Source organism: Ceratotherium simum, chromosome 26 (genome assembly GCF_057802395.1).
Source record: "Ceratotherium simum simum isolate JZ-2026a chromosome 26, ASM5780239v1, whole genome shotgun sequence".
NCBI classification, from domain to species: Eukaryota; Metazoa; Chordata; class Mammalia; order Perissodactyla; family Rhinocerotidae; genus Ceratotherium; species Ceratotherium simum.
The window spans coordinates 36735023-36865844 of record NC_141925.1 but is presented as its reverse complement, the minus strand read 5'-3'; the positions used below and the strand labels follow the sequence as shown (position 1 = coordinate 36865844).

The window sequence follows — 130822 nt, the reverse complement described above, 5'->3', positions numbered from 1 at the left end:
GGGTGCCTCCCGCGGTCAGGAGTGCTGCATTAGGACCCTTCTCGAGTTCAGGGTCTGAAACCACCCGGCATGTTGGGGCTGGGAACGTGGGGAATAGCCTGATCTGCCCTCCGCCTCCCGAGCAGGCGGTCACCGAGTGCCGTAGGTTCTGACCGCTTCTCAGCACCTCCACTCTCCTCCACCCTGGTCCGAGCCCCCTTCTTCTCGTGCCTGGCCCTGTCTCTGCCCTACAAGACACTCCCCCTACAGCAGCCGGGGTGACCTTGTTGAACCGTCAGACGTAGGCCCGTCCGCTTAGGATCTTGCAAGGCTGCAATTTTTGCATAAAATAGACTCCAACCGCCCCGCAGAGGACTTTTCCATGGTAGTCACGCAAGTCTATAAATGCGTGTTGATCTGTCTCCCGCGGTTCGAGTTAATTACTTTCTCCTCCCGTCTCCCTACTGCTTGCTGCCTTTTTTTTCCTCCTGAAATACATCAAGCTCATTCTCGCCTCAGGGTTTTTTTTTTGTTTTTTTTTTCTTAACAAGACGAGTGTATTTCTCTCTCATAACCATAAGCAATACAGGCTGGTCTGGGAGCTTTATGGTGACAGGACCTAGCCTCCTTACATTTTGTTGTTATGCCATCACTAGGTTGTTGTCCTTGGCTTGGACCAGGATGACTTGCCATCACTCCTAGATTACAGCTACCATCGCCTCAGGGCTTTTAAATTCTCTGTTTCTTCTGCCAGGAATGCCCCGCCTGCAGGTGTTTTCATATCACTCTCCCACTTCATTCAGGCCTCAGCTCAAGTGTCACTGCCTCAGAAAGGCCTTCCCTGGACACCTTATCTAAAATAGCCCACCCATCTATTCCCATTCCCTTACCCTGCGTTAGTTTTCTTCATAGCACGAATCCCTCCCTAACATTGTATCCTGATTATTACCTCTCTTCTCCCACCTTAGAGTGTCAGTTGCATGAGCGTGGGTACCTTGTCAGGCTTGTTCACTGCTATGCACATAATAGGCACATTATAGGCACTTATTAAATACTTGATGAATGAATAAACCCATTATATGTCAAGATTTTCCAAGTCTGAAGTTCCTTCAGGGGTCTTCTAAAGGGCAGAATTTCAAGGTTAAAAATAATATTGAAATTGTATTGATGGTGGTGAAAATGATACAAGGAATTGTAAATATGGAAGTTATGAGGTTTTAATGGAAAAGAGAACCATTCATCATAATATTTATTGGGCACTTGGTGTGACTCGAAGTGACTTAATTGGAGAGGTCAGGGAAGACTTTCCTGAAGGAGATATTAAAATGAGATCTGGAGGAAGAGTAGGAATTAAGGTGAAAGATGGTGATTCAGAAGTTAGAAGGTCGTGCCTGTGATCACACATATTCTTAAATATAATGGTGCCCTTTGAAAACAGGATTTGTAAGGCTTAGCAATAAGATAATGCTTCTACATAAACTTTTTTTTTTGTGAGGAAGATCAGCCCTGAGCTACCATCCATGCCAATCCTCCTCTTTTTGCTGAGGAAGACCGGCTCTGAGCTAACGAACATCTATTGCCAATCCTCCTCCTTTTTCTCCCCAAAGCTCCAGTGGATAGTTGTATGTCATAGTTGCACGTCCTTCTAGTTGCTGTATGTGGGATGCCGCCTCAGCATGGCTGGAGAAGCAGTGCGTCGGTGCGCGCCCGGGATCCAAACCCAGGCCGCCAGTAGCGGAGCACACGCACTTAACCGCTAAGCCACGGGGCCGGCCCCTCTACAGCAACTTTTGGTAGTAAAAGTAAAGAAGATATTTTGAACTTGTTACAGACAATAACAACAACCCACAAAACTGTATTTCAAAGACGTAGGATACACATTTTTTTAAACAAGTATTTTGTACAGTTCTCATCACTATAAGTATATTCTGCCACTTCCATGTAACATTATTCCACTGGTTGAATTAGACCTGTTTTATTTTTTTGGTGAGGAAGATTGGCCCTGGGCTAACATCTGTTGCCAATCTTCCTCTTTTTGCTTGAGGAAGATTGGCCCTGAGCTAACATCCGTGCCAATCTTCCTCTATTTTGTACGCTTGACGAGCGGTGTGTAGGTCCACACTAGGGATCTGAACCCAAGAACCCCAGGCCACTGAAGCGGAGTGCGGGAACTTAACCACTAAGCACCGGGGCCGGCCCCTAGACCTGTTTTAAAACATTATTCAATCATATGGGTAGCTCATATGATGGGGTTCAGGGCAGGCCACCCCAAGATGCACTACTCTGGTATGAGGATTATTTCGAGCTGAAGACAATAAAGGCTCAGAAGACTCAGGGAGAATATTTCACTTTCTCCCAAACAGCCTAAAATAATTTAATATAGAAGGCCTGTTCCAGGAAGGAGCTAATACCATATGATAGCTGTAGTATAATGTAAAATAGGTGTGATAGAAAGACACCAGCAAACCCATTTTTGGCCCAGCAAAACTTAACAAACATTTGCATTTACATCTCCATGTAAATTGTCTCCCTCCCCTCTGAAATCCCAACATCCTCCTTGTCTTTAGCTGAAGATATTTAATCTGGCAGGTTTGGGCAGATGGCTGAGTTAGTGTTTTTCCTGAGTTTTTCCCATGTATATGTGTTATTAAACTTGGATTTTTCTCCTGCTAACCTGCCTTTTTAATTATTTGGCCAGCCATAAGAACCTTAGGGAAAAGTGGGGGAGGAATTCTCCCTTTTCCCCAACACATACAAATCATATCCATTCCCTTATTTTAGACACATTTTTCAATGTTCTGCTATTAAAAATAGCTATTTTAGGGCCAGCCCCAGTGGCCTTAGTGGTTAAGTTCTGTGCGCTCTGCTTTGGCAGCCCGGGATGTTAGCTCAGGGCGAATCTTCCTCAGCAAAAAAAAAAAAAAAAAGCTATTTAAAAATAGATCTTTAGGGGCTGGCCTGGTGGCATAGTGGTTAAGTTCCTCAAAAAAAGGATCTTTTTATGTATTTATTTTTGGTGAGGAAGAGTGGCCCTGAGCTAACACCTGTTGCCAATCTTCCTCTTTTTGCTTGAGGAAGATTTGCCTGAGCTAACATTTGTGCCAGTCTTTATCTTGTACATGGGTTGCCACCACAGCATGGCCACTGATGAGTGGTGTAGGTCCGCACTTAGAAACTGGGTCCAGGCCGCTGAAGCAGAGTGTGCCGAACTTAAGCACTAGGCTACAGGGCCGGCCCCAGGATCTATTTTTAAAAATAACTATTTCTTGTTGTTTCCAAAATGAAATATCTAGTCCAAGCATAGCTCTTGAAAAGATGACCAATCATGATTTTTTTTTAAGTGATGATAATTTTCAAATACAGATAAGATTCTGACACCTAAGGACCCACCATCCAGATTTAGCAAGGGCTAACATCCTGCCATAATTGCTCCATCTGGAATTTTGGGGAAAAAAAACATCTTTGATATCCTCCTTTGCTTATTCTTTCAGGTTAATTTCATTATTTATTTGCAAACTGCAGTTAAGCATTATTCAGAGACTTTCTTGGCATTTCATTTTATCTTCATATTAACTTGGAAAAATTGTGACCTTTAGTCTTTCATTTTTCCAAATCAGTTGATTTATATCCTCTATTTCTCCCTTCAGGGCTTAATTTTCTTTAAGTCCCTATGTCCAAGTAAAATTCATATATCCTTGCATTTAATGTTTGTTGCTATTGTCTCTGTTGGATGGGGGGGGGGCAGTTTTAGCCAGGTGATCTTTCAGGAAGTCTGATAGTTGTTTTTCTAAGCATTCTTTAGTCCTGAGATCTTCCGTTCTCAGAATTTGAAGTAAATGACTTTTAGTTTCAGGGCACACCAGTTTTCCTATTACAGAACCATTTACTGTCTTAGAAACCTTATCAGATGAGTAAATAGGTTCTGTATTCCCATTCTGTTTTGGTAGAGGAGTCAAGTGTAGTGTAGTGTTTGTCTGAAGACTCACACTTTTTAAGTGCCCAAGGCACTAGGAGGCGAGATCTGGAGTATTATATTCTAGTCTTTGTCATTGTTTAAAAAGATTAGTGCTATATTATGCTGAAACTTGCTTTTAAATTGCAGGGATAAAAGAGGGAATTGTTTCAGAACTGGAGAAACACCCACAACACCTACACAAGACCATACTACACTAAACCTTTGGTGGTGGGGGGCCCGTGTGGCACAGACGGGGCGGAGCACAGGTTCCTTGGAAATTCCACATTCAGCCACTAGAGGGCGAAGCACACATTAAAAAAAAAACAAACCCACGGAGCCCCAATCCAATCAGCCCTCATTAGCTCACTCAGATGGGTGGTTTGGGAAGGTACCTGGCAGTCATTCTGTAAATGCACTGCTCTCCCAACAAAGGCAAAACTGACCAATGTCATCAAATGGGCCAGAGGGACTCCTGCCAGAATGGTTCTCAGCCAGCTTTTAAGGCAGCTGCCCCAAGCTAAGCATAAAGAAAGGGAGGTGCAAAGGGGGTCGGCACTGCTAAGCCCTTGATGTGCACCAAGCTGTTTCGAGGGTCACGACATGGGCTCAATTACACCTCACAGAAATCCTGTGGCAGGAGTCTCTGCATGTGACTGCGGGGGAACGAGACTTATGTTAAACCCCGGGGTCACAGAGCTAGAGTGTGGGGACAAGACTCTTAACAAAAGGCTGACCCCAAAGCTTGTACTTTCTTTACTCAGTGTCCCACAAATCACGTATGCTTTCTGTTGAAATGAAACCTTTGCTTGACCTTTCCAGGAAGCTGTCCAGCCTGGTGGCATCTTTGGAAAAGCTGGGCTGGATCTTCTTGCAAGGTCTTCTACCTGCAACTTTTTTTTCACCACCTATTTCTCTACCTACTCCTCCCTGAACCAGACTGTAAGGAAGCAGGAAGTGTAATTCACTGCTGTGGTTGAACTGGACAGGGAACAGATTGGTGTCTGTAAGCAGCCAGCAGCTTTTCAGAGTTATCACTTAGTGGGCAAATTTGTTAACTTTGCTTTATTTCTCCTCATGCTTACATTAAAGAAAAAATTCACACAAATAAAACAGCTCGATAAAAAATGTTAATTACCTGATAACCTTTATTCAGGAAGTGAAAGTAACTCTGAAACAGTGCTTCAGAAGACGCGTCATACAGGCCTTTGTTTCCAACGTGTGCAAGGATGCTGCCCCAGCCCTGCACTCCCACTCAGGCGCCCTGTTTATTAAGATGTCATCATGGTTGGCCACAAAGTGGTGGTATCATCTTAACCAATTTTAATTTTACTTGGGCAGAAGGAGTAAAGAAGGCATTGATACTTCATAAATCAGGCGGTGTGCTGAGGTCCCAGCTGCTTCTTCTATGCATTGTGCTCTCCAACGAATGATCCCAGCTTGTGTTTGATTTACATGCACAAAAACAGGTGTTAGCCCCCCACCCCAACCCTAGTTTGGGCAGCAAGCAGTCTGCTCCACTAAGAATGGGATTTCCCACCCTTCTTCCATGCTCTCAGAATCTTCCAGTGAGGATGAGAATAGAAACTAAAACAAGACTAGGATGCTGGAAGGAAAGATACTCGTGATACACAAAAGCAAAAACGTGAGGCAAGGGTGGGAAGCAAAATGAGAGATAAAGACAGGAGGTTAAGTTATGCAGTTACACTGCCAATTTAGAAAGATGTTAAGAGACACACTAGATAAAACCCATCCAGCTCCCTTCCTCCACAAGATATTTTAATGCTGCAAGCAAAAATACTACATCCTCCTTGTAGTAAGCACTGTTAGTATTTAACACTTTTAACATTTATGGTGCATCACATAAAAACCAAGTCATATGCCTTTGCATAAATCAAAAAAAAATGTAGCAAATCAATATAATGGCAAGATCAGGAGGAAAAATTCCAATTTTCCCATAAAATACAGAAAGTTTGAGATTATTAAGTGGACAACAAATGTTTGCATCCCTCTATAGAGCTTTTGTTGCCAATTGAAAAACCAAAAAGTCATCCTGATAGGATGTTCCAAAAGCCTAATTCATTAAAAAAAGACAATTTATTCTATGTTTAATAAAATGTTTATTTAGGATGGTAACACAAGATAAATCATGCAAGAGCTCAGTGAAAAGAAAACTAAAAACAAAAAAATTTAAGAGTATAAGGAATGGCAATTGGTGCTGCCAATTAAAAAAAAAGTAAATCATTTTACTACCCAAAAGTGGTATGAAAAACTGTTTGAATCTGAGCATGGACATGGTTGTAGTAATCTTTTGAAATTGTAAAATTCAAGTGACAGGTAACTACTTGTGTTCCACTCCTCAGAGAAGCAGAGTCGTAGATCCAAAATAATCATTATTGTCCCTCGCATCCCACACTCAGATGGCAAGCAGCCCAGAACCCCTGCCCACCGAGTTCTTCGACACCCTTGAGATAGTCTCAAACTGACACTTCTTAGCAGGGGAGGAGGGCAGGCACCTTTGGTGACTCTTAAATGAGACTCCATCTACATTCAGAATCTTAAAATTTTGGTAATGAAAACCGTAAGACTTGCAAGTCATTCTTAGAGCCTTAAATGTAGTGTTGTGATGTCCAAGGAAGGATTTCCACATCAGGTGGGAAGAATTTAAACAGACAGACCAGATTGAACATAGTGTCTCAGATTTCAAACAAATATAACTCATCTTTTGGCAAAATAAATATAGTGGAATGCAAGTTTGATAGATGGAAGAATATATAATCTACCAACTGTCGAGTACAATTTCATTGTAGACACAAAGAATCGATAATTTCAAAGAATTTAAAAACAAAAAGTTTGCACTTACTCCTCACAAAATCTTCACTTTTGGAACTACCCCAATTGAAGCTACACACTGAATTTATTAATACAGCATTAAGTTTCTTTGTGTAAAAAAATCTTTGTACATAGTAATAAAAAAGATAAGGCAAGATGCATTAAACAGAAACCTTCTGGTTCTTTTCCTCTGGGTTCTTACAGAGCCACTGATGACTATCTGCAACAAAAGAGTTAAGTTTCTGATTTTCCGTGTCAAGCATCTTGTGCCTTTGCTGTGGTAAGAATTCTGTCCGAGCACCCTGAAGGACAGATGCTGGTGATGGTCTTTGGCACTTACGCTGGCAGACTGAGCTTCTTTCCCTTGAGTACTAGAATGTTAAAGAGAGGAAGAGAAAACAAAAGGTTATTGATATTGACAAGCTTACAGCTTCCTTCTTCCCATTCCTAGAAGTCTGTCATACAAGATACTACATAGTAAGGCATAAGGAAATAAGCTTTTGGCAACCAACAGTCACTTGATTTTGGTGTCAATGAACAAAGCCCTCTCAAGTATGAAAATGTCATGCACACACAGACTGGAGAATTTTCTTCATTTACCTGGATGCCATAGCAATTTTGTTTAAGAAATACAAATTCAACTGAAATTGTCACTATGGGCCGGCCCCGTGGCTTAGCGGTTAAGTGCGCGCACTCCACTACTGGCGGCCCAGGTTCGGATCCCGGGCGCGCACCAATGCACCGCTTCTCCGGCCATGCTGAGGCCGCGTCCCACATACAGCAACTAGAAGGATGTGCAACTACGACATACAACTATCTACTGGGGCTTTGGGGAAAAAAAAGGAGGAGGATTGGCAATAGATGTTAGCTCAGAGCTGGTCTTCCTCAGCAAAAAAAAGAAAAGGATTGGCATGGATGTTAGCTCAGGACTGATCTTCCTCACAAAAAAAGAAAAGAAAAAAAAAGAAATTGTCACTAAATTCATAGCAGCTTTTTGTTATCATGACTTTCTCCCCTAATCAACATGTCTTAAAATATAACTGTTATGATGTGCAGAGATCTATGAAATTTTGGATGTTAAAAAAGAGATAAGGTACATATGCCCTTGTACCTAGCAATTCTACCATTAGGAATTTTACTCTATAAGCAAGGATTCTTAGCCTGGAGTCTGTGGTTGGATTTCAGGGGCTCCTGAATCCACTAAAACTATATGCATAAATTTCTTTGCATATACATAACTACGCATTTTTTTTCTGAGCAAGGACCATAGCTTTCATCAGATTTTTGTGACGTTCACATGTCCTATATTCATATAAATGCAAAAATATACATATAGAAGGATGGTGATTTAAGCACTGGATATTTTTTTTTTTTTTTTAAAGATTTTATTTACTTATTTTTTCCCCCCAAAGCCCCAGCAGATTGTTTTATGTCATAGTTGCACATCCCTCCAGTCGCTGCATGTGGGACGCGGCCTCAGCATAGCCGGAGAAGCGGTGCGTCGGTGCGCGCCTGGGATCCGAACCCGGGCTGCCAGCAGCAGAGCACACGCACTTAACTGCTAAGCCACGGGGCCGGCCCTAGCACTGGATTTTAATAGCAGCAAATCAGTAATACCTATGAACAGGGGGCTGAGTAAGTAAATTATGGTAATAACATAATGAAATACTCTGTGGCTATTGAAAATTATGTAGATTTTTTTTTAATTGAGGTAACAGTTACCTCAGTAACATCATATAAATTTCAGGTGTACGTCATTATATTTCGATTTCTGTATAGACTACATCATGTTCACCAACCTAATTACGATCTAAGATTTCTCTTTACTGACATGAAAAAATGTGAGCGTGGGGGAAAAAAGCAGATTATAAAATAGCATGTATACGCATCTCTGGAATTACATTTACTGAAACATTAACAATATCTCTGAGTGGTAGGATTTCAGGTGATTGTTTTCAGAATTATCAGTTCTGATTGAATTTTTTATAATGAAAACATGCCATTGTAGAAAAACAATAAAGCTACAGCAAAAGAAAAAAAGACTGCAAACTCTGACCCAGAATTTTATTTGACAGTCACTGAAATGTTTTCTGAAGCCAGTTCTGCTTTATAAGTAGTGCCAGATTAACAGCGTGCTGGGCAGGGAGCTTCTAAAAGAACACATGGCTCTAGGAACAAAGCAGGCAGGGCGCAGCCCAACGTACCTTTTGTAATGTACAAGTAGAAGAAGTCGCAGTATAGAATGGTCTGGACAACACCGGCCACCACAGCAATGAGGTCAAAGAAGCCCTCAAAGTAGAAGCGCCAGATCCAGTTGATGAGATACAAAGCACGGTAGAGGCCCTGGAAGAACAGGTAGTGGGTGGTGATGGTCTCCGCCTCTCCGGTCTTGCTGATCATGAAGAGCTGTGGAAGGATAGCCACTGATTCAAGGTAGATGGAGAAGGTCCACAAAATCTGTAAGAGAAACAGCAAGCTTCAGTCAGCATCTGGTGCCCGCCCTGAGTTCACAGGAAATACCCTTGCTCTACTGGGGAGCAGCACAAAAAGAGTGGGGAATCTGGGCCTCTGAGCCCAGAACAGAGCAGCTTAGCAGTTTAATAATATGTCACAGAAACTAAAGCTACGTTTAAGAGGCATGGACACTCACAATGACAAGCTGGGTAAGCTGGACACCTCTACCTCTTTGAATTTTCATTCCCTTGCATCTCCAACATCTCATTCTGCCCTGTACAAAATCTGTGAATCTACATATATAATTTTTCTCCTGGATAAGCCTCTCCCATTCCGAATCTAGGGTCCTGAATCAACCCGGCTTTCTGCCAGGGTTGACAACACTGATAACTGGGTCTTTCCACTCCCTCACTGCTGTTTTTCCTCACCAACTGGTCTCCTTTCCAGACTGTCTAAATATTCTCACTATTTTTCTTATTCTTTAGGCTTTTCTGGTGTGGTTAAATCAAAAGGGTAAGAAATTAGAGTTGTAATTATGCAAACTCTCTGCCTCATGTGGTACTTTATTCACGCTGACGACAGAAGGGCTTGCAAGTAGTCCTGGAGTGTTTGAAAACCCAGGCACTCCCGGCACCATCAGATGACCAAGAGCAGAACTGTAACTTAGCCCCAGGATGCTAAGGGAAGGATGAGGCACTCAGAGGCAGGCCACAGCACCGCACAGCGCCAGGTGGACCACGCAAACCACTTTTCCTCAAGTTGAGGAGTATAGCAGCGCTGCTTAGGGGATTCACAGCCACAGTATCAATGTGTGACACCCAACATGAAGAGGAAACAAAAGTTGGGTCAGGGTGGGGCAAAGACCACATTCTTCAAACAGGCAGGGCACTGTGTTTGGTACCACAGAAGCCAAGTTTATATTCTAAACGAGAGTCAGGCAATAACCTGTCAGCAGACACTCAAATACCTGGAGGCTTAATTCCCGTCCATGATTTATTTACACCAAATAGTGTATGTTGCACCAGAAGCTTGCCAAACAAAAAAAAACACAAACAAAAGAGAACAACTCCACTTATCTGCAAACAGGTCTATTTCCCTAGGGAACCAGAAGTGACCACTAAATAACCTCTTAACTAACCTCAAGAGGAGAGAAATCATGATTGACTAGAAATGAGAGGCCTCCCACAGGGACCACCAGAAACTCCACTCGGAAGGTATCGTGATTTCCATCGTAGGTTGCCTTAAATTTCATGTAGATCAGGTACACTGTGGCATAGGAGCAGGCAATGTAGATAAGCTAAAAACAAAGGAAAAGATACCAGGTCATCAATACCTTTCAGTTGTTCCAATTCCCTTGGCTTTCTACATCATATAGTTCTATGAGTCATATAACCACCACCGCCACAATCAAGACACAGAACAGTCCTATCACACCCCAAAAAATTCCCTAATGCTGGGGCTGGCCTGGTGGTGCAAGCGGTTAAATGCACGCGCTCCACTGCGGTGGCCCGGGGTTTGCGGGGTCGGATCCTGTGCGTGCACCGACGCACGGCTTGTCAAGCCATGCTGTGGCAGCATCCCATATAAAGTGGAGGAAGATGGGCACGGATGTTACCCCAGGGCCAGTCTTCCTCAGCAAAAAGAGGAAGACTGGCATCAGATGTTAGCTCAGGGCTGATCTTCCTCAAAAAAAAAAAAAAAAAAAATTCCCTCATGCTGCCCCTCTGTAGTCGAGCCTTCCCTCCAGGCCTCACCTCTGGTGATCACTGATCTGTTCTTGGTCCCTGCAGTTTTGCCTTTTTTAAAATGCTATATAAATAAAATCATGCAGTATGTCATCTTTTAAGACCAACTTCTTTCCGTTAGCATAATGATTTGAGATCCAACCATGTTGTTGCGTGTATTAATAACTGGTTCCTCTGTATTGCTGAGTAGCATCCATTGTATGGGTGTACCGTAGTTTGTTCATCCACTCACCAGTTAAAGGACAGGTGGGTTGTTTCCAGTTTGGGGGATAGTGGACACAGCTGCTATGAACATTTGTGTACACGCTTTTATGTGAACATAAGTTTTCATTTCTCTTGGGTAAATACCTAGGAGTGGGATTGCTGGATCATATGTTAAGCATAAGTTTAACTTTATAAGAAACTGCCAAAGAATGTATTTTTAATCTCATTTTAAACTATTAGATAGCAGCTTAAGAAAAAAATGAATGCAAAGTTCAATGCAGTTCAAAACCAACCACTTCTTTCCAGCATGATGATGTTTCTTAGTGCTTTTCTAAAGATAAACAATGTAACTCATGCTAAACTTTGCAATGATGGTTTTTACTTAAATGGTGTTACTTTAACACTGAACATTCAGATTGTTGCTATAAAATTTTGTTTGGTAACATAACAAAAGCAAAACTAAAAGTAAGCGATAATTTGTAAAACATTGCTGCCTACAAGGGAGCGATTTTGTTCGCATAGCAGTATAGCTGCTCAAAGGCTTACAACTAAGATATACATTCTTTCACATTCAAAATACGTTCTTTCACATTCAAAACGTCAAGCACCATATATTCATCCAACCCAAAGGAAAAGTCTACTAGTCTGAAATTACACCAATTTTCAGACTGCAGAATTTTAGGCCCGAGAATCAAACAGCAGGCTTAGCCTATGAATACAGACAACTGGGTATCAGCTGCTCTGCCTGGTACTACTTCTCCTTAGAAAAGCCAACTTGTGAAATTTAATTAGGAAAACATTTGGGCAAATGACTTAATAGGAAAATGAGAGCAATCATCAAGCTCTCACATGCTTAAAAACAAAACAAAGACACTAAACTGTCCTTGGCACTTCATCACGAAGTTGTATTTGCAAATAAATAATCAAGAAGGTATTAAAATTGTTGGTCATACCCACACACCAAAGAAGTACTCCCCCCGCCAAAAATCAAGGAAGATTAATATCTTATACTGTTAGAGGAGTTCTCTCCACACACAAATATATGTATACATGTATATGAATAAAATAACATAAAATCTACATGCATAAACAAAATATACATCTATACACAGAGTCTCCTCCAGCAGTACATCCAGCCGAGGTACACAGTAGCCAGGGGTCCCTGCCCAGCACCCAGTCAATAGGCAGCCAAGATGACATCCATAAAGGCTTCAGCAGCTGCTAGGGACAACAACTGCTTTTCCCCTCTCACCAGTGCGGAAAAAGCTATGAGCTCATGAACCTCAGCTACCACTCCTCTGATTTTCAGAACATCAGAAACCACGAGCAAGCAAGCAAGAAGGATTCCTCTGAAAGCTAGGAATCCTGAGGGGGAGAGAGAGGAATTCTCCCTCCCCGCCCCCCACACCCCAGCACAAAGCCATTTTATTAAAAGGAAAGTATCAAAATTACAGACTAAACCACACAAATTGCACTTACAAAGATACCATCAATTGACTAACAGACAAATGTTTTGTACATGCAGTTTAAATAATAGAAATACATATTACCAATGAATTAAAGATAATCTATGCAATCTTATAATCAGTAAAGACAGTTTCAGGTGTTGTTTTTTCACTGTTAAATTGGAAAAGATTGTAAAAACATCTTTTATAGCTTTGAGTGTGTAATGCTGTCCACATTCATACACAGCAGATGGGCATGTGGGTATTTATGAAATTATTCTTTAAAGGAATTTGCAGTATGTATCAAAAATATTAAACTGCACATGCTTATGACTTATTTCAAGGACTCCATCATTAGGTAATAATCAAGTATACGATGACAATTATATAGGGCTTTCATTGCACTTCCTTATTCTAGTGATAAATAATAAATAGGTGTTCAAAAATAGTGAATTAAAGAATTAATTATGGTAAAGCCATATGAGCAACTACAAGGGCCCTAAGAGCAAGAATCTCAACTGCCTTGTTAAGGGATGGGGATTCTTGCTCACACACTTCTAATATCTGCAGTTTTCCCTCGCCTGGACAATAAGCAGGGACCTAGCCAATTTCAACTAAGCTAATTATTTCCTGATTACTAGGCTCCTATCACTTAGCAATGAAGAATGGAATGATTATAGGTAACAAATTTGCTTTTTAGGAAAGACCATAGGCTCAAATATTGCTTTGTCTACTTTGACTTGTGCTTACAAAAATGTTTTTGAACACAACGTGTTGGGGGGGGGTTGTTTTGAACACCACACCAATGGCTTTAGCTTAAACATTACTTCTTGTGTGTACCAATAACCAAGTGCTTACAGCAGTGGCTGGCACACAGATGCTCGCTAAGCATTTGGAGAATGAATGAAGAAATCAGACACCCTTTACCCATCCTGAGAGCCCTCATACTTTTCCTTCACAGCACCTAGCACAAACTGCAGTCATTCATTTAGTACCAGGATGAATGGTCTACTATGCCCCACCAGGCCATGACATGACTTCTGCTTGTTTTCTGCCCTGCCCTCAGCACTAGGGAAGTGCCTGACCCTGGCGTGTTCAGTAAGGACGAATTCAATGACTGTGTGAAAGAACTGAGGCATCCCCAAGTGTGGAGTGTGTACCACCAGTGCTGTGCAAGATGTTAGGTGGTACACAAACATTTTCTATTTTAATATTTAAACATTTGTCTCAATGTGAATTAGGAAAAATATAAGGACACCAAAGGTGCCATAGATACAAATGCTTACATCGAGTTAAAAGGTTTAAAAAACATGTTAAGTAAATTATGGTACAGATGTTATTTAAGCATGGCAAAAATAATAAAGATGGCACACACAGCAGAACTTTAAGAAACACGAACTTAGCGAGAAGAAAGAAAAGAAGTAGATGCCTGTACATAGTCCCTCACACAGCAGCAAAATAAGGCATTGCAGTGAGAAGCCCTGGCTTTCATTCCTTGTTCTGAACCGACTTGCTGGGTTTCCCAGGAAGTCTATAATTTCCCACTGCTTGAAAACATAATAGTTACCCCTCCTTCTTATAAGGTTATCAAGAGCTTTAGAAACTGGAGGAACTTAAGATAAAAAAACTCTTAAATGCAAACTCCTTTAATTAAATGGATACAGCTTTGAAACAGAAAAAATATGCTTAATGATAACTCTATTCCCAGTTATGTGTACAAGGTGGTCTAAAAGTGCTTAAGTCACGAACAACATATTTAGACATTATTCTTAAAGATGTTTAATTAAGTACACAGCTGACATAAATTTAACAGTTTCCAAAGGTCTGTGAATTATGGACAAAATACATTCCATTGGATGCTATACCATACCTTCATAGATGTATTATATAATGAAATAAATGAAGTAAAAAGATCCAGGTAACGAGTTGTGAAGACCAGTGCAAACAGAAGCTGGCTTTTTCCAGAAATACCTAAAGAAACAAAAGGAAAGTATGAGAAAAGCCTCAAAGAGCTTTATGATTCCTGTAGATAACACTGTACAGGAAGTGCAGATATGGAAAGGGGGACACCAGGGGTCAATGGCTGATGTCTGGGATAACTCTAAATAAATGAGAGCAGTTTTAGTCTTTCTTTTCCTTAACATTCTTGAACGTGCTCCTTTGGCACATGTACTTTTCTGCCTTACTATGATGGGTGACTATAGGAAAGGGACTTAATTACGCCAGGGCCAATACATCAGGATTGTATATTGTTCAAATGAACATTGTATTTCTCAAATATGTTACTGTAGGTAGGAATAAATTTACTTAAAAAGTCTGCTGTTATTTAGTGTTGTAACTTTACTTTTAGCATCTTTCTTTCCACTTAAAAACAATCTTTCTTGGGCCGGCGCCGTGGCTTGGCGGTTAAGTGTGCGCGCTCCGCTGCTGGCGGCCCGGGGTTCGGATCCCGGGCACGCACCGATGCACCGCTTCTCTGGCCATGCTGGGGCCGCGTCCCACGTGCAGCAGCTAGAGGGATGTGCAGCTATGACGTACAACTATCTGCTGGGGCTTTGGGGGAAAAAATAAATAAATAAATAAATAATTAAAAAGTCTGCTGTTATTTAGTGTTGTAACTTTACTTTTAGCATCTTTCTTTCCATTTAAAAACAATCTCTCTTGGGCTGGCCCCATGGCGTAGTGGTTAAGTGTGCGCGCTCCGCTGCTGGCGGCCCGGGGTTCGGATCCCGGGCGCGCACCAACGCACTGCTTGTCAGGCCATGCTGAGGCGGGGTCCCACATAAAGTGGAAGAGGATGGGCACGCATGTTAGCTCAGGGCCAGTCTTCCTCAACAAAAAGAGGAGGATTGGCATGAATGTTAGCTCAGCGCTGATCTTCCTCACAAAAAAAAACAAAACAAAACAAAAAACACTCTCTCGTGGTGACAAATATTTCAAGGATGGAGTTGGAATCTAATTGGATTAGGAGATGAGGAACCAACCGAGGAACACTGCTTCAGGTAAGAGTACGAGCAGTAATCCCCCTGGAATAGTGGGATGGCCTCCCAAAGTGACTTCTTTTGTGAGGGCAGCATTTACTTGGACATACTAAGATTTTTAAAAATTCCATCACTTAGATTCATCACACAACCAACCTCACACTCACATAAAAATGTTCCTGGATGCTAAGGCAACAAGAGGGTGGGAACCTGCTAGTACAGTCAGTTTTCCAAAGCAACAGTCTTTTTATTAAACAGCTTTAAACTGTTTCTACCTCCAACCACCAAACCACCTCCAGAGCACTACTGTGGCACATCGAGACTCAGCTGGGGAAGTCCAGAAGGTCACACAGTGTACACTCAGCTTTTCTGACACCTATATTTGACCAAATATTTATGTGACACAGGACATGAACTATGGGTTTCAGATGTTGGAGACTGAGCAAATTCATTAAGGAAACTGAATCTTACTAGCTGTCAAAACCCACCCACCCTCATCTACACTGCAAACTTCACATTATTAGACATTTAAGTAAGCACGTATTTAGCAAAACTATCACTGCACCCAAATCATTAGTAATACTCTTCCAGGATGTGAAAATCACATTGTTGGGGTCGGCCCAGTGGTGCAAGCGGTTATGTGCAAGCGCTCTGCTTTGGCGGCCCAGGGTTCGCAGGTTCGGATCCTGGGCACGCACCGATGCACCGCTTGTCATGCCATGCTGTGGCGGTGTCCCATATGGGCAAAGATGTTAGCTCAGAGCCAATCTTCCTCAGCAAAAAAGAGGAGGATCAGCATCGGATGTTAGCTCAGGGCTGATCTCCCTCTCCCTCTCACACACACATACACACACACACACAAGAAAATCACATTGTTTTTAAATGATATCTTACAAACAATATTTTATTTTATTTATTTTATTTTATTTCATTTTTTGTGAGGAAGATCAGCCCTGAGCTAACATCCATGCTAATCCTCCTCTTTTTGCTGAGGAAGACCGGCTCTGAGCTAACATCTATTGCCAATCCTCCTCCTTTTTTCCCCCCAAAGTCCCAGTAGATAGATGTATGTCATAGCTGCACATCCTTCTAGTTGCTGTATGTGGGACACGGCCTCAGCATGGCCGGAGAAGCAGTGCGTCGGTGCATGCTCGGGATCCGAACCCGGGCCGCCAGTAGCGGAGCGCATGCACTTAACTGCTAAGCCACGGGGCCGGCCCCAAACAATATTTTAGAAAACAATTTTGCAGCTTGTTCAGAAGCCTGAATATAAGAATGTTATTTCTATGCATGAATAATTGCAGTTCCAGCCTATTCACAAAAACACCTAAATAGAAATTGAAGAAAAAGTTGACTCTATCCATCAACAGTAACCAATTTCAAGGGCCAAAGGTGGAGCTATAGACAGTAAGTCTGCTCCTTTTAGTCTTTTCCCCAGTAAGGGGGAACCTTTCTTTTCCATCAAAGATCAGTGTTCTAAAGGAGAGACAGTGAGGCTGCCATTGACATAAATAAGAGAACATGGGAGAGCAAAGACAAGATCGGGGAAAAAAGGATAGGGAGCAGGCAGTTCACATTTGATGTTTGTTAGAGCCTTGAGACATAAATTTCCAGTTCATTTCCTATATGGTTCCTTCCAATATTTTAAACAAAAAATTAAAGGATATATATGGGCAAATTTTGTGGTAAAAGGTTTATTCTAATGGGACTTTGGAAGCCAGACAGATTTGAAATTTCGTCCTCATTTTCAGCATTCCTACACTAAAAATCAGGGACTATCATATCGTTTTTACCACTCCCCTTTGAGACTCAACTCACATATCACTTCCTCTGGGAAGTCATCCTTGAAGACACGCTCCCTCGGTGCTGTTTATTCATTCAGCAAGTACATAATGGGAACTACTTCATGACAGCTGCTACCCTAGCTCCTATTACCGTCCTTATAAAATACACTGGGATTATCTGGTTGCCTCTCTCCGCTCTCCCCAACCCCCCACCAGCACCAAGATCTCCAAAGGCTGGGGTCGTGCCTTATTCCATTTTGTATTCTCTGTGCTGAGTACTGGGCCTGACACTCAGCAGGGCTAAGAAAATATCTGCTGAATGAATGAACAAATGGACAAAAGAAAATGGAATTAATTTTACTTTCATGTCACCAGGTAAATTCTCATTTTGTGGTATTTTGGGATAATACTTAGTCCAAAGAGTTTCTAAGTCATACTATGTCTCTATGACTGTAAATAGGCAATGTGCTCTGGGCTCTGCCCTAATTTACTGCCAGCCAGAGGGTAGGAGAGGCCCCTGAACAGAGCATGGGGCAGAGGAGAGAGGGACAAGCAGTGTGTGGCCTGGAGCTTGTCCTGTGGGGCAGAAACCATGCAGGAACCGCTGTGCTGGAAATCTGAGGATGCTTACACAGTTCTACCCTTTTCTTCCTGGCCTGGGATCCTAATTAGCAAGTAACAGCTTTTTCTTTTAAAACAGAAAAACTGTCTTCTCTTCACAGGAAGGCAGGATCCCAGCTGAAGACAGAGGGGGCAGGGGCAGGAATCTCCTTCCAGGGGAAATACGTGCTATGAAGCCACAGGGGCTCCCACTGTCGGTTTCTCCCTGTGTTGAGACCAAAGCACGCCAAGGCTACCCGGTAACAAGCTCTCAAGAACACTCACTCTAAATGTTTCTGAAATGGCCATCCCAATTCCAAACGCACCAAACATCCGTATTATGGAGTATAACTTGCTAAATGGAGATCAATCATTAAATTGAACACCATTCCTGTCTTTTTCCACTGGGCCATGTTAAGTTTAATAAAAGCCCACAACTATACACTCCAGTGCACGTTACTTTAAACTATGTCCTGTTTGCCATTTTTTCTTGTTTTGAAAGAAATCCATGCTATTTTACTAAAAATTTCAACTGGGCTAAAATATATGGAATAAAAAGCAAAGAACCTTTTTTTTTTTGTGAGGAAGATCGGCCCTGAGCTAACATCTGCCAATCCTCCTTTTTTTTTTTTTTTTTTTGCTGAGGAAGACTGGCCCTGGCTAACATCCATGCCCATCTTCCTCCACTTTATATGGGATGCCGCCACAGCATGACTTGCCAAGCAGTGCGTCGGTGCGCACCCGGGATCCGAACCGGCGAACCCCAGGCTGCCGCAGCGGTGCACAACCACTTAACCACTTGTGCCACAGGGCCGGCCCCAGCAAAAGAAACTTTTTAACACCCCTCCCAACTCCATTTCAAGTGCAACTTTCCAGGCTTTTTTAAAGCCCCTTTCTGTGCGTGTGTGTGTGTTTTAACATCCATGCCAATCTTCCTCTTTTTGCTGAGGAAGACTGGCCCTGGGCTAACATCCGTGACTATCTTCCTCCACTTTACACGGGACGCCACCACAGCATGGCCTGACAAGCGGTGCCTCAGTGTGCGCCCAGGATCTGAACCCGGGCTGCCAGCAACTGAGCGCGAGAACTTAACCCCTATGCAACGGGGCCTCCCCCTCTACGTATGTTTGTATATGTATGCATATACCTGTTTGCCCCTTAAAATGGGGTCATACAATCTTTTGCTTTACAATTTGCTTTTTTAACTTAATATCTCAGATTTATCTTTCCCTGTTAGTACTTCTAGCTCATTCTTGTTAAGGGCTGTTTAACAGTGTTCCATAGTGTGAATGTACCAACATCTGTGCGATCACTCCCTTAATGGACATTTGGGTTGTTTACAATTTTTGTTCTTATGAATACTGCACGAACATCTTTGTATCTATAAACAGTGTTTTGTACTCATTTAGGTACAATGAACATCTTTATACCTATATATAATTTGTTCACATATATAACAATTTCTGTAGTTCAGATTCTCTAGAACTGCTAGGATAAAATATATGAACACTTTAAGTTTTGATATATTGTCCAATTTCCCCTGGAAAGGCTGTGCCAATTTTCATATTCACTAATACCAGATGAGAGTGCCCTTTACTTCATACCCCTGCCGACACTAGATGTTGTAAACCTCTTACTTTTTCCCACCCAGGGCAAACGATGGTATGCATTGCTGTTTTAATATCCAAGTTCCTAACTACTAGTGAGGCTGGGCATTTTTTCACGCTTAACTGGCCTTCTGTTACTCTTCTGTGAACTGCCACTTTGCCCACTTTTCTATCAGGTTTTTTTTTAAATTTGTAGGAGTATTTTATTATGGATATTAACCTTCTGTCACTTTGATATACTACAGATTATTTTTCTCAGATTATTATCCTTTCACTTTGATGATATTCTGAATTAATAAGTGAATTTGGGGAGACATATCTTCTTGCTTCCTACCAGCCTGCCTGGTCCTATTCAGGACCCTGGTATGAACATACATGCAGGTCATCTTGTATGTCCAGCAGCAAAGTTTTATACTTTTCTTCATAGATGTCTTACACACTCCTTGTTGGGAAGTCAGGGAGCCTTCTCTGGAATCCTTCTTGCCACTTCGCATCCATAGGATTTATTGCCTATATGGTTTAATACCCTGTATTTTTATCTTTTTATATATGTCTTATTATTTCAACTAAACCGCAGCTTTCTTGAGAACAGAAAAATTTTTGTTTTTTGGTGAGGAAGATCGGCCCTGAGCTAACATCTGTTATCAACCTTCCTCTTTTTGCTGAGGAAGATTAGCCCTGAGCTAATATCTGTGCCCACCTTCCTCTACTTTGTACGTGGGACATGGCCACAGCATGGCTTGAGGAGCAGCCTGCAGGTCCGTGCCAGGGACCCAAACCTGCAAACCCCGGGCTGCTGAAGCGGAGTGCATGAACCCAACCACTATGCCACCAGGCCAGCCCCAAGAGCAGGAATTTTAATAGCTACAAATTGCTGCTCTGAATTGTGTCCCCAATGCCTTGCACATAGTGGGTGGTCAATAAATGTTTGAGAGCAATGATTACTCAAGAGACTGGCACTCAAAAGAACAGAGGTGACGGCTGCTACAAAGCTTGCTGAGAATGTGATGCTAAAGCTTCTTGAAGTCCTCAATGACAACAGAAGATGAGGTGTTTTCCATTTGCTTCAAAAATATAAACTGTCCATTTCTTTTTTTTTAATTTTATTTATTTATTTTTTTCCCACCAAAGCCCCAGTAGATAGTTGTATGTCATAGCTGCACATCCTTCTAGTTGCTGTATGTGGGACACAGCCTGAGCATGGCCAGAGAAGCGGTGCGTCAGTGCGCGCCCGGGATCTGAACCCGGGCTGCCAGCAGTGGAGCACACGCACTTAACCACTAAGCCATGGGGCCGGCCCTAAACTGTCCATTTCTGAGAAGTGTAGGGACACTGTATATTTCTGTCATGTTTGGTAGGATGAAAAGTCTACAACCTACATAACAATAGCTAACAACAATCTGAGCGAGAAGTGGAGAAGGGAAGGGGAGAGACTAGGGGAGAAGGGCTGGGAGTCATGGATCTCAGAAAGACTCCACTAGTAATTTAAGCACAATAGATACAGCACTATTATTAACTAACAGCCTACAGGAAAATGTAGATAGGAAGTTTTTCATCTACAAACCAAGGCTTATTTTCCCAAGGCTATCCAGGTCAGTGTTTAGGACAAGAATAAGGTGATAACTTGAGTGTACTGTGGATCCAGCTGCAACGATAGTTCAAGAATATGAGAAACTCACACTTCATTTTGTCACCCCTCTGTAATGATAATCACAGACACAGGAGAATGCCAATTCAAAAAGAGCTATCCAAGATCAACTCCCCTGCCCCCACTTTAAAACAAGTCCTCTAAGGCAGCCGTTCTTGAATAAGATGGTCAGGAAAACAGCTTCCTCACTAACCTGTCTCATCCCTTACCCTAAGGGAAAAAAGCCCCATGGTTCTGTGCAGCAGGCATGTTCAAAACAGGTGCCAAAATCCTAAAACAAACTCCCAAACCAGTATTTTCAAAGTGAGAAACACAACCTGAATGTACATGTCTCCTATTCCAGTTATTTGAGAAACTCATATCAAATTCTTACTCTTTCAAAAATCTCTAAACAACTTTTATAATTTAGGATGGACAAACAAAGCAGCTAGTCAAATTTAGCATTTAATTTTGCATAAATGATCTTGGCGATTTTGATTTTTAAAAGGCCAGGAAATCTCACAGATAAGAACCAAAATGATCCTAACTCTGACACCAAGAATAGTTTAATACTGCCCTATAACTACAAGCTAATGGTAGGAATACTTGGCAAACACACACGAACTTAAGTCACCTATTTATCTTCTTTGTTATTTTGGCTGAAGTACTTTACATTTTCCTAAATCCTCTTAAAGCTCCCAAATGAAAATAGTGAATATTAAAAAACAAACAAACAAAATAGCAAACCTTCTCACTTTCTCTTTATTACTCTAAGTTCCCTTAAGAATTCTATATCTGGAGTTGCATTAACTTCTCCCCAACATCTTAGTTTAGATACACGTTTAGGCAACAGCATGCCAACACTTAATGACTTGACAGAGAAGGGGATTCTGAGAAACATGAAAAGATGATGAAGAGACTCAACCAAAGATTTTAGAGCAAAAATAAAGATTAAAAGTAACGTTTTCTAGGTGGGGGAAATGAGTGAAGGTGGGCAAAAGGTACAAACTTCCAGTTATAAGATAAATAAGTCCTGGGGATGTAATGTACAGCATGGGGACTATACTTAACAACACTGTATTGTATATTTGAAAGTTGCTAAGAGAGTAGGTCTTAAAAGTTTTCATCACACACACGCAAAAAATTGTAATTATGTGTGGTTATGGATGTTAACTAAATTTACTGTGGGAATCATTTTGTAATATATACATATATCAAATCATTATGTTGTACACCTGAAACTAATATAATGTTATACGTCAATTATATCTCAATAAAGCAGGAAAAAAAATAACATTTTCTGAGTGCAACAAAAAATGATCTAAACTACATGTCTGGCATCAAATATTTAAACCAAATTACTTAAGCCAAAATAGATATTTATTCAAAATCCTTAATTGTGAGTTACTGGTTGCCTGTGTTTCAATCCTGGCTCTACCACTAATTTCCTCGCCTCTCTTAGACTCAGTTCTCTCCTCCACACAATGGGGACAACAGCACCCACCTTGTAAGGTTATTTTAAGGACAACATGGGACAAGCCATATGAGGCATTTAGCTCACTCTCAGAACTATGAATAAAACGAGAGATCACCTCCAAGCCAGACCCACTGGTTTCAGCACATGGACTTTGTAACACCCATTCTGATTGCTCAAAGGTCTTCTTTGTGTTAGCTTACTTCCTGGATCTCAGCTATCTTCTAGGGAGGCCTGAAGACAGCAGTCAAAGATGTGGTGTACTTTAGATGTGGAAGCTTTTAGAAATCCATTAGGCAAATGGAATCTCTGCCACCCAGGTTCTTTAGGACTCCATCTTTTACTCCATCCTCTGCAACAATTAAGTTCTTGAATTCATCAAAAGTCATTTCACTGAGGCCATGGCATCAAAAACAAGTTTAAAGAGGGCACTGCATTTTAAGTAATCATGTAAACATTTGCCATTCTTAAGCTTTTAGGGTTAATGAAATGTAAAACTTCACAGCTATTATCTGGGAAAGATTTGTCTCACTGCCTCCCAGCAATGCGTGCATGAAATGTGTACTCCCGAGGAGAGAGTCACCAACTCACTGGTGACGTGGAGTGAGGAATTACAGGAGACCACAGGAGACCTCGGCGGTACCCAGCGCCGCAGGTTTAAGAGAACCCGTTATTAGGCACTCGGAGTTTGACAAACTAGGTTGTTTCTCAAAGCAACACCGATTACCCCCAAGAAATTCACTTAGGGACCTGCCCCACCCCCTCCCTCGGCGGGGGTGATCCTGGACCCGAGAGCTCGGGTGGAGCCCGCAGGACTCTAGGGACAGGCCTGAGCCGACCCCCTAACCTAAAAACCAGTCCTCGAAGGAGCAGGGTGGGGAGCGGGGTGACCTCGCCCCGCGCCCGCCCCACCTCCCGAGCTGGCCTGGCTGCCACGTCAGGCCGAGCCGGCCGCGGTCCTGCCCATCCTCCTCGTGCCCGTCCCATTGATTCGCAGGCTCCTCGCGCCTGCCAGACGCACCCCCCGACCCCGAAACTTTTCAGACAGAACAGGGCCCCGCGCAGTCCGGCTGGCGCCTCCTCCGCCCCGACGGCTCAAGTTTGGAACGGACCCAGCGCCGAGCGGGGCTCAGCGCCGCGACACCCCGCCCCGGCCTGATCGCCCACCCCCAGAGCCCGCAGGCTCCCCCCGGGGCCGCCCGCCCGCCAGGCCGGCCGAGAGGGTGTGTCGGGCCAGCGCAGGCCGGCGGGTGAGCGTAGCGCAGCCCGTGGCTCCTCCGGGCCACCCAGCCCCGCGCCCGAGCCTCCCTGGGGCCTCGCCTGCCGCTCACCGGCGCAGGAGCGCGTCTTCCAGATCTTCAGCAGCAGGATGACGATGGCCGCCAGGTGGGATAGGTCCCCGGTCAGCCGGAAGATGTTCATGGCGGCGGCGTTCAGCGCGGCGGCCCCGGGGCTCGGCGGCTCAGGCGGCGGCGGCGGCGGCCCCTGAGAGGAAACGACGAAGATGGCGAGAGCGGGCGCGACGTGGCCAGGGACGTGGCCCAACTGCCGCCGCGCGCGCGCGGGGCAGTCTGGGAGAGCGGGCCGCCGCCACGCCACGCCCCGGGGCCCGCCCCTTAAAGGGGACGCGCCCGAGCGCAGGCTGGGCCCAGAGCGCAGGGTCTGGGCCACGCTCCGGAGGACCCCGACTCCTCGCAAACTTCCCCCTGCCGGGTTTCCGGCTTCCCCTCGGGTGCCAGCGATTTCCTTTAGTTTTTGAAATGACAGTACCTCGTGAGGGTTTTTTTCCCCCCACTAATCTTAAGAGCTCTGCAGGCTTACTGTATGAAAACGTGTGAGAGGAAAATAAAAAATTAATACGTGATGGCATCACTTAAGATAAGGTCGACTTTGGGGGTGTCAGGGAGAATGCGGCTTATGTGGTGGTCTGAAAATTTTACTATTCTGGGGAAAAGGTCAACTTGTCCCTGCCAAGTTGACCATCAAATGATGGGACAGGCACTGCCGTGCCCTGCCCAGAGAGACCATTGGGCACACAGGTTCAACCGGATCCACTCTGACTCTGACAGAGCACTCCACACCTATACCCAGGCCCCCACCTAAGTGGAGGGTGGCAGAGGTCACTGGGCAGGAGCAGAGAGGGCACAGGGGCACAGGCAGCCGAGAACCCATCCTGAAGAGGCAAGGAGACAGCAAGAGTGGAACCATGCAGGACCAGGTCTCTGTTTCACACTCCATTGTGTCATCGGACCTCACACTCAAAACACATATTCGAAGATAAAATTATTAAGAATTTGAAGACAGTGACCACAGAACATTAAGCCTTGATTGTGGGGCTCTTCTATCCCTGTAAAACTGCACTGGTTGCTCACTCATGAAGCCAACCTTGCTGACAGATACCACAAATAGCACAAAAATCCTGAAAATAACACAATATTTTTATTAATTACCTTCACACTTCTGTAATACTCTTTTTCCTACATTTTTTTCACTGTATACTCTTTGGTCACCTCTTCATATGACAATGATTTTTTTGTGTGTCTGTGTTGGGATTAACAACTTTAATAGTGCAGAACATTGTACTTTTTTTCTATTTTTTTATTGAGATATAATTGACATATAACGTTGTATTAGTTTCAGGTGTACAACATAATGATTCAATATCTGTATATACTGGGAAATGATCACCACAATAAGTCTAGTTAACATCCATAACCACACATAGTTACAATTTTTTTTCTTGTAATGAGATCTTTTAAGATCTACTCCCTTAGCAACTTTAAAATATACTATACAGTATTTTTAACTATAGTCACCATGCTGTACATTACATTCCCAGGACTTATTTATTTTATAAGTGGAAGTTTGTATCTTTTGATTGCCTTCATCCATTTCACCCACCCCGCACCCCAACAATGATTTTGAAATATTTTCTATAGAAAAAATAGAAAAATGATCTTTTCTCCAGCATAGTTGATTGAAAATTTTTTTTGATAGTTTGGAAACATTTCTTTCATCTTCTCAACTTGTTATTGGTAATATCGTGGAAATTTTTCAGACTGTTGTCCCATCTGGGAAAACCTCAATCAAGTTATTTGATATAAAAGCTGCAAGATTTCAAGGCATTTCTAGTTTTCTGTGGAGGGACTAACATGTGATACTTTTTGAATTGGTGACACGAATTAACCAGCTTGTTGGTACTTCTTGTTGTAGTTCATGGTTTTGGTGGTTTTGAAATATGTCCAAAAATTTCTTGACACTTCCTTTAAGAGGGGAGCTTAATTCATCACCCTTTGAATGTTGGCTGGACTTACTGACTCACTTCTAACAAATAGAATATGGTGGATACAATGTCATGTCACTTCTGAGACTAGGTCATAAAAGGTATTCTTACTTCTTTCTTGCTCTCTCTCTGTCAGATCATTCACTCTGGGGGAAGCCAGCTGTCAGGCCATAAGGACACTCAAGGAGCTGTATAGGATAGGTTTATATGGTAAGAAACTGAGTTTTCTTGTGAACAGCTAGCAAGGAACTGGTGCCTTCTGCCAACAGCCATGTGAGCAAATCATCTTGGAAGCAGTACTCCAAGCCTGGTCAAGCTTTCGGATGAATGCAACCTTGCCTGATGTCTTATTTGTAACGGTTAATTACAGTTAAGAGGAGAAATATAATTAAAGGGAATAATTAAGGGAAATATAATTAAAAATAAAATCTCTTGGGGCCTGCCTGGTGGCGTAGTGGTTAAAGTTGGCGCGGTCCACTTCAGCACCCCAGGGTTTGCAGGTTCAGATCCCAGGTGCTGACCTACCCACAACTTATCAAGCCATGCTGTGGTGGCATCCCATATAAACTAGAGGAAGATGGGCACCAATGTTAGCCCAGGGCCAATCTTCCTCAGCAAACAAGAGGAGGATTGGCAACAGATGTTAGCTCAGGGCTAATATTCCTTAAAAAATAAATAAAATAAAATAAAATCTCCTGACAACCCAGTAAAACCTCTGCTCAAAGTGTAGAAAAGAATGAAACAGTTTTCTTTCTTTTTTTTTTTTTAAGATTTTATTTATTTATTTTTCCCCCCAAAGCCCCAGTAGATAGTTGTGTGTCACAGCTGCACATCCTTCTAGTTGCTGTATGTGGGACGCGGCCTCAGCATGGCCGGAGAAGCAGCGTGTCGGTGAGAGCCCGGGATCCGAACCCGGGTCGCCAGCAGTGGAGCGCGCTCACTTAACCACCAAGCCACGGGACCAGCCCAACAGTTTTCTTATTGAGTAAGCATCAAATGAAGCTGTGATGTGCATCACAGGCAATCCACTAAAGAGATGTCAAAGACAGAAAGGAATTTTACCCTTTTATATAGCCAGCCAGATACAACCCATCACATACGTGTGAATTGTCTTTGTCCAAAAGGAGAAAGAAAACTTCTCATATCTTTTCAACAAGCAGGAAGTTATAACTTGAAGCTGGGCACATAGGCTAATCTCCCACAGAGACAGGGAGACAAGGCGCCATCCTTTTCAGTGTTCATATTTCAAAGAGATGGCTCCAAGGCCCCCAAGAAAGACCATCCTAGGATGCAAAACTGGCAAGGAGCTTAGTTAGCTTTTAAAACAATTTATAAACATCTGAAAGAGACAGACACAGGATTTAAGATGACAAGTTTTCTAAAGGAAATGCTGAAAGAAAAGGTGTGTTTGTGTGTGGGGAGAAGGTGTCTTTCCCTTTTGGCACCACAGAAATTTTAATTTTTTTAGATTCTTATTTACCCAACCTCATGATATTTCCTGAACCAGAGGCACCTAACTAAGCTGCTCCCAAATTCCTGGCCTTCCAAAACTGTGAGATAATAAATATTTGCTGTTCTTAGGTGCTAAGTTTTGGGGTAATTTGTTACCCATCCACAGATAACCAATACAGGAGTGATGCATAAAACATGCAACTTCATCCAAAGACACATGAGATGTTTGAGTTCTACCAGAATTTGTGCCTCACACAGGGGTACAGAGGAATTGTGATCATTCTATTTCACCGGGTTTCCATAAAAACAAAAGTGAATTGTGCATCCATAATTGTATATACTGGATTATTGAGTCAATTCACACAGGAGAGAATTTCCATTCTGACAGAGCATCATTGAGAACCCAGTTCTCCACTTACCATTTTATACTTTTACTGATTGGAAGGATTTTTGCAGACTAACTTTTGGCCCTGTACACTGCCCATCTTGTTTCTCCCCATTAGACACAGAGATATGCCCTCCAGATCTTGTTTTGAGAAAGGGCTTGCTGCCCAGCTATGGGAAGTGCAATCAGGATCCAATCGTCAGCATATTCAGGGTTGGCCTCAGCTACAGAGAGCCACCTCACCCAAGGTCACACCTTCATAGGGCAGCCCATATCTGCTTCTGGTGACTGAGTGAAGTGGGATGTAAAGAGGGACTCTAATGGATCACACTGAGTCTAGAACTCCCCATCATGTGGCCAAGACTTTGTTGGGTCTGCATCACCATTTGGGTCTCCATCTCTCTAATCCTGCTTCCTCTTCATCCTTCCACATGTGTAGATTCCTAATAAACATCTCACACCCCAAAGTGTCTCAGAAGTGTCTGCTTCTGGAGAACCCATCCCATGACAGTTAGAACAGAGAGGGGTTCAAGAACAAGGCTGATTAGATGGGGTTTTGGAGCTGGATCCCTCACTGCCCAGCTGGCTATAGAGACCCCATTGGTGTGTGGAACACAAACAGCCCGGCAGAAATTAGAGATCCAATTATGAAAACTTTCACTCATGGTGGACTGGGAGGGTGTACCAGTGGAAGAGAATGCACTAGCGGGTAAGGTTCAGTCAGTTGAACCTTATGGAGGAAATAGTAGATACAAGGACAACAGGATTGGTTGTCTGCTGCTAAGTGTCATTGATACTCAACATCTATAGAAAGACAACGAAGAGCTCAGGGCAAATAACAGACCCTTGAAAGGTAGGCTAGAAAACCAATGGGCCTCTCTGGCTGTATGCAAGGAAGTCCCCCAGCCCCTGTAGTGGGAGGGCAGAGTCAGGGCTCAAGCCCAAACCTTCATAGTCCTGGGGCTGAATTTGAAAGAAATTTAGATGCCCAATTAAGACAAATCTGTTTTGTCAAGGTCAGGGCCTTGGCTGGGAAAACCTGGGACCCTGATACATGGGATGGAGATATTTGGGTGGAGGTCTCAAGAATTTTTGGCTCTCTAGACTACCCTGAAACTTTTGAGCCTGCAAAAGTGCCCCACTCTCCACCCTGCCCCAGGAACTAGCACTCCTGGACCTGGAAGCCCATGCAAAGGCCTCTCCCAACCACGCAATGTGTGTTCCCCTCAGGACCTGTCCTTACCTCCCCTCCAGGCCACCAGGCCTGTAACTAGAGTTAAATCCAACATAACCCCGCTAGGGATGTGCTGAGCCTGATAAGAGAGAAAAGGGACTCTGCTCCAATGTAGCTGCAAGACCATGCACAGAGCAGGGATCCAGGAAAGGAGGAGGGACTGGATTCTGAGGGCACTTGATCAAGGGTGGGAATACTAGAATAGAGAAGACTTTTTAGACTTGGGACTCCAGGAGATGGTGTGAACTCACTGTTAGGATGTCTCCCAGAAGCCTGGAAAAATGATGGCTTTTGGCAAATGAAGTCAAAATGCTAGAATGGCAGACAGTAGAGACAATATTATGTTCTAGGAGAGAGTCCAGAGGACAGACCCTTCACCAAGGCACTGTGGGAGATCAAAATCGGCCACCTCAAAATATGTCCCTTTACCTTGATTATTTTCTCTGAAGGACATTTGACCTTCCCCTCCCAAACTGGCTAAAGAATTTAACATAGAAGGCCTATTCCAGGAAGGAGCCACAACCATATGATGGCTGTAGTATAATGTAAAACAGGTGCAACAAGAAAGGCACCAATAAGCCAATCTTATCAAAAATTCTGTCTCTCCAGCCACATTCTCTATAGGTGGCACTGTAAAGAGTTGTCTGACAAACATTTGCTTTTACATTTCCATGTGAATTGTCTTCTTCCCCTCTGAAATCCCAAACCACTATCCCAACACCCTCCTCATCTTGAGATGAAAAATATTTAAGCGAGCAACTTAGTCAGAATGATGCATTGCTCAGTTTCTATTTTCTGAGTTTCTCCCATGTATACGTTATAAAGCTTTGTTTGATTTTCTCCTGCTATTCGGTCTCATGTCAATTTAATTTGTAGCCCAGCCATAAAGGACCCAGAGTGAGTAGAGGGTAGTCTTCCTCCCCTTCAGCATTAACTCAGTTGTTCTCAAACTTGAATGTGCATTAGAAGCACTTCAAGGGCTTGTTAAAACACAGATGGCTGGGCCCCATCCACAGTGTCTGATTCAGAGGTCTGGGTGGAGCCCAACAATTTACTGCTGGCCTGGGGACTGCACTTTGAGAGTTCTGCCACAGGGACAAGTGGTGAGAGGGGCACACTAACAAGCTCGGTGGTGACTCTCCTCCATTGGCCAGGCTAGTGATAGGAGGAGCTGTTACAGAGCTTGGCTCTTGGAAAGGAATGGCAATGAAAGGACCCTGCAAGAGAGGCCAAACGCCAAGGGGTTGCAATGATCAGAAAGACTGGCAAGGTTGGTGTGGCAGCCAAGGGGCCTCATCCACAGGGAGCTATGGAGATGATTCAAGAACACAGTGTTCCCAGGGGCCAAAGGGATGGGTCTCTGACAAAGGTGCCAGTCAGCTAGCACCAGCCTTTCCTGCCTGCAGAGACTTATTGACACCACGAGCTGAGAGCTTACTGAGTGCTTGATCAACCAGCATGGGATCCCACATAATATTGCTACCCACTGGAGGACCCACTTTTCAGAAATGAGGTGGGGAGCAGGCCCATGACCCCTTGAATCATGGTGACATCACATGCCATACCACCAGAAGCTGCCACCTAGGTCGAATGTGATGGCACAGCCTGTGGAAGGCACGGCTGAAATGCCAGCTCAAAGGCAATGCTCTGCCTGGGGCCAGCCCAGTGGCATAGCGGTTAAGTACTTGTGCTCTGCTTCGGCGGCCCAGGGTTCGCAGGTTCAGATTCTGGGTGTGGATCGCTCATCAAGCCATGCTGAGGCAGCGTCCCACATACAGCAACTAGAAGGATGTACAACTATGACATACAACTATCTACTGTGGCTTTGGGGGGACAAAAAAAAAAAGGAAAAAAGGAGGAAGATTGGCAACAGATGTTAGCTCAGGGCCAATCTTCCTCAAAAAAGCAATGCTCTGCAAAGTGGGGTGCCATCCCCCAGGACAAAATGTGCACACTAAATCAGAGACCTCTGCATAGCACTGTGTCCTCAACAGGAAGAATGCAAGGACCTGGCGACCAAGGGGTAGAAGCAGGAATGGCCCTATATATTAATTATCTGTTGCTGTGTAATAAATTACCCCAAAACTTAGCAGCCTAAAACAACAAACATTTATTGTCTCAAGGTTTCTGTGGATTAGGAATCTGGTCACAGCTTAGCTGGGGGCCTCTGGTTCAGGGGCTGTCACAGGACTGCAATCAAGGTGTTGACCATGGCTGCGGTCATCTCAAGGCTTGACTGGGGATGATCTGCTTCAAAGCTCACTAACATGGTTGTCGGCAGGCCTTGGGCCCTCGCTGGCTGTTGGCTGGAGACCTCAGTCCTTTGCCACGTGGGCCTCACCATATAGCAGCTCATCACATGGCAGCTGGCCTCCCTTAGAGCAAGTAAGCAAGTAGGCAAGCGAGTATGCTCAAGGAAGAAGCCATAGTCTTTTTGTAACCTAACCTCAGAAGTGATATCCCATCACTTCTGCTGCTGCAACTCTGGGCTCTGCAGGGCCAGAGTCCTGGTCCCCAAAGGGGGACACTTCCACTAAGGGACACAAAAGAGTCTGATGGGACGGTAAGCCACGGCTGCTGTCTGGGCACTTGGGGCTTCTTGTGCTTAGGGACTGGCAGGCAAAGAGAAGCACCCCCCGTCTTCCCAGGGGAAATTGACCCCAATATCAGGAGGACGTAGTGCTGCAGGGAGGGTGCAGAGCCCAGGCGAGCTGCTTGGAGCCTCCTGCTATTCTCTTGCACTTCTGATATTTGCCTTCCTTTCCCAGGCATCAACCCCCAACAAACTTCTTGCACCCCAGGCTCTATCTCAATGTTTGTGCCCAGAGAGCCCAGCCTTTGACACCTCCAGTGCAGGGTGTTCTAGGACACATTTGTGTCGTGATATGACCTCTGGCCTTGCACCTGCACCAGGCGAGTTGGCACGGGTATTCCTGGAAACCACGCATACAGGGGGACAGCTAGCAGTCGCACAACTGTACATGGACAGGATTGTGAACCCCATAATTGTATCCCACTAAACCTAAACTGAATGTATACCCAATGCAACTTCCCTGTAGCCAGACCACGGAAAATCCCGTGGCCTCTCCATTAACACTCAGAATGCAAGGGAGGGAAAGGCAGAGTAGAGACAGTGATCCTAACCAATTGTGGTTCAAATATCTCACTTTCGCAAAATTTGCAGAAATATATGACTGTAGAATGCATTGTTAGAGCCCCTCTCAGGGCCTTAGAAGTGCCCTGTGCAAGTGAGGGGCCCTGGAGCTTAAGCTTCATTCACTTCATGGTAAATAGACTGTGAAGGGTATTTTGTAACATCATTTTTTTTTAATACACACCACATATATATAAAATGTAAAATTGGATCTTGTTTTTAAATAATTTAGAAAATTATAACCATTCTTCCTCATCATTAATTCTTTCTGAACACCATTTTTCCATGGTACTTCTTAAACTTTTATTATAACCTTTTTGTAATAAAAAGGAATGCATGCTCATGATAGGGAATTTGAAAATATAAAAAGGTTTAAATAACAGGGAAAAAAATCACCTGTAAGTCCAAAACTTAGAGATAATCATAGTTAATGGAGAACTGTATGCTCTAGAGCTGAAGCTCAGAAAAGACGTGGTGTTGAGTGAGGAGCCCTCTACGACTCCCCAATTCCTAGGGGAGATCTGGAGTTGCCAAGTCTTGCCAATTGTGGGGTGGGATGGGGAGATTTGAACACTGTCTTGAATTGGGCCATCAGCAAATATAGATTTGTTTGGGGAGGCTGGGGGGAAGCAATGGAAGCCCAGCTCAAGACAATCTTGTGAGCCCTCGAGGGGCCTCCCTGTACGTGCAGAGGGAGGAGGGAGTGTTTGGTACTAGAACAGCCTGCCCCTAGTTATCCTGGCAGGAAGGTCTGGGTTGAGGGCCTGAGACAGCTGTACCACTGGAGTCTGTGATTGAGGTCCTAGACATTTTGCTCTGAGGCTTCTTTGATGCAGCAAAACCTGGGGAAGGGAGGTAAAGAGGGGAGTTCTTCACCTCTTTCCTTCATGATAGTGTGCTGAGTAGTTATGAGTCTGGCAAGGTATTTGGAGATCTCTGAAGGCTCTGTTCTCCACTCCCAGCTCAGCCAGTGGGAGGGGAGGGGGACTGTCTGGCAGCTGTAGTGGAGGGAGCAGATGGAGTCCAGGACTGGCCAGAGCCTCAATGTTGGCAGTGCACTGGGGAGGGTGATCATGTGTGGTAGCCCCCAATGACCACACCACCTGGTATGCATGTGCTTGTGTAGTCCTCTCCTGCTCCGAGTCTGGGCTGGGCCTGTGGTTCATTTTAACCCATAGAATGAAATAGAAGTGATGCTGTGCTGGCTTGGGGACTGGCCTTTAAGGGGACTGGCAGCTTCTGCTTCCTCTCTCTTTGGAAATATGCTTGTTCGAGACCTAAGATGCCCCACGAGGAATCTGGCTACCCTGCTGGGGAGACCAGCATACAGGGAGAGACCTATATAACATGACTGAGCTGTAAGAAAGCTAAGATATTTTCAAAAACCAGAATGACAAAAGGGCAGGAATCTGGAGATGAAAAGAAGCCCTGGAAACAGAACTGGCTCTGGGGGCTTCTGCTGGTGGCTTGTGGTATAGAAAGACACAGGAGAAAAAGCCTGTTCAAGATAGGAGAGGGATAGTGTTGACGACTCCCACATAAAGTAAAACCCTCAAGAGGTGACACCCTCAGTAAATAAACTAGGGGGGAAATCACACAGAGGGAGAAGGGCTTGTCTTAGCCTTGGATCTGGGTGAATAGAGCAAAAAAAAAAAAATCTCCCCTGAGAATTCTTAATACAACCCCACCCTCACATGAGTTTGAGGCTGGAATTCATAGTACCTGGGTGGCCAAAAAAACCTCCCAAGAGAAACACACTTTAAACCCAGACTTTAAAGAATTATCCCTTTAGTAAGGTTCTAAGAATAAGAGTTTCCAACAACATATTACAAAAAACACAAGGAAAAAAGCCACTGTGAGATAGAAGCAGCAGAAATGAGAAACTGCAACATCAGACCTGCAAAAAACTTCAGTTATTAGAATTGACAGACACACAGAATATAAAATAAGAGTGTTTAACGTGTTTAAATAGATAAAAGGAGGGAAAAATGAGAATGGGGAGCAAGAAACTATCAAAAATGATCAGGCATATTTGAAAAAAGGACCAAATAAAACTTTTATAAATGAAAACCATAATAATTGATATTAGAAACTCAATAGGCAAGTCAAACAGAGATTAAACACAGATAAAGAAAGAATTAGTGAACTAGAAGTTAGAGATGAAGAAATTAAACAGAATGTAGCAATATGAGGCAAAAAGACAGAAAACATGAAAGAGAAGATTTGAAAGAGAGGGTTAAGAGACAAAGAGAATAGAGTAAGAAAAACAAAAATGTCTAACTGAAGTTTCAGAAGGAAGAAAAAAATGAAAAGAATGAGAAAGAAGAAATATTCAGAAAGATAATTACTGAGAATTTTCCAAAACTGATTAAATATCCCAATTTTCAGATTCAGGAATCCCAGTGAATCCCAAGTGAGATAAAGAAAGTGAAATCTCTTCCTAGACACAGAAGAATGTCAAGAGCAAAGAGAAAACTTTGAAATCAACCACAGAGAAAATACATATAACCTACTGTATCAGGATGACTAGTACTCCCTCATCCCTCACAAATTCACGTCCACCTGGAACCTTGGAATGGGACTTTATTTAAAAATAGGATCTTTGCAGATGTAATTAGTTAAGATGAGGTCATATGGGAGTAGGGTGGGTCCTCATCCAATGACTGGTGTCCTTAGAAAAGAAAACAGAGATGCAGACACACACACACAGAGAATACCATATGAAGACACAGATACACAGGGAAAACACTATGTGTTAGTGGAGGATGGAGTGGTGTATCCATAAACCAAGGAGTGCCAAGGATTGCTGGTAACCACTAGAAGTAGGGGAGAGGCATAGAACATATTCTCTCTCGGAGCCTCTAGAAGGACTCAACCCTGCAAACACCTTGATTTTAGTCTCTAGTCTTCCAAATGGTGAGAGAATACATTTCTGTTATTTAAGCCATCTAGTGTGTGGTAATTTGTTACAGTAGCCCTAGGAAACTAATACACTTACCTTTTACAACAGAATGATTATTAGACTGACAGCTGACTTCTCAAGACCAAAAATGGAAGTCAGAAACTTGTGGAATAAGATCTTCAAATTGATGAAAAAATATAACTGTATACCCACTAAAACTATCTTTCAAAGACATGGGTGATAAAAAGACATTTTGAGACACAAAAACTGAAAGAATTCACTACCAAGAGACCCTCACTACAAAAAATTCTAAAATAAAAAAGATACTTGATGAAGAATGAAAATGATCCCAAGGGCATGATAATTCAGAAGGGTGTGAAGATGAGAATTCTGTAGGGGTGGAAACTTTGGGAGCCTCCCCAAAACACAAGAACTCAGCAGCCGGCCTTTCATTAGGCAGAAGCTCTTAGTCCCGGGACAATAGGCCTGTTTCCCAGGATGGAGTTTTGCACTTAGCATGAGAAGAAACTGACAAAATAAAAAATGTCTGCTATACCAGTAATCCCTTATGACTCAGCAATTCAGCTTCTGAATCAGCATTTTATTAGTTAGTGTCATTTACACAGCATCTTTCAGAAATATCAGTTGGTTCTTAGTATAAGGAAAAGCTAATTGAGGTTTTGGGATGAGTTTCTTGAGCAAATGAGAAAGGGCTCTATACTCATGATACAGATGTAAATCTCATTTATTTTTGGATCTTTAGATAGTTTTGGTAACTAAGTAATGTGTTTTCTGAAAGTATTATATATTTCACATACTTCTACCAATTGGTAAGTGTAAAAATCTGAGCCCACTCTTAATATTTTGGGCCACTCATTGGCAAGCATAATTTATTTCACTGATCCCGTTTTTGGACATGCTGGTTGCTTCTAATTTGGCCCACTCATTGGCAAGCATTGCAAAAAAAAATTGATTTGTGTACTGTAGTAAGAAGTTGCCAAATTGTATAAATATTTACATACAGCATATACCTGTGTATTTCAGCAATGTGACTGGGGTCCTATCACTTATTCTTTTTTTTTCTCTAAGTGACAAAGATTCAGAGCACGCACATGACCGCTTGTCATTCTTAAAAATAGATGCATAAAACAATGTTGTATCAGGGCAATACAAAGTTAAACTCTGAAAGTATCCAAATACTTTGAAAAAGTCCTCTTTTCATCCCTGCCTCCATTTTGGGAATAGTACGTGTATATCTTTTTTGGTATAGAGTAGGCTTTCTGAACTGTTTTTTGGTAAAAAATTGTAGCACGTTGCTTCATATTGACATAGTCATCCCTAAGAGATTTGTAATCTCTTTTCACACTTTTCTCGAGCTTATGAGATAAAGTTTCAGTCTTAAGTAAGCATCACCAAAACCTTCCACACACATTTCAGTTTGCTATGTAATGTAGTGATATAAAATTGTACTTCGTTTTCTCTTCTCATTTCTTTTTGCATGTAAGTTTGCTGTGAAAATGTAAATCTCTGAATGAGGTTATATCTGAGATTTATTTCTGCAATTATGTATCTGAGTCTGTGATGTTTTCGGAAGGACTACGAATTATTTTCTGTGTGTGTATGTACATATACATACGTATGTATATGCCTCAATACACACATATGTACACACACTTTTGAATAATATGAAATTATTTGAAGAGAACAACTTGCTGCAGATTTCTTCACCAGTTAGGATTAAATTAATCATTGCTTAAAGACCCTTGACAATCTGAGGATAATTTTCTCATGAAGTAAATTTAATGGCTGATAACAGACACTTAGAAATGGCAAAACAGATAAATGGCATGTACCTCCCTCTTCTCTCTTTCTCTATAGACTGGTTTTCTCTGCTTCTCCGACCCACCTAGCAAGTTTACATCTCTTGTGTTCCAGAGAGCAGCCATAGTGAGGCCAGAATCTCTAATTTCTTTAAAATTCTCTGGGGAGGGGTTCTGATTGGCCCAGCTTAGTCCAGGGGTCCAAAGTATAGCAAACTAGCCAAGTGGGCAACGACACATGTGGAAAACGGCTGCTAAGGGTCCACTGGGTTTATTGGGAGGAGGGGCAATGGGTGGGTCCTATGCAGACAACCCAGAGAGTGCTCCACTGCACTCCACGTGGCCAGGGCAGGCTTACTGGCTCCACTGAAAACATTCCAGGCATCATCTTCTGGCCTCAGAATTCATGCCAGAAAGAATGGTCATCTTCAGTCCAGCCCAAAGCTTGCTCTCTGATTTTTTACTTTAGGCCCCAAGACTCACATTTTTCCAAGATGACTGATAGTATGATTTATATTTCCATCAGGAGAAAACCCATCTCCCAGAAAGACGATCACAGAGCAGTCAGCATCAGTACCTTCCCCAGCATCTACATTACTCAGTTGTGATTGACAGTGTCTGTGGATGGCAACAGTCCAGGCCAACTTGGGTTGCCCCAGTCAGCCCTGTTTCTTCATTCTCTCCTCATTGAGGGTTCAAAAAGTCTTGTTTCACCCAAGGTCATCTTGTTACATCCAATTTTGTGTTTTTCTTTTTTACTTATTAAATCATAAGCATTCTCCCATGACCTCAACGATTCTTCAACATTTTAATTGCTGTATTATATTCCAACATATGACTATTGCATAGTTTGTTTCACCGATCCCCTATTTTGGGACATCCTGGTTGCTTCTGACTAACTCCACGATGAACAACCATGTGCCTCAACGTCTATTTGCATTTCCGATTATTTCTGGGGGGTGAATCTCCTAGTAACTGATAAGACCCATTTCACCAGATTTGGGTATACAATGATGTCACAGATTTTTTTTAGTGCTTAAATCACAATGATTCTAAGACTGCTCTGGCTCAAACTGGCAGGAAGTCTAGTCTTTCTCCCGGGGTTCCCCTCCTCAAAGAGCTTCTGGGGGATCCCTGAGGGATGTGGCCATGTGCTGCAGATCTGTTCTGGTGGTGGCCTGACACTGCAGCCCAGCTTCTATGCTCAGAGCCCCCACTTCTGCCCAAGCAGTTTGCATTCCCCGGACCAATTCCCTCCTAACACTTACAAGTCCTGCCAACACAACTAAGGTCACGTGGTGGGGGAGGGCAGTGCTTCAGGTTGATGCTCTCATGGCACATCAGGGCCTCTCTCCCCATAGCTCTCAGGGTCCAGCAGGGTCCAGCTCACCTCCTGCTAGTGGAGGAGCCCCCAGCTCCATCCCAGAGAGCTCTTCCCTTCCACACCCTAAAGTCCTTCCTGCCCCTGGAGGCTTAACAATGGGGACATCCATTTCCATCTGTGGAAACTCACACACTCACCCCACACGGTCAAAGAACACACAATCATTGTGTTCATTCAACGCTGGGGACATCAGGAATCCGGTCAAACTCTCTTTAGAGAAAATATTTTCCTTAGCTTTCAGGGCACTATCAAGATGAAGATGTAGCTCATTTGCACAACCAAACAGACCCTTAACCCCTTGGTCTGTGGAATAGCATTTGGTTTCATGATGATCTTACAGTTTTCCCCCAGAACACTGCATGGGCCCTGCCTTCCCGTGACTCAAGTGCCCATCAGGTGAATTTCCTAAAACAAAGGGCATCTTCAGGATAAGGTAATCAGTGTCTTTCCATCCAGAAACCAGAACTGCCAACTAGCCCCAGGCACAGCTCCCTCACTAAAATTTAAAAATGAATCACATCCCTTTTCAGGGGGTACCCCACCATCCCCCACGGTAGTATGAATGCATCAAATGGCACAGATATTTTATTTCAAGGGTTGCAAACTCACAGCTGGGCTCCATCTGGTTCACTGGAGTGTTTTCTTTGGCTCATAATTGATAATCTTCCTTAAAGTTTTAAATTGGTTGCCAACATTTCATCAGGACATTTTAAATAAAAATCGGGATGTCCAACGTCCTTTGAGCAAGGCTGAAGATCATGCATCACAAGGCTTGTCTTTGCACATGGAAGTCCACAGGCTGGAGGGGATTGGAGGTTCCCCCCTGCAGACAGGGCACCAACTCTCCAGCTCCCTGGTGCCCAGCCCTCCCACTGTCTCTCTCTGTCCCTGCGTGTCAGTTACCCGGCATCCTTGGCCTGTATCCTTACTGTCTTACACCCGCCCACTTCATATGTTTGTGTTGCTTCTCTGGCCTCTGTAGACTCTACTTTGCAACCTTGTTTTAGGGCTTCAGATCCATATGGCCAAACCATTTTACAGAAAGGAGGCAGTCATTTTCTTGAGCAACTTGGTAGTCTCCCAACTTGATGTTATTTCGGTTTGATTTAACAGGCAATTATTGAACACTTGCTGTGTGCAAAGGCTAGAAGCAGCTGGGCCAGTGGGAAATCAAGCTGATGACAGGGTTATCAGCAAGTAGACACCTGGTAGCTGAAGCCTGGGTGTGTGAGAATTTGCCAAGGGAGGGTAAACAGTGCCCAGGGCTGCTTCAATAAAGGTCAATTAAGATAAGGACAAGCAGTGGCTTCCTGCCAGGGGCAATAGCAGGTTTCAGGGGATGATGGGAGAGAAAGCCAACGGCAGTGTGCTGAGGGTAGAGTGAATGGTGAAGATGCAGAAGCAGCGAGTGTGGACAACAGCTCTGAGAGGTTTGATTCTAAAGGGAAGGGTGAGAGGGCACCAGACACTGGGGTCTAGACTGTTCTTAGCGGGCTGCAGGGGGAGCGATGTTTACAGGTGAAAGGGAAAGAAGCAGTGGAGAGTGACTTGTGGTCACTGATGCACTGAGATGCCTGGCAGCTTGGGGAGGCAGGAATACACCACAGCGAATTAGCTCTGAATTGGAGTTGAGGGCAAGGCCTGAACACCCTGGGATGAAGTTGAGAGCAGGTGCACAGAGGTTTGCAGACGGAGGTGGTGAGAAAATCCTGCTTGATAGAGTCCTTTCTCTTTAAAGCATCAGCTCAATCCAGAGATCTTTGAGGCCTCCTTGGAACTAGGACTATTATATCCTTGGCACCTGATAAGGGAGTGTTATGGGCTGAATTGTGTCCCCTCCTCAAATTCATATGTGAAAGTCCTAACCCCCAATACCTCAGAATGTAACTGCATTTGGAGGTAGGGTCTTTAAATAGGTAATTAAGATTAAATGAGATATAAGGGTGGCCCCTAATCCAGTAGGATTAATGTCCTTATAAGAGGAAGAGACATCAGGGATGTGTGCACAGAGAAAAGGCCATGTGAGGACACAGCGAGAAGGCAGCCATCTGCAAACCAAGGAGAGCAGCCTTCAGAAACCAAACCTGCTGACACCTTGATCTTGGACTTCTAGCCTCCAGAACTGCGAGAGAATAAATTCCTGTTGTCTAAGCTACTCAGTCCGTGGTATTTTGTTATGGTAGCCTCAGCTGACAAATACAGGGAGGAACCGAAGGGGGTGAGAAAAGAGGTGAGGGCTTTATGTTGAAGTCACCAGCATCTGTGGCCTTGGAATGCTGATAGATATATAAAAAGGTAATCATGTTAAGCAAAACAAAGACATTTTCACTCAGAGGATGGGCATTGATGTAAGACAGACCTGAGTTTTCCATCCAGCAAGTCATATAACCTTCCTGAGTTTCAGACTTTTTATTTGTAAAAATGAGATAACCAAACCCACCTCAGAGGGGCGTTGTGAAAGTAAAATGAAATGAAATATGGAAAACATTGAGCACACTACCTAGTAAACAGCTGATGTTATCAGGAAAGGCGGAGTGTAACTAGGCTGTGTTGTTTTGTTAGTATTATTGAGACAGAAATAAATTACCAGGGCATAAGTGCTTGCATTCACACTCTGTCATTTGGTGAGGAACGTGGGAGGATATGGTGCACACATACTGGCTCACGTATAGGGCTCCGTACTGACTCGGTTGTAGAATCATCACAAAATATAACCCTAGGAAACCAAACTCAGAGAGGCTGACCCATAAGATGTTTGCACCCAGCATTATGCCTGGCACATAGTAGGCAGTCAAAAAAGTATTGGTGAATGCATTTATGAATGAAGAGAGCTCACTGAGAATGTTAAAAGACTGAACATCTATAACCATCTGTTGATGGATGTATTAGTCAACTTTCTTCAAGTTACAAGTGTCAGAAACCCATTCAAACCAGCCTAAGCCAAAAAATTAAAATAAATTTAAAAAATTTACAAATGGAGGAGGAATTTGTTGGCTCAGAAACTGACAAGTCTAGATGTCTGCTTCAGGTACGGTTGGATCCAGGGACGAAGAGATGTATGGAGTGGTCTTCTCTTCTCTTCTTGCCTATATTGGCTTTACACCCAGGCAAGTGCCCTCCACATGGTAGTCCTGGCAGCTCCCTCCAGGTTTCCACCCTCTGTACACCAGCAATCCATCCAGAAGAAAGGGAGCCTCCCTTTCCAAACAGCTCTAACTTGAGTCTTGAATGGACTCTGAGCCACCCAGCGACAGTCATGAGACCATCCTTATCCAATCAGCACCACTCCAGGGCCTGGGAGGAGGGGAGGGATAATTTCCCAAGGAAAAACAGGGAGCTTTCGCCAACAGAAAGGAGATAGGCAGGCAGACACCACGGCTGCCCACTGGACTGAGCGTATCTGGAGAGGAGGCAGGTAACTCATGGGTGACTAGGTAAGTGAGAGTGAAAAGGATGCCACTTTAAGGACACATGAGGTTGGGTAATCAGAGCTGTGCTGGGTCCAAGCACGCTGGGGGCCTCTGAGGATTTTAAGGAGGCTGGGATCAGCACCAGGGTGCCTGGCCAAGGGGGCATGTTGTAGACCGATTGCAAAATGGCCCTGATTTTCCACCTGACTCTGAATCCACACCCTCTGTAATGTGGTTTTGCAGCATCTCTCATCAAGAGTGGAGACTATTTCCCCTCCCCGAGAATCTGGGCTGGCCTTGTCACTTGCTTTGACAATAGAATGTGGCAGAAGGGATGTTGTGTCAGTTCTGAGCTTAGGCCTCAAGGGGTCTTCTGTGCCTCTGCTTATTCTCTTGGACCCCTGCCTCTGCCAATGTGAACCATCCTGGCTATTTGGCTGGGGGATGAGGCCACATGAAGCCATCCCAGCTGTCCCAGCCAAGGCCCCAGACATGGGAGAGAGCCCTATATTTTTGGCAAAGCTGCTTAGCTGACTCACAGAAGACTGTAGACACCCGAGTGAGTCCACTGAGCCCAGCACAGGTCAGAACCGCCCAGGCAACCCATAGACTCATGAGCAGTAGTGGCTGCCATTTTAAGCCACTGAGTTTTCGGACACTTTGTTACACAGCATTGTGTGGCAAGTAGATAACAGTTACAAGGCATGACAGGGAGAAAACCTAGTTAGTGCTTGGCTTGCCAACCTGTGCCCCCTGGCATGGGGCTGGATCTACCTGCAGAGGGCATGTGTTGCTAACTTGCAGGAAAATGACATATGAGCTACCTGGGGCTGGGGGATGGCCTCTTCACAGCCTGGTGGAGTCTATAATGTCTACGGATCTCACACAGAGATTTTAATGACCTTCTGACATGTTTTTCAGAGACACAGGCTTTGAGAATTCATGGAAATTATCTAGCTTGAACTGCTAGGGAGAAATGTACACCATTAGCCACATCTGGGTACATTCCCCCCTCCCCACTGAATTATACATTTTGGTTTAGCCAGTGTTATATGGTGGCTGCGAGTGGGGAACAAGGAAAGAATATACTGGGCCTCAAACAGGGGTCTGTGGGAGACTAGGAAGGACTGAATGGGTCCCAAATACTGCCCAGGAGCAACATTAGCCATTCGATTGTAGTGGGAGAAAAAGAATCCAAGGGATGAGTTTAAAGCCCATTTCAGACTTCTCTGGAAGAAAGTTAAGGAAAGAGATAACTGCAGTTGCCTGATGCCCAGAGTTGCCAATTGGAGAATGGAAAGGATGAAACAAGTTAGCACACCCCGCTGCCCACAGCATCCCCTGCTCACAGAATCCAGGTAACTCCTCCTCTATCCCCAGTCTTCACCAGGGGCTCCACCCACAGGTAAAACGGCCTCTGGAATCCCAAATATGTCCCAGATTGTGTCATCCGCCCCCTTAGCCTCCTCTACTCACCTGACTTGCTCCAGGGAACATCACCACCACCCATCCACCACCTAAACATCTCTCCGTTCTCTCTGCCCCCGCCTTGATGACCCCCATCCCACTCCCGGATTCCTCACTTCAAAATGGCCACTTCTAAACTGGATTTAAGTTTGTCACTGGATAAAAATCTCAATTCTGCAGTCTGACAGAGAGAGTTTCCCTAATCCTTTCCTATATCTCCACCGGGCTTCTCTCCTGCCTGTCCCCCTACTGGGCTGTAGCCAACTGCAGTTTCTTGCAGCTTCCAAGACCCAGGCTCGGGGCGCACGCCCTCAGGTCCCTGTCCCTGGGGCTCTCCTTCCTGCCTGCTTTCTTCCGAACAGCCCCAGGAGGCCCGGACTGGGTGAGGGACCTCCTGGCCTTATGCCCACTGGTGTGGTGGTTCAAGGGCGTCTGTCTCCTCCTCGGCGGGTCAGTGCTCCGGAAGGTCCTTGCTCCGCGAGGGCGTCCCCAGGGCCCGTTCGGAGCAGGCTCAGAAAGGCGGTTCAGACGTCCTTCCTCGGGGCCGGGAACGCTCTGACCACGCCGCCGAGGGGCGGACGCAGACGCTGCCCCGAGGCCGCGGCCACTTCACAGTCCCCTGCCGGTCGCAGCGCCCGCTCCCCGGGACCCCGACGTCCTGAGGGCGCACAGCCAGCACTCGATTGAAGGCCGGGGTGCGGGACGGGGGAGGCGGAGGAAGCCGGCGGAGCTAGGGCGCAAGGCCGGGCCCGGGGGCGCACGGGCGGCCCGTTGTGACCACATGAGCGCCCAGGTGGCCGCGGTTCCCTCTCCCCGGGAAGTCGGCGAGTCCGCTGCCCCGCGCCCCAGCGCTCGCAGCCGGGAGGGGGCCCGGCCGCAGCACCGCACCTTCGCGGGCGGCCGGAGCTCCCCGGCTGAGGTAGCTGGAGCCGCGGGTGCGGCGGGGCGGAGCGCGGCCGGGGGCCCCGCGGAAGGCGCGCCAGGGGCGGGCGCGGTCCGGGACCTCGGCGGCGTCCGGGCCGCCCTCTGGGTCGCGGCCTCGGGCGTCTGTCCCCGCGCTCCGGCCGCCGCCGTCACCAGGCCAGGGGCGAGACCATGCCCGAGCTGCGCGTGCCCTCCCCGGCCTGCAGGTCGCTGAGCGCTCGCTGCGGAGGGAGGAGCGCGTGCGCAGGGCCTTGGTCAGTGGTCGCACGAGCCCCCACACCCGTCCTGCCTCATCTCCCCTCGCCAGAGAGCGGCCGAGACCTACCGGCCCCCCCCGGTTGGGGGCGCGCATCACTCACTGGGGGCCCTTTCCCAACCCAGCCTTCAGGAGGACCCCCCACATTTGACCTGTGGCCCCGACTTCTCCTAATGGGCCCCTTAGGTCTCCCCCCGTGGCTCACCTCGAACTTGCTCATGAACTCCGCAAAGATGCCGAAGAAGGCCTCGGAGGTGGTGGCTTTGGAATCCTCGCCGAAAAAGGCCAGCGCCTTGCCCAGCTCCTCCATGGCTTCGCGCTGCAGCCCGTCCAGAGCCCGTAGCACGGGCTGAGCCGTCTCCAGGAAGGACTAGTGGGCCTCTGTTAAGGAAACTGCCGGCCTGCTAGGTGCTCCCACGTTCAGGGGCAGTGACCCAAGACAGCAGCCTAGCTGCCCCACTGCAGTCTGCCCCAGAACTTTTGCTCAGTTAGGAACCATGCCCTCTTCAGAGGCTCCGGTCCCATTGCCCACTGCCCTCCAGGTCCTAAAACCTGCCACTTTCAGTCCAGCCTCAGGCCTTTCACTTGCTCCTCTCTCTGCAGGGCAGCTCTCTTCCCTGATGGCTCTGCTTAGATGCCAACCCCCTCCCCCCTTCCCAACCATCCACTTATAGTAGCTCCCTGTCACTCTCTAGGCTTACTCTTTCTTTCTTTAGTTTCTATAGCATTTGTCACTATCTGTGCTCAGTGGGAATGTTCCCCTCTCCTGACTGGCCTCTCCTTGTATCTTGTGACTTAGGTCTGTGCTTTTCTGCCCATGAGGACAGATGGGGCAAGGCAGTGGCTTTAGGACAGTTGAAAGAGCACCTCCTCAGTTACACAGAGACTTGGCATAAGTGCTTAGATTCTAAACGACCCAAGATGGACCCTCTTCCAGCACCCCTGGGCCCACAGCAGCCTCTGCCCAGAATCTCTGCTAGGACACGAGGTCTGCACTGGCCATGGGAGCCACAGCCAGCTACCTGACCATCCCAGGGTCCACTCGGGCACAGGGACAGGCTGCTCAGAGGATACCGCCATGACCACAGCAAACTTGTCCTCGCTGGAGGGGGACATGCTCTGGCAGGCGGCCTGTATCTCACTGATGGTGCCGTGGAGGTCAGCCAGGTCGCTGGCCAGGGCCCGTTGGTTCACTGGAAGGAGGGGGACAGAAGCCTCATGGGGCCGCCCTCCCAGCCCAAGATGGCAGTGCCTGTGCCTCCCACCCATCCACCCAGCCTACCTTTGGCAGCCAGGGGCACGGTGGGCAGGTCTTGAGCAAAGCCCAGGAGCTCGGGGAAGTGCTGGCTCAGCGATTTGGCAAGGATGTGCAGGAAGGTGGACTTCCCGTCCACTGTCTTGGTGGAGTTCAGCTGCAAGTGACCCCCAACATGTGTCCTCCTCAAGGACCCCATCAGATTCCTGGTCACATGGCCCAGGTACTGTCGGCCCTGCTTCTTCTCCTGGACTGTGGCATTCATTCCTGGCCCTTGACTCTCTCCAACTCCAAAGTTCATAAACTTAGTGCTAGTATTCCCTCCTCTGCAACTTTTATCTGTGGGATGCCTCAGCCCTCCGCATGAGCTGGAGGTTCCCTGGCCCAGATCTTTGAGATCCCCAGCTAGGGGAGACCCCCAGGTTTTCCGGTCCTTGTAAGTTTGCCCTTGTCAGCAGATCTAGCCCAAAAGTCTCTAACCCCAGCAAAGGTGGGGAGCATCGCTCTCAGATCTTCCCTCTTGTGGTTTTCTGGAACCATCTGTGGCCCATCTGAGCCTCAGACATCCTATCTACATTCATATCTACAAATGGAGTTTTTTTTCCTCTTTTTTAAAACAACAAAAAGCACCTTGGGGAAAAGTCCCAGAAACACTGGGGAAGGCTGGGTATTGGAGCTGTCCTTTCTCTCATCCTAGATCTTTCGAGGGCAGGACTGGCCTGACAGTGGTGGTAGTGTTGAGGGCACAGAAGCTACCAGGTGGGACTCTCCCCTTCCTCCTGGAGCCTTCCCTCCCTGCCCTCCCTCAAAGCTTGGCTTGGAGAAGCCACCCCCTCCCCCCTTTGCTGCAGTTACATCCTGGCCTGCAGGCAGCCAGCTCTTCCTCCTGGAGGAAGGGCCCTCCTTGGCCATTGTTTTCTCCTTCCCTCTGCCATGACTTGGGTTAGGCCTGGCCTCCCCAGCATTGATGGTAGAGCAACCTAACTGATTACTGCAGACTGGCCCTCTCACCTCCGTCAGGAAGTTGATCTTGAAGCCTGTGGTCTTGTTGGTTTTGGGCTGTCCATCGTTGAGATAGTTGCCCATGGCCAACACAAACTGTGGAGAGGAAGGTGGGCAGGTTCCGCCCAGGTCCTCACCCCATCCCCACCCCCCTGGCCTGCTATCAGGATGGGTCTCCAGACCAGGAAGCCCCAGGGGCAGACCGGCAGGTACAGTGACCAGACAGGGGGTGTGCCCTGACCTCCAGGATCTTGGCGAGCTTCCGGCTATTCTTGAGCTCGAGGGAGGCCTGGCGCAAGCACTCCAGGCTGCCCCGGATCTCCTCTGTCTTCTCCTGTAGGGTGGCCTGGAAGTGGAGGCTGCGCAGGCGGGTCTTGTATTCGGGAACCGACAGCATCTGCCACGAAGTCAGGGCCAGGATTCATCCATTGCCCTCCGCACCCCCAGGAGACCCACTGCCCCGCCGCAGCTTCGGGCGAGGGTCAGCTGGCTGTCTGGGTCCCGTATTCCCTTAGGAAAAACAAGCACAACCTCTAGGGGGCACCCTTCCCATCTACCTTGGACCTCGGGTGGGAACTGGCCATTCTTTAATGTACAACTGGGACCCAGAGGTGTCAGCGCGGTGGCGGTAGGGGAGCGGGACCTACGCGGCCCCCGGACATAGCGGGAGCCCGGATGGAGGCGGCCAGGCCGGGTCATGGCCGCAGTACCTGCAGGACGAACTGGTCGGGCTCGCTGAGGCGGCCGGGCGCCTCCCGGAAGGCCTGGTAGCGCTGCTCCTCGTCGGCGTCGGGCGCGAAGAGCAGCAGCTGCGCCAGGTGCGCGGGCTCCAGGCGCCGGGGCTCCATGCTCATGAGCACCTGCCGCAGCTCGGCCGGGCTCAGCTTCAGGTGCGCCAGCAGGATGGCTGCGGGCGGGGCCGCGAGGTGAGCCGGGGGCGGGGCCCGGACGGGAGTGGGCGGGGCTTCGAGATTCCCCTGGGCTACTCGGTGGAGCCTGGGAGGGGGACAAGGAACCGAGGCGGGGCAGGAACCGGCCCGGAGATGGAGAGGGTCCCTCCTGCGACCCACTAAAGGGCGAGGGCGGGGTTCTCGAGGAGACAGGCCTAGAATTGAGTGGGGCCTGTGGGGGTGGGGCCAAGGAACTAGGGAGGGGCCTGCGAGAGGGAGAGTAGAGGATGTGGCTGGAGCGGAGGCCAAAACCCGGGAGCCGATTAGGGTGAGGGCGGGGCCAACAACGGGGCGGGGCCTATGGGGGTGGAGCCAGTGCCGGCACCTGCGCCCAGATGGGATCTGGCCGGCTGTGAGACCTGGGAGGAGGCCTTCGCTCAGCCGGGCGGCAGGTGTCAGGGGCCCCGCGGGCTAATCTCTGTCATCCACCGGGGCAAATCCAAAGATCTGCGGCCCAGGAGGGCCGACTCCTGCCCCCCACAACCCCTGGAACTCCCTGGACCCTCACAGGTGTTGTAGGCCTTCTTATGGGAGAGGATCTCCACCACCTCCTTCTTCCTGAAGGGCTCAGGCCCGGGCACTGGCTCTGGAACGGAAACTGATGGTTTAATGAGGGGAAGCTAGGCTGAGGGTGTCAGAGGGCCCAGGAGGGGTGTGGCCACACCCAACAGCCCAGATGCCCCCGACCATGGCCTTGACTGAATCAGCTCCAGGTGTCCACACTCCCCTTACTCCTCAGCCTGCTACGCATGGACTCTCGGATCCAGTCTAACACACTCAGCAGGCGTGGTATGTGTCCCTCCTCCCATCCTCTCTCCCCTGGGCCTTAGGACTGAGCTGGCCGAGTAAGGAGACCCAACCACCTCTCGACCTTTCAGATGCTTCCTGGATGGACACGGCCTCTCTCCTCCATCCCAGGACCACCTTCTACACGCAACATCCCTGGCTGCCTGGAGCTCCACCCAATATAGGGAGATACCCAGAGAGGGGCGAGGGGAGAGAGAGACTGGAAGGGATATTTGTGGATGCCTCCTGCCCACCTTATTCTCGCTGTGTGACTTTGAGCACATTACCCAGCCTCCCTGTGCTTCCTCATCAGGAAGCTGTGGTGATCACAGTTCCTACCTCAGAGTTGTCACAGGGTTAATTTAGAAACCAGGGTGTCCGGCATTTGGTTGGCATGCAATAAATGCCAGTTATTATTATTATCTCCATTTTGAGGTGGGGAAACTGAGGCTCTGAGAAGTTAAATGACTTAGGGACAAATGGCACTCAGTGCAGACCTCAGGGACCCTAAGCCCTGGGCTGTCATGGAGCATCTGGTGTCTGGATTCCCCCAGGGACCTCAGCTACTCACTAGCAGGTTTCTGGGTACCAAAGTGGAGCTCCAGGTCGAGGTATTTCACCATGTCGCTCAACTTGTCATAGTCAGAGTCCTCCCCGAGCTGCGAGGATGGAGGGGAGGTCAGAGTGAGGAGGAATGCTGGCAGCTGGACCGCCGTCCCCCACCCCCCATCCTCTAAGGGCTGCCCTGGGAGCTCCAGGAGGGAGAGCCCCCATCAGCCCCCGGGATAAACCCCGGGGCAGGAGGAGACTGCAGGAGAAGCGAAATCATCCAAGTTATCAGGTGGTGAGCTGGCTCCTCTTGTGGTCAACATCACACTTACACCTGGAACACTGCACGCAGAAGCCAGCAAGTTGCGCTGGGGCTGGGGATAAAGGGGCTGTAAGGGCCTGGAGCCAACCAAGGGGCTTAAGGAGGTGGCTGAGGGGTCTGGCCCTGTTTTGACGTGTCCTTTGCAGGGAGTGAGTTCACCAGAGCTGCCCTAGGTTCCTGATGCTGAGGGAACGGAAGCAGGGAAATGCCAGGGGCTAAAAGCTGGACAGGTGTCTGTGACGAATGGTCTGGATGAGAGGTGACATTCTGGAAGGGCCATATGCGGCTTGGACAGGGAGTGAGGATGGAGTGGTTGCCAAGAAGGAGATCCCAAAGGGAGGGCAGGCACAGAAACAAAGTCTCATAACATGGTGACATGGCAGGGACCTGGCACGGATGTGGACTTGGCTAGATGCATGACCTGTGTCCCTGTGTCCACCTTCAGTAACCAGTGGAAGGACCACTCTGCAGAGCAAGGCTTAAAGACCCAGCTGAGGCTGGTAGGAGTGAGGTCTCCAGGGGACTCAGCAGGTCCCTGTTTGTGGCTTTGTCCTGTTGAGCATTTTCATCAGCAACATAGAAAGGTTCCCTGGAGATGTGGGCTGACGCCAACTTGGCTGGGAAGGCAGGAGACAGAACCAGGACCCAGGAAATGGCAATGGGAAGAAATGAGAAGCATGCCCCAACAGAGAGTGGCTACATGTGAGGGCATGATATTGGTCCCAAGAAGATGAAGGGACTAGGGTTGAGGATGATGGTGGGCATAAGCACTGAGATGGGGCAGCCCCAGAAGCTGAAGGGATCCCAGGCTGTATTGAAAGGAGTATGATGGCCAATTCAAAGGAGGTGAGAATGGTGTTTTCTCCTCTGAGCTGGTTAAGTCCCATTGGGGGGTCTGTTTGAGACCCGCCCTTTGACAGAAACATGGCCACTGGACTATGAGGCTAAAAACCACATTCTAAGGGAATGACCTAAAGAACAGGGATGAGGTGAACTTTGCTCATCTGACAGGCTGGTCGGTGTGTGGATAAGAAAGTATTTTCTCTGCCTGATTTCAAAAGACAGGACAGAAAGCAGGGCATGGAATCTTAGGGAGACAAGATGTCAGAGAAATACAAGGAGGGCTGGTTAAAACTGTCCAGTGAGGAAAGGGACGCCTGGACAGATAGTGAGTTCCCCATCACTGAAGGCGTTCAAGTATATATTGGCAGTGTTGTTTGGGAAGAAATTCAAGCATCTAAGTGAAAGGGTAGAGGCTAGTGTGCAGGGGTTTGGACCAGCTGCCCTTTTAAGAATCCTTCAGTCTTGGCTCCTGTGAATGAACTGCTCATACTAGACTGTCCAACAGTTTGAGGGCCCGTGATTCTCTAACCAGATGTTCTTCTCTTGGCTCTAAGAGCCTAAGGGAACAAGTCAGATCTCAAGAGTGAGGTTCCTTTAGTGCCATTCCTGGGGGTCCCCATTGTGTCACTGGCTTAGGGACACAGACTGGGCTTCAAGGCGTGCATCGACTACCAAGGGTGGACATGTCCTTGGGCTGGGCCTCCATTCATCTTCTGTTCAGTGTGGGGAGGACGAGGGGACATTCCAGCTGATGATGGAAGAGGCCTGGAGATGGGTCTTGTCTTCAATGCTGCTGCCCCAGACTACCCTCCCCTGGTGCAGGGCACCCCTGGGCCCCGGGTCACCTACCTGACCCCAGATGGTGCCTTCCGAGTTCTCCACCTGCTCCCACCGCAGGCGCTTGACGCTCATATGGCTGGTCTCGCTGCGGCGGTGGCCCAGGCCCCGGGACAGCATGGGGGGTGCACAGGGCACGGGTGGGGGCAGGGGCGGGGGGGGTGGTGGAGGGACTGGGTGGCTGAGTTGGGTGAGGGGCTTTGCCAGCGCCTGAGTGGGGCCCCGGGGACCGTCAGGGGTGCGGGAGCTGGGCTTGGGGTCGTGGAAGGGCAGGGGGGGTGGTGGGGGGGGGCTGAGCGGGGGCGGGGGGATGTGGTCAGAGATGGAGGAGTATGTCAGGGAGCTGCCTTCCTCACTGCTGCTGATGCATTCACTGGCGCTGCTCCGCTCGTTGGTTACAAAGCTGCCCTGGTCATCGTGGAAGCTCATCTGGTGGGGGCAGAGCAAGGCAGGGGGAGGGCCAGGCTGGGCCCAGGGAGACTGGAGCATGGGGCAAGGTGAGGGAGAGTGGGATAGCTTGGGGCAGGGGCTGGGATAGCCTGGGGACAAGGATAGGATAGTCTGGTGGGTTAGCCTGAGGCTGTGGGTGGGACGGCCTGACGGTGTGTAAGGTAGCCTGGGACAAGGAACGGGGTAACCTGAGACAGGGTATATGGGGTAGGCTTGGGTAAGTGGTCTCAGAGCTTGAGTCAAAGGATGAGATAGCTTGAGCCAGAGAGTGAGGCAGCCTGGGACAGACTCTAGGGTGGACTAGGGCAGGGAGAGGTGTAGCCTGGGGCAGATTCTAGGGTAGACAGGGGAAGAGTGGGGTAGCCTGGGGCAGTTTTTAGGATGGACTAGGGCAGGGAGTGGGGTAGCCTGGGACAGATTCTAGGTGGACAGGGGAAGAGTGGGGTAGCCTGGGGCAGTTTCTAGGATGGACTAGGGCAGGGAGAGGGGTAGCCTGGGGCAGATCCCAAGGGCAGCAGGCCTCTTGCAGGAGCCCGGGGACACTGTTCCCCTACAGAGCCCCATGTCATACTTGGCCCCCTCCCCCTCCACGTCTGCCTGCCTGCTCACCTCCTCATAGTCGTTCTCGGGGCTCAGGAAATCATCCACGATGGTGACCCGGGGGCCCAGCTGCTCACTCAGCACATCCAGGAAGCGGTCAGTATCCTGGCTTCGCACGGGGCGGGAGAAGGTGAAGAGCTTCCTGCGGCTAGGTGGGCGGGCAGGGTCCGGGCTGGGGGGGCTGTCAGAGCGCATGGGCCCAGGGCTGGGCTGCGGGGATGGCGCCCTGCTGCTGTCCAGGCTGGCGTAGGGGTGGGACTCAGAGCTGCTGGGGGAGGCTGGGCCCCCTGAGCACAGTGGGTAGTAGCAGGGGGAAGAGAGGAGCTGCTCACTGGGCCATGAGATGCTGGATGAGGTCCTGGGCCCTGGGGTGGGAGATGGAGCGTGAGGACCCCTCTTCGGTCAGTACCTGGGGCCCAGGTGCAGGCTGGAGGGGAGGGGCCCAGGTCAGGCTGGCTCTGTGTCCCTGAGCACCTTCTTTTCCCTCTCTGGACCCTGCGCAGGAAGACCTTGTGTGACCCTGCCTCCACAGGCTCTTCCCTGAGAGTGACGAAAGGCCAGAGTGCAGGGGGAGCCCTGCTTAGCCCCAGGACAGGCCAGACTCCAGCTCATCTTGGAAGGGACACAGGGATGTCCAAGGGTCATGAGGCACCTCCCACACCCAGCAGGCCCTTGGCTCACAGGAGCACTGCCCAGGGGTCCTGCCTTCTGAACTGCAGAGAAACCATCAAGTGTGTCCTGTGAGCAACCATCTTCCCAGCTGTGCCATTCACAGACCAACACGTGCACATAATAGTTTATCCAACAGCTCCATGCTAACTTGGGGACTCCTTTGGGGCAGCCGTCTGTTTTTCTAGATCCACAGTTGGGGTAAGGATCAGGGGGGACATACAAGGGGCCAGGACAACCCTGACCTTGACGGCCCCATGGAGGCTGCTTGGGTTTCCCACAACTCAGTCCTGTGGCCATGGAGCAAAGAGGGGGCTCCAGGTGTATGCCTGGAGGTGGGGGCAGCACCAGACAGCCAGCCAGGAGGACAGAGGCCAGTGCTGCCCTCAGGAGCCAGGGCTGGCTGAGCCCTCACCTGCTGTGCCTGCCGAGCTGGGTACTGGTGGGGAGGCACGGGATCTGGATGTGGTCCCCATCTTCCCTTTGAAGCTGCTGCTCAGTCGGGACTCAAGCTCCGCATAGACGGCTGACATCTGTGGGGAGGGGAGGCAGGAGTGGGTCCAGCCCGCTCTCACCTCCCCCACATGGTCCTAACATGTCTGAGAGGCTGGGCCTGGGTGGTCTGGGAGGCAGGGGTCTGCCCCAGCCCCATGGGCCACCCATTCCCAGCTCCCCACTGACACCACCAGGAGGGTAGAGAGAGGGTCTCACCATCTTGGGGTTGGGGGTCTCGGGGAGGGATGTGCCATCACCAGCCTGGCGCTCGCCTGGGATCAGAGGAAGAGGCATCTCGGGGCAGTCACTGGGACCTGTCAGGGAATCAGGAGGGCCAAGTCCGCCACAGCGAGGAGTCTAGTGACTGCTTCTGAGCTCTAAGGCTCAGGCCTCAGCCCGGACCCAGCGCAGAGCCTTGGAGAAAACCAGCAAGCCCTGCAGCCCCCAGGAGGGCCACCACTCAGCCCATTCCCAAGGATTTCTCATCTCACCAAGCCCACTTTGCAGGTGGGAAAATTGAGCCCTTGTGGCACTCTCCCACCCACTCCAGGCTTTGGGTCGATAGCCTTACCACAGCCGAGGCTGGCCTCCAGGCCCTGGGACCGGAGGCTGCGGCGGCACATGGAGGAGGCCCTGAGGGAACTCCGTGGCTGGGGCTCAGGCGCCGGCTCGGGTTCCGGCTCAGGCTCCAGGTCCAGCTCGGGCTCTGGCTCTGCTGTGGGACATGACAGGGAGATAGGCGCCTTGTCCTCTTAGCCAGACAAGGAGCCTCCAAACACAGGGATACAGGGAGGGTGAGGGCAGCAGCCATCTGCACCCATCTGTGACCCCCAGCCCTGCTTGGCTCCAGGACAGCTCTCAAGGGGAAGCCTGAGGTGAGAAACCCGGTGCCAGGAGCAGAGGGAGCACAGGGGTGGTGCTGGCCTGAGGCCAGAGGCCGGGTGGAGATGGCCACAGCCCACCCCACAGGGCCACTTCTCATGACAAGAGCTTAGGATCCTGTGATTCCAAGGTCTCAACACCCAGTCACTGCTGCCCACAGGGGCTTGCAGGGTGAAATGGAAGGTTCCAGGTCTAGGCAGATGTGTGGGACATCTGCTGCCCAGCCTGCACCCTGAGCTTCTTGCTAAAACCCTCAACCCTCTCCCAACAAACTGTGGGTCCCCAGGAGTAGGGACAGTGGGCACACAGGGGCCAGCACGTAGATCTGCAGACTGTGAATAGCGGCTGCAGAGTGCCTAGAACAAACACACAGGCTTGGCACGCTTTCGATTCCCAGGGCCTAGATGATGAAGCTCATGGTTTCGTATGCACACTGTAATGGGTGGCAGGAGCAGGAAGCTGAGGCTGCGTGTGGTCTGGCAGGCCCTTGTGTGTATCTGTGTGCAGCAGGGCCCACCAGACAGGTGTGACCTGGCTGGGTGCTCACAATCCGGGTCTGTAAACAGTGACCACATGAACTTCTTGATCTGTGTCACACTTTCCGGGGCGCAAAGCATAGCCACTGAGCTCACCCCCATTTTGTGGGTGAGAAACCAGAGACCCCAGGCATGGTACCAGCCTGGGTGTGTTGGACATGTATCTGCATGGCACATGGGCACATCTGTATGTTGGAGGGGCGGGTTGGCTGTAATACCTCACAGGCGAGAACAGGTGTGTGGCTCTTCACCTGGTGGGCTGGGCAGGGGAGGGGCGGCTTACCTGTCATGGCCGTGTAGCCCAGGAAGCATGCAATCTTCTCCTGGCAGAGCTCCTGCTCCTCGTAAGTCAGCAGCTGGTAGATGAACTGCCAGAGGACCTGCTTGGCAGGTGTGTCCAGCACAGGGTACACATCAACGATGAGAGTGTCGATGTTCCTGCAGGAGGGTGCAGGAGCAAGGGGCTCATCATAGGGGGTGGGGTGGGGGTGGACAAGGGGGGCACTTCCAGGCCACAGAATTTGGGCTCAGGCCCTGTCCCCACCCTCACAAGACAGAGAGGTGGGCAGAACGGCAGGCTGTGGAGACAGGCCACCCCAATTCAAATCCCGCCTCTCCCACTTACCAGCCAAGTGACATTTCTCAAGTTATTTAATTGCCCTGTGCCTCACTTTCCTCATCTGTAAAATGGGGATAAAAATAACATCTACCACACAGAGCTGTTGTGAAGATTAAAATACATACAGTGTATTGGGAAGGCTGACTCACTACATCAGGAATTGGCAAACAATGGCCTGTAGGCCAAAATCTGGCCCGCCACCTGTTTTTGTAGAGAAAGTTTTATTGGAACACGGCTGTGCCAATTTGTTCATATATTGTCTACGGCTGTTTTCAGGCTACCACAGCAGAGTTAGATAGTTTCAGCAGAGACTATATGGCCTGCAAAGCCCAAAATATTTACTATCTGGCCCTTCATAGAAATAGTTTGCTGATTCCTGCATTATGTGGACAAAACAAAACTGGACCCTCACATAACACCACATAAAGATGAAATCTAGGTGGATAAAAGACCAAAGTGTGAAAGGTAAAGTTACAAAATTAATAGAAAATAATGCAGGAGAATATCTTTTGACCTACAGGCAGGGAAGGACTTCTTAAACAAAAGTTTAAAGCCAAAGCCACGAGGCCCAAAATGTATTGGATTTGATTATATAAAATCAAGGATGTCTGTTCAAAGAAGCACAACTTGGACACATTCATATTAGATATAACAGAAGTAATAAAAGAAGTAACAAATGGGAGAAGATATTTACAATGTCCAAAATCAATAAGGTTTCAGTATCTAAAATATACAGGGATCTCCTGCAAATCAACAAAGACAAAAACCTCAATAAAACAAAAATGAACCAAGGGTCTGAACAGGTAATTTATAGAAAAGGAAACAGAAAAAGTTAATAAGGTTATGAAAAGATGTTTAAAATAATTAGTAGTTAAAAATCCAAATTAAAATAACAAGATGTCACTTTATGGCTAAAAAAGACTAGCAAAAATAAAAAGCTGGATAGTCCCAAATGTTGGCGAGGACATGGGAATGAGGGAGCCCAGGCGCCGCCGTTGGGAAACAGTGCTCTGGGAAGCAATTTGGCACCAGCTAGTCAAATTCAGTAAACAAAAATCTTAATATCCAGCAATTCTGCTCTTAGATATAAATTTCAAATGAACTGTACATAGCTCCACAGGGAAATGAGCACAACAACATTTGTCACAGTGTTACTGTGGAGGCGACCCAGTGTCCATCACCAGGAAGCTAAGTAGGTAAGACACGGTGGCTGTGATCCATGGGAGTTTGGCTGCAGTTATAAACAATGTATTAAATGTACACAGAGCAAAGTGGACAGATCTAAACACACAGCACTTGATGAAAAAAAGTCAGGTGCGGAATGCAATATATAGCACAATGATGTAAAATAAAAATACATCACAGGACATAGCAGTGCCTACTTTTCAAGGACACCTTTCAACAGAAGGATGCCCATTAAGCTCATCAGATTGGGATACTTGGCATAGGGAGGGAAATGGGAGAGGGAGGGAGACTGAAAGGGAAGGAAAGGGGGAAGCAGCCCAAGTGTCCATCAACTGGTGAACAGATAAGCAAACTGTGGTCGAGCCACACAATGAAATATTATTGGGCCATAAAAAAGGAATGAAGTAGATGCTATAACTTGGGTGAACTTTGAAAATATTATGCTAAGTGGAAAAAGCCAGACATAAACGTCCACATTTATGGAAATCTATAGAAAGTAGATTAGCGGTTGTGTAAGGTTGGGCGCAGCAGAGAAGGGAGGTGGGTGATATGAAAGGGTGCGGGTTTCTTTTTGATGTGACGAAAATGTTCTACAATTGAGCGTGGTGATGGTTGCACATATTTGAGAATATACTACAAACCAGTGCATTGTACACTTAAATGGCTGAATTGTATGGTACGTAAATTATATCCTAATAAAACTGTTTAAATAAAAAAAGAAAAAGGAATGAACAAGTGAGGGGCTTTGCACAGACCATGATAATGACCCTATGGACCAAGGAGTGTGATAAATACAGCCTGCTGTTGCTGCCATGGTGCAAAAACAAAGACACCAGACCACCCCCCAATCAGGGCCTGGCCGGTGGCGAGGGAGCATAGGCAAGGGTCTTATGAGGGTCCCACCAACAACGCTGCAGGTGGTCACTTATGCTTCACTCGCCTAGGTCACGTGGCCAGGAGGTTTCAGAGTCAGGGTTTGTTGTAGAGCAGCCCGACTGCCCCCCTTCCTGGGGCCCCTGGTTCCAACTGCTGCCTCCTTTGAGCCTCCCCCAGGAAAAGGGGGCTGAGGACGCTCAGGCAGGAAGACCCAGATGGTGAGTCTGGACAGGATTGGGGGCCCACCCGGGGCAGGTCCCCACCACCACTCTGGCCCAGCCACCTGTGTTGGAAGAAGCTCTCAAGGGCCCGGCAGACCCCGTAGCGCTCAGGAGGTGTGAGCAGGTGCTCCAGCTGCTGGCTGAAAGTCCTCCCCTGCACCCGGATGCTGGACGGCAGGATCTCCGCCACCCACTGGAGGGAGGTGAGTGCCGACGACGGGTTGGGGGAATCCAAAGAATCAGAGTCTGCCGGAGCCACAGGCATGAGAGGCACAGGTGACCCAGCGTCCCCAGGTCAGGTGCAATTTCCCTGGCAGCTGGGGGCAGGGGGCCTCCTGAGCTGGGGTGAGCACCACGCATTGGGAGGCACACGTGCTGCCTGCAGCTGGGGACAGGGATGAAGGGAAAGCCCCGGGCAGGGTCCCTGAGGCCACCTCATTGTGTGCTACGGCATCACCTGAGGAGGGAGGCTGCAGGTTTAGGGGAAAAGCAGAGTCATCTGCAGACTTGTAAATCCCACACATGGCAGGAAGCCAAGTGGCAGTGGGGGTCTCACCGCTGGCAAACGGGGCGAGGCCCTCCTCCACCACCAGTGTGGGCATTGCACCACTGCCCTGCAGCATGGACACCACCTTGTCATGGGAGCAGTTCCTGTCAAGAAGAGATGGCCCAGGAGGGCCTGACCAGGATGAGCCCTGTCCACTGCCACCCGCCAGACCTCCCTGTCCTGCCCATAGAGGCCACACAGCTAGACCACAGCAGGGCCAGGAGCAGAAGCCAAGGTCCTGCCTCTCCTGCTCACTAATCTTCACAGAAGAAGCTTCAAACCCAGGGCCAGCTGGACACTTCTGGGTACAGAAGGGGTCATGCCCATGTCACCCGTAGGAAGGGCTCCCCCTTAAGAGCAAGACACAGAGGGTCTACCCCACTCTGTGTCCCCAACGTGGAGCTGGGGTGTTTTCTCATTGGAAGGATGAATTGACATCCTGGCTAGGATGGGAGGATAGATTCAACAGTTTCCACAGGAAGAGGGCCAGACCCTGGGAACCAACTGGTCAGAGGAGACCAGGACCATGGCCTGGGTGTCCCAAGAGGCAGAAATCTTGGGGGACAGTTCGTCACCAAGCTCTGATCTCCCCAATAGCCTCTGACCTCATGTCCAGTCCGTTAAGGAAGAGAATCCGGTCGCCCGACTTGAGGGAAGCATTATCAGCCGGGCTCCCTGGAAGCAAGAAGAGAGGGCATGCTAGTGAGCTGGGCAGGGCTAGCCCCGCTCTGCGAGCCTGATGCCACTCTCCTGTTTCACAGGTGGGAAATGGGATGGGTGGCAGAGGAGAGCCAAATTCAGGTCAGCAGTCCTCACATTAGACCCAGCACCTCTCTGCCCTCGCTGCTCTAAGCAGGAAGTGATCCCCTGGATGGGTGGGAATGCTGGGGGTTCATTCCTTCCTGCAAAAACCACAAGAAAGTCAGCCCTGAGCTGTTGGAGAAGAGCAGAAATGAGGAACGTCTCGAGAGCAGTGTGTCTGCAGCATCTGCCCACCTGCTGAGGACCCCACTCCATACACTGTCCTCGGCCCTGCAGATAAAGGCCCACGTCGTAGATTCCTCTGTGCCTTTGTCACCAGGAGAAAATGCATCTCCTTAGAGGGAGGCAGTGTCCTCCCTCAGGCTGGGAAACATGGTGTATTAGTCATGTTTTTTATGCTCTGACATCTTGGGGCCTTGCTGACGCTGGAAGGACTGTCCCTCCCAGGGTTAGCCACTGCCTAGAGAGACTAAATGACAGGTCTGCAAGCGCGAGTTTCACACGCAAATCAACCCCCTCCACTATGGGGCTCTCACCGCCTGGGCCACTGTTCCCTTGCCCTCATCACCCGGGGCCAGGCACCAGACAACTAGGGACAGCCCCTCTGCCCCAGAGCCCTCTGAACTTATTCAAACTAACCATTCTAAACCTGCTTAGCCGGCTCACCCTGCCTTGCTCATTCCTTCCTGCAAAAACCACAAGAAAGGCTCTTGTCCAGGTTTTCCCCTCACTCCCTCTGCCTCCTGACCAACCCTGGTGCTTCCCCACGTGGCCCTGTGTGGCGTGGGTACCCCCTCTTCTTGGGAACTGTGAGTAACAAACTGTCTTTTGCGTGGCAATCATCCCCTGATCTGCTGGCCTCACCATACCCGAATAATAAAATCTGCATTTTAAACTCATGGGAGCAGCTAATTTTCACTCTTTGCCTTGACGGCCTTGAAGGTCAGACCTAACCCCGTATGTAATACCCGGGGAAGGGGGTGCTAGGAAGTTTGCTCCTGTGGGTATAGATTTTTTTCTCTTTCTGCCTCTTTTGCTAGTCATCACTCTAAATTGGATTTGGAAGTAAGTGGGGGGAAATGATACATATCCAAATAAAATATGCTCTCAGGTTGTGAGAAGTTCTCTCTTGAGGCTGTGGGGATTTTCAGGAAGGAAGGGGAATGATCAGGGAAGACTTCCTGGGGGTGAGGGGGGACTGAACAGGGAGGGAGGGTCATGGTTGTGACGAAGCCAACTGGGCCTGCCTGGAGGCTTGGGCCAGCCTGGGGTGGGAGGGCAGAGGGGTTGGGGCAGGGGATTAGAGATCATTGGTCAGGAGTCAGGAGACCCTAGGTTCTGGTCCTTGATTTGCCAAGCCTCTCTAGGCCTCAGTTTCCCCATCTGGAAAAGCTCCCATTGGAGCATCCATTTGGCTTCTGATGACAAGGAAGGAGTGGGGTTGCTGGCCTGGAGGCCAGGTTGGGGAGAATAGCACTCCTGGATTCTAACATGGCCCTAGGCCAGGTATCTCTGGCTACACATGTGGGAGAGGTGGGGAGGCGGGGTGGTGATGGCAGCACAGTTGAAGTGACACATCCCAAAAGGAGAGAGTAATCATTTCTAAAGGAAGCTCCCTAGAGGGCAGCCTTGGGCCTTTTCCCTACAATAGTGTGTCACTCCAGTTTAGTGATGCACAAATCCAAGAACTGGACAACGTCCGTCATCAGGATTAGGTCTCAGAATGATCCCATGGCTGGAACGATGAGGCAAAGGCACTGAGGCACTTTCCCAGGGATCACAAATCCATGCACCGGAGATGTGAGACGCAGAAGGGTAGACAGGACTCAGCACCGGCAGGGGCACCCATGGGGGTGTGTCTCCAGGACCATCATGCTTAGGTGCTGGCAGGGGATGGGTGCAGGTGACCCAGCCCTGCGGGGTGTTACAGGGAGGGGAGAGTTCAATTCTGCACCAGGAGACATTTCTGCCCCACGGAGACCTGCTACAATGGAGTGGGCTGCCTCAGCAAGGAATGAGTTTCTTCCCTCCACCCCCTCACTCCCACTGGAGGGGTGGGAAGGAGGAATTCCTGCACTGAGAACGCTCTGCCTTCGTCAAGATGCCACCATTCCAGGAGCAAGAAGGGGCAGGCTGGGTGGGAGGAGGAGGGGAGTGAGGGTTGGAGGGGGGGGCTGGATAATGGGCAGAGGCCCTGAGGCCCTGCTGCCTCTATGAGCCTGGCCCGCCCAGCAAGTGCCCAGTTCACAGTGGACACTTGGCACGGGGAATGTTGTTTGGGGGACAGCCTGGGTAGGCGCCAGCTTTGTCCCGGCTGTCCCAGTGTCCTGGGAAGTGCCCCCAGCCCTCCCTGTGGACATAGAAAAGGCTTGGATGGAGAACTTGGCACACAGGGCTCAGAGGTGACCCTGAACTTGGAGGGCGTTTGCCCCAACTGGGGCAGATGGAGGATTTGGATCTGCTGCTCTGGACACTCAGAGGACACAGGCTCATGAGGTTGGTACCTAGGGGGGAGGGGGTTATTGAGCAGCGGCCTAACAGGCTTCACCACCAACCCATCCTGGACAACCGCCCACCCCTCACCAGGAAGGACAGACTCGATCCAGACAGGCCCATGGCCGCGCAGCGTGAAGCCGAAGCTCTTGTTGCCCTTGTAGACTCGGACCGTCCTGGGGAGAAAGAAGGGGCCGGGTGGGAGGCGGGCAGCGTGCCCTGCCCTGGGGAGAGGAGGGCTGGGTGCGCAGGAGAGAGTTGTCCCGTGTCCCGCTCCCCTTAACCTCGTCTGCCCCCAGCCCTGAGACGTCCACGCCCCGCCTCCGTCTGTACTCTGTCCAGGTCTCCAGCCCCGAGCCCACCGACCGGGAGGCGTCCGCTGCCGTGCCCGCACGCCCGGGGTACCTGCGCGCGCCCCCCGGGCCGGCGCGGCCGCCCAGCAGCGAGGCGGCCTTGCGCGGGGGCGCCTCGTCGGGGCGGCGCGGGGCGGCGCTGGCGCGCGTGGACACCAGGAGGCGCTCGGGCCGTTCCTCGCTGCGGCTCCGGCGCAGCCGCTGCGCGCCCTGCCCCCGCCGAGCGCGGCACAGCTTGCCCAGCAGACCCTGCGACACCACTTCGTCGAAGCGCGCCCGGTGCTTCTTGGGGATGAAGATCCTGTCGGCGAAGACGGCAGAGTCGGGGTGCGCCCCCTGACTGCGTCCCGATCGCGGCAAACTGCGGCCCAAAGGCGCCTCCTCGTGGGCTCCGCCCTTGGCTCTCCCGCGCCTACCCAGGGATGGCGGAGGAATCAGCAGCCCGCACCCCAGTCTCCCCCTCAGCGCCTAGACTTGCGCCCCAACCAGCCCAGGCCACACAAGGACCATGGCGCCCCGCTCGAGAGAGATACGTTTCGACCGTCCCCATTACTCTGCCCTTGGGAGGCCTGAGTGCCCCCAAAGCCGGTCCCGTTCCTCCACCTGCCTCTATCCTCCATCTGTGGCCTCCCCCCACGCCACTCATCTCATATTCTTGCACCAGGCCAAGGCCCAGCCAGGGATCCCCACCACCCACCCTCTCCCGGCCTGATTCCTGGCAACTCTGCTGGAGAAAACTGAAGCCACAATCCACCCAGTCAGACTTCCCCCAGACCCTCCTGACACTCCCAGGCTTCCTGCTTCTCTGGCCAGCCCTCTCTACAGCTGCCTACTCGGGATGGGCCAGGACCACCACGTCCAGTCCCACCTCCACGCTTTCCCAGGCTGTGGCCCTGTCCAGTACACTCTCTGCTTCCTTAGCTAAACTGAGCTCCCCCTTCAACACCCAACATTGGCCTTCCTTGGGTTTAGTCCTACATGTTTTAGGAAGTCCCTGCTATCTGTGCCAGCCAGGCCCTGGGCTTCAAAGCTGAAGGCACTGTGGTTCCTGCTTTCAAAGGAGTCACCCTGGAAGAGGGTGACTGAAAGGCAGGGGGGCTCGCATGGTCCCCTGTGCCAGGTCCACACCCCGGATGATTCCTTGATAGCTGTGGGTCTCCTCTGTGATGCTGGAAGCTCTCTGAGGGCTGAATCTGTAGCTCAGCTTGGAGCCACAGTGAGCAGCCAGGGCTTGATACATGGGAGGGACTCAGTGACTCAGTAAATGGGTCTACTGCCAGTGGCCCAACCATATCTCTGAGTAATGGCAGCAGTTATCATCGTGTTGGACTCCCCAGTCCATGGCAGAGGATCTGGCAGAGGCTCACAGAGGATCTGTAACTTTTCAGGGTTACACCGCTGGCCCTTGGCACAGCTGGGATAGAAGCCCAGCCGCTGGGCCTCAGCACTGTGGCAGGGCTCTGCTAAGGGCCCCTGAAGTTCTGGTTGATAGCAAGGCCTCCCTGGCTGCATCCCAAGGCTCCCTTCCCTGTTCTCTGTACTAGGAGCCAGCGCCAACGGCACGGTGGGGAGGCGGGGAGGGGAGCAGTGGCCTTGCAGCCAGCTGAAATTCAACCCCTCTGATGTTGCCCAGTGGTCACCACTCAGTTCCCCCTGACCTCTGTGGGTAGGATTAATAAGGCCAGGCAGGCAGAATAAGCTGCCTGGTGGAAAGGAAGGGATATGGATCCTCGGTGAGGGGGGTGCATCGGGCCCTGCCCCCCAGTGAGCTCTGCTCCAGGCGACCATGAGGCCAGAATGACTGGCCTGCTCAACTCTGCCAGGAGCATCCTAGCCTGATATGCTCATCCTTGCCCACCTGCAGTGATTCCCAAAAATCTAGAGCCTCAGCCTCATTCCCCAGATGGTCACTCAAGGTCTCCGGAGCCTGACACCTCCATCTGCCTGGCCTGCACATTCCCCATACCCTTCTGGACCCACCACATGCCTCATGCTCAGGCAAGGGAGGGATGACAAGCCGGAAACTGTCCACTTCATACTTTGGGCTCCAGCCCTAGGCTCCAGAAGGCGTCAGCCCCTCACCCCCAGCCCCTGGGTCCAACTTGGGCAGGGGCCAGGTGACCATCCCAGCTCCACCCCCCAGCAGCAATTAGCAAAAGTCTTGCGCCCCCCTCCCCAGGGTGTGAATGAGGGTAAGTCACCAACTGCACAGGTGGGAGAAGATGGGGTGGCCCTTTCCGTGCTTGGCATCCTTAGGGCTGAGCCAGACGCCCTTCCTGGCTCCATGCAGCTCTGTCTGGCAGCCCAGCCCTGGGTCTGCTAACCCAGCCCAGCCAGGCGCAGTGGGGCCTCATGGACCATTGAGGGGACCACTGCCCCTCTGATCCTGTCAGCCTGGCTGTGGCTGCCCCAGGACTCCCAGATCCCTGCTATGCCAACAGGCTTCTCTGAGGCCATAGGACTCTTCCGGGACCACATAATGACGTTGCACTCAGGGTCAGTTCTGTTCTCTCTGCCTGGGGGTCAGGTCTAAATCCATCTCCAGATTCCCACCAGGGGCTGCCCGAGGGTCCTCTCTCTCCACCAAATTCCCTGCCTCAGCTCTCTGTCCAGTTCTCTCAGCCGGCCCAGTAGCCCAGTCATAGTAAGGAAAGAGGGCTTTTCAATCCCAGCCCTTGGTCCTTGACCCTCATCCCGACCCCTAGGGCCACGCGCGGGACTGGGCGCCCAAAGCCGGGAACTCGCCCCCTTGTCCCCTTCCGGTTATGTCCACCATCCCAGCCCCGGGGCCCCAGCCACGCTCGGTGGTTGCCCACCCAGGGCAGGGAAGCCCCTCAGTGACCCAGCCCCACCCCTTTTCAGGTCGGCCGGAGGCGGGTCCGCGGCGCCCAGGGCGCACAGTTCCTGGGGGCGCGGGGCGTGGTGGGGAAACTACCGAAAGTGCCGAGAGAAGCCCTGGTCCTTCCCCATCTGGAGCCGGCGACCGCGGCGCGGCAGGTGCGGGCGAGCAGGGGATGGCGGAGCCCACGAGCGGAACAACGGCACGGCGACTCCACGCGCCTCTGCCGGGCGAGCGCGCGCGGCCCCTCCCGAGCCGGCCCGGCCCACGGCCCCGCGCCCGCCCCTTCTCGGGTGGCCCCGCCCCGCCGGGCCCCGCCCCGCCGGGGAACACTTCGGCTAGCTCCGGGGGAGCTGGGGGCGGTTCAAGGCTGTCATGCAGCCTTCTCTTGGTCCCCTCCATTAGCCCCTCCCCAGGCGCCTCGCCTCCGACCTTTTGGGCCGCGGCTCCCCAGTGCCCCGCACAGGGGCGAGTCCCCAACGTCTGGCTGCAGCGAAACTGAACCCGACAGTTCGAGAAAGCCCCGACTGCCTTTTGTAGAGCATGGGAAGGCTTTCCGGAGGTGCTGGGCCTCCAGAGCTCAGCAAGAGTGGGCCAGGGAGAGGCAGTCCTCCTACTTACCCGGGGGGAAGCACCAACGGAGAAGAGGCTAGAGAGGGAGGTCTTGAATGCCATCTTCGGCAGCTGAGACTACACTCTGAGAACATTGGGGAGCCATGGGAGGGTCTAAGGATTTAAGGGGAGGTAGAGGGACCCCAGAGGTTTTGGTACATCAGGGGAGAGGTGATGCTGGGAAGGGAGCGGGGAAGGGATGGGACAAATGGCTAGATTCTAAGAACACAAAGGAAGGAGAGTGTGTGAGATCTGGTGAGTGAGTGGAAGTGAGGAGGGGGCAGCCACACCAGGGCAACTCCCAGATGAGTGTGTGCGTGGGGGGGGTAGTAGAAGGCCTCCCTGAGATGGGCATGTCCTACTGGGAGGGAGGAGGGGAAGAACAGCTAAGGGGAAGAGAGAGAGAGAACAGGAAAGGGGTCTGGACTCTTCCTCTGACTCTGGGCCTGCCACTCCCTGGAAGTCAGAGCAGGAGCAGACCCCAGGGATCCCAGGCCATTGCCATTTCTCACTGATCCGAGTCCCGACCACAGGCCAGAAAGGGTGGTTAGATGCCGGGGAGCCAGCCCAGGGCATCCTGGAGAGGGCTTCTCAGGGGCAACCTCAATGCGGGACATCAGCACAAGGCTCTCTCCTCGCCAGAGGGTGGCCACCCCCCAGACAGGCTGGAACCACAGAGGCAGGAAATCCCAGGGACTGTGCCTCTGTCTCAGTCATTGGGAGGAACATCCTACATGGTCCTGCCTGCGGGTTCCTGCAGCCCGTCACAGGGTGGCCCTTCCAGACCTGACGTCCAGTCTCTGGTACCCTGTTCAGACCATGCTGACCAACACACCTCAGCCCCATGTTCTTGGCCCCATGAGGCCACCCCCCTGCTGTGATCAATCAGGGCTGCATTTCTCCCTGGCAGCAGCAGCAGCAGAAAGCCAGAGCCAGTGACCATGCTGGGTCCTCCCCAGACCTTGTCCTCCCCCTGCCAGGGAGAGAAATGTCTGAAAACGCTCACAGTGAGCACAGCTCCCTGACATCCACAGGGCCACAGCCGTTCATAATAGAGCCATTTCTGGTTGTTTTGTACCAGCTGCAGTGGCCCAGCATCCAGAACCAGGCCTGCCCGAAGGCTATGGAGACTGTCCACGTTGCTGTGGGCAGAGGAGATGTGAGCACAGAGCAAATGCTCAAGCTCAAATCCAGACAAAGCCAGAAGTGCACACATTGCCTTGGGGCCAGGTCCCCTGAGTGCAGTGAAGGCGCCAAAGGGGCCAGCAGCTGGTGCATCTGGCCAGATGACCCAAGGCAGCAGGGGTGGGTGGGGAGGTGCAGGGGTCAGGCAACAGCTGGCCTTTGCTCAAGTGTCTGCCCAGCAGGAGCGTGCTACCAAAGGCAGATCATTCTGGGGCATTAGCTCTCAACTGGGGCGATTTTGCACCCAGGGGACATTTGGCATTGTCTGGAGACAGTTTTGGTTGTCACAAAATGACAAGTGGGAGGGGGGTGTGCTACTGGCATCTAGTGGGTGGAGGCCAGGATGCTGCTAAACATCCTACAACGTACAGGACAGTCCCCAACAGCAGAGAATTATGGGGGCCAAAATGTCAATAGTGCCGTGGTTGAGAAACCTCTCTAGGGACCTCAAGAAAGAGACCTTCCCGAGGGGAAACCCACACTAACTGTGCACATACTCTGCCTGGCGCTTGCACCTACATAGTGTCACAGAATTCTCTCAATATCTGTGTATTATGGTGTCCCCAACACTTGTCATTAAAGCAGAAGAGGATGAAGAAGGTGCAGATGACCCCTCACGTCCTACTTCCAGATTCTCAACTAATCTCTTTTTGGCTTGCAGTTGGCAGAGTTCATTTATGTGGTTTCCTACCAAGAATCCTGCTGGGAACATGTAGGGATTACCAACCCCTTTTTACAGATAAACTGTAGGGGTCAATTAACCTGCTCAAGGTCACTCAGCTAGTGAGTGGACTTGGGGTTCAAGCTAGGTCTGTTGGGATTCCATATTCCAGCTTCTTCCACCACTTCCGTTGCTTCCCTCCCCAGTGCCGCCCCATCCCCCCCCGCCCCTCCCCGTTTTGCATATTTCCTGAAACACCAGCAGACCACAAAACTGACTTTGCTCTCCTGTTCCCTCCTAATCACGTCACACTTTCCAAAATGCCTGGCTTGTCCTAATTAGAAAGTCATTTTACCACTTCATCAAGTGGGGATCCCTTTGAGGATAGACCCAAATTAGGCTCTGAGCCTCAGGATTAACTGCCGGTCATGAAGGAAGACGAGACCCTTTGCTTTCATTGTTGCCACTGACCCAAATCTCCCCCCACGGCAGCGCTGTCCAAGAGAACTTTCTGCAGTGATGCACATGTTCTCGATGTGTGCTGTCCCAGCCACATGTGGCTACTGAGCACTTGAACTGTGGCTAGTGAGACTGGAAAGCTGAATTTAAATTTTATTTAATATTTAGTAAATTTAAATAGCAACACCTGGCTAGTGGCTACTGTACTAGATGGCACAGCTTCATGGTCTCACTGCCTCTTCCTCTTTCTCCTCAAGCCTTCTGTTTTGGCCACTGGGACCATCCCTCAGAGGCCACACAGTGATTTTCGTGGGTTCCAGCCTTGTCAAGTGCACACAGACAAGCGCAGACACACACACATGCACACACACACATGCACACATACATAATATATGTTCACTAACCCTTTGGCTGCTCAACTTCTCATTTAAATCTTATCTCTCCTCAGTGGCGGGGGGCCGAGGGCCGCAGCTGTAGCTCTTCCTGGCCCCTCCTCTCAGGCAGGGTGGTTCATAGCTGGGCATTGCTGGGTACCCAGTGTTGGGTACCCGTGGGTCTGGGTGGCACTGCCTTCACCTTGGCACTCAGGGGTCCACCTCTGTGGCTAGATGCCTGGCCCCGATGAACTTTCCCTGGAGACTGTCTTCCCACCCCCACTGGACACACCAACAAACTCCACCAGTCACTGTCTGAGCCACAGCGCTGCCACCTTCTGCCTCCTCTGAGGAGCCTGCCCTGATTGCCCCCTGCTGAGCTAGCCCTCAGCTGGCACTCAGCCCTCGGAATCAGAGATAGCTGTGTCTGTGACTCCTCCATGCCTGCTCTGAGCTCTCCGGGGGAGGTGCTGCCTGAGGATCACCACCGCATCCCTAGAACCCAGCACGTGAACCACCGGAGCGTGGGGGTGGGGGTGGGGAGGTGAGGGGATGCCAGGTGGCTGAAGCCAGGCTGCCAGGGTACCCCTCTCCCTGCAGAGCCCAGCTGGGCGCCGCCCCCTCCTCCAGCAGCCTCCCCAATTTTCCTGCCGCACTTGACACGCGCTGACAACAGAGGCTGCTGTTTCATCCTCCCCAGCAGCGCCCCGGGGATGCTGCGGGGACCGGGCATCCCCAAGTGCCTGGGGTTCGCCCTTTCCAGGCTCTAAATCGAGCACGCCCAAAGGGGTGCCTCCTCCACTCTGGCTCTTCCTGACCCGCCGCCGGTCGCTTGGAGACGAGCTGCAGACGGGAAAGGCAGATGTGGGGGCTGTCCCGGGAGGCAGACAGGCTGGCCGGGCAAAGGAAGCCGGGGCGGAAGCCGGGGCAGCACCGACAGGAGATGAGGGGGACCGGGAGGGCCTCCAGCTGAGTCTAGCTGCTAGCAGCCTCGAGACACGCGTGCCAACTTCCCAGGGGACAGCCCGGGCCGCCCGCGCCCCTGGCCCGGCCCTGGTGGAGAGGGGCGGGGTGGGGGGCTGCCTATCCATCACCTCCCCAGGGAGCCCTCAGCGCCAGCACAGCATCTCCACTGCAAATTTGGCTCCAGAAATAACTTTTTCTTTTTTTCTCTCCGGATTTTCCCCTCAAGGGGCAGACCCCTAACTCACCCCAGGCAGCTCATGGTGGCCTCTTTCGGTGGCCTTCTGTGCTCGGCGGCAGAGCCGAGACGCTGCGCCGGGTTGGGGAGTGGGGGTGGCCAGCCCAGTCCCTGACATTGGCCAGGCCCAGAGGGAGGGGCAGGCTTCGGGGTGAATGGCAGCGAGGGGAGGGGGCGGGCTGAGCCCAGGAAGGGGGAGGGGCGAGATGGGGAGCAGTCTCAGGCCGGGGAGGCAGGGAGGGGAGAGAAAGCCCCGCAGGATCTGCAGGGAACGCATCACTCAGTCCCAGAGGGGGCTTGACCGAAGCTGTGCAGTGCAGGGCAGTGACGCCCCGGCAGGAAAGGGGGGGTGTTCGGGAGATTCCCCAGCCATTCCAGGTGTGGACCCACCAGGAGATTTTTTTTTCTGAAGAATAAACTTAGAGGGTCCGAAGCTGAGCAGAAGAGCAGAAAGTGCACAGCTGACCCGGCTCCTGTTCTTGTGACTGCCACTCATTTGCTGTGTGACTTTGGGCCAGGCTCTTAACCTCTCTGAGCCTCAGTCTGCTTCTGTGAAAGGAGGATAATAATAGCACTGGGGGGATTTAGCCAGACAGTGTTCCTCCAGGGCCCTGGTGAGATCCTTGGCACACAGGTGGCATAGTCAAAGGGCAGAGAGCACGCACTGTCAGTCGGATGGGAGTATTGGGGTGGACACGGCACAACCCTAGGCTTCCTTGCCTTCACATTGTGCCATTGCTCCGTCTCCATAAGGACTAGGAGTATCTCGGTATCCCGTTGGAGATTTCTACAATCTGGGTTTTGGGATAGAGCAGGGCAGGCTGTGACTTCAGATCAGGAGGTGGGTCCTCTCTGCAGCCCGTCCCAGCCCAGCAGTTAGCAGCCCTCTTCTTCTCACCCAAAGTGATGCCCTGGCACCTGGCAGAGCCAACAGCCGCCCTTCCCAGGGTCACTGGCCCACCCCTGTTCCAGGGCTGACAGAGTGTTGGGGTCCAGTTCAGGAGCAGTCCGCGCAGCAGTAGTGCCTGAGGTGGCAGTGGGAGAGTGGACACCCCTGAGCGAGACACGCTCTGCCTGCCCATCCCGCCCCAACTGAGGTACCTGAGGTTGTCCAGAAGTGGCCCACGGGCCTCGCGGGGCAGCTCCAGGGTGAGCGCCCACACCAGGTTGTCCACCCGCTGCTCGGCCGCGAACTGCTTCAGTGCAGCGAACACCTGCTCCTTGGCAGCCGGCTGGTCCCCCAAGATTTCGTCCACCTGCAAGGAAGTGTCTAGTGAATGACCACAAGGGACCCGGGGCAGGGCACCAGGGAATCACTCACCTTCCCTCCGCAGGTTAGCTGACGTGGGAGCACTGCATGAGCCTGGCTGTGAGCTCTTTACCCAAATCCCACCATTTCAAACCTCAGCACCCCTGTGACCTGGGCATGGTCAGTATCTCCATTTTACGTCTAAGGAACCTGAGGCTGATAGTGGGGAAGTGACTTGCCCAAGGTCATGGGGTCAGGACTCAAACCCAGAAACAGCCCTTGTGTTACGAATTCTTACGATATTCGTAGTGAATATCGTAAGAACCAAAGGAATCAATGCAAGAGCTTAAACATGTACCAGGCGCTCAATAATTGCTAGTTACTATTATTAGAATACTATACTCCCTTCCACTACACTGTTTGCCAAGAGATCCTACAGAGAACATTCTGGCTCCACAAAAGAGCCCTGGAGTGCACACCCAGCCCTGAATTTTGAGTCCCTCAATGCTCCCTAAGGACTTTTGTTTTCTTCGTCTTTGTGTTCAGCCGATAGTAATCAAAGTGCATCCACTCAGAGGGGTCTGTGAGGCCGACGGAAATGGGCATGTGCATAGGCACCAAGCTTCTGGAGGGCAGCTTGGTAAGTGTGGCTAAAACCTAAAAGGGTGCCCATCCTTTTACCCAGTGATCTCCATCTCAGAATGTATCCTAGACTTGTCCTGACACATGAAATGAGTGCATGATGATATATGAGTGAAGAGGCTCACCTCTGCATTGTTTATAATACTGAGATGTTGGAAGCAATGTAAATATCTGACAATATGGGCTAAATAATTGTAGCACATCCATTGGAGGGATAGTTGTAGTTTCTTGGCTATCAGCCAAGAGGGGAGGAAACCCCAAACTAGGTGGGAGGCAAGACCCTGGTGATTACTTTGTAGCTTTGGCCGGTTGGGGGCTCCTGCCCAGGGTTTTGGCTCTTGAAGGAATGATGCAGAGATGCGGGGACGGCAGAGTTTGTTCAGGGCAGTGGCAGAGCCCCCTAGAACACTCTGAGCAGACCCTCCCTGAAGAATGCTTTATGACAGCTATACTCCTGGTTGCCGATTCTTTCTTGGTTCTAAGCCTGGTTCTCCAGTGCTGATTCTGTGAACCGTCCCTCCCACAGATTCCTTTCCTGCCTAAGTTAGCAGAGCCAACTTCTGTTGTTTTGTAGCCGTTCACTCCGTACTCTGCAATGCTGGATATCGTTGATTCTAGGGTGAGCATTTTTTTAATATTTTATCATTGCTGAGATCAGGATGTGTCTTATGGGTAACTGCAATTCCTGTGCATATGTGAATTTGGTTATAGGTGTTCAAATTGTTACTTCCACTGAGTTGTGTGCATTGGCTGGTATTAAATATGTCCAAATAAGTCTAAAAGTCCTCTTTCAATAACTACTAAGTTAAATGCCAAGAAGGTGATGAGGAAGCATGTGTCACGGGTTAATTGGCACAGATTTTTCTTTCTTAGCAGTAGATAAAACAATGATGCATCTTGCAATTGATGATGTTTTGGATTTGATGCAATGTAATGCTATTTGGCCAGTGAGAATGATGCTGTCAATCTTTATTTAAAACCATAAAATGGGGAGTAATGCCTAAGGGGTGTGCGGTTTCTTTTTGGGGTGATTAAAATGTTCTAAAATTGACTGTGGTGATGGTTGAACAACTCTGTGAATATACTAAAAATCATTGAATTGTACACTTTAAATGAGTCAACTGTATGCCGTGTGAATTAGATCTCAATAAAGCTGTTATAAAATACACGGGAAAGTGTTTGTAATAAACAGTCAAGTGTAAAAAGAAGGTTATCAAATGGAATACACAGCATTATATTTTTATTATATATGATTACACATACATTTGTGCATAGGAAATACGCATTAAGTTTTATAGTGATTTGGATTTTTTTTTTTTTTTAATAATTCAGTGGTTTCCTTTTTTTCCTACCATGAGCTTATATGATTTATACACTCAGGAAAAGGAATGCACATTATCGTTGTTCCTTTTTTCCTTTATTTTTTACTGTGGCAAGAATGCACATAAGATAAAATTTACCACTGTAAGCATCTTAATGTGTACAATTCAGTGGCATTAAGTACATTCAGATTGTTATGTAACCATCACCACTATCTAGTTCCAGAACGTTTTCATCACCCCAAACAGAAACCCCATAACCATTAAGCAGTCACTCCCCAGTCCCCTCTTCCCCAGCCCCCGGCAACCACTCATCTACTTTTCTGTCTCTATGGATTTGCTTATATTGGATAGTTCATATGAATGGAATAATACAATATGCAGGCTTTTGTGTCCGGCGTGACTTTTTTCATGCAGTGGTTAACTGTTGTCTATCCACACTCCAGGAGAGGCCTTCCTTGTTGGTTGAGGGTCTGGGGGTGTCTCCGGGCACTGACATCCTGAGCTGACCCTGAAGCAGAGCGGGGAGGCTGGGTGGCTGAGTGAGTGTGTGAGTTTGCCATGCATCTCTCTCGGGGCATGCAGGTGCTACTTCAGACAGAACCAGAGCTGTTCCCCTTTCACCTTCCCTCCGCCTCCAGACTTCTCAACACACTGCCTCCTTCCCCTCCACCCTCCACTCTCAGAGGATGAAGAGCCCTCTTCCTGGTCAAGGCCAACCCACCAGGCCGCAGATACCCCACCACCTCCCATCCCCACCCTCTCATCCTGACACCTACTTGTCGCTCAGCTCTCAGGTCTTGAAAGTCACCTCCTCGGGGAGCCTTTCCTGAGGTTGTCCATGTGGCCTCATCACTGAACCTGTCCATGTGGCCCCCATCACTCTCTCATCTCCCCTGTTTATTTCTTCATTTTGCTGATCATTATCTGAAATAGCTTGTTGATTGATTTGTCCACTTCCTCCTTGTCTCTTTCCCCACAGGAATGTCAGCCGCATGAGAGCAGACTGCCTGTCCTGCCTGTCCTGTTCACAGCTGTTTCCCCAGTCCTTGCACATCCTAGGTCCCTGATTGATAACTGCTAAATGCATGGATGTCAGTGTCTCTACTGCCTCCTTCCCTTCAGCCTATGTAAATGTGCAAGTCTTTCCCAACCTATAAATAAATAAGTAAATAAAGTCCTCCTTACCCCACAACCCAATCATCCTCTTATTTTTTCTGGCCCAGAGCTGTCTACTCTTGCTATTTCCATACATCTGCCCTTACCCACTACGGTCCGCCCCTACTTGCAGCACTCCGTGACAGGGCTCCGGCCAAGGACCCCAAATGGTGACTCCTACATCTTGATCTTCAGCTCAGAGCTTGCTCCTGAACTTCAGAACTGTGTATCCAACTGCTTCCTAGATGGTTGTGCCAAGGGGTTAAGAAAGGCTTTCCCGAGGTGGTGACCCCATAGAAGCAGGGGGCTTTGAGGACATCCAGTCAGAGGCCACTCTCTGTGCACTTCTGAGTCCTAGCGCATGCACACCACCAGTCCGTGTTACTGTCTGTCTCCTCCATCAGATATGGTGGCCTGGGACCCAGTCCTGAGGTCTTACTCCTGTCCAGCCCCCAGCACAGGGGCTGGCACATACTAGGCACTCAGTGAAGGTTTATGGAACCAAACCAAAAGGCCGCAAGTGGCTGGCAGTTCTCTCGGTGCATTTCCTGCAGTTCCCCTGCTGACCTCTGTTTCCCCCGTGGTGAGTAGGGCAGGCAGCAGCAGCAGGCACCCCCTCCTCGTGCACCCACCACACCGAGGAAGGTCAGTGGTTCTGAAATCAAAGTCAGCTGCAGCCTCGACTCAAAGGAGAACATGGCTAGCTGGAAAGACGCTTTATGTAAGAAAGGAAAAAATAGTTGCTCCCTCCTGGGGCCTGTGCCACAGTGCAGTTTTGGTGTCAGCTATTACCCAGATGCTCTCAACCTACATCGAAGCATGAGGCACCATCTTGGGACACTAATGGATTTTCTATTAAATATCCGATTCTTCAAGGAGGAAAAACTGGGGCAGGGAGAGTGCTGGTGAGAACCTGGGAGCTGATTGTTGAAAACCAACGGGGGGGCTCCACTTATGCCGTTGATCTTCCTGAGGCAGTCTTTTTTTGGGATTTGCTTTCAGCTTTTGGAGGTGTTTGGTGAGCTCTAACCAGAATCCACCACTTCCCACTCTCCCTTGCCAGAAAATACACCACAGCTGGCCTGGGTAGCCGGTCACATTCCCCTCTTGGCTAGTTGTCACCTTGGCCCTGCTTCCTGGCCAGGTCTGCGTGTCCACCCTGCCGTTCTGAGGGCTCTGACCATGCTCCTTCTGACTCTCCAGGGATTGGATGGAGTCTGGAAGAGGGCTTTGGTTCCATAGCAGGTCATCTGAGATTATAGCAGACACTACTAGTTGTTATGGTCTGAATGTTTGTGTCCCCCCTAAATTCCTATGTTGAAAACCTGATGTCCAATATGATGGAATTAGGAGGTAGGGCCTCTGGGAGGTGATTAGGTCATGAGAGAGGGGCCCTCATGAATGGGATTACTGCCCTTGTGAAAGAGACCCCAGAGAGCTCCCTTGCCCCTTCAGCCATGTGAGGACACAACTAGAAGTCTGCAAACTGTGGTGTGTGCAAAGGCACCGAGGTGTTTGATATTTGTTATAACAGCAGAGCCTATTCCAGGGATAGACAGAAAGTCACATCTTTTGAAGAGCTGGACACTGGTGAACTAGGGAGGTCAGAGCTGAATCCTGTGTGTATGTGTGAGTGACTGCATGTACCTGGCCCCAGAGGCCGGCCTGCTCAGCAGCATGGGGCTGAAAGGTTCAAGCTGGGGTCTTGTGCAGACAAGGGTCATGCCAGGGTGCATGGTGGAGGTGAGGCTCTGGAAAGGGAGTCAGTTTAGAAGGAGTGAGGACTAGAGCAAGCTTGGGCGCTGGAGGAGGCCAGGTAGGTGGGGATCTGATACCTGGGCAGCAGGCTGGGAGCCATTTCTGCAATAGCCAAACTCCAGCAGGACTTCCCAGCCCCCTAACCACCCAAATCCCCTGGCCAAGCCCTGCCAAGAGCAAGACTGAGCAGTGCCCCTTCCATGGACGACAAGGAAGGGTGTCTGTGATCTCAAATGTCCCAGTCACCAAGCAGATACTGAATTTCTAGGATGTTTGACTTGGCATCCACATGGGGCCTGAGCCCTAGGCAAAGAGAAGCAAGCGTCTGGGCTCCAGGCTATTTTCCGGCTCCCACACTCTGCTCGAGTCTCAGCCAAATGAGACCCGCCCCGACGTGCCCCGCCCCGACGTTACCGCCCACGCGAGCCCCGCCCCGACTGCCCCGCCCATGCTCCGCCCACAGGAGTCCCTCTCCGCCCCGCGCCCTACCTTGCGGCTGAACTCCTGGGCCTTGCGCCTGCGTTCTCGGTGCACGGCGCCGGGGCGCTTGCGGCCGGCCAGGCGAAGCAGCTCGCGGCCCAGCGAGAGGCCGCGGCCGGAGCGCAGGGGCCGCAGGGCCGTGATCGGGGGCATGGGGCCGGATCCTGCAACAGGGCCGCCGTTGGGGCCCGGGAGCACGCCCAGGCTGGGTGGCACACGCGGGCAGCGCCGGGCCAGGCGCACGAGGCGCTCGCGGCTCAGGCCCCCCACCGCCAGCCCCTCCACCTCCAGGATCTGGTCCCCGGGCCGCAGCCCCCCCGCGTGCGCGCTGCTCCCTTCGGCCACCTCTAGGACGAAGCAGGGGCCCGAGCCGCCCAGGCGGAAGCCGAAGTCCTCAGGCCAGCCCTGGTTGGTGGCCGACATGGCAGCAGTGCCGGTGCTGCTGGAGAGGGCGAGAGACCGCACAGGGGCTTCCTTGTGGCCCTGTTTGCAGGGCCGCATGCCGCTCAAAGGCCATGTGCCAGTAAGGGCCTCTACTTCTCTCTGCCTCCATGTGGAGGGTCAGTTCTTACAATATTATTTGAACTCCTGGATCCAGCTGTGCCTGAAATTCACCAACTTCCATGTGACAAGAGAACTTTCCAATGACATGAGCTCACAAATTCCTACTGAGTTTTGCGGGTATTTGCCCTTTGAGTTGTAACACTCTCCTTGACCTCCTTGGGGAAGCATGGTGTGGCTGATTTGGGGTTTCTGGGCTCCTGGCTCTAGGACAGGCTCGTGGGGGAGGTGCCTCTGTCCTCTAAAAGAGGCCAATTGTGTGGGCTGATGAGGTGGGCTGGAGGCGAGGGGAGGATGACAGTTCTGGATGGAACAGTCTGTGTGTGTGTTTCTATGTCTGTTTAGAGCAGGGATTCCTTACAAGAGTCCGTGGATGGCCTCTGAAATTGTAGGCAATATATGGTGTGAAGGCTTAGTTTTCTTGGGAAGAGTCCATACTTCTTAGGACTTCCTGACCCTGGCTTAGAAGAACCTTAGAGGGCTGGATTTTGAAGGCCCTGGTCTGGGGTGTCCCTCAGCCCTCATCAGATGCTTGGAGACCGGCGCCCATAGGAGTCATCCTCCAATTGGCTCCCTTTCCCAGGAACTGGCCTCTCCCAGGAGGGCTGAGGAACACTTCTTGGACCTGGGGAGTTGGGGTAGAGGGGAGACCCAGGGTTCCATAGCATTGTGGACTAAGAGGAAATGTCCCTGAGTGACATCTGGTGAGAACCTGTGTCACCTGGCCACCAGAGGGCATGGTGTGAGAGCTCCTCATACTGGGTGGAAGCTGTCACATCCTGAGGCTGGCAGGCTAACTCCTGGACCCACCCCAGGGGCCCTCGTCCTCCTCTGCCAGGCAGTGGTGCTGACCACTGGGCATGGAGCCCCAGGGACACTTCTTCTGTCACTTGGTGGCAGCACCAGACTCCTGGGTCCACTGGGCCCAGATGGGGTGGGGACATCACCATATCTTGGAGGGGCTTGTACCATGAGAGAAGCAGTCAGCTCCACCACCATCAAAGGGGGACTGGCTGGAAGCTGAATTTGGGGCCAGGGCACATGCTCCCCCTCCACATGCATACCTATTTGACCAGCACACCTGTGGCAGGGCTGCCTGGCAGAGGCCAGAGCAGGCAACTCCTAGCACCTCTACAGCCAACCTGGACAGGCCACAGGCCAAAAGAGGGTGCCAGCAATTGGACTCCCCTGGGCTTTTGAACCATGTCAAGCCCTCCAGTGCATCCCTAGCCCTGCAGACCGACCCCTGCCCTCTCCCACCCACCACCCAGAGCTCCCAGTCTGGGCCACTCTCTCCTGTCTCACCTTCACCTGGAAACAGGAACCCAGGCTCCTGACAAGGCTGAATGGGCTATCTCAGTGCCTGAGAGGGAGGTGTCCCAGGGCCCCCCATCCCAGAATATTAGGTGCTGCGACACCCGCACCCCAGGTTTGCTTACCTTCCTCACTGGTGACTACAGCGGCTGCTGTGACAGAGCACAGTGCTTGTGGAATGCCTGGGGACACTTGCTCGCTGCTGGCCCTCTGCTGCTTAGGGCCTTGTCATCGGTTACTGATGCGCCTGAGCTGACAGCTGGAGTTTCTAAGGCAAAGTGATCCTCTGAGTAATCTGAGAAGGCCCCAGTTACCAGGTAGACCAGCAGGATGACTGGACAGCTTGGCCGGGTCCCAGAGTGGCCAGCCCCTGTTGCGTGGTCCTAGGGGGTGAGCAAGGCTCCTCAGGCAGGAGTGAAGGCTGACTGGAGCTGGGCCTCGGGCCTCATCCACCCATGAGGTCATAGAGCTTAGCAGGTGGGTTGAGAGGGTTCAATTGGGTTGTTTTGGAGTGGGGAGTGTCACTCAGTCCAGTGATGGGAAAGGGGACCAATGAGACTCATTAGGGCATGGGATCCAGTCCCCACAGAGAATACCACTGTCGGAGCCCCACAGGCCAGGTTTATTGGCAGAAGAAGGGAAGACCCAGGCCAGGGAAAAAGGTTTGGACAGGAGAAAAGGTGCTGACCTAAGTAATTTTGGAAATGAGTGGAGTCTGTAAAACTAAAGGCAGAGCCAGCCCGGATGGCCTAGTGGTTCAAGTTTGATGCGCTCTGCTTTGGCAGCCCAGGTTTGGTTTCTGGGCGCGAAACCACACCACTCGTCTGTCAGTAGCCACGCTGTGGCAGTGGCTCACCTGGAAAAACTAGAAGGACTCACAGCTAAAATATACAACTATGTACTGGGGCTTTGGGGAGGAAAAAAAACAAAAAGAGGAAGATTGGCAACAGATGTTAGCTCAGGGAGAATCATTCCGAGCGAAAAACAAAACAAAACGAAAACCTAATCACTGCCTTAAATATACTTTCTTTTTTTTTAATTCTTATTTTATTGAGGTCATAATAGTTTATAACATTGTGAAGTTTCAGGTGTACATTATTGTTTATCAGTCACCATATATACGTGCCCCTTTACTCCTTTTGCCCACCTCCCAACCCCTTCCCCGCTGGTAACCACTAATCTGTTCTCTTTGTCCATGTGTTTGTTTATCTTCCACATATGAGTGAAATCATGTGGTGTTTGTCCTTCTCTGACTGGCTTATCTCACTTAACATAATACCCTCAAGTTCCATCCATGTTGTTGCAAATGGCATGATTTTGTCTTTTTTATGGCTGAGTAGTATTCCATTGTATACTATATATATAGATATATACTACATCTTTTTTATCCACTCATCAGTCGATGGACACTTGGGTTGCTTCCATGTCTTGGTTATAGTGAATAGTGCTGCAATGAACATAGGGGATAGGGGATTAAAAACAACAACAACAAAAAACTAAAGGCAAAAGGAATTGCACATAGCGCTGTACTCTAGTTGGTAAAGTTGTTTCCCCTGGAGGTACGGGTTAACAATTCTGAAATCACACTCTACATGCATACTGGAATTGAACAATTAAGTAAATGGGTTGTGGAAGCCAGGTTTCTCTCTGTTGGAGTGGGAAGTTATAGACAAGCAAAGGGGGAAAGCTAGAATGATCCATGTGGTACTGGGTTAGAGTTGGGGACATCAGTGTGAACTTATGTTTAGCTTACTAGAGCTGCAGATGGATACACGTAGGAATACTATAGATATGTGAATATACTTAGGTTGGTATATGCACTATATTTGCTTGCTCTGTCAGCTGAGAGGGTCTGGAAGCAAGGACATCCCAGCAGCAACGAGCACATCCAACGTCAGATCTTGATTTCTAATATCGTACCCCAATAAAAGGAGCCTGGGCTCCTTGGAGAAATGACTGATTCTAAGGCTGGGGCAGGAAATATACTAGATGAGCCTGGAGCATCTTCTAGTGCCAGAGAGTAAGGAAGTGCTACACACACACACACACACACACACACACACACACACACACGATGGGGTTTGTCAAAGGGACACAGGAGCCAACTGAAAGTGCTTCCTGTGGCCGATGCTGGAACAATCTGAGCAACAGTAAATAACATAGTATTGACTTATGACCCAAAGTACAATCAAATAAATATCCATAAGTCCAAACTGATATAAACAGATGATTTATTAAATAAATAAATGGAGGAAAGAGACAAATCTCTCGTGCAGAAGAATTCCAAATAATTTACGTAGCTACTTCTCCTTAAGGAGGTGGAGCGTTAACACCCCACCTGTAAGTGTGGGCTACGCATAGTGACTTCCTTCCAAAGGGGACAGTATGAAGGGGTGGGGGAGAGAGTAACTTTATAGTGGAGAAATCTGATGAACACTACGTCTGTCAGGTGGTCAGGGTCAACAGCAACAGGGGTAAATCAGGTTCATAGCATGTACCCCCTATTTGATGTGATGAGAAAGTCACTTTGCTTCTGTGGCCTTCCTCCCCCAAACCCGTAACCGGTCTAACCATGAGAAAAACATCAGGCAAGCCCAAATCGAGGGACATTCTGAAAATGCCTGACTCTTCAAAACTGTCAAGGTCATCAAAAACAAGGAAAGTCTGAGAGACCGTCACACATCGGAGGATCCTACGGAGACCTGACGATTAGATGTGGTGTGGGATCCTGGGACAGAGAAAGGACATTAGGTAACAACTGAGGGAATCTGAATTAGCTAACAATAACGGATCCATATTAGTTCGTTAGTTGTGACAAACGCACCCTAGTAATGTGAGATGTTAGAAATAGGGGACATTGGGTGTGGGGTAAGAGGGAGCTCTGTACTATCTTTGCAACTTTTCTGCAAATCTAAAACTATTCTAAAATTAAACGTTTATTTTTAAATCCTCTTCTCGAGATTTGGGGGATGGTGATCAGATAGCCTGGAAGATATTCTTAATAGGTCACCATGATTGAGCTGGATGTTTTCCGGGGTTTGCTTTACCCAAAGGTGCTCTCCAAGTTTCTGTGTGTGAGATAGATGTGTCTATATTGTTCTCTAGTCTCACGTACATTATAAACTCTGCTAGGGAGCTTACAGTATATCCCCAGTGAAAAAAAAAATAACCATGAGAGAACCAGAGAGTCCCCAGAGCATGGTAGATGAGTGACCAATGTTGTAATAGAGCACATCTTTGAGCACAGCTCTAAATGCTTAGCAGGCTGCATAATTGTTGTGCTGCATGGTAATTAGACATGAGCCGTGGCAGCCACATGGATGACTTTACTTGGCATGCTGTTTTGTCTTCTTGCATTAACAAACTGGTGTTTCTCTAGATGGTAAGAAATGGTCACCTGACATTCCTGACAGGAATGTAAAATCACACAGCCATTATCTTAAAAAGCTAAACATTCACTTATCACATGACCCATCCATCCCACTTCTAGGTATTTACCCAAGAGAAATGAAAGCATCTATGTCCACACAAAGCCTTGGTCATGAATGTTTATAGCAGCACTATTCACAACAGCCAACAACTGGAAACAATCTAAATATCCTTCTATTGACGAATGGATAAACGATTGTGGTACATCTATACGATAGAATGCTGCTGAGTACCAAAAAGGAATGAACTATTGATACACATAGCAATATGGATGAACCGCAAAAGCATCACGCTAAGTGAAAGAAGCCAGTGACCACAAAGGCTCTAATGATTCCATTGATATTAAGTTCTGTAACATGCAAACTGATCTATAATGTCAGGAAGCAGATCAGTGATTTCTGGGGCCGAGGTAGAGGGAAGGATGAATTGCAAAGAAGCACAAGAAAACCTCTTGAGATGATGGAAAATTTCTGCGTTTTGATTGCGGTGGTAATTTTACAGAGATAGTCATGTCAAAACTCATTGAATTGTACACCTTAAATGTATGCAGTTTATAATATATAAATTATACCTGAATAAAGTTGATTTTTAAAACTTGAATTACTCCTGAAGCTGTAACTTATAGGTGATGGAGAAATACTGCATCCTGAGCCAGACTTGATCGTGTGCCAGGCAACTGTCATATATTTGTTATCTCATTTGATTGTCGAAACCCTCCCAACAAAGTCAGACTTGTTAGCCCCAACTTAGAGAGGAGAAAACAGAGCTTCAGAGAGATGAAGGGACTTGCCCAGGGTCACACGAGCTCATGAGCAGCTGAAGTGGTATTTGACTGTCTCTGCCCTCCTCTCTCTGAGTCCTCAGGGGACTTCAAGTCCACTCTTTCTATCGACCACAGAATAACGCACCTCACTGCACTCCAAGCCTAGATCCTTTCTCCATCCTCTAGGTTCCATCTTCTTTAAGGCTTTGCCCAGGATATCCCAATAGGCTCAAAATGTATCCTGGGCATTTCCCACCCCATCTCAGAAGGTTGAGCCAAGCCCTGGGGATGCCAGCAGGTGGAGCAAGGGAGGCCAGTTCCAGTTTCCTGCAGGTGGTGGTGGGGTGTGTCTGCAGGAACGGAAAAAGGACCCCCTGGAGACCCTTGGGCGGGTGCTGCTGAGAAGGGCTGACATCCTTGACTCCTCTCTTCATTTTACATCCCAAATTCAAAGGTCAGCAAATCCTATGGACTCCACCTTCTACTTTCAAATCCTAACCAGAACCCACCCACTTCTCTCCACTTCCACTGTCACCACCCTGGTCCAAGCCACCATCATCCCTCTCCTGGACTGGTTCCTCAGCCTCCTTACTGGTCTTCCCTTGCCCCCTGCAAAGTCTATTGTCAACACAGCAGCCAGAATGATCTGTTAAATCAAAAGTCACATCATGTCTCTCCTCTGCTCAAAATCCTCCCCATCGCTTAAGTCCTGGCAATAGCCTGCGGGACCCTACCCCGTCAGGTCCCTTGCACCTCTCTGACTTTTCCCCTACTGCACTGCGCCTTGCTTGCTCCCTCCGTGCACAGGCCAGGCATGTTCCCACTTCAGAGCCTTTGCATGAGCTCCCCTCTCCGCCTAGACTGTTTTCCTCCAGATATCTGCATGCACCCCTCCCACCTCCCCTTAGAATCTGTTCACCTGCCTTCTGTTCCAGGAGCCCTCCCCAGCAGTCCTCCTCTCCCTTCCCCTGCTTTCTAGTTCTCCATGGCACTTCTCACAGTCTGATTCATCTTGTTTATTGTCTGTCTCCACCCATTAGAATGCAAGCCCCAGGAAGGCAGGGTTTTCTCTGTTTTGTTCGTTGCTGTACCTGCAGTACCTAGAACAGTGCTTGGCACGTCGTGGGTGCTCAAAAGATCTTTATGGAATGAACGAATACATGAATAAATCCTAAACTGAGGCCCCATCCCTCTAACAGAAGGAAGTGCATTCTTCCCCCAAGGCTGCCCTAGGTAATCTTAATGGAATCTCAAGGATGGTCCCCAGCGTGGCACGCGGTGAGCGTTGTTTTGTGATGGTGATGACGACGATTTTTGGCTTAAAGACCAGAAATTTATTGTTCCACAGTTCTGGAGGGGGGATGTCCAAATCGAGATGTCAGCAGTACTGGTTCCTGCTGCGGGCTGTGATGGTTATTATATTCACTTTCATTTTATTCCTCTGACAATTCCATTGTGTTCCCAAAAGTTTCAAATAATTTTTAAGAAAATAACCTTTTCATTTTAGAGTAGTTTTAGACTCACAGAAAATTTTCAAAGTTAACACAGAGTTTCCATATACCCCACATCCAGTGTCCCCTGTGGCTGATGTCTTACATTACTAGGGTACGTTTGTCACAATTAATGAACTAATCTCGATCCATTATTGTCAATGAATTCAGTTTCTTTTCTGTTCCAGGATCCCATCCAGGATACCACATCTTGTTGTCATGTCTCCTTAGGCTCCTCCAGTCTGAGGCAATTTCTTTGGTTTTGATTACCTTGACAGCTTTTTTTCTTTTTTTTGGAAAGAGCTCATAACAGATTTATTAAATATGTTCTTTAGTACTCTTTTTTTTTTTTGCCTCGGCAGTTTTGAGGAGTATTGGTCAACTGTTTCACAGAAAGTTCCTCAATTGGGTATGCCTGATATTTTTCTCATGGTTAGACTGGTTATGGGTTTTGGGGAGGAAGACCAAAGTGGCAAAATGCCATTCTCATCACATCATAGCAAGGGTACATGCTACCAACGTGATGTGCAGGCTGTTAATCTTGATCACCTGACTGAGGGAGTGTTTGCCAGGTTTCTCCACTGTCAAATATTCTTTCCTCCACCCCTTCATACTGTCCTCGTTGGAAGGAAGTCACTATGCACAGCCTACACTTAAAGATAGGGAGTTATGCTCTATGTAAGTTATTTGGAATTCTTCTGCATGTGAGGTATGTCTCTTCTCCCCTATTTATTTATTCAATCATTTATTTATATCAGTGTGGACTCATGGATATTTATTTTATACTTTATAATCCAATACTACGTTATTTATTTTCTTGCTCAAATTGTTGCATCTTTGGAACTCCGATGGAGTTCCAATGGAAGATCTTCCAGTTAGCTCCTGTGTCCCTTTGATGAATCTCCGTTGCTGTGTGTGTGTGTGGTATGTGTGCATATGCGTGTTTCACACTGCCTTATTTTCTGGCACTCTAAGATGGTCCGGGCTCATCCTAGTCCTGGAATCAGCCATTTCACCAAGGAACTCTGGTTTCTTTTATTGCAGAATGATAGAAACTAAGATCTGGGCACTGAATGTGTTCATTGCCACTGGGGTGTCGTTGCTTCTAGGCCCTTTCAGCTGACAGAGCAAACAAACATATGTGCTTTTAGTCATAGAAGGTCAGCAGGGTTGACTGAGCTCAGCATCTTTTCCCTTCATCTCCTTCATTGAGGTTATTTCACACATTTGTAACACAAATACAGTTAGATTTTTTTTTGATCGTAGTCTGTCTCTCATCTTGGGATGCCCCAACTTTTAAATTTGCATACTTTAAGGTTCAATCTTTGTGCTATAACTTTCTACAGATTTTGACTGTTAAAAAAGAAACAATGGGGTGGGGGCTGGCCTGGTGGCACAAGCGGTTAAGTGCACGCGTTCTGCTGCGGCGGCCCAGGGTTCGCTGGTTCAGATCCCGGGCGCGCACCGACACACTGCTTGTCAAGCCATGCTGTGGCAGCATCCCATATAAAGTGGAGGGAGATGGGCACGGTTGTTAGCTCAGGACCAGTCTTCCTCAGCAAAAAGAGGAGGATCGGCAGATGTTAGCTCAGGGCCGATCTTCCTCACAAAAAAAAAAAAAGAAAGAAACAACAGGGGCTAGCCCAGTGGTGTAGTGGTTAAGTTTGAGCACTCTGCTTTGGCAACCCAGGGGTTTGTGGGTTTGGATCATGGGGGCGGACCTAGGCACCACTTATCAAGCCATGCTGTGGCAGGTGTCCCACATATAAAGTAGAGGAAGATGGGCATGTGTGTTAGCCCAGGGCCAACCTTCCTTGGCAAAAAGAGGAGGATTGGCAACATATGTTAGTCCAGGGCTAATCTTCGTCACCAAAAAAAAAAAAAAAAGAAAAGAAAAGAAAGAAAGAAACAACAGGCCCCAAATGGAGTCACTTGTGCTAAGCCCGACATCAGCAAACCAAGACTTAGCTGCAGTCTCAGCCTCTCCCAGGAATTTAACCAGCCCTTCCGGAATTTCCTGGTCAGCAGTAGTGAGGTAATCTGACTGATAGACTCCTTCCATCCTCCAAAGAAAGATGAGGTAATCTGTTTGTTCCTTTTCCCTGCCCGCTTCTGCCTATAAAAGTCTCCCATTTTGTATAGCTCTTCAGAGTTCCTTTCTATTTGCTAGATGAAATGCTGCCTGATTCATGAACCGTTGAATAAAGCCAACTTGATCTTTAAATTTACTCAGTTGAATTTTGTTTTTTTAACATGACAAATGCGTAATACCATGTATGTACCATTACTATATCATATAAGAGAGTTTCTTGGCCCTAAAATATCCCCCATGCTTCATCTGTTCAACCTCTCTGCTCCCCCAGTCCTCTGGCCACCACTGATCTCTTTACTCTCTCTATAGTTTTGCCTTTTCCAGATTGTCATATAAATGGAATCATACAGTATATAGCCTTTTCAGGCTGGCTTTTTTTCACTTAGCAATATACATTTAAAATTCATTCATGTATTTGTGTCTTAATAGCTCATTGGTTTTTATCTTTGTACATCATTCCATTGTATGGATGTACCACAATTTCTTTATCCATTCACCTATTGAAGGACATCCTGGTTGCTTCCAGTTTTTGGCGATTATGAATAAATCTACTGTAAACATTCACATACAGGTCTTTGTGTAGACATAATTTTCAAATCAGTTGGGTAAATATCTAGGATTACAGTTGCCATATCATATGGTAAGACGAGGTTTAGCTTTGTCAACCTGTCAAACAGTCTCCAAAGTGGCCGTACCATTTTGCATTTCACCAGCAACGCATGAGAGCTCCTGTTGCTCCACAGCCTTGTGGGCACTCGGCATTGTAAAGGTTATTTTGAATTTTAGTCTTAATGGGTATGTAGTGGTATCTTATTGATGTTTTAATTTGCTTTTTTCTAATGTTAAATGATGTTGTGCATCTTTTCATATACTTATTTGCCATCTGTGTATCTTCTTTGGTGAGGTGTCTGTTCATATATTTGCCCATTAAATTTTTTTTTTTTGTAATTTTTGAGTTTTCAGGATTTTTTGTGTGTATTTTGTGAGGAGATCAGCCCTGTGCTAACATTTGCCAATCCTCTTCCTTTTTTTTTTTTTGCTGCGGAAGACTGGCCCTGGGCTAACATCCATGCCCATCTTCCTCCACTTTATATGGGATGCCGCCACAGCATGGCTTGCCAAGCAGTGCATCGGTGCGCGCCTGGGATCCGAACCGGCGAACCCCGGGCTGCCGCAGCAGAGCACGCGTACTTAACTGCTTGCGCCACCGGACCGGCCCCTTTGTGTGTATTTTGGATACAAGTCTTTTATCCAATATGTGATTTACAAATATTTTCTCGCAGTGGGTAACTTAATATTTTCCTTCTTTTAGCAGTATTATTCACAGAGCAAAGGTTTTAATTTTAATAAAGTCCAGTAATTAAACTGGGGGGGGAGATTATGCTTTTGGTGTTGTATCAAGAAGCTCATCACCAAACTCAAGGTGGCATAGATTGTGTCCTATTTTTTTCTTCTAGCAAACTCTAGAAAGCATCCAGCCTAACCATGGTGCTTTGTTAAGAGAGTATATTGTAGTTGATCTGATTTCTCCATGAGAAAAGGCCTTTTTTCCCCCTTAAATAATCCACAGAAATAAGACTGTGAACACCACAAAATGGATCCTGCTTATTATGGGTGAATTGTGTCCCCTCGAGTTCATATGTTGGAGTGCTAACCCCCAGTACCTCAAAATGTGACTGTATTTGGAGATAAGGCCTTAAAGGGGATGATTAAGCTAAAATGAGCCTGTTAGGGTGGGCCCTAATCCAACACGACTGGTGTCCTTATAAGAAGAGGAAATTTGGACACAAAGAGACACCAGGGATGTGCATGCACAGAGGAAAGACCACGTGAGGACACAGGGAGAAAGGGCCCATCTGCAAGCCAAGGAGAGAGGCTTCAGGAGAAATCAACCCTGCTGACACCTCGATCTCAGACTTCCAGTCTCCAGACTGTGATAAAAAATAAATTTCAATTGTCTAAGCCACCCAGTCTATGGTATTTTGTTACAGCAGCCCTGGCAAACTAATGCACTGCCATAGTGAAATATTATCAGAATATGGCTAAAAGGCTCTTCATTCAGGATGTGTTGAGAGCTGGGTAAGTGGCCTTGGCCAAAGAGGGCAAAGGAGAGCAGACAGGGATCGACTGGGAAAACCCAGACATCAGTTTAAAATAGGCAGGCGTCTTCCTCTCTCCACACCAAGTCTACCTGACTCATCGAGCCACTCTGGACTGAGGAGACACAGTCCAAACCGAGCATGAATATCTTACAGTCATGTCATGCACTCCTACCCAAAGCGTTTGAGTATATCTGCACTATGACCTCAAGACCACGGGTGACAAGGGCAGGGGAGTAGGTGACTGCCTGCTGGGTGGTGGGACGGGGTCCATTCCTACTAGCTGAAGTTGACCAATGACATAATGGCATTTTGAGGGCAGGCTTGATGATTGGCGTGGGGCCATGCTATGGGTTTCACCAACAACTTGGATAGTGTATTAGTCAGAGTGATTAATGCTAGCTACTGTAAAAAACGACCTCCAATCTCAGTGGCTTAACTTAATAAAATTTCATTGCTCGCCTACATCACAGTGTGGCATGGGTTGGATGGCTCTCCTGGGTTGAGGGGAGGGCTACTTCCAGGAAAAGATGCAGAGTTCTAGATCCTTCTATCTTGTGATGTTGACGTCTTAAATATGTGGTCACTTCTCCAGAGGTCACTGCAGAAGGAGAAGAGATTGCCAGAGGATTGTGCCAGAATGTTTTAAGGGCTTGGTCTAGAAGTGACCTACATTTCTTCTGCCTACTTTTCAATGCCCAGAACAAACTTCAAGGGAGCCTGGGAGATGTAGTCTTCCCTTGTGCCCAGGAAGAGGAAGACCCGTGGCAAGCACCTGGCCTTGTCTCTACCACAGAAAGGGACACTTAATTTCCTACCCAGCCTGCAAATGTTGGGATGTTGGGGAAGATGGTGGGTGGAGACTCAGCCTCCAGAGTCAGGGATGCTGGTTGCAACAATTATTTCAATCTAACAAGATAATAGGAGAGTTGGCTTAGTAGTAAAGAGGGCAAAAGCTGGGGGCTTACTTGACCATGGATCTGGTGTGAATTAAGGAGGGGGCTTGTTGGGGGAGAGGAGGGTGGCATGATAAGCAGCAAGGGGACTGTAAATCCCACTGGCACGCCATAGGGAGTGTTAACAATACAATAGTGAAGCACAAAGTAGCTGTCATGCCAGGTTGAGGCAGGCCCGACCCTCTGCTCAGCCCCTGTCCCAGGTCAGAAGTGAGATCAACCCACTGGGAGCACCTTGTCTCTCATACTTTTATTTCCCCCTTGTCTGTTTCTTCTCTCCTCACTTTAAAGTTATTTTATCTTGTTTTGCATGTCTATGTAAACCATCTCCAGTCCTTCCTGGAGTAAGACAGGGTGATATAAATAAATGTATGGGAGAGAGTCTGACAGAGTGAGAAGTGGCCCTTACCAGGCTTATACCCATTGTTCTTCCCCCGATCCTCATGGCAGCTTTAGATGGGCTCTTGGGGTGGGGGGAGATTTAGCCTTAAAAGAGCCACCTTTTTGTCTTTCACCCTCCTAAGTAGACTTTAGTGTGTCTGTTGGAAAGAGAAAGGTCTGAAAGCCAAACTATTCTTTTGGTGTCAAGTTGGGTATTTTGGAAGGGAAAAAAAATACTGCAAAATCTTGTGGTTTACACCATAAACCACAGAGTGGGACTGTTTGCACTGGGCCTAAGAGCCCGTGTCACACTCAAGAGAAGTAAGAGTGAGCAGTAGGCAAGCAGGGGAGACTCAAGAGGGAGGCTTGGAGGAACAGACTCGCTGCCGCATTGGAACCTGGGTCACGGGAGCTGAGCTGAGTCCAGTTACGGGGAAACAAAGGAGGATGCATCAGGCACATCCGACTGTGGGGCTGTGTGAACTCCTATCAGCTGCTCACGCTCCCCTCTCGGGGCTCCACTCCACTCCTGGGAGCATCATCAGAGTGGGACAGTCAGGGCGATTGATGCTAGCTGCTGTAACAAACAACCTCACTGTGTTTGTGTGTGTGACAAACAACAAACTCTGTGTACCTCAGACGCCTCTCCCTCTGGTCCCCTTGCTTCGGGCTAATGGTTCAAAACCACTTCTGACACTGCAGGCTCAGAGCTCTCCCTCCTCCAGGCTGCAGAGCTTGTAAGCTGCTAATCCTGGTAATTATGGGGCTCCTGGCCCCCCACGTGCCATCTGTAGCGGGCTCTGAGGAGGAGCTGCCCCGGTGGCTTGCTGGCCCAGAGGAGCCATCAGAACCTGGTGGGCTAGTCCATTGTTATTACTGGAGCCCGGATAGTGGGCCCTTCACTCCCCCAGGGACATCTCACGGAGTCTGTGGGACGCTCATTCCAGGCTCCTCACCATGGCCTCCCTGTTTGAGCCTGCCTGGAGAGATTAGCAAACAGTTCCTCTCTATGGCCTCCACGGCGGCCCTCTTTCCTGCCCCCCGAGTTAGGTTGACCATCCTAACTTGGCCTTCTTTGCCAGCTCCTCTTTTTCTGCCAGCCCCGTGATGTCGCAGAACCTCTGCCCCTTCTCTCCCTACACCCTCTTGCTCTTCCTAAGGAATCTCATCAATTCTGGGTGACCTTGCAGGACTGTGCGACCGCAGTTTTGCGGCTAAAATTTCCTCCCCCTTCCTTTGAATACACATTTGCTTGAACCTACACCAGGAGACGGCTGCCAGGAAGGAATTTTATTAATAGATCTGCCTTTGAGTCTGGGAAATGAAGGACATCCACCACGAGCTCCTGCCATGCCCCGAGCATCCCGTGTTTTCACTGTTGCACCTGCATTCATCCTGGGCTTAATCTGAACTTTTTTGGGCATTTTTGACATATTCCTCCCATCAGTCCAGATATAACAATGTATCAGAGGCCCACTTATTGAGTGCCTACCCAGCACTCATGCCCCTTTCTAATATTTCCCAGAATATTCCCCTAATATTCTGTCTGGAATCTTCCTCTCCCCTGAGCAGCTCATGTGATTTAGGAGAATTTGATCCTCCCTGCAGCTTCAGCAGGGGCCCTCATTTAACTCACCAAATGGCACATTCCATCTTCTGGCACCATCATTTGTTCAGGAGTGAGCCTATGACTCAAGCCAGCCAGGGTGACTCTCTCAGCACTCCTACTTGAAATGCCAGGGTAAACCTGCCCACTTTCCCCTCATTGGAAGTGAATGTGGAAGCATGAAGGCTGGCAGCCATCTCACCACCAGGAGGAAAGGTGGTCTGAGGATGAAGCTGATACTCGGGTGGCAGAGTGAGGGACAAAAAGAATCACTGTCCTTGACGATGCCATTGAGCTGCTGATTCAAACCATTCCTGAAGCCTGCCCCATCTCTGGACATTCCAGTGGCAGAGGCCAAGAAGTCTTCTTTGTTGTTTAATCCACTTTGAGTTGGGCTTACAATTACTTGCAACACAAAGAACCCTGATACTCCAAACCTCTGTTACCAGAAATACTTCCCACTTTGTTTTTCTGTATTGATCACATTTGTTAACTTTGCATCTATGATATTTGTGGCCAATATTGGTTGAATGTGCTTTACCTGCGTTATCTCAAGTAATCCTCACGACAACCCTTTGAGGTCGATTCTCTCCCCCTTACTTTACAGGTGAGGAAACTGAGACTCACAGAGATTAAGTACCTAGCCTAAAACCATACAGCTGGAGGGGATGGATCCCAGGCTGGAAGCCAGGAAGCCTGATTCCTGAGCTCAGACTCGTAACCCCTACGTGACCTCCCATCCAGTATTTTCATTCTGAATTTCTTCCTCACTGACATTCATGTCTGCCCTTCACAGAGCCCAGTGTCAGTCCTGATCCACTTGCTGTCAAGCGTGTTAATGAGGAAGTCATGATTCTGGGACACTGAGCAGAAATTGCCATTCATTTCTCCCCCAGCTCTGAGACAGCATTTACAACGTCGTCCCTCATCCTCCTCCAGCCTCTTTCTGTGTGTCGTACAAATAAAACAAGTGCAGCACAAATCATGTGCACGTTATATGCGGGCATGGACCGTCCTCCATCAGTCGCCTGTGATCACTTGCTTGTCTGTCTTTTCTCTGGTGGTCAGGTGGCTTCTCTTTTCTGAAAACGTCTCAGAGGTCATCCTGGCACAGTTCAGCCCCAACTCAATGTCCAGGGCTGGATGTTCCTTTGGCTTAGCACTGCTAGCCAAGGGATGACCAGATTCCAACCGCAAGACTAATTCTTGGTCTCAATTAGTGTAGAAAACTAGAATCTCTGTTGAGAGGCATTAAGATGGTGGCTGGAATAGGATCTCTAGATTCAGCAAATAAAAATACAAGATGCCCAGTTAAATTTGAATTTCAGATAAACAACAGATAATCTTTTAGTATAACTATACTTATACTCTCGTTCGAGAGAGACAACAGCTGATGGTGAGTGGCAGTCTTGGTGACCAAAGCAAAGGAGCATTTGGGGTGACGAGAGCTGTGCAGTGCCCCAGGTTAAGACCAGTTCAGAAGTGATGAGCAGGGGCTGGCCCGGTGGCATAGCAGTTAAGTGGGTGCGCTCTGCTGCGGCAGCCCAGGGTTCGCCGGTTCGGATCCCGGGCACGCACCGACGCACCACTTGTCAAGCCATGCTGTGGCAGCGTCCCATATAAAGTGGAGGAAGATGGGCACTGGATGTTAGCTCAGGGCCAATCTTCCTCAGCAAAAAAAAAAAAGGGGGGGGAGAATTGGCAGATGTTAGCTCAGTGCTGATCTTCCTCACAGAAAAAAAAAGTGATGAGGAAACGGAGATTCTGTCAAATCCCCTCTTACGTGGTAGCTGAACAGAGCTGCTTTAAGGGACAGCAATCTAGGTCACAAAGGCCAGGTGAAAATTTGGAAGTGTAAGCTGGCCACACCTTCATGGTGCTCCAAGCTGGCTAATTATGACACGCTGTGGCTCCACCTACTGGCCAGAGGAATTTTTGTTTTGGTGATATCCAGGATACAGATTTCCTTTGGGTGTAATTCATCCTTTCTCTTTCGTTCATTCAACACACTTTTATTGAGCATCTACTGTCAGTTAGGCACTAGAATAGTAGCTACCAATACAATAGTAAGCAAATACAGACCCAATCCTCACCCTCCGACAAAAATACTTTATGTTCCTTTTAAAGTTTTTCTTCTTTTTTCCTCCATTGTAAAATTCCTCCTAACCAACAAATCACTGATTGAAAACAAGTATCATGTGCCATTTGCCTGTTGCGAGGGTAGCTATCATGTCCTGTATCCCATTTCCACAGTGTTGCCTCAGTCATTCCCTTGGGGACAGTGGATCATGGTATACAAGGTGGTTGATCCTGTCAACCGATCTTGCAGCAGGTAAAAAACTGATACCACAGGTCCAGTTTCAGGGGCTGACAGGAGGGTGTAGGAACGCTCCAAAGAGGGATTCTGTGCTACATGTTTCACAGGTGATATAATCTTTTCTATCACACTTGAATTAACTTTTGGTTTTCAGCTTAAACAGTGTGTTTTCTCCTATGCTATTTATAAAATACAGGTGTCAAGGTTTATGCTTTGAGGTTTTGAAGAACAGAGGGAAAGAATAAAATGCCAGAAACACATGAGTTTCAGGAACTGACTGACCACTGAGAGATTTATCCTGAGAAAATAATTATTATTTTTTTTTGTGTGTGAGGAAGAGCAGCCCTGAGCTAACATCTGTTGCCAATCCTCCTCTTTTTGCTGAGGAAGACTGGCCCTGGGCTAACATCCATGCCCATCTTCCTCCACTTTATATGGGACGCAGCCACAGCATGGCCTGACAAGCGGTGCGTCAGTGCGCACCTGGGGTCCCAACCGGCAAACCACGGGCCGCGGCAGCGGAGCGCGCGCACTTAATGCTTGCGCCACCGGGCCAGCCCCTGTGAGAAAATAATTAAACCTAGAAAAACAAAAGCTATGAATATGTTACTTGCAAAACTATCTATAATATTAAAAAGTAAGAAATAATACAAATGTACAACAGTAAGGTAATATTAAGTTCATTATACTACATCCCTGATTAATAACTAAAACTATCTAGATAGAGGAAAAATACTTATGATAAACTAAATAAAAGAAGCAAAATTTGAAATTTTCTAGGCACTATGATTACAGCTATGTAAACCTTTTAAATGGATATAAAATTCATATTTTCATATGTTCATAGAAATACACAATAATAAAGTAGCAGTTAAGATAGTAAAATATAGTCTTTTTTCTTTGCTGTTATTTATATATTTCCATAAAATTTAAAATGAGTTTAAATAGAAAAATATGAGGTGGGGGAAAACGAGCTGAATGACTACAAGTTTCTGTTAGGATTAGGATATTTTCAGTTGCAAGTTACAGAAAAGGTAACTCGACATGGTTTAAAAAAATAAGGGGGACTTTTGGCTCATTGAGTAGGAAGTCCAGAGGTGGAGTAAGCTTCAGGCACAGTTCATTCAGGGCTCTGACTTCATATCTCTGTGCCTCTCTCAGATCTGCCCTCCCCAGTGCGTAGGCTTCATCCTCAAACTGGCTTCCTTCATAGTCCCAAGGTGAGAGATGTGAAGCTACAGGCATCCTCTTTAATATCTTTATGTACATCTGGGGGAAAGGAATCCCAGGTTCATTGAACAGGAATCCTAGCTTCACTCTAATTGGCTCACTCGCATTCCAGAGGCTGGTCATGCCTTGGTTGAATTTCGTCTTGAAAAATTATTGTGATAAGGAGGACAGAATTATCCTGATTGGCTGAGACCAATTAGGACCCACCTCTAGAGCTGGGAATAGTTCAGTCCTACCAAAGAGCATGTAGAGAGAGGCATAGGAGACACGTTGAGTAGGAAACCTCAGTGTTCACTACACCACATATGTGCAGAAGATTGTCATGAAAAGCAGGAATGTGTGTTGGAAGGCAGGTAAGAATTTAATAGTGCCTTGGCTACACACTTTAAACGTCTCCTTTCTCTTCTGAATGATCTCAGTCATCACAGGAAGAAGTTCCAGATGAATTAGAGATAAAAATGTAAAACAACTATAAGAAATATTGGAGAATATATTTTTGTATATGTGTGTGTGTTGTTGTTTTGGTGCATGTAATATTGGAGTAAAGAATACCTTGTTAAATAAGATACAAAAACAAAAGCCACAAAAGAAAAGGTTGATAAATATAAGTACTTCAGAATTTAAAACCTCTGTGTGACAAAGACACCATAAACAAGGTTAACAGATATGTGACATATAGGAGAAAATATCTGGAATTTATGTCAGAGACAAAGGATTAATATCCAGAATACATTAGAGAATAATTTCCCTCTATTTCTTCCTTTCAGTAAAAACAAGCTTCCAAGTGCTAGCTGGACACAAGGCAGCACAGCCAAACACTACATTTCCCAGCTCCCCTTGCAGCCAGGTATGGCCACGTGACTAAGTTCCGGCCAATGGGATCTGAGCAGGAAAGGCTAAGTGCAAATTTCAAGTTCCATTCTTAAAAGGAAACAGCTCTTCATTTCCTTTCCCTTTTCTCAGGGGCTGGAAGGTGGTGACCTTGGGGTAAGGACAAACTGTGCACAAAGTGCCCTGGGGTGCCACATCAAACTCATAGGGGTGCTGTGGGATATCTTAAAATTTTGATGAAACAAAGCAACATCTGTGTAGCACATGAAATGCTAGCTTGAGCTAGTTTGCATTTTCAGCATTAGATTGCTCAATTCCTGATGTCGCATCTTTGCAGAGATGGATTTAGAAAGCAAGTGCCACTGGAATATCTATGTGGAGCAGGAAATGAGAAGGGTGCTTTCCAATCTGATTTTAAAGTTTGGTAAATCGTACGGTGTGCAGGGGGCACTAAGTTGTTAGGACATAAATACTTATGAAGCTGTTTAGAGCTAATTATTTAATAGATGGGATTTTCAGATATTTCTTTTAGCTTAGGAGCTCTGTGAAAAAATTTCTAAGTCACTTATGGGTACTGTGAACAGAGGAAGTTTGGGAAGTTTTGCCTAGAGGTGGAGCAACAAGATAGGAAGACTCTGGGTCCTTGTGTGATCTTGTGGATCTCTGGGAGCAGAGCTGCCTACCGCTCCTGCACTGTCCACCTACCTCTGGACTATTGCATGTGAAAGAAAGAAACTTCTTTCCTATTAAAGCCATTGCATTCTGGGGCCTTTCTGTTACAACAGCATAGCAGACATTGCAGGTGCCCTGTCCATATCCCCACAGCCCACTGTGGAGGTCACCTGCAGAGGGTTCCTCTACATGCTGGTGGCTTCCTGAGTCTGCCCCAGGGCATTCTCTGTACTTGGGGCTGGCCTGGCCTAGGGGTGAGCAGGCCAGAAGGACTAGGGAGTTACTCCCCTGGAGTGGTTGGGTGAAGACTCCAGCTGCTTTGCCCTTCAGTGGAACAACTCCGAGGCATGTTCTATGGAGCCTCTCAGAGGATCCCCCCTGGGACTGAGCCCCAGATGCCCAGCCCTACTCATCAACATCTGCTTTCTTGGCTTTCCACCCTTCTCTCTCACTTCCCCAATCCCTCACCATGTTTCCTGAGAACACCTCCAAAAACAAACTACTTGTACCAAATCCTTGTCTTGGGGTTTGCTTTTGGGTGAACCTAAACTAAGAGAAGCAGCTTAGCTTGTACCCTAACAAGTACAGAAAATATGTAAATAAGTACTGCAAGGCAACAAGAAAATGGTAAACAACTCAAATAAAAACAGCAAAGGATAATTGTCAGCAATTCACAATAGAGGGAAGTCAATTGGCCAATAAACACATAAGATGTTCAACGTAACTAGAAACTGGCCAGTTGTCATTACGACAGCCCAGCACGGTAATTAAGAACACTGACTAAGTCTTGAGCCCAACGGTCTGAGTTTGAATCGTGGCTCTAATACCTTCCAGCTCTATGACCCTCGGAAAATTATTTAACTTCTATTTGCCTCCGTTTCTTCATCTGTAAAAGTGGTATGATAATGATAATACTTTCATTATTAGATAAGATAGAGTTACTATATAGATTATGATAAATATTTAAAAATTTTAAAGTGCTCAGGACAGTACATGGAACACAGGAAGTGCTATGTAACTGTTTATTGAGCAAACAAATAAAATGCCATTTCACCATCAGAATAGTAAATATTAAAGGAGTTGATATATTAAATGTTGACAAGGGTTTGGAAACAGGGTCTCTCAGACATTTGTAGCTGAAAAGCAATTTAGTAGCACTTATTAAAATGAAAAATGCCTATACATTCTTCAGCCCAGAAATTCTACTTCCTGTAGCTGCCCTAGAAAAAGTCCATCTACTTGTGTGTAATGAAGCTCATGCAGGTATTCCCACTGAAACATTGTTTGTAATAGCAAAAAACTGAAATTAACCCAAATATTTAGTAATAGAACAGTTATATTAGAGGTTGCAAACTGGTGGCCTTTGGGCTCAATTTGTCCTGCAGGTGTGTTGTGCATAGTCTGAACAGTGTTTTAAATCTTGAATTGGTTGCCAACATTAAAAAATTAGGAGATTTATGTTACAAAAATATAGATTCTCAAATAGTCTTAAAACACCGGAATTCAAGTTAATTCTTTGGTCTGTGAAAATAGCTACTTCTGCTTACAACCAAACACACCTGCTCCACTTTGTCACTTTACTGACTTGTTACCTGCATAGCCCCTGTAGGCACTGGAGTTTGGGACCCTGGCAGATGAGTTATGGCTCAGCTTAGTAACAAAATGTAGATAATGAAGTAAATACAATGTGGTAGATATATACATAGTGGTGTGGAAAGATCACCAAGACAGATTGTTGAGTGAAAAAAAAAAAGCAAGATGGAGAAGTGTTATGTCTAAGATAATGCCATTTCTGTAAACAACAATGAATTATCTGTTTGTATATATAGACTATAATGTAAACTACAAAGTTCAGAGATTTTTGTTTTATTGCTATGTTCCCAGTGCCTAGAATAGTGCCTGGCATATATTGGGTACTCAATACATATTTGTTGAATAAATATATATGTAAATCTATAAAAGAGTTTTGGAGGATACACACTAAATACGTGATTAATTCTGTCAAGGGACTGGGATTGGAGAGGGGTGGTGGTCAGGGAGCTTTCTGGTTTTGTTTTGTATAGTTTGACTTTTTTACAAGAACATAACATTGTACTACTTGCATAAATTTTCAAAAAATTAAAGAAAGGCAACCTAGCACAAAATACCATAGGTGATCAAACCGAAATTCAAAGTTAGTCTCAACTGAAACCATCCAGAGAAAAATGAATGGGGATAAAAATAAAGTTCTGCATTTATGAGCAAAAAAAGCTAACTCAAGATACTTCACCACCAGCTCAGAATTAACCAGCAGGGTGATGAGTCAGCTGGAGACACTCATGAAATCCAGCCCACTCTGGATATGTGAAGAGGCTCTGTCCACAGCCACAGTCTTCTCTGGTGGCATCATGTCTTCTGATTTTTGTTTTTCAATTCTGTGTCCACAAGTTCATAAAGGCCTTGGCACACAATGTATCAGGAGGAAGTGCCCAGCTTGGTAAGTTTTTTGAAAAGGAATCAAGGAACTGGGGTAGGTAGCAAAGACAGGAAAAAAGAAGAGCTTTAAGGCCAGTGTTCAGAGATCAGACATTTCCTCTCAAAAGGGAGGATAGGCCTGGCTCAGTTACAGACAGGTTTTCAGAGGCATCAAGAATAGACTGGTCTCAGCGGGTTCAGAGGCGTTCAGAGCAAAGGAACAGCCCACAGGGGACTTCTCAAAGCTATGTTTGGAAGCAGCTCTTCTCACCCCAGGTTCAACTATCACTAAACAGCCTTCCTTCTTATCCTCCAGGTTTGTCGTCAAGCAATTGTCACTGCTCCCCGGGGAAGGATGTTCAGAGCTCTTCAGAGACAGCAGGAGCAGACTCTGGAACGGTTCGGACAGATCCCAACGGTGTGGTGGGCAGAAAGCAAAGCAAACGCTGTTCACCACAAAGACACAGCGTAGGAGCCCCTAAGTGTGCCCGCCCTGGGCCGCCCGGGACCGTGCCCGGCTGGGAGCCGGACCCTGACTGGGCTCGACCCAGGCCGCTGGGCGGCTCGGTCGGCTTCCCAAAACTGATGTTCTCGCCCGTACCAGGCCTGAGACGGTCTTTTTGTAAGATTTCTTGCAACAGCGCTCTAAAGTTCGACTTTCCAGCTGTCAGATGAGACAAGTCTGGGAGAACCCACACAAGCACAGACGAACACCCACAACAACCCAGCACGCAAGGGCCAGACCCCGCCCCCACACCCCGCCCCACGCACTTCCGCCGGAAGTCGGCCTGGCTGAAATCGTCGCGTGCTGACGTCACTGGTTCGCCCGCAGTGTGCGGGCGCGCCCTGGGGGCGCAGGCGCAGTGCACCTGGCGGTTGGCTGACCCTGGCGGTAAGGCTGCCTTCGTGGGGCTCTTAGACTACCCCGCTGGTCCAGGGGCGTCCATCTCGCTGTCTGACTCGCCCTTCCTCGTTGTATATGGGGCTGCAGCCCCACCTCCACCCCGCTCGGGGCCCGGGCATGCCCAGTGTCCCCTCCGAGCCTTCTGCACCCCGCCCGCCACCTCGGGTTCCGGCCCACCCGCCGGGACCCTCGGATAGAGAGTAGCCTCGGGGAGGCCCTTTTGTCTTGTGCCCAGCGTAGGCACCTCAGGAATAGGGATAAACACCGGGATCCAAGGCTTCGGTTTATTTCTTCCCAGTGAGCTTTTTCTCCCGAAGTCTTATAACCCTGTTGACCCTGCGGGGTCTCAACATCCCCCTACTTCCAAATACTTTTCCACAGTGTATTCCCTCTGACTCCTACCCTGTCTTAGTATGAAAGTGTCGAATTGTTGTCTCTGCAGCCAGATCCAGCCTCCTAGAGGAACCATGTCTCCTGCAGCTTTGGGTGCCACCTGTTGTGCCAGGCGCCCGCCGCTGCACAAGAGGAGATGCCGTGTGAATTCTCTGTGAATGTTGGGAGGAGGAATGCCAGAGCTGTTGGCTTGAAAATTATCCAAACGAGATCTATGTAGGCTGGAGACCCTGAATCACCTCGTGAGAACTGCTGCTCTTTGTTTCCTCTGTCTTACCTCGTGAATAGTTTCTAGTTTGGTTATCTCAGTTGAAAGTCTGGCCCAGAATCATATCTGCTAAGGCCAAAAGTAACCATTTCCAGTTTCTTAATACAGGCCTGTGTGTTATCTCTGGTCTCTGTGGGTGATCCCTGATTGTTTTGGTCATTATCCTGGAGGGATGCTTCATAGGATACAATGCCAGATCCTGGGCGTGGGCCCCTCACTCCCTCTAGGGGATGCTTATTTCAATAGCGTTGTCCGCAGATTCTTTTGGGTACATTCTGTATCAGTATCTATGTGAAAATTTATACCTAAGAAAGTAAAAGAATGAGTCATTGCTGGGGGGAGGGAAGATAGATGCGTTTTTCATATTATTCCCCACTTTTATTTTGGAATTTGCAGGCAGGAGATGCCCCAAAGCAGTGGTTTGATTAGGAAACTCTTGAAGGAGAGAGAGCTCAGGACCATCTGGGTTGCCCCACTGAAAAGCAATGTGTACTTGAGGGTGGATGAACTGTTCTGGGAGCCATTTAGGGAGTTGATGTCTGAGAATATGTGCCATGGAATATATCCCTCAATAGTAGTCACACTCTTTCTTTTCCTTTGTAGCCCCAGGATGGACTTTCTGGTTCTTTTTTTGTTCTACGTGGCTTTGGTGCTGATTGGTGTTGTTATGATCTGCGTCTGCTCAAAAACCCATTATTTGAAAGGCGTTGTCAGGGGAGGAGCACAGGTAACAATGATGCTTGGAGACCACTGGGTTTTGACTACCACCAGTCTAAAAGGCTCACCAGTTTCCTGGCAACAAAAAGAGATGCCATTTTTATTCTTTGTTCACTTGTTCTTTCATTTATGGCAGTGGTGGTATATTCGAAAGTGTCTCTCTGTTTTTGCTTTTTTCTTACTGTTGAAAATAATCTTGTAATGATGCTTGACAGAAGATAGCATTCTCAAGCTTGGCTATTTTCCTCTGTATTTGATACCTGTAATTGGGCATGGATGTGAGCAGTGTCTGCCTGGAGGGGCCTGATGGGTGAAACTGGGGGATGTATGAGCAGAAGGCTGAGCATCATGCTGCCCACGCTCCTTCAGGGATCAAAGTGAGCAAAATTGGGGTGAGCAGCCTTGGGAAGGGGTTGACTTGTCAGGGATCTGGGCTAATGCCCAGTGATGTGGAGGTTGACTCTGGAACCTGGGATTGAACCCAAGGCAGGGAAGGGAATGGTGTTCACATTAGCATTACCTGATCCATCCCCTCTGCTCATCTCCCTTTGCCTGGAGACTCTGACATGGTGCCTTCTTTGGGGTCAGGGTGGAAATGGAGGAGTTGGCATCAAAGGAAGGCCAGCTGAGGAAAGCCCTCCTCTTGATTCTCTCTCTCTCTCTTTTTTTTTTTTTTGTGAGGAAGATCAGCCCTGAGCTAACATCCGTGCCAACCCTCCTCTTTTTGCTGAGGAAGACCGGCTCTGAGCTAACATCTATTGCCAATCCTCCTCCTTTTTTTTTCCCCCAAAGCCCCAGTAGATAGTTGTTTGTCATAGTTGCACATCCTTCTAGTTGCTGTATGTGGGACGCGGCCTCAGCACTGCCGGAGAAGCAGTGCGTTGGTGGGCGCCCGGGATCCAAACCCGGGCCGCCAGTGGCAGAGCGCACGCACTTAACTGCTAAGCCACGGGGCCAGCCCCCTCTTGATTCTCTCTTAAATCTCCTCTCTGCCCGTATGCAGAAACACAACTTAATATCACCAATATTGTCAGCTGAAAGTGAAGCATTTAATTTGTTTGGGAGTGGGGGGAATGAGAAATGAAATTGAATCTTTCTTTTTTCTTTTGTTTCAGATATTTTCCTATATAATTCCAGAATGCCTTCTGAGAGCCGTGCTAAGATTGCTTCATTACCTCTTCCATACACAGTATTTATATTACAGAGTTTAAATATTACTTCTTTTCTGTTTTAATTGTTAATTGTTGCTGTCCTCTAGTGTCAGGAAGCTCCTCGTGGTTTCCAGCTTGGTACAGGGAAGGATGCTGGCAAGGATCAGGAGTCCTGGGTTTAGAACCTCTTATTCAAAAATAACCTATCTTTTATCTCTGGGGTTTTGGGATGTCTACTTTTAAATAGAAATATTTAAAGAGTGGGAAAATATTGACATGCATTTCTGTAAAAAGAAATATATTCTGATACTGAGACCTCAATTCTCAACAAAGATGATAATAATAGGTAACATTTATTGAGTACTTACTATGTGCTAGGCACTTTGTGAAACGTTTCACATAGTTTCTTATGTATTTCTCACTACTATCTCAAGCCCAAAGGAAGTAGTTGGCCCTTGGTTAACTTTCCTTAGTATTGTATGATTTCTTCATGGAGAAGCCCCCGTGAGCAAGCCATGTGCCTATTTCCTTTCAGAAACTACACCTTCATTATCCTGCACCTCATCTTGCAAGGGATGGTTTATACTGAATACACCTGGGAAATATTTGGCTACTGTCAAGAGCTGGAGTTCTCCTTGTATTACCTCCTTCTGCCCTATCTGCTGCTGATTGTAAACCTGATTTTTTTCACCCTAACTTGTGTAACCAACCCTGGTAAGTTGAGGCTCTTAGGACAGAGACTGGTGACAGCTCAAATGTCAGTCTTACCGATAGTGCCTCTAACAAGGAGTGATCCCTCTAAGGACTTTGCAAAAGATTTTATATGTAATGTTTTCATGATCTTTCAGTTCTGAGTGTTTTCTAATTTTATTTTTTTCTTCCTTGACCATTTAGAACTGTTTAAAATTTTCCATATAAATTTTTTAGTTTAATTTTTTGATACTTTCACTTAATCGTATTATATAGAGAGCTTGTGGTCTGTAAGATACTGTTTCTTTTAAAAATTTTATTGATATTTGCATTATGCCTGGGTGTGTGGTCAGTTTTTGTAAATGATCCATGTGTGCTTGAAAAGAGTGTGTATTTCCTAGTTCTTGTGTACAGAGAACCATATAAGTATGTTAGATCAAGTTTGTTAATTATATTCAGATCTTTGATATTCACACTAATTTTTTTGTCTCATTGATTGCTGAGAGAGATATCTCATTCTGATGGTAGATTTGACAGATTTCTCCTTGTAGTTAGTTTTTGCTTCACATATTTTTTTATTATTTTATTTTTTATTATTATTTAAAAAAAATTTTTTTTTCTTGAGGAAGATTAGCCCTGAGCTAACAGCTGTGCTAATCCTCCTCTATCTATATGTGGGTCACTGCCGTGGCGTGGCTGATGAGTGGTGTAGGTCTGTGCCCAGGACCTGAACCTGTGATCCCGGGCTGCCGAAGCAGAATGTGCCCAACTTAACCACTGTGCCATGGGGCCAACCCCACTTCACATATTTTGAAACTATTATATGAGTGTGTATAAATTCGTTCTGTATATTCTTATTAGATGCATTCAAGTTTAGAATTAATATTATCTCTTGAATCTTTTTTAAAAATACAAGTCTCTTTGTCACTAGTAATACTCTTTGCTGTCAAGTCTCTTTTGTCTGATGTTAATATTATTACACTATCTTTCTGTTGATTGATATTTGCTTGATATTTTTTTCCATCCTTTAACTTTTAACTTCTGTCCTTGAAGCACCAAATGTCCATCAACTGATCAATAAATAAAATGTATACCTATCCAATGGACTATCATTCAACAATAAAAAGGAATGAAGTACTTATACTTGCTACAACATGGATGAACCTTGAAAACATTATGCTAAGTGAAAGAAGCCAGATACAAAAGATCACATGTTATATAATTCCCTTTACTTAAGGTGTCCAGAAAATGCAAGTCCTTAGAGACAGAAGGTAGATTAGTGGTTGCCAGGGGCTGGGGGATTAGAGAGAAATGGGGAATGACTGCTAGAGGAATTCTTTTTGGGGTGATGAAACTATTCTAAAATTGATTGTGGTGATGGTCGCACAACTCTGTGAATATACTAAAAACCATTGAATTTATGTTTTAAATGGGTGAATTGGGTTTATGAAGTATATCTCAATAAAGCTGTTAAAAATTATAAAATAAATTACTTAAAATATTAAATACAGCAGTTTTAGTTGTGCTGCATCAGGACAGGTTTTGTGAACCTCCAGTCCACTATATTGCTTGAAACTGACATTTGTGCTTACTTTTTTCAGGTACCATAACAAAAGCAAATGAATTATTGTTTCTTCAAGTTTATGAATTTGATGAAGTGATGTTCCCAAAGAACATGAGTTGCTCTACTTGTGATTTAAGGAAACCAGCGCGATCTAAGCACTGCGGTAAGTGTGGTTTTGGCTGCTCTGGCTCCACCTTCTCACAACAGACACATGGGCTTTGTCTGTAAGGGAATATTATGTAAATCTAAAAGCAGGGCCATTTGACCCCCAGACATGGGGCGGCCACTGCTAGTAGAGGCCAGATAGTGGTTTCTTTCAGGAAGTGAGGTCTTGTGTTCTTGTATAGTGGGCAACTGTCAGCCCTGGGCATGACAGCCCTTCCTTTGCCAAGTGGCAGGGCATATGGCCCAAGAGATGTTTCTGCACAATGTTGTGCTTGCAGATTTCAGTCCTGGCAGGGCCTGTTCTTCTGGGGAGTGGCCAAGATTCTACACTAGTGCTGTGCAATGAAAATATAATGCGAGCCACGTACATGATTTTAAATTTTCTAGTAGCCACATTACAAAAGTAAAAAGAAATAGGTGAAATTAATTTTAATGATATATTTTATTCAACCTGACATATCTAAAATACCATTTTAACGTGTAATCAATATAAAAAATCATTCATGGGGTAGTTTATATTCTCTTTCATACTAAGTCTTTGAAATTTGCTGTATATTTTACATTTACAGCATGTCTCAATCCATACACTATGTTTTCATCAGAAATACTTGATCTGTATTTAGATTTCATAAAATTTACAGTTGGGAGCTAGTGCTGATGGCTTAGTGGTTAAAGTTTGGTGCTCTCACCGCTTCGGCGGCCCAGGTTTGTTCCTGGTCTCGGAACCACACCACCCGTGTGTCACTTGCCATGCTGTGGCAGTGGTTCACATAGAACTAGAAGGACTTATAACTATACAACCATGTACTGGGGCTTTGGGAAGAAAAAACAAAAAAGAGGAAGACTGGCAACAGATGTTAGCTCAGGGCAAATCCTTCCCTGGGGAAAAAAAAAAAAAGTTGATGCTTTTGAAAAAAAAATTTACAGTTGGAAGAGCAGATTCACATACTCAAGCTATTCCAGACATTCTTAAAAGTTTTCTAGTAATTGAATCAGTACCAAAAAATCATTTTTCTTTAATATCCACATCTACATTCATATAATGGTTCATCTTTATCAGAAGAATTGATTTGACTTTTAAGCAAAAGTTATGTTTTAAAACTGTCCAAGTTAAGTAAATTCACTAACTTTTGTGTCATCTAAGTATTATTCACACTGAACTCAAAGGAGCATTGCACAAATTGAAAAACAACTGTAAATTTATCAATATCAACAAAGTATTCTGTCAAGGTTTTCTTGTAGCCACATTTCAAGTGCTCAGTGCCCACATGTGGCTAGTGGCTACTGTATTGGACACTGCAGTTCTAAAAGCTTGTTGACAGCAGCTGCCATTTGCCCCAGCTCATACTGCCAGTGGTCAGTTTGTAAAACTGTCAATAGGTGTGCATGGTGTCATTGTCTCATCAAGGACTAACCCAGGGTTGTGGCTCTCCCATTTCTGTGCAGGTGTGTGTAACCGGTGTGTGCACCGTTTTGACCATCACTGTGTTTGGGTGAACAATTGCATCGGGGCCTGGAATGCCAGGTACTTCCTCATCTACCTCTTGACGTTGACGGCCTCTGCTGCCACCCTGGCCATTGTGAGCACTGGGTTTCTGGTCCAGTTGGTGGTGGTGTCAGACTTGTACCTGGAGACTTACGTTGATGACCTTGGACATTTCCAGGTTATTGACACCGTCTTTCTTATTCAGGTAATTATGTTGTGGGCTGTGTGCTTCTGACTTCAGGTTTCAAAACTGGAAGAAGGACATTTGTTTTCCCAGTAAAAAAATGAAGGCATTCGTTTTTTACAAATTGATATATAATTCTTTTAATTGACATATAATTCATATACCATGAAATTCACCCTTTTAAAGTATACAATTCAGTGGTTCTGGTATATTCACAGAGTTGCGTAACCATCACCGCTAATTTCAGAACGTTTCATCATCCCAAAAATAAACCCATAAGTGTTAGCAGTCACTCCCCATTCCCTTCTCCTGTAGACCCTGGCAGCCACTAATCTACTTTCTGTCCCTATGGATTTGCCTTTTCTGGACATTTCATATAAATGGAATTATACAATATGTGGCCTTTTGTACTGGCTTTCACTAGCATAATGTTTTCAAGGTTCATCTATCTTGTAGCGTGAATCAGTACTTCATTCCTTTTTATGGCTGAAAAATATTAAATTGTGTGAATATATCACATTTTATTTATCCATTCATCAATTGATGGACATTTGGGTGTTTGCACTTATTGGTTATTTTTGAATAATGCTGTTATGAACATTTGTGTACAAATTTTTGTGTGGACGTAGGTTTTCACTTCTCTTGAGTCATACCTAGGAGTGGAATTGCTGGGTCATATGGTAACTCTGTTTGTAATCATTTGAGAACTGCCAGACTGTTTTCCAAAGCATCTGGACCATTTTACATTCCCACCAGCAGTTTATGAAGGTTCCAGTTTCTCCACATCCTTGCCAACACTTGTTATTATTTGTCTTTTTGATTGTAGTCTTCCTAATGGGTATGAAGTGATACCTTACTGTGGTTCGATTTGTATTTTCCTAATGACTAATGATGTTGAGCATCTTTTCATGTGCTTATTGGCTATTTGTGTATCTTCTTTGGAGAAGAAGATTTAGAGAAGCAGCAGCTCATTTTTTATTTGGGTTGTCTTTTATTCTTGTGTTATAAGAGTTCCTTTTATATTCTGGACACTTGATCCTTATCAGATATATGATTTGCAAATATTTTCCTACATCCTGTGGGTTGTCTTTTCATTTTTTTTGATAGTTTTTTTGAAACAAATTTTTTTTTTTTTTTTGGCCCTGAGCTAACATCTATTGCCAATCCTCTTCTTTTTGCTTGAGGAAGGTTGTCGCTGAGCTAACATCTGTGCCAGTGTTCCTCTATTTTTTTGTAGGTGGGACGCTGCCACAGCATGGTTGATAAGTGGCGTGTAGGTCTGTGCCCAGGATCCGAACCTGCAAACCCTGGGCCACTGAAGCAGAGCGTGTGAACTTAACCACTACACCACTGGGCTGGCCCTGGAAACACAAAAATTTTTGATTTTGGTGTCCAATTTATCTGTTTTTTCTTTTGTTGCTTGTGATTTGGTGTCATATCTAAGAAACCATTGCCTAATCCAAGGCCATGAAGATTTACATATTTTTCTAAGTGTTTTATAGTTTTAGCCTTTACATTTAGGTCTTTGATCATTTTGAGTTAATTTTTATATATGGTGTGAGGTAGGGTTCCAACTTTAGTAAGTGGATATCCAGTTGTCCCAGCACCGTTTGTTGAAAAGACTATTCTTTGCTCATTGAATTGTTTTGGCACCCTTGTCGAAAATTCATTTACCCTAATGTAAGAGTTGAAGCCATTCTTTCAAAAACTCACTTGATGGCTAAAAGATTTCATTTATGGGAAATAGCTTATGAGCAGTTATTTTTTTTAGGTAACTGTTTAATTCTCCTTGAGTGTTTTTTTCCCCTTTTGTTTCAAAGAAAATAAAATGCCATGAACAAATGGGATGTATACCATGAGGGCAAGGTTGGTTCAATATTAGGAAATAGATTAATATTTTATACAGCATTATTAAATGTAAGGAACAAGACATGATTATTTCTCTAGAAGCTGAAAAGCCTTTCACAAAATTCAGCATCCATTCTAATAAAAGCACTCAGAAAATAGGAATTAAAGAATATTGTCTTAATGTGATAAAATACACACACAGTCCCAAAGCCAGTATCTTTTTTTTTAACTCTTATTTTGATATAATTATAGATTTAGAGGAGGTTACAAAGAAATATACAGGAATCCCATGCACTCCTAAGCCCCTCATCCCATGGCAACATCCCTGTACAACCACAGCACAATGCCAAAATGAAGAAATTGACATTGGCACAATCCACAGAGCTGATTCAGATTTCATTAGTTGTATATGCATTCATTTGTGTGTATGTGTGTGTATAGCTCTGTGCAATTTTTTGACATGTAACTTTGCATAACCACCACTACAATCAAGATGCTCTACTGTCCACCAGAGACTTCCTCATATTACCCCCTTACAGCCGCACCCTCCTCCCCACATCCTCAATGTCTGGCCACCACTAATCTGTTGTCCATCTCTATCGTTATGTTATTTCATGATTGTTACATAAATTGAATCATACAGTATGTTTTTGAGATCGGTTTTTTTCACTCAGCTTAATTTCCTTGAGATCCATCCAAGTTGTTGCATGTTTTAATAGTTTTTTTTTTTTTGAATTGCTGTATAGTATTCCGTGGTATGGATGGACCACAGTGTTTTTAACCATTGACCCTTTGAAGGACATTGGGTAGTTTCCAATTTTTGTCTATTATAAATGAAACTACTGTGAACATTCATTTACTAGTTCCTGTGTGAGAAGAAGTCTTCAGTGTGATTGTTGGGTGTAAGTCCACTTTAGGTTTTGAAAAGGACTACCATACTATTTTCCAGAGGGGTTATACCATTTTACATTCTCACCAGTGATGAGGAATGATCTGGTTTCTCTGCATCCTTGCCAGCATTTAATCTTATCACTAATTTTCACTTTAGCCATTCTGATAGGTATGTAGTGATACCTCATTGTTGTTTTATTTTTTATTTATTTATTTATTTTTGTGAGGAAGATCAGCCCTGAGCTAACATCCGTGCTAATCCTCCTCTTTTTGCTGAGGAAGACCGGCTCTGAGCTAACATCTATTGCCAATCCTCCTCCTTTTTTTTCCCCAAAGCCCCAGTAGATAGTTGTATGTCATAGTTGCACATTCTTCTAGTTGCTGTATGTGGGACGCGGCCTCAGCATGACTGGAGAAGTGGTGCATCGGTGCGAGCCCAGGATCTGAACCTGGGCCGCCAATAGCGGAGCGAGCACACTTAACTGCTAAGCCACGGGGCTGGCCCCTCATTGTTGTTTTAACCTTGAGTAGTTTTTATTCTTAAATTTTTTTCCAATGGTGTAAATTTGCAAACACACTGAAAAGTTAAAAGAGTAACAAAGTGACTACCCATATACCTTCCACTTAAATTTAAACATTGTTAACATTTTAATGTTTTCTTTCTGTATGTCTGTATATATTTTTCTGTATTAGTAGAAACAAGTTGGAGACATCGTGTTGCTTTACCCCAGAATACTTGAGCATGCATCTTTTAAGAATGTGAACATTCTACATAACTACAATGCTGTTTACCACCTAAGAAAAGTAATAATCTGTATACTATCTAGTCCATATTCATAGTCTAGTCCATATTTCCCCATTGTTTCAAATATATCTTCTATAGCTTTTTTACCTCCTTGAACCAGAATCCACTTTATAGCTATGTATTGCATTTGAATGTTATGGCTTTTTAGTCTCTTTTAGTCTAAAATAATGCCCCCGCTTTTATTCATGAAATTAACAATAGTTTAGTTGTCTTTTAGAATGTTCCTTGTTCTAGATTTGTCTTTTTCCTAATTGTGTCATCTAATTTTTCTCTATTCCTTTATATTAGTGTAACGTGGAAGTTAATTCTAGAGTCTTGATTAGATTCGGATTAATATTTTTGGCAAAAATGCTTTCTAGGCAGGGATGTGTATTTCATACTGCATCCCATCAGGTAGAACATATGATCAGTGAAGCCCCGGTTGATCCATTGGTTAAGATGGTGACCACCAGCTCTCTCCATTGGTGAAGTGCATTTCCCCTTTGCAGTGGGTGATCTGTGTATATGGTTTTACTTTTGTATTTAGGACTTTCTTTAGGCTAGATTCCAAAAAATATAAATACTGGGTCAAAAATTATCAACATTTATAAGTCTTTTGATATTAATATACGTTGTCAAATTGCTTCTTAAAACCTTGCTTAGAGCAAGGTGTAAGTGTACACATTGCTTAGAGCAAGGTGTAAGTGTTCATTTCATTGCATCAGAGCAGGCATTGATGGTGCTTGGGGTGGGAGGTGCTTTTAGTTTGATAGGAAAATATGGTATACCCTTTTTAAAAATTATATTTCTTTCATTACTTTTGAGTACTTTCCTTGTTTGTCAGTCATTTGTATATCTTCGTTTGTGAATTATGTCCTTTAACTGTTTACCTCTTTGATATTAGATAACTTTTGATTTGAGTTCTTTACATAATGATAGTTAATCCTTATTGTATTTGTTTTCTATTTTTGTATCTTTTTTTGTATATAAAAGTTTAGACATTCTTCCTCATCAAATCTCTTTTCTTTGTAACTTCAGTTAGAAAGTCTCCCCTATCAAGAGTTTTGATAAATGTCTACTTCTCTTTTCTCCTGACTTTGCAAAAATATTGAACTCTTTCAAAATTCTTCATTTTGTTTATTATAAAAAATAACTTATAAGAATTCAAGCAGTCCAGAGTGTTTAAAATGAAAGGGGAGGAGAGAAATCAGCGAAGGTGGTCAAAGGGTACAGACTTCCAGTTGAAAGATGACTAGGCTCTGGAATGTAATGTACAGCATGGTGACTGTAGCTAACAACACTGTGTTGTATAGTTAAAAGTTGCTAAGAGAGTAGCTCTTAAAAGTTCTCACCATACACAGACACACACAAAATTATATGTAGATGATAGATGTGTTAACTAACCTTATTGTGGTCATCATTTCGCTATATCACATCATTACAATGTGCATGTTAGACTTTCACAATGCTGTATGTCAATTATATCTTAGTAAAGCTGGCGGAAAAAAGAAAATTTAAAACATCTTGAAAGAAAAAATAAAGTGAAAACTGGGAGTTATACTCCTCCCCTCCCAACAGTTTCACTCCCCAAAGGCAACCACTTTAGTAGTTTGGTGTGTATGTTTCAGGCTTTTTTCCTATGTGTATTTATATGGCTGCACACCTTCACAGCGTCAGTTTTGTTTTGTTTTTTGCACAAATAGGATCCCATTGTGATCCCTGCATCTTGGCTTTCTCATTGGGCAATATATTACCAACATCTTTTCCAAATCAATACATGGAAATTGACCTAATTTTTAATGGCTCCTTATTATTCCATAGTATGACTATGCCAGAGTTTTCCTCTTCCTCGTGGATGGACATGTAACTTGCCTCTTTTAGAAAGAGGGGCTGTTAAAAATCAGTGCTACAGTGAATACCCTTGTACATGTATCCTGTGATTGTATTGTTTTAGGGGAGAGATTGCTCTCTCCATTTGGACTTGATTTTCTTGCAGGAACTAAGATCTACATTTATTCTTTATTTTATACATAGCTAACTGGCATAGCACCATCTCCTGAGTATCCTTCCCCTTTTTCTTCCATGGACACGCTTCATTTTTCCCATGTTAAACTCTTGTACATACTAGGACTTCTTCCTGGGCTGTTTGTCATGCTTTTTATGGTTCTGATTTGTGTCCAGTGGGTCAGATGTGTATGGAGGTGGGTGACCCGGGGAGGCAGCTCGGACATGTTTGTGGGTGCTGGGTGCTGACCCTGACTTGTGTCACAGCCTAGCTGCCTAATGTGCTTCTGCTTCTTTGCCCCCAGTACCTGTTCCTGACCTTCCCAAGGATCGTCTTCATGCTGGGCTTTGTCGTGGTGCTGAGCTTCCTCCTGGGGGGCTACCTGTGCTTTGTTCTGTACCTGGTGGCCACCAACCAGACCACTAATGAGTGGTACAAAGGTGACTGGGCCTGGCACCCCCATGTGGCCTGGCCCCCATCAGCAGAGCCCCGGATCTACCGGAACATTCACTCCCACGGGCTTTGGAGCAACCTTCGAGAGATCTTTTTGCCTGCTGCTGCACATTATGAGAGAAAGAAAAAATAAGAAGGGGAAGAGTGTTACTGTCTTTTAAATATAGTAATTTTTTATACATATGGATATTTACTTTCTAAGCATTTGTTTTTGTTTGTTTCTGGTTTCTTCTATGTGTTTATAAATCAGCTTTCAGTGGGTAAGGAAGGGAAGGGAAAACTAGTGTTTACTGAGTGTCTGATGCTTGCCTGGTGCCATGCTGTATCCCGTGGTAGAAATCCCCCTTGCTCATCCTTTGTTCACTCAGCCTGTTAGGATGGAGCATCTCTGAAGTCCTAGTGTCACGGGAATCAAAGCTGATTTCTCAGAGGTTGCAGTTGACCTTGGTCTCCCACTCCAGACTCTAGGCTTTCAGACAGGAGGGACCTTATGGGTGTGTCCCCTGCTGTGCAGGAGGGTCTCAGTGACTTGGAGCTATGCCTGGTTGCAGCCTCTTAGATGCCCTTCCCATCTCTCCCAGGGAAAGGCCTTGGTTTTTTTTTTTTTAATCTCTTTAACCACACCCAGCATCCTCACCCAGGCCTGCCCTCTGGCCAGCACGGGCCTTTTACACAAGGCACAGTCCCATACTTGTGGCCTCCGTCCCCCCCTCCACTGGCCTCTTGTGGCCATATTCAAGTCTTTTCTGTCCTATATTTAAAATCCCAAACTAATCCCCCAGTTAATTCAGTGCAGAGAGATCAATGCAGGAAGAGACATTCATAGAAAGTGCTGAGGGTTTTTAGGATGGGAGAGCCTTTAAGAGTAGGAGACCTAAGGCTCCCATGGCTCTCCCAAGCTGGGCCAGGCCACTCTGGAGGGGATTGGGGTACAGGGATTCGGGACAGGCACTGGGAGTCAGGGGTAGGGGAGCATCATTTATCATTGCAGCCCCGTGAGTTCAGAATAGACATAATCTTTAGATGAATTGCCGAGGCCTCAGCCAGGGCCCTACATCACCGCCCCAAAGCATGGGGGGAAATCAAATGTGTAGGCTTCCAACGCCGCGCAAAGGAAGGGGAGCTCTGGCATGTGTTGCGGCTGGGGTGGGGGAGCGCGAGACCCAGTGAGCGTTCACTGGTGGGTGTGGCACCCCCGCTGGGCGGTTCTCGACTCGGCCCCAGGCCCGAAGGCCGTCGCGTGGCCTGGGGCGTGGCTGGCGGGGACAGGGCGTGGCCGGGGGGGCGGGGCCTACTTCGGGCCGCGGCAGCGCGCGGGCCGAGCCGCCAGGTGGCGCCCTCCAGAGAGCGCGCCCTCGCCGCGGCCTGCGCTTGGCCCCTGCGGGCCGCCGTCGCCGCGCTCGGCATTCCTCGCCGTTCCCTCCGCGGCGTCGGGCTTGCGCGGCTGTCGCTGGCTCCGCAGTCGCACACCTGGGCACCTGCTGGCCGGGGCTGCGGCGATGGCCTCTTGAGCGGGCCCGAGTGCGGGGCGGCGGGCGGCGGGGGGGCGCCGCGGCCCAGGCCCGGGGCGGCGGCGGAGGCCGGGTCGTGGCCTCTTTGTCTCCAGCGCGGCGGGCGCGTCCGCGGGGCTCGGGGCGGAAGTCCCGACGCGCTCCCGGGGCCCCGGGCCGCCGCGGCCGCACCATGAGCGACATCCGCCACTCGCTGCTGCGCCGCGACGCGCTGAGCGCCGCCAAGGAGGTGCTGTACCACCTGGACATCTACTTCAGCAGCCAGTTGCAGAGCGCGCCGCTGCCCATCGTGGACAAGGGCCCCGTGGAGCTGCTCGAGGAGTTCGTGTTCCAGGTGCCCAAGGAGCGCGGCGCGCAGCCCAAGGTGCGGCGGGCGGCGGCTGCCCACACCGCGTCCCCGATGAGTCCATACCCCCCGGCCCCCTCTTCCCCCCTCGGTGACGAGTGTGTGCCAAGCCACAAACGCCCGTGCTCCTTCAGCAGCAGCAGGCAAAAGCCACCTTGTCCTGAGTCCTGAGCATTGCTCAGCCGAGTGTCTGTTTTGCGGGCTTATGACAGCCATGTCTCAAGGGTGTAAAAGGAAGAGACTTTGCGGACTGCCCACGAGCCGCACTAAAGGCTGTTATGGAGAGTCTCAAAGCGCTGTGAGGTCATCCTGAGTCCCCCAGGATGATGTATGATGATGGCTGATGAGATTAACAGTGGAGTGCTACTCCCTGGGACCTGGGCTTTAGAGGGGTGAAAAGTTCTCCCGGGGAAAAGAGTATATTTTTTGTTTTTTTACTGTTTGAATTAATAAACACGTTACAGCCAAATTTCTTGTCGCTTCTCCTGGGTTTGTTTTACAGAGATTGAATTCACTTCAGGAGCTCCAACTTCTTGAAATCATGTGCAATTATTTCCAGGAGCAAACCAAGGACTCTGTCCGGCAGATTATTTTCTCCTCCCTTTTCAGCCCCCAAGGGAACAAAGCCGATGACAGCCGGATGAACTTGTTGGGAAAACTGGTCTCCATGGCAGTGGCAGTGTGCCGAATCCCAGTGTTGGAGTGTGCAGCCTCCTGGCTCCAGGTACTTCTCTAGAAACAGCCTTTTCCTGAGAGTGTCCGAAGAGGAGTTTACTGTCAGGAATTTTCATTTAATTGGATTTTGGGAGAGGTCTTTTCCACATGTCTTATCTCCTGATTGTCACTACCCTGTGTGCTGATGTGTCAGTCCTATTTTTACATACAGGTAGTAACAGTTCTTGAGAAAACAGTTTGTAATGGTAAATGAATTTTAAAAAGAAAATTTAAATTTTCTTCAAAAAAAATTTTAAATGAATTTAAAAAGAAAATCTGCAGCCACTATCTGCAGAACAAGTGAAAAATCCTTTTTCTTAGGTGAAAATGATAAGGTATGATTTTGAAAACAGGTATGCATGCAGCCTCAAAGATAGGATTTTTTTTGAAAAGATGGTTATATGTCAAATTGTGGTAATGTTTGTTTTCTATACAGTTAGGTCAGTAAGCATGTGAGTTGTTTTGCACTGTTCCACGTGACATTGCAAAGTTGATGACTCTTCTAATGGATATGGACATAAGAACCTTCTAGAGTGTTTTTAAATATCCAAAGAAAAAAATGTATATTTACAATAGGTTTCGTGTTAGATGGTATTTTGGAAGATCCATTTTGTTTTACATTTTTGTTAGTCAAAGTCTTTGAAAAATTGATAATCCACTTTGAGTAATCAGTAAAATTTTGATTAATGTGATCCTCAGCTAAGCATACGGAGTTTACTATGTTCAGTTTCACAAACCTGCTTCATTCCCAAATACAGTCTTTTTTTTTTTCAATTTAATTAAATGTTTTTCTTGTAATTTTGTTTATTCTTAAAATTTGGCTAACAGAGGTATATGTTCTTTTTTATTCTATGTGTAGTGTTCCTTATAGCACATAGGTAAATCTCAGTGGAGTCTGTACCTTAATTCTCACCAGTCCGATTTCTGGGGCATCTGACTTGAACATGTGTGTTATATTTAACCTCAGGATTACCTCTATCCCTTGATAACCTAATGGAGTCAAGTTTAGCATCCTCTAATTCATAGTATAATTTTCCATTTATCTCTCACGATGCTCCTGTGCTGGCTAAATGAGCAGATGTCAGCGACAAGAAAGGGTCTGAGTGGTTTGAGTCAGGGTTTGCCACACTGGGGCGAGGGGCTGCAGCTTCCTCCTGAGGAAAGGTAGAGATGGCTGGATTAGTGTTGTGGGGGCAGATTTCAGCCTGAATGAACAATGTGGCCTTCTATCTCCTCTCAGATTCCCCTGCAGGCCACGTTGGGGGCCTGGAACTATAGCATCCTGAGCAGCTGTTGAATGTGGCAGTAGCTACAGATGGGCATCTGAGTGGGAGGGAAAAAGGCAGAGGAGAGTGATGATGTAGGATTCGAAAGAATTATAGAAACCTATAATAGAAAGCCTGTAAGAGAATAGGATTGTAAGTTGAGAGTGTCCTGCTCTAAATCGTGGTAGTTCACACACTCTTCTGAAGCTCTTGAAAGTGGTAGCAACTGTTCATTTTTGCCTTAAGAGTCTCACCTGTAGGGTCACAAAAATTGTCATTTCTTCACCTGAAGTCAGAAATGATCTTTGCTAAGTAAACTTCAAAGCCTTTTATATGAAGGGCAAGATAGTAAATATTTTAGGCTTCGTGAGTCAGATAGTCTCCGTCACAACTACTCAGTTCTGCCCTTGTAGTGCAAGAGCAGCTTCAGACGATAGGCAAACATATGAGCAGGGCTGTGTTTCAATAAAACTTTATTTACAAAAACAGGTGGCGGGATGGATTTGGTCTGTGGGCTTTAGTTTGCCAATCCCTGCTTCAAAGTAAGCTGTGAACATCTTTTTCTTTTCTTGGAAGTGGTTCTGCCTGTTCTGGTGGCCTTCACCATATGTACATAGTTGCTCATCTACTAGCTCACGACACATATAGTTACATGACCGTGGCTTCTTTCCAGCGGACGCCTGTGGTCTACTGTGTGAGGTTAGCCAGGGCCCTCGTGGATGACTACTGCTGCTTGGTGCCAGGATCTGTTCAGACGCTGAAGCAGATATTCAGTGCGAGCCCTCGCTTCTGCTGCCAGTTCATAACTTCCGTCACTGCGCTTTATGACCTATCGTCAGGTAAGCTTTAAGCGGGTTGTTGCCGTCAAAGAAGCTTCAGCTGATTGCCGGTTTTATTTCCACTGGACACCCAGGTGAAATGTCCAGTGAACGCTTTGGCCTTTTTTTCTCTGGAATTTGTGTTTTATTTTAGGCTGAAAGCTAAAGGAATGGGCCACCTCGGCTTCTGGAATTTGCTAACAGGGAGCTTTCCTTGGTGATTCCCAGTCACCTGACTGAGAGTGGTCCAAGTGGCAGATAGCCTGAAAGCTAGGGTCTGGTGTCGGAGGGATGTGGCTTTCCTTCAGACATGACTTGCTTTTTCAGCCCTCACTTTTTATTTTGAAAAATCTCAAAAAACGTCAGGAAAGTTGCAAGAATATTACAACAGACATTCATATACCTCTCACCTAGATTCACCAGTTATGGACATTTGCTGTATATTCTCTCTCTCTCCCCCTTCTCTTTCTTTCTCTCCCTCTCTCTCCACACACACACTTGCAGATATTTTTTTTCTGAACTACTGAAAGTTTGTTGCCAATATCACGTACCAGCTCCTTAAGCATGTAACTTCTAAGAACAAGAATGTTTCCTTACATAACCATGATACCGTTATCACATCTAAGAAATTAAATATTGACAGAATACCATTATCTCACGTATAGCCTATGTTCATATTTCCCTGATTGTCTTAATAATGTCTTTTACAGCTTTTTTCCCTCCTTTGGGGGATCAGGAGAATTCAGGATGCAATCAGAGATCATACGTTATTCATAGTTGTCATGTCACTTTGGTCTTGTTAAATCTAGAACAGTTGCCAGGGTTTAAAAAAATTTCTTACAACATTGACTTTTTAAAGAGCTCAGCAGACCTGTTGTTTTGCAGGATGTCCTTCAATTTGGATTTGTCTGATTGTTTCCTTATGAAAAGATTCGAGTTAAACATTTTTGGCGACAGTATTAGCTAGGTAGTGATGTGTCCTCAGTGCCTCACACTAGGATGCACACGTCAGTTCTACTGTCGATGATGTTTTTGAGACTTAACAAGCTGCCAGGAGAGGTCCTCCAGGTGGCCATTAGATGGTATTTGACTTCAGCTGGGAGAAGCCCATGTCCCTTGTCCCTGCCCAGCAGCAGAGCCCTCTGGTCAGATCATTTTATGCAGACTGTCAATAAAGAAAACCAATAGAAGTTGACCAGCTCTGGCTGAATTGGGGCAGGGGGTCTCAGACCCCACCCATTGGGCTCTGCTGCCCACTTTCCTCCCCCGGGGGTGGGTTCCAAGGAACATGGATTGACCAGCATGGCTTTCCAGTGCACTGAGTCCTTCCACACCTGTGACCTCTGTGACCCCCACAGCCCGAGTGGCCCCTGGGCATGGGCTGTGGCCCTTGTTTTCCATATGGGGAAGTTGTGGACCTCGCCCCGGTGAGCAGCTTTCTGTGCAGAGCCAGACTCAAAAAGCCGGCTTTTCTGTTTCGGGTTCCCCCTTCTCTGCCCTTGGCTCTTGCTGCTCAGAGGGCTAACAGACCGTCTCCTTATCCCGGTCTGAGAGCTAAACCAGCAGGTCGAGGGCCTGCAACAGTATTGTCCGTTTTTGTTCAGTCCAGGATTGGTCTCCTGCCAGCACCCTGATTACATTTGATTCTCCTTTTATTTGTAACTTTTTTTTCTTGCCGTTAGACTTTTTCATTCTCTAGAAAAAGTTAGTGTGGACGTGGTGTGACATTCAAGTGCATATCTTGTTCACACTCTGACTTATTACTTCTTCTCTGGCGGTTTGCCACTGGAATAGGAGGCAGGTCTTGTCGAGCCATGCCTGCTGCTGGAGTGGAATTTTCCCTGGCGCTCTCCTGCAAAGGCTACTAAGAGCTTTTAACAGCTGGGATCAGGCCTTTTGTCTTCCAAAAGGAAAGATTTAATTAAACCCAGTTTATAGCATCATAGTTGCCCTTTCAGTCATCAGTTGTTCCAGGCCAACAAGGACAGAAATTGACCTTAACATTGGGAATGAGTTAATTACCATATGTAGAAGAAAATAATGTTCAGAGAATACCACTAACATTCTAGAATGGATGTGAGACATGGGATTTTTCTCTTAAGCCATTTTGCCAATCTGATATTGCCAGTCAGTGGTTTCTTTTTTTTCACACCACTTGACTGAGGTGTGATTGACCTACAAAAAGCTGTACATATTTAACCTACACAGCTTGCCGAGTTTGGAGATATGGAGATCACTGGGCACGCAGCAGTGGCCCTAGAGAGCTGGGCCCGGAGTCTGCTTTCAGAATGGTGATAGGTGCTGCTCTTGGGCACTTCTGGTAACAGGGGAGCGTTCTTGGGGAGTCTGCCCTAAAACCACAAAAAGGAAGAAGCTCCCCTAACCAAACAAAACCTCCTCCTGCCCGAATTCTGCAGGGAACTTGGGTCTCTGGGTAGGAAGGTCATAGGGATTATTCACTGTCAAGTACACACTCACGTGTACACACAGGGCATGTGTGCACACACTGCCTTTGCAGTGGTGGGGAGAGAGTCTGCTGTAGGAGTGGGCTTGAGACTGGCATTTCCCAGACAGAAACGTCTCCGGGGGATCAAGGGGCTGGATGCAGGGTTGCCTGCTGTTTGTTTTCCCAGGTAAGGATGGTAGACAGCTGCTGCCTACCGCTGCCGTCATTTCATATCAGAATGGTAGAGGGCAGCAGTTTAATGCCGAAACAATAGATAGGCATAATCTTGGGAAACGGCCTGTGTCTCCTGAGAAAGAGCTGCTGGGAACCTCACACCCACATGTGTCTCTCTGACCCCATGCTCTCCTTCCTCAGCCTTGGCTATTGGACATCAGCAGCCTGTCATCCTTAGCTTTTCCGTGAGCTGAGGGGTGCACAGTCCCAGAGACAGGAGGTGGGACCCACTTCTGTGCACAGCCAGCCTAAGGGCATTGCATGCTGATCCCAGGATGGGCAGTATAGCCTGGTGGTTAGGAGCTAGGCCACCTGGGGTCAGATCTGAGCCCCTCCACTTACTTTTGATGAGTCCTGGGGAAATTACTTAACATCACTTTGCCTCAGTTTCCTCTGGGTTTGTTTGAGGATTAAATGTGTTCACCTGTGTAAACGAATTAGACCAGTACCTGGAACATAGTAAGCCCAAAATAAATGTCAGTGTGTTTTTATTATTAGTGTTCTCTGTCTAGGCCCTAGAACATGCGAGTTCTCAGGGGTCACAGGAGGTCAGGCTGTTGCTTAGACAAGGGTTCCAGGTTTGGGGTTGGACCACGAGGAGACACCAAACGCAGGAATGAAACCTACTCACAAGGAAAAGGATGAGTGTGGTGGTAGTTTTGGACATAACAAGTGTGGAATTTTATTTCAATTGACACGTAGGATGAACTTTCTTCAAGACATAACAGTTCTGGGGAATTGTTGATTTAACAAATACAGTCATGTGTCACTTGACAGGGATATGTTCTGAGAAATGTGTCATTAGGCGATTTCGTCGTTGTGCGAACATCACAGAGTGCAGTTACACAAACCTAGATGAGATAGCCTATGACATACCTATGCTCTATGGTACTAATCTTGTGGGACCACCATCGTATATGTGGTCCGTTGATGACCAAAACATCATTAAGTGGCGCATGACTATTTCTTGAGTCCTACCTTGGCCGGACAGTCCTGGCATCAGAGATAAACACTGGATAAGACAAGAGTGCCAGCCCTTATAGAGGGGATGTTCTAGGAAAGGGGACAGGAACAGATAAGCAAAGAAGTCAATAGTCTGAATATCAGGGTGAGTACTGTGAACCTAGGGGTCTATCTCCCCGCTGTCCACTCTGTCACAGGGGCTAAAAACCCTCCTGACCTAACCTGTCTTTGTTTGCAGATGATCTCATCCCACCGTTGGACTTGCTCGAAATGATTGTCAACTGGATTTTTGAGGACCCGAGGTTGATTCTCATCACTTTTTTAAATACCCCAATTGCAGCCAATCTCCCAATAGGATTTTTAGAGCTCACCCCGCTCACTGGATTGATCCGCTGGTGTGTGAAGGCCCCTCTGGCTTATAAAAGGAAGAAGAAGCCCTCCTTATCCAACGGCCATGTCACCGCCAAAGTTACCCAGGATTCAGGAGAGATGGACAGAGACTCCCACCTCTTATACTCCAAGCTCCATCTCAGCGTCCTGCAGGTTCTCATGATGCTCCAGGTCCACCTAACTGAGAAGAACCTTTACGGACGCCTGGGGCTGATCCTGTTTGACCACATGGTGCCGCTGGTAGAGGAGATCAACAGACTGGCGGATGAACTGAACCCCCTCAACGCCTCCCAGGAGATCGAGCTCTCTCTGGACCGGCTCGCGCAGGCTTTGCAGGTGGCCATGGCCTCTGGAGCCCTGCTGTGCACGAGAGGTGGGTGCTTTTCTGGCCCGAGCCTTCCTGGGGGTGGGAAGAAAATAGGAGCTCCTGGACAAATACTGTTTTCTGCTTCTTTTAGGACTTCTTTCCTCTTAGTGTACACAGGGAAGAGGGCGGAAGTCGCAGAAATATCCAGGCAGAGCACTCTGACCATGGCGTCCGTCTGTCTCCTGGCTGTTGTGCCCAGGACTGGACTCCTCGAGAGTGTGGATAGTAGCTTAGTATCTGTCCTCCTAGGGAATCTTGTTTTCTTTTTCTGTAGTCCTTTTTTATTGAGGCATAATTTACATGCAGTAAAATGCATAGGTTTAAGTGCAAAGTTTGATGAGTTTTGACAAATGTATACACTCACGTGACCACTGCCCAATCAAGGCATAAAACATTCCCATCACTGGTTTTGAGTGTTCCTTAATCCTCCTGCATTGCAGTGTGAACTCGCCCAGGAGGATGATCTGATGCTAATGACATGCTGTGTTTGCTTTGTAACCGTTGGCTCGCAGAGGTTGCCAGTGGCCCCAGGTGTGGTCACTGGTGGTGGGTTTCCCACTTAGCGCCGTGGACATCTGATCTGCCTAGTGAGAGCCCTGCCTCTGGGCCCTTTCCCAGCATCTGACCGATTGCCAACAGAACTGCCCACTTTCCTGAGTGATGTATTCTGTTTGGGGCCTGCTTTGTTAAAACAAAAATTGAAGAAGGAGAACCCAGTTTCTAAATGACGCTAGGAAAATGGAGTCTGAGGCACTATTGCTATGTTGCTAGCATCCTTGAAAAGAATGGCAGTGAACATTTCACCTTGTTGTCTCCAGTCTGCTCCTTAATTCTGTACCTCCTTGATTTCAGATGACCTGAGAACCTTGTGCTCCAGGCTGCCCCATAATAAGTAAGTGCCCTCCCGTGGCTTCTTGCTGGGTGGGGGACGTGGGGGGGTGCGAGGCGAGTGGACCCCTTGTCCTGGCCTCCTTGGGGAGAGCTGGTCTGCATGATCTAGAGCTTCTGTATATAAGGCGCCCCTTAAGGACGTGATGATAAGTGGGGGACAGATACAGTAGGGTAACCCATGTGAGAGGAAGCCCAAGTAGAGAGGGAATCAAACAGGTGAAAAAGTGGCCGTCTTGCTAACTCAGAGTGTCATTCACAGCTCACTAAATCAGCGCACATATGTTTGGTGGGGATGTCGGTGCACACGCACTGTTGGTGACGTGAGTGGCACAGCCGTTTGGGACCTACTGCAGAGCCACAGCTCTAGGCCACAGCTTGTTGGTTACACTAGCACTTTGGCATCATGTGGCACAGACCACGTTCTGAGCGCGGTTTTTTCTGTGGTTTCTGTGATGCTTGGGCAGTCTCTTCACCTGTCTCTGAGCCTCAGTTTCCCCCCTTGTAAAATGGGGGCAGTAATATCGCCTGCCTCATTGGGTTGTAGGGAGGATTCAGTGGGGAGGTGTTTGTAAATTTCTCAGTATGGTCCGTGGCACGTGGGAATCTCTCCATAAATGGTGGTTATTGTCATAATTTGGGGGAAATAGTGACAATAGTGGTGAAAAACAAGAACTATATGGTCACAAAGCTTCTGGTAAGAATTCCAGCCTTGCTCTTTCTTGTCTGCATGACCTTGGGCAAGTTCCTTGTCTCCCATTGCCTCCGTTTTCTCTGTAAAATCAAGAAAACAATAGTACTGCCTCATGTCCCCCTGCCTCCTCCGGCCCCCCTAACCCCCACGTAGGATTTCTGTGAGGATTCCATGAGTCAGAACACAGAAAGCACTTAGTACTTGGTGTATATATAGTAAGTATGTAACAAGTGTTAGCTGCTGTCACTCTTATTATTTTCATAACTTAGGAATTTTACTTAATCTAATTAATTTCACTGAATCCAAGAAGCAAGAAGCTATGTGCACAAAAGTGTTTCATGCAAATCCACTATTATTAGTAGCAAAAAAAAAAAACTGGAAGTGACCTAACTATCTTATAGCATGGGGATACTTAGTCAGTTAGTAGTGATACATCACCAACATGGTGTATCCACTAAAAATGGTAATCGTGGTACCGTGTGAGGAAATGTTTGTAGTTGAAGGCAGACCCCTGCACCCTGCAGTGTGCACAGGGACAGGGTTTACAGCAATCAAAACAACCCGGTTAGGTTGGTGGGGGGATTAATGTTCTTCAGACAGTCACACTGGTCTTCAGTAGGGGTAGTGGGGCTCCAGGGCTGGCGTTGCATTGGCAGGCAGTGTGGACAGAGGGCGAGCGAGCCAGCCAGGCCCCACTGCACCGCGTGTGCTCACAGCTCTGTCAGGGCCAGCAAGTCTGGGCAGGTGTGGCTGATACAGAAATATGCATCATTTGAGGCCAAAGCGTTGGCCAGATGCAAGTTCACGGGCTGGTGGTGAGAGCAGCTGCAGCCAGAGGGCTGGCGTCCTCGTGCTGTGCTGGGGGACTCTGAGTCCAGCTCTGCAGGGGAAGCTTCGGTAAGGTGTCTGGGTAGATACAAAAACCGAGCAGGCGGAGTGGTTTCTGGTGGAGCGGAGTGGTTTCTGGTGGAACGAAGTGGTCCTGCGTGAGATACTGTATCAACAGAATGGACGGCTCGTCCAGTGGGCCACCTTTCCCTCAGGAGCCCACACTGTTCTTCACTTTTTTTTTTTCTGGGCTCCAAGAAAATTGCCTGGCATCTGAGGACATTGTTAGTATAAGTTGGCACCTTTCCCCGCCTTTGTAATATTTCCCTTTGTGCACAGCTTTCATTTAATGTTTTCAGGGCATTAAAACAACGATAGGGTATAAATTCTTAATCATCTTAGTATTGTAACTAGGGGTCCCCATTGGAATCCCTCTGGAACTTCTTAACAGCCCCCACTGGGTCCCCCCTCCGGGAGCCTGTGGCTGCCTCTCCTCCCCGGGACAGCCTGGCACTGATGTGGGGAAAGAGAGAGGACACGTGGTCCCTTGGAATGCTGCTTTGATTTCTGATGGTCTCTTTTGTGTTAATTGTCTTTCCGACTAGACTAGAGACTTTTTGAAACTCCTATCTCTGGCAGAATGTGCAGGTTCAAACACGTGACCTCAATTTTGCCTCTGTAATGCTCCCTCCTTCGATTTATTTATTTGTTTGCTTATTTTGATTGAATTTCTCACCTAGAGTTATGAAAAAGTAGTAATGTAAGTGACAAGAGGCTCAGAAGACCTTCAGGCCACTCGAAGGCACCAGCTTTCTTTATGCCCTCGATTTACTGCCTGAGCCTGCCTTCTGGGCTCTGGACACCAGGCTTTGTCCTTGGGGGTGGGAGGGGGTGAGGGTCAGTCTGCAGAAGACCTAGCCCCCTCTCTGAGAGCTCCAGGTAGCAGGCTGACAGTAGTCAGGGTGCGCCCAAGGGTGAGGTGACCTGGGGGGTGGGCTGTCACGTGCAGGGAAGGTGCGGCATTGTGGGACCAGGAAGCTGAGGGGCGAATGATGGGCGTGAACAGGACCTGGCAGGTGGGATTTGGTGATGTGGAGAGACAGGCATGTGGACACCAGGCACAGGACCCAGCAGAGCCACAGCCTTGGGTTGAGGCTAGGAGAGCAGAGAGGAGGCCTCAGTCCTGAAGAGGGGAGGGCTGATTGGGGACAGAACCGGGAGAATTGGTTATTTCAGGCTGACAGCAGGATGTGGGCAGCCTGAGTCCTTGGAAAGCGAGAAGGTTAAGGAGCTCTGCTGATCATGCTGGGAGGGGAGAGCAGAGTTAGAAAGGACGAGGCTAATGAGAGGAAACTCTTCAAGGAGTTTCAGAAGGAACCACATTGGAAATGACACTGAATTCAGGACGGAAGGGGATTTCTGGGACAGGAAGGCTATTGATGTCCTGAACCACAGAGAGGGGAATGCAGGCTGGTGAAGGCGTGCAGCACCTCGGGCTCCAGGGCGTCTCGGGGTGGAGGGAGCTGGGGAGGGAACAATGGATACACGAGGTTGTTCGCCAAGGCCCCGGGTGTGATGAGCGGGGGGCGTGGGTGCAGTGGGAGGCTGCCGCTCCGGAGTCAAGGAGCAAGTGAGCAGGAAGGTCTGAAGCTCCTTGGGCGCAGAGTGGGAGGGGAGGGGACCCCTGAAGGTGGGTGGGGCTGGGTCCAGGCCTGGGCCATCTGAGGGTGGCCTCTCCATGTCAGGCTCATCTGGAAGGCCAGCTTTTGGGCGGCTTTTCTTGGAGTCCAGTTAGGACTCAGTCGTTAAGAATGACTGAGAAAACTGACCTGCTGTCCTGTTTGCTGTGGTGCCTCAGTCTCGACCCTCCTAAGTGTAGATGGTTGAGGCTGGAACAGCTGTCCACTTGCAGTGCTTCCCGAGCCACAGACGTGAGCCTGCATCCCGAGCTTCTGTGGACCGCAGGCCCGGGTGCAGGCCCTCCCTTCTTGGGCACCTGTGGTTCCTTCAGGGCCCTCCCTCCGCTTCGTCGCCTGCAGGATCCTGGCTTTTCCCATTGCTGGCCCTCCTCTCTCCTCTGCCCAGATCCCAGTCTAAACCCTCCCACCTCCAAGGCACCTCCTGCTCCTCCCCAGACACCAGCTCGAAGTGTCCCCATCTGGAAACCTGAATGTTCTGTGCCTGCATCTGGTGCCTCTCCTAGCACATGTGTGAGGGCCGCCATGGCGTCCAGGCCTTCTCTCCTCTCCCCTGTGGTGCCAAGCCCAGAGGTAGACAGGGCCAGCCCCGATGCCATGTATCAGATGAACGTTGCCATGTATCAGATGAACGTTGTCACTGGAGTCCACACGTCCTAATCCTTCTCCTTGTGTTTGCAGCCTGCTCCAGCTGGTGATCTCGGGCCCAGTGCAGCAGTCGCCACACACAGCACTTCCCCCTGGCTTCTACCCTCACATCCACACGCCCCCGCTGGGCTACGGGGCCGTGCCGGCCCACCCGGCCGCCCACCCCGCCCTGCCCACACACCCCGGGCACACCTTCATCTCAGGCATGACGTTTCCATTCAGGCCCATCCGCTAGGCCGGCGCCCTCGTACCGCCGAGTGGCAGTGTGCCTTCTGCGCCCGGTGTTGGAGGAAGCCTTCCAGGGAAAGGGCGACTGACCCTGTAGAAGAGGACCTCTGAGAGGCAGCCAGGCGGCCCCTCCTCACCGGGAACTGTGTTGGTGCGGAAGTTCTGTGACGTCGCGGTCCAGGTGCCTCCTACCTAGTCACATTCGTAAAAGTCCAGATTGGATAGATGAAAAGAAAAATGTCCAGCCCTCTGTGGAGTGATGTGGGTGTCTTTAAAAGATGCCAGTTCTGTGAGCCTGTTGTCTCGTGTGTCAGTTCAGACACACGCTCTGAGCCTGTGCTTCCAGAGCAAGGATGTGAGAATCAGCATGTGCAAGTCCGTTTGTCTGGCTTCTCTCCTTGTGGAGGGGAGGTGTGCCTGCCGTGACCACAGGCCACTTGGATAGATCCGTGAGCTCGAAGCTGCAACGTTGTGACTGAAAGCTGACAGGTGGCACTGGGCACTGTTCAAGGAAACCCGTGAGGACTGTGCTCATCACTGAGGAAAGGAACTTCTCTGTTTTATTGGGGTCTCTAAATTTTCCTTTCATATGTTCAAATAAATTTTTTCTAAACAGTTTTATAGACTTTATGGAATGTATTTTAAAAGCTTAGTAAATATGAGCCACAGTGGTTTCCTCCTTAGTCTGCAGTGATCATGGTAAAGAGACTGAAGACAATTTTAGCCACTCCTTTTGACAAAAACACGGAGGATGGCGTCCCCGCCCTGGGCAGGCGTCTGGGGTCTGTTTGCTTCAGGTATGGTTCTCTTCCCTCAGGTGCAAAACACAGCCCTCAGGAGTTTTTTTTCTAGTATGCAGTTGGAAGGTATGTGTTTTGAGTTCTCATTTATTAGTTTTGGGAAGGAAGAAAGATATCAGTACCCATGTCGCTGGGCTCACCGGGGCTGAAAGTGAGGAATGAAAGATGATTACAGCAAACAGTGAGCATTAAAAGACTAGGGGGAACTCAGGGATGAAATTGAGCCCTGTGGTTTGTTTATTCTATTGCTGGCTGAAGCCATGACCTGGAAGACTGGACCAAACCAGATTGCCTAATAAGTTGTTGTGTGTGTGTATGTGTGTGTGTGTGTGTGTGTGGTTTAAGTCATCCCTCAAGATAAGGCACCGTTAAGGGCCATCCTTGGTTGGCAAGGACCATGACCACGTGTGCTTTCTCAGGGACAGAAGCCCGAGGCTGTCCTTGGGCCCCTGGAATGCTCTGCCAAGTGCCGCAGCCACCAGCCTGCAGGTGAAGACTATCGGGAATCTGCTTATAATTGCTTTTGAGAGCTGTGAACTAGAAGGAAATTTCCCTTTCTTTGAGTTTGACTTCATTATCCCTGACTGCGTTCCCTGGTTATGTGTCAATCTGCTGATATCAGATCAGGAACTAAAAGTAAAACGCCCGCTTCCATCTCTCTTGATGGGATGCATCTGTGAAACTAAAGTGATTGGCACTTGGCTGGTTCTTGGTATTTAACTTGGGTACCAAGTGTTTCTAAAAAGGATGGAAAAGAAGCTCTCATGTTGCTTTGTAGTTAGAGAAGGTCTCTGAGCCTGGCTCTGTCTCAGAAGACGGCCTCCACCACACCTGTCCAGGGTCTGGATATGTCTTAGCTCCTCTCAGACCCAAGGTGGTTTTTACCAAAATAAAAAAAGAAAGGGAAAATGTAGGAAATAAAGCCACTAGAGCCACAGACTTCCTTTGGTGGTATTTTCAGCAGTATGTGAACAATTAAGTCAACCTATTAAAAACGATGTTCCTCCTGTTTAGTAATGATGTGCCAGGCAGCTGCTGAATATTTTACTTACATTAAAAATTGATACGTGAGAAAATATTTGCAGTGTATAAAACGAAGTATATACAGAATGTATAAAAAACTACAGATTAATCAAAAGACATTCCAATAAAAAAATGGGTGAAGGACATGAACAAAATATTCATAGAAGAGAAAATACAAATGGCCAATAGATATGAAAAGATTCTAAAACTTGTAGCCAGGGGAATATAAATTAAAATGAGATGCCATTTCTTCACTTACCCATCAGATTGGCAAAACAAAGTGTAGCTAAAGGTGAAGGGGAGCAACGGTCACACTGTTTGTGGCAGAGGAAATCGCTTTAGCCACTCTGGAGAAATTGAAAGATAAAACGACCCTGTGACCCAGCAATTCCAGAAACTAAAAGAGATGTTCAAGGGTGTTTACAGCAGTATAGTCTGTTTTTTAAGTGACAGTTTATTAAGAGAGAATTCACCTACTTCACTTATTTAAAGTATACAATTCAGTGGTTTTCAGTATGTTTACAGAGTTGTGCAGCCATCACCACTATCCAGTTTAGAACATTTGATCATCCCCCAAAGAAACCCCACATCCATTAGCAGACTCTACCCCTCTCCCCCCAGTCCCTGGCAACCACTAGTCTACTTTCTGTCTTGATGGATTTGCCTTTTCTGGACATTTCATGTCAATGGAATCATACATTATGTGGTCTTTTGTGATTGGCTTACTTCACTTAGCATAATGTTTTCAAGGTTCATCCATGTTGTAACATGGTTCAATACTTCATTACTTTTTATGGCCAAATAATATTCCATTGTATGGATGGGCCACATTTTGTTTATCCATTCATTAGTTGATAGACGTTTGGACCCTTTGGCTTTTATGAATATTGCTGCTATGAACATGTGTGTACAAGTTTTGTGTGAACATAAGCTTCACTTCTCTTGGAGATATATGTATATATACACACACACACGCACACTATACACACACACACACATCTATATGGAATGGGGATGCAGTATTTTTTTAATAAGGAAAATCCAAAAACAGCTTGATTAGCCATCAATAGAAGACTGGCCAGCTAGGAGTTGTAAACTCAAACATCCCTGGAGACCAAGTAATATCAATGGGTGAAGCTTCCAGAATCAGACACAAGTAGGGGTGGGGTACTGTGCTAAACTGGAGAACACCTAGAGCTGGTCGTTGACATGGGTGGGCACTTGGGCCAAGGTGAATGTTGCCAGGACTTCTGAGTTTTCAAGAGAAGATGGAAATATAATTTTTTGTGCTGTATTCTCTTAATTTAAAAGACCAGGTTTGGAAACTATTCTATGGTGTTAGAAGTCAAGACGGTGGAGGATGGGTAAGGACTAGACGAGGCTTCTTGGGGGCTGTTACATGGGTATATGCAGTTTGTGTAAAGCCATGAAGTCACACACTTGCGGATGTGCACTTTCTGTATGCCATTAAGCCTTCATAAAAAGTGCCTCCCTCCCCAAGGAAAGACCCCACAACACTGCTTGGGTTAACTTTACCATGTTCATTAACCAGATTTGATTATAGGCTTCCTGTTTTTGCCCCTTGGGCTGCTGACATGGAAAGATCCTTCAGAAATATTGCTAAGTGAAAACTTGTGTAGCATTATGAAAAGTGTAAGATCATATACGTAAAAAACCCAAGATGGTACTACATCTTCCCACAGGATATGCATGTGTATGTAAATGTGTCACAAAATGATATACCCCAAACTGAGAGCAGCAGAAAACTCTGAGGAGACTACTGGAAACGGGGTAATGGCTGAAGGAGACTTTGCCTTATCTGTATAGTTTTAAAGTTTCAGTTTTGTTGTTAAATTTTTAATTAAAAAAAAAAATTCTGAGTCACAATGAAAGACTACAAGACTTGAATTAGCCCCCGACTACCATAAGTAAGAGAAGCCCACTTTTGGCATGTATACTAGCCAATATTGCACATATGTCACCTTTTTATAAGGATGGTATATTCATGTGTTACTTGTCTAATTAAAAGTTAATTTTTTAAAAGCGCATTTTAGAACTTCTATTTCTGGTAGCGATGGGCCAGATTTTTCAGAACAACCCTCTGCTTTAACTAAAAATGCTGGATAAAATACAAAAATATCCTGAAGTATTGAAGAGCCGATGAGGTTGGAAAGACCTTCCGGGTCAGATGCTGGGAAAGCAGCCAGCTAGAGGCGAGGAAGTTGCACTGAGGCACTCTTGCCCTGAGGGCCTCAGAGATTAAGGCTTTGAGGTGGGACCTAATAGGCGACCCTCTCTCCATTTTGCTGGATCCCCCAGGGCCACGCCCTCAGTAAGAACAGAAGACTCAGGGAAGGTTGCTCTGGCACCCAGCAGAGCATGGGAAGAAGCAAAGGAAAGTCTTGTTCCTGAGGAGTGAGGGACAGGGCCTGGTCCTCACCCCAGTCGACAGCACTGGTCTCCCCAGGGAACCTCCCACTATGACCTCAGCTCATGGGGGTCCCTAGACTTGGAGTCCTCCAGGTGCCTGGCAGGAGCAAACACACGTCCTCTGGAGGAGAGTCCTTCATCCTAGGCCTCAAAGCGCCCACAAAGAATCAGTCAAGGACAGCGACCAGTGTACAGTGAAAATGAACAAGGCGGTGTGAGCAGGAACCAGCAGGTGCAACCGACGGCAGAAACAGATTCAGAACTGTCAGAGTCAGACTGTTAAACAATCACGCCTACTTTGTTTAAAGGAATTAAAGACAAGTTTGAAACTATCTACATGGAAAAACAAATTATGAATTACCTAGCAAATTTTAAAAAGAGCCCGATAGTTTTTCATTTTCTAAAAATGGCAAGTAGAATCACTTACTTAATTCAAAGGAGCTGGTGGGAGTGCAAAATGGTACAACCCCTTTGGAAAGAAATTGGGCAACATTTAGCAAATTGCATATGCATTAGCCCTTTGACCCAGGAACGTTCTAGGACTGTGCGCTAGAGATCCAATGGCAAAAATACAAAATAGTACATGTAGGAGGCTTTTCGTTGCAGCATTATGTGTAATAGCAAAAGACTGGAAACTACCCAGAAGTCTCTCAACAGACATTTTATCCACATGGTGGAGTATTTATTATGCCACTGTTTAAAAAAAAAAAAAAAAAGATACTCATTCTGCTATGGAGCAACTGCTAGGATTTGTTGTTAAGTCAAAAGAAAAAAGCAGGGCCCAGAAAAGCGTTTGTAGTGTGCTACCTTTTGCATAAGAAATGAGGGGGGGAAAAGAAATGAAGGAAGGATAAAGGAAAATCTAATAAAATAGTAGCGGGGGGGGCAGAGGGGAGGAGCAGGGTGAAGCGATAGGAATGGAAACAAGGCTGCCGAATGTACCTTGTTTTGTAGTCTTGACTTTGGGACCATATAAACGTTTAACAGAATTAAGTCAGAGACACGAAGCAAACTGAAACAAATGGAATTAACTTGGTATCCGAATTGCTAGCATAACCACACAGAAAAATTTTCCAGTTACTTTAAAATACAGTATTTTAGTTGTACCCATGCCTTCTTCAACTTACGAAATCATGTTCAACATCAAGAATTTTTAAAAATGCAAATTAAACCAATGAGGTAACTTTGCCTATCATATTAGCAGTTGTTAAGAAAATTTGTCATTGGCAAGTGTATGTGGCAGAATCGTTGGGCATCTCCTTCAGCCATCGTCTCCCTCTTCTTGATGAAGGATGTCATTTGGGGCAAGT

General features: G+C 47.6%; 4 protein-coding genes across 9 annotated transcripts; 2 read left to right on the top strand and 2 right to left on the bottom strand.

The window, feature by feature from the left end:
• Nucleotides 1–5048: 5048 nt before the first annotated feature.
• Nucleotides 5049–24223, bottom strand: KDELR2 (KDEL endoplasmic reticulum protein retention receptor 2). Of its 2 annotated transcripts, XM_004440861.3 has the most exons (5): nt 24016–24217; nt 14482–14582; nt 10356–10514; nt 8968–9220; nt 6948–7134 (listed from the first exon to the last, which is right to left on the bottom strand). In XM_004440861.3, the coding sequence occupies exons 1-5, from the start codon at nt 24104–24106 to the stop codon at nt 7100–7102; spliced, it is 639 nt and encodes a 212-aa protein (XP_004440918.1). In that variant the 5' UTR covers nt 24107–24217; the 3' UTR covers nt 6948–7099. The 2 variants fall into 2 exon arrangements, with proteins under 2 accessions (XP_004440919.1, XP_004440918.1); XM_004440862.3 differs by lacking the exon at nt 8968–9220 and having other exon boundaries at nt 5049–7134; nt 24016–24223.
• An 11116-nt stretch (nt 24224–35339) lies between these two features.
• On the bottom strand, nt 35340–75947 carry GRID2IP (Grid2 interacting protein). 3 transcript variants are annotated; one of them, XM_014795602.2, is made up of 22 exons: nt 75534–75947; nt 70020–70174; nt 61640–61888; nt 61325–61410; nt 58585–58654; nt 57989–58083; nt 57495–57678; nt 54815–54969; nt 53685–53828; nt 53330–53427; nt 53034–53151; nt 51959–52314; nt 50912–51328; nt 48920–49007; nt 48071–48148; nt 47323–47519; nt 46854–47009; nt 46622–46708; nt 45638–45767; nt 45430–45548; nt 44561–44725; nt 35340–44320 (listed from the first exon to the last, which is right to left on the bottom strand). In XM_014795602.2, exons 1-22 carry the CDS (start codon nt 75945–75947, stop codon nt 44249–44251), a joined length of 3633 nt encoding a protein of 1210 aa, XP_014651088.2. In that variant the 3' UTR covers nt 35340–44248. The 3 variants fall into 3 exon arrangements, with proteins under 3 accessions (XP_014651088.2, XP_087273656.1, XP_087273655.1); XM_087417530.1 differs by having other exon boundaries at nt 48071–48160; nt 53685–53825; XM_087417529.1 differs by having other exon boundaries at nt 53685–53825.
• A 22856-nt stretch (nt 75948–98803) lies between these two features.
• Nucleotides 98804–111409, top strand: ZDHHC4 (zDHHC palmitoyltransferase 4). Of its 3 annotated transcripts, XM_087417526.1 has the most exons (8): nt 98804–99258; nt 99888–100011; nt 101117–101190; nt 101688–101866; nt 103444–103569; nt 105018–105262; nt 108677–108784; nt 111074–111409. In XM_087417526.1, the coding sequence occupies exons 2-8, from the start codon at nt 99895–99897 to the stop codon at nt 111353–111355; spliced, it is 1131 nt and encodes a 376-aa protein (XP_087273652.1). In that variant the 5' UTR covers nt 98804–99258; nt 99888–99894; the 3' UTR covers nt 111356–111409. The 3 variants fall into 3 exon arrangements, with proteins under 3 accessions (XP_087273652.1, XP_087273654.1, XP_087273653.1); XM_087417528.1 differs by lacking the exons at nt 108677–108784; nt 111074–111409 and adding an exon at nt 106479–108653 and having other exon boundaries at nt 98807–99258; XM_087417527.1 differs by lacking the exon at nt 108677–108784 and having other exon boundaries at nt 98822–99258.
• A 1237-nt stretch (nt 111410–112646) lies between these two features.
• On the top strand, nt 112647–125877 carry INTS15 (integrator complex subunit 15). Its single transcript, XM_004440865.3, has 6 exons — nt 112647–113097; nt 113582–113803; nt 115732–115897; nt 119758–120282; nt 121129–121168; nt 125065–125877. The coding sequence occupies exons 1-6, from the start codon at nt 112906–112908 to the stop codon at nt 125264–125266; spliced, it is 1347 nt and encodes a 448-aa protein (XP_004440922.1). The 5' UTR covers nt 112647–112905; the 3' UTR covers nt 125267–125877.
• The last annotated feature ends 4945 nt before the right edge of the window (nt 125878–130822 follow it).

Bases quoted from the DNA above. Each gene is read 5' to 3' on its own strand.
- INTS15 (XM_004440865.3), top strand. From the start codon at position 112,906: ATGAGCGACATCCGCCACTCGCTGCTGCGCCGCGACGCGCTGAGCGCC. The intron at 120,283-121,128 runs GTGGGTGCTTTT...CCTTGATTTCAG, and splicing joins AGCCCTGCTGTGCACGAGAG to ATGACCTGAGAACCTTGTGC. The intron at 121,169-125,064 runs GTAAGTGCCCTC...TTGTGTTTGCAG, and splicing joins TCCAGGCTGCCCCATAATAA to CCTGCTCCAGCTGGTGATCT.
- ZDHHC4 (XM_087417526.1), top strand. From the start codon at position 99,895: ATGGACTTTCTGGTTCTTTTTTTGTTCTACGTGGCTTTGGTGCTGATT. The intron at 101,191-101,687 runs GTATTTATATTA...ATTTCCTTTCAG, and splicing joins CATTACCTCTTCCATACACA to AAACTACACCTTCATTATCC. The intron at 103,570-105,017 runs GTAAGTGTGGTT...ATTTCTGTGCAG, and splicing joins AGCGCGATCTAAGCACTGCG to GTGTGTGTAACCGGTGTGTG.
- KDELR2 (XM_004440861.3), bottom strand. From the start codon at position 24,106: ATGAACATCTTCCGGCTGACCGGGGACCTATCCCACCTGGCGGCCATC. The intron at 14,583-24,015 runs GTGAGCGGCAGG...TTGTTTCTTTAG, and splicing joins GAAGACGCGCTCCTGCGCCG to GTATTTCTGGAAAAAGCCAG. The intron at 7,135-8,967 runs GTACGTTGGGCT...TTAACATTCTAG, and splicing joins CTACTTGTACATTACAAAAG to TACTCAAGGGAAAGAAGCTC.
- GRID2IP (XM_087417530.1), bottom strand. From the start codon at position 75,947: ATGTCGGCCACCAACCAGGGCTGGCCTGAGGACTTCGGCTTCCGCCTG. The intron at 58,655-61,324 runs GTGAGGGGTGGG...TCTTGCTTCCAG, and splicing joins GATCGAGTCTGTCCTTCCTG to GGAGCCCGGCTGATAATGCT. The intron at 44,726-45,429 runs GTATCCTCTGAG...GAGGCCCACTAG, and splicing joins AGTTTGCTGTGGTCATGGCG to TCCTTCCTGGAGACGGCTCA.